Here is a 109,145-nt window from a genome sequence, read left to right on the forward strand (position 1 = left end):
AAGATTCTTGGTCAGAAGGGGATAATGAAGCAATTTCAAAAACCGATTTAACGACAATGACAATGAAAGTATTCTTGGCCCTTAATGCAGTAGTATTGAACCAAATTTACAACAGAACTCCAACCCAAGTATTCAATTTGAAAGTAATGACATGACACAAAATACCGTCAAAACAGGAACAGTTTCGTATGATGGTAACATACAAAACACAGTTGAAAATGGAAATACAAACGATGAAGATTCTTGGTCAGAAGGGGAAGATGAAGCTGAAATGTTTTCTTTTGGTGAAATGGATACCATGCTCCATCCTGACATCACCACGGCTCACTACGGTAATACACTGAATGTTGCTCCAAGTGAAGGTAATGTACCAATTAGCATATTCTCAGAAAACGTTGAGAAATGGCATTTCCCACAATATTTTGTGGTGAAAAGCGCCCATCAAACAAGGAAAGAACAGTTGCTGTCAAATACTCTGATATATGCAAAGCAGAACTTAGAAATTGTGATCGCCGAGCAGCTGCAAAAGTAACAAATATCTTCTTCAAAGCAAGAAAATTGCAGTTGAAACAAATATCGGATAGAGTGTGGCTTTCTATTTAGAGAAACAAAACAAAGGGTAAACAATACACAGCCAAAGATATGAGGAACAAAGAAATAGTGGAAAATATGGTAAAACTTGATGAAGGTTTCAGAATTTTTAGAACCTTACGTGGATCTCCACCATATTGGGAGAGTGCCAAAAAAGATTTGTTTTCTATGATAAGGCAATTGGGACTTCCCACATGGTTCATTAGCTTGTCTGCTGCAGAAACGCATTGGAAGCCACTTTTGCAAAGCTTACATAAAATCTCTGAAGGACAGATGCCCTCTGATGATGAAATAGAAGCCTTTACCTGGACTGATCAAACAAAACTAATGTCTTCTGACCCAGTATCTGTAGCTCGTTACTTCGACTTTCGTGTGCAGCAGTTCTTTTCATTATTTCTTTATAATCAGTTAAATCCTGTCGAAAAACTACTAGATCATTTCTACAGAGTAGAATTCCAACACAGGGGGTCGCCACATATACATGGGCTTTTGTGGGTTGATAATACTCCTAAGCTTGATGAAGTGCTTGATGATGAACTATGTAATTTCATTGACAATTACATATCTACACTACGTTCTGACCCACTTTCCAAATACCAACTACATCGACACTCCCACACTTGCAAAAAACGGAACAGACAAGAGTGTCGTTTCAACATACCATATCCACCCTTACCAATCACCATGGTTATACGCCCTTTAGTTGATGTTAATGAAGACATTATGTCAAAAGCGCAAGAAGACTTTCAAACCATCCAGACTGCTCTGAATGACCTAGGTATGGGGGCAGAAATAACTATGGATGAATTCCTTTTTTCCTTGAACATGAATCAAGAAGACTATATATTGGCCACCAGATCCAGTGTATCTGAACCTAAGATATTCTTCAACAGACAACCTGATGCAGTCCGAGTGAATGCTTTTTCTCCTCACATACTGGCTGCATGGGAAGCTAATCATGACATTCAGTTTGTAACAGATGCCTATGCCTGTGCGATGTATATCATCAGCTATATTAGTAAAGGACAAAGAGGAATGAGTGAATTATTAAGAAAAACATGTGAAGAGGCAAAGCAAACTGGTAGTGACATTCGCTCACAGGTGAGAGCTATTGGAAATAAGTTTACCAGACACTCAGAGATGAGTGCTCAAGAAGCAGTTTACCTGACCTTGCAGTTACCATTGAGAAGATGTAGTAGATCATTCATTTTTATTAACACAAGTCCACCAGAAGAGAGACCTTTCATCTTGAAATCTGAAGAGCAATTGAAAAAATTACCAGACGATTCAGAAGACATTGCTGCTGAAAACATTATAAGCCGATATACGCAACGACCAAGATCTCTCAACACAATGTGTTTGGCTGATTTTGCAGCCTGGTACGATTTGAACACAACAAAGAAAAAAGATTGCAAACAAAACATGGACATACCCGATTCAGAAGAAGAAGGTAATAGAGATGATGATGCATCAGCTGATGAACAACACACACTTTACAGTAAAATAACTTTACAGAATGGTACATCAATGAGAAAAAGGCGAATGAAAAAAATTATAAGGTTCGTAAAGTACAATGAGAAAACAGATCCAGAAAATCACTTCAGAGAACTCCTTCTGCTTTTCACACCTTGCAGTTATCAGACTGCCTTGATTGGAGACTCTTCATCTTATCAAGAACAATATATGTCAGTAAAAGAAGAGAATGATTTGAAAAGGTCAGAATATTATAGCATTGCTCAAGACCAAGAAATTGAAGCTGTACACGAAGATGACAATGAGATGTTTGCAGACGTTGCTCCGAGTACACAACACAGAAATGATATGGATGAAAACAGAAACATGTCATGAAAAAGAAGACCAGTACATCAATTATGATATCGGAAGAGATATAGGAATGTCTGATCAGCCTGGATCTGATTTCAGAGAGGAAACAATCAGAAACAGAATTTCTGATGAACAGTTTAGACAAGATGTTCGCTCTCTCAATAGAAAACAGCGTGAATTCTTTGATCATGTCTTGATGAAGGTAAAAACAACTAATGAACAGTTGTTCCTTTTCCTCACCGGAGGTGCTGGTGTTGGTAAGACAAAACTCACCAAGACATTGTATCAAGCCCTGTTGAGACATTATAACTCTACTGCAGGGGATAATCCTGAACAGATCAACATACTGCTCACTGCTCCAACTGGAAAAGCTGCCTTCCTAATCGGTGGAAATACTATACACTCGGCTTTCAATGTTCCTGCAAATCAAGGTTTTAGATACAAATCAATGACTGCAGAAAAGCTCAATAGTATGAGAACAAAACTTGGAAATTTAAAGTTTCTGTTCATTGATGAAATATCTATGTGTGGATCTAACCTCTTCTACTACATTGACAACAGAATAAGAGATATCATGCAGAAGGACAATGTACCTTTTGGTGGTGTCAGCGTTTTATGTATTGGGGATCTCTTCCAATTAAGTCCAGTTAGAGACAAATGGATATTTCGTGCTGCCTCTTCAGTTGATGATTTTTGAATTTTATCTCCCAACATCTGGGTCAACCATTTCCAAATTTTTGAATTAACAGAAATTTTGCGCCAAGCAGACCTTTGTCACAGCCCTTAATAATGTCAGAGAAGGCAAACAAACTAATATTGACATGCAGTTGTTACAGTCTCGATTGGTCCAAGAAACAACAATAGAAGACTACAGTACCACTCACATCTTCTACTATAATGCTGCTGTTCAACATCACAACACTACAGCATTCAACAACTGTACTAGTCATAAAACTGAATGTAGTGCATCAGACATAGCTATTGATAATGTTAATCTTGCTGTAAAAAAAGGTGTTAGATTTGGCACCAACTCGTGCAGGAGATAGTATGGGACTGGCAAAATCTCTTCTGATTTGAGTCGGACTTCGTGTTGAGTTGACACTAAATCTTGATGTAGAGGATGGGATTGTTAATGGGGCAACTGGTGTTTGCAAGTTTATTACATGCAATGAAAACAATGTACCCCAACTAATTTGGGTTCTTTTTGACCAACAAATCTTAGGAAAACAGAGGCGTATTTCGATGAAACATGTCTATCAAGGTATTGATCGTTCATGGACATCTATATCACGAGTATCAAGACAATTCCCTGTTGGAAAATACAAGAATGTGAAAGTTCAAAGGACTCAGTTTCCATTACAGCTTGCAGCTGGGAAGACTGTTCACCGTTCACAAGGAGATACTTTGGATAAGATTGTTGTTCAACTTCCAGACAAGAAAAGTCCTCATATGCACTATGTTGCCTTAAGCCGTGTGACAACTCTAAGTGGTCTAAAAAATTTGAACCCTTTCAATCCAGACAAATTCACTGTTTCAGAAGATGTTAAGACAGAAATGGCTCGTTTGAGGGATACAAGTGAAGTTTCTTTATGTTTCACACCCATTTATACATCCCATCATGTATTCAGCATCTGTTTCCTCAATGCTCAAAGTCTGCCACTGCATTTGCTAGACATCAAACAGGACAGAAATCTCATGGCAGCTGATACTTTAATGCTTGTGGAAACCAAACTATGTTCCAAAGATAAATCTGATACTTTATCAATCCCTCATTTCGACATTCATCTCTACGATTACAGTGACAAAAGATCTCCATATGGTACGATTATCTACACAAAACAGACAAAGTGTGTGTTGGAAATGAAAAACAAAGCTGTCAGTCAACTCGAAATAGTGTACATCCACATAACACAACCACTTTGTATAAATGCCTTCTCTGTTTATGCAAAGCCTAATACAAAGCTAAATACAATTATAAAAGATAAACATTAGTTCTGTACTAGAAGGTATAACTGGATTGGTTATTGTAATGGGAGATTTCAACTGTGAAGGACAGAGAAAACTGCAGTTAGAAAACACACATGAAAACATATGGGTTGCAGCAAAAAATTCTCATGCCTACAACTAACAACAACACCACCTTGGATCTGGTTTTCACTAATATACAAGTCACCAATGTAGGTATACTTGAAACATACTTCAGTTACCACAAAACTGTGTTTCTAACTGTACCAACCCATACCTCATAATACAGTAGAAAGATAAAGGGACCTGCGTAAAACTTCAAGACATTGACTCATGAATCAGTCTTAATTTAATGACAATATTACGAGGTGAGAGAATAACAGAAACAGTAAAAAAAGGAAAGTGCCGTAACTAAACCAGCTTACTGTACGCAACATCATGTCTTGGAAGTTCATTCGCACTAATTTAAACTTATTGTCACACATTTAAAAGGCTGTTAGAACACACACCTATGTTGTAATTAGCACCTACCATACAAGTTGATGGGTAACATCTTCCTGTCCAGAAAAGGTATGAAAATATCCTGATGTTGGCGGTGTCAAATTTAAAGAAGGACTTCAACTTTTGTTTGTATAATACAATGTTCAGTATAATAAATTTTGTAATTGTTACTTTTTCCACATTACTAAAAACCACTCAAACATCTGTAAAGTCAATTTACATTTCCAATAAACTTTCCAATGGCCCCTCATACAGTTGGCTATCATCAGGCAACACATGTGATCACTTATTGATGTTCTTGTGAGAGTTATGGCCCTTTAATAATTTTTATCAGATAACTCAATTGGTACCGTTTATCAAATTTAAAGGAAACTTTTAAAGGATTGATCAGAAGCTCAAGTATATGGGCATATCACCTGAGGTCTTCCTCCACCAGTAAAAGCTGGAACGTCGCGATATGACCTTTACTGTGTTGATGTGACGTAAAACCCAAAGCAAACAAACAAATAAAATATGGGCATATATTACACAAGTTTTCCAGTTGAATGATTTTTACTGAGTTATCGCCCTTGAATATATAACATGTTTTGCCCTGTTAATCATTTTTATGTCTTCCACTACACTGAAGCTGCAACATGAAATTGGCCATAATGAGGCGACACATGTGATCACTGATCGCTCTTGTTTTAATTCTGCAATTATTGCAGGCGGGGTTATGCAATTTTGCAAACTGATGTACAATGTTACTATAAAAAAGTATTTTAAATTTCAATTGAATATCTCAAACAATAATTGAGATATTTCACTTTACAAAAAACTTAAACCAAAATTTCTATGTTAAAAAGGGGCATAATTCTGTCAATATTGTAGGCAGAGTTATCCAACTTGTCAATCTGATGTACCTTGAAATATTTGACTTTACAAAAAACTTTAACCAAAATTTCTAAGTTAAAAAGGGGCATAATTCTGTCAATATTGTAGGCAGAGTTATCCAACTTATCAATCTGATGTACCTTGTTACTATAAATAAGTATTGTAAGTTTCAATTGAATATCTCAAGTAATAATTGAGATATTTGACTTTACAAAAAACTTTAACCAACGCCGACGCGGACGCTGACGCCGACGCTGGGGCGACTACAATAGCTCTCATATTCTTCGAATAGTCGAGCTAAAAAGAACAATTTGTATTTTCTTTACTTAAGTTAAAAATGTTGCTAACAAATTAAGTAAACTTACCGGTATCACATGCTATGTGTTGCCAGTTCAGTTTGTATTCATGTTTAGCTTTCAATTCATTAAACAAGATACTGCCAATTAAAGACAAAAAGGAAGTGTAAAAGAGGTTATTTACTGTCTAAATATATATCAAAGGAAAATTCACACAAAGTTTCACACACTTCAATAGAAAGATTTTTCTACAATTAGTTTAGAAAGATTATTCTACAATTAGTTATATCACTTTCATTTTAATTGAAATTAGTATAAAATATATAAAAAAAATAATAATAAAGAGTTAACTTACTAATAACTTTGTGATATGAGCCTTATTTTAGGGCAAAAACAACAAGTTATATCCATTCAATTGAGTTATGGAGAGTTCGAATTGGTTGTTTTGTACAACCTAAGAAGTGTGTGAACCGTTTAAATATCTTGCTATTACCATTTGGATTAAAAAGATGGAAATTATCTTTGAGAATTGCCACGTGTTTACTAACGTTTCTTCTCATTTGTGGAGACATTGAGAGCAACCCTGGGCCTCCTAAGACCGATGGTACACGTCGAAATGCACCAAAACAAGGTAGAAATACGACAAAGGGAACAATTAGTGAACAACAGGATAATTCGCTTAATGGGTCACCACGACCCCAACAGGACCCCCCAGGAATTGAAACTCGACAACGGCGTATTTCTTCTTACATTCATACCTCTGCTGATTCTACTCAGATTAACCAGGCGAGTACCCCTGATTTAAATTATGAAAATGACATTCTCAGTTATTTACATTCAATGAAAAAAGATCTCTCATTACAAAACAGTAAAGTTCAGAATGACATCAGTGGTTTAAATAACAAATTAGATAACGTTCTTGATACCGTACATCAACTGAAATCTAGTTATAACGATTTAAAACAGGACAATATAAATTTACATAAACAACTTTCTCAACTTCAAGGAAAACTTGACCAACTAGAAAAACAATCAAGAAGAAACAATTTACGATTCACTGGTATATCAGGTGTAATAAATGAGAAATGGGAATTAACAGAACAAAAACTTAGAGATTTTTTGAGAAATGGGCTTAAATTCGGTGAACAAGCTGATAATTTCGACATTGAAAGGGCACATCGAGTAAAATCAAATAACACGGACGCATGTACTATTATTGCACGCTTTACACGTTATAAAGATACACAAATAATTATGGACAGAGCCAATAGTGTGTATAAGAGTACACGTGATCGTTCAGTCCTAGTACAACAAGATTATAGTGACCGTATTAAACGTCACAGAAGAATCCTTGGTGAAAAAATGGTACAGGATAGACAAAAAGGTCACTATGCAGTACTTCGATACGACAAACTTTTTGTTAACGACTCCATTTATAGATACGATGATCACAATGAATGTATTGTTTTTGTTGGCAACAGACAACGTGGTACACAAACACGTGTTCAATCACAACATGAACAAGTAAACACCGGGAACGTAAGCCGATTGGTTACAAATCAAGCGGGAAGAAGTGAAACACAACCACGTGACGTATCAGCTGACTTGAGACAGCCAATAACATCTACACGACAAACGTCACAGGACGAGTATCTTTCTGATTCGACGATAGAATGATCAGGGCGCCAAGGCATACCAATAATATCACTCACCTAGAACTGTAAACATAAAAATACTATCGTGGAATATCGGCGGATTAAATAAACACTGTGACAATATTGATTTAAAGCGTTTTCTCAGTTCATTTGACATTTTTTTGCTTATGTGAAACTTGGAGTAAATTTAAGGGGGAATATGAAATTTTTTTAAGCTCACATACTCATTTTGATTATGTAAGAAACATGTTACCTAATGCCAAGCGTAACAGTGGTGGTGTAAGTGTTTTCATAAGCAATATAATCTATAAAAAGGGAATAGTTCATCATATCTTTTCAGAATTTGAGAATTGTGTTGTCCTATTGATTAACTTTTCAAAACTTTATCATCAAAACTTCATCGTATATCACCTGAAAAATCAGTGTACTATGATAGAATGCTTGAGAAAAATGGCGTTTTACAAATGTATGATAATATTGAGAAAATTAAGTTTGATTATCCTGAGGTTGACCTATTTTTGGGCGGAGATTTCAATGCTAGGACCCGAAATTTTTTAGATTTCATTCCTAACGATGATCTTCATTATGTTTTTGGTAATGTCGATTATGAAGGTAGCTATTTTGAAATTCCACGTCAAAATAAAGATAGTATAAGAGGGAATAATTTTGGTAAAGATTAGTAAATTTTTGTTGCATATTTGATGTTCACTTATTAAATGGCAGGTGTCATGGTGATATTAAAGGGGAATATACGTGTTATTCTAACGACGGAGTTAGTGTTGTAGATTATATGATTGTTTCAACAAATGTTTTTCAGTATGTTAAATATTTTAAAGTCTTAGATAAAGACGATTCAGACCATTTTCCTATCTGTTGCAATTTAGAATTTAAGATAAAAATACCTGTACAAAATACACTTTATCAAACAAACACGTGTAATAATATTAATATGATAAACTTCCGCTGGAAAAATAATTATAATGAAATTTTCGTGAATAGTTTACGAAACCTTTTACATGAGAATAATGATACATTAATACAAAACTTAACGAAAACATTAATGAGTATATAAATTTATTAACTCAGATTTATCATGAAGCTGGCGAATGTATGAGAATAAAGTTTAAATTTAGTTCTAATCAACCTGCATGGTGGGATGATGAATGTTTTAGATTGAAGAAACGAAAGTATCAATTATTACGTCATTTTCGTAACACAAATACACAAAATGATTTGAGATTATATAAAACTAGTCGTAACGAATTTAAAATATGTTGTGAAAAAAAAAATTTGAATACCAAAGTAAAAATAGATATAACTTAGTGAACAGCACTGATGCCATTTCTTTTTGGAAACAATTGAAATCAGCCAAACCAAAAAATAATATAACAAACAATAGCATTTCTTCTAAAGAATGGTAAGATTATTTCAATAAACTATTGTATGACACAAACGCGGTAAAGGTGCCGTCACACGTGAATAACGAACATGTATCTTCTGATGAAAGTGCGAATTCACTTAATTTACCTTTTACATTATGTGAAATTGAATCAGTTATTTCTAAACTTGTAAATAATAAAAGTTCTGGATTCGACGGGATTCCATCTGAATTTTTTAAATATTCACGTCAGGACATCGGGGAACATTTGTTACTGCTATTTAACACAATTCTAACAACAGGAAATTTTCCAAATACTTGGGGTCAAAGTATTATATGTCCAGTTTACAAGTCTGGATCGCCTTCCTTACCGAACAATTATCGGGGCATTTCTATCACAAATACAATGTATAAAATATTTTCTGGCGTTGTTAATAAAAGGTTATATAATTGGGCTGAAGAAAATAATAAAATAGACGAATGTCAGGCAGGTTTCAGGTGTAATTACTCAGCTATTGATAATATTTTCTGTTTACAAGCCATGATACAAAAATACTTGTCTAAAAAAGGTGGTCGTTTTTATTGTTTATATGTCGATTTCCGAAAAGCTTTTGATAAAATTGACCATTCAAATTATTTGATTCACTACAGAAAATAGGCATTCATGGTAATTTTTTACGGGTTTTAAAATGTATGTATTCCGATTTAAAGTCTTGTGTGAAAACACAAAATGGTTTAACTGATTTTTTCCCGTGTAACATAGGAACAAGACAGGGAGATAAATCTAGTTCGACTATTTTTTATTCTTTTTATCAATGAGTTGTCTATCTTACTTAGACAAAACTGTGGCACAGGAATATTTATTACTAATGATATACCGGATATATTATGTCTTATGTTTGCCGATGATGTAGCGAACTGTGCAGAGACTGTATCTAAATTACAACAACAATTAAATGTTATTGACACTTTTTGTTATAATACTGGAATGGAATTAATCTTGATAAAACAGAAGTAATTGTTTTCCGTAATGGTGGTCCTTTACGTAATTATGAGAAATGGTATTTCCCGAGGTAAAAGCTTAAATATAACATCTATGTATAAATATATGGGACTCATTTTCACTCCTCAATTATCATGGACTCACGCTAAGGAAAAAATGCATCTCAAGCCCAAAAGGCAATATTATCGTTAAAATATTATCAGAAACCTTTCGGTCATTTTCCAAGTAATGAATTGTTTAAAATTTTTGATCATATGATTAAACCAATTTTATGCTATGGATCACAAATATGGGGTTTTGAATATAGCCAAACTATTGAATATGTGCATAATGATTTTGTCGAAAACATTTATCTGTTAAAAAAAACTACAAATACAGCTATGGTTTTTAGGGGAATGTGGTAGATTGCCCTTAAGTATTTCGTACATGACAAACTGCATACGATATTTTTGTAAACTTCTGACCATGCCTTCATCTAGATATCCTAAACAGTGTTATTTTATGTTGAAGTCACTAGACGATGTAGGTCGAATATGTTGGGTTACCAAAGTTAAAACATGTACTGTTTAGATATGGTTTTGGTTTTGTCTGGATATCTCAAGAAATTGGTGACACGAATATGTTCCTTAAACTTTTCAAACAAAGACTTATTGATTGTTGTACTCAACAATGGTATGAAAATATAACGAATTCTAGTAGATGTTTTCACTATAATAAATTTAAATCACTTTTAAATGTTGAACGATACTTATTAATAGAAATACCATTTAAACATAAAAAGGCGTTTTGTAATTTTCGTTGCTCCAACCATAAATTAGGTATAGAAATAGGCAGACATAATAATATCCCAAGGGAAGAACGTTTGTGTACAACTTGTAATGATAGTATAGATTGTGAATTCCATGCTTTCTTTATATGTAAAAAATACAAACCAATCCGTGATAAGTATTTATTCAATTGGTATTTTGGCGGAAAAGAACTACATGATTTTTATGTATTAATAGGTACACGTGATATAATCACATTAAGGAAGCTTATGTTTTATGTATATGTTTTAATGGATAACATAAACAACTAGTCTTTTTACGCATTAATAAACATTGTTAAGGTGACGCAACCATATTACTATATTGTTGTATGTATGCTATGTATTTTGGGCCTGAGGCCTTTGAACACAAATAAAGTTATTTGAATCTTGAATCTTGTCTTTGGTCAATTACATGATAAAATAATAATAAAATATGTTAATACAATAAACATACTCAATAACTTTTGCATACATTTAACATTTCTAGATAAATAGTTGTTTAACACAAAATAAAAAATGGGGGGTGAAGTGTCTTAATCAAATTTCTTAAAATGAGGGGTGAACTGTCTGAGGGGTGAAGTGTCTGCAAAAAAGGGCCTAGGGTGAAGTGTCTGGGGGGTGAAGTGTCTGTAAACCGGTAATGTAACCAGTGTCATATTGTTAGTAAGTGTGAACAGATACCTTTAGAGGGGGTCTTCGCTAATAGCGATAACATAATAAGGGACAATTACACAAGTATGGTGTTGATCATGCATTACACATATGGATTATAAATGATTGTATACATGTATATCCCAATGCTATTAAGCCAGCCCGCATAGCTCAATCGGTTAGAGCGCGAGACTTGTAATCTCGACGTTGTGGTTTCGATTACCGGGTTTTCAGTCTTTCGGATGAGACTTTAAATCGAGGTCCCGTGTATGGGTGCTTAAACACTTGGCACGCTAAAGAACCAGGAGAAGCTTCTGGAATTGGGGCATCTTTCTGTATCTGTAATTGCACTTTCCTCCCAAAATCTAAAATGACTAATACTCTTCTGGAGGACTCGCCCATGTGGGCAACCGGTGGCGAGTATAAATAAACGCAAATACACACACACACAAATCCGTTGCTAAAAAATCATTAATTTTCATTTTTTTATGATAGCCACACTTTATCCTTGCATATCGTGGCTATTTCCTTAACAAAGACACTAAAAAAAGAATTTAAAAAAATGTTGACTCGACTGGGATTTGAACTCCAGACCACTCACACATTAAACGAGCGCGTTACCCCTTCACCACGGAGAAGTTATAAAAACAGAGGCTGAATAAAATCAAGTCATTCTAAATTTAGAATTTTCATTGCATTTCGGGTTAGGGTAATTTCGAGGTATTTTGTTCAGGGTAAACCTGTTGTTTAAAATTAAGTATATAATTTAGCAAAAATCTTATCGCCCAAACAGTCCAACATGTAGTAACTTTATATTCAACTACTCGGCAGTCAGATTTATTTGTGTAGTATTCGGTAATCGACATCGCTAAAAATAGCATTTTCATTGATTAAAATCATATTCATCCGCGTAATTTGTGAGTGTGCATTTATTGACAATTCTATAAGCCAACGCTACTTTTAAAGTTTGAATGGGTAGTCATTTGTTGGACACTTGTAACACAAAATTGTTCTTTCTTTTAAATTGCTGGTTTTTAAGCAGTTTTGAGTGAGAACTACTTTGCGTTGTTAGGACTGTTAGGAAATTTTGTGTTAGACCGTGGATGTTAACTATGTATTTATCTGATCTTGCGATCAGAAAATACAAAAAGGGCAGTCAATTTATTTTAAAATATAACGAGTCGTTTCCCATTTTAACATACTTTACCCAGGATTTTGGAGCATGACCATTACCCATGGAATTGGGAATTTCAGCGATGTTTTGGTATAAATTGGGAAGAAAATGCATGACTTAAATTTTGCACTGATTAATGAATGCAAAGAATCACTGTCTGCCTCAAACATTAAATCACTATAACAGTGAAGAATCCCTTATTTTCAAAGATTTAAGAATTTTTTATTCAATATTTTTATTTTGTAACTTTCAATTGGGATTTATTTCCTGTGGATTGGGAAAATACTATACTATTTCTAATGGGAAATATGATTGAATATCGGCTATAAAATAAGTCAAAAAAATCCCTTTCATCAACATATATACAAAAACCTTTTTGTTACAAGTCCACCTAGAAACTGTTTCTGGTATTTACTTTTATTTTCTGTGTAAGGAAGAGACAGTTGAAACAAAATTTCTGCATAAACATTTGTAGATAGGCTTAATTTATTTACCATTCGAATATGCATAATATTACTTTATTTCACAGAGTATGCGGCGTAGATTATCCGAAAGACAAGGTTATTAGTCCCCTACCGGTTTTCCGGAGGGGACTTTAGGTTTACCCTCCGTCCGTCTGTCCGTCTGTCTGTCCGTCCGTCAGTCCGTCCGTCCGTTTGTCCGTCCGTCAGTCCGTCCGTCCACAAAACTGGATCCCGCGATAACGCAAAAAGTACTGAAGATATTTTAATGAAACTTGATATATGGATAGATGGCAGTATGGAGATTATGCACGTCTTTTTCTTTTCTTCCTATGTTGAAAATTCTGGTTGCTATGGCAACAAATAGACTGAAAATATGGCAAATTTTACACATAACCTGGATCCCGCGATAACGCAAAAAGTACTGAAAATATTTTTATGAAACTTGATATATGGATAGATGGCAGTATGGAGATTATGCACGTTTTTTCTTTTCTTCCTATGTTGAAAATTCTGGTTGCTATGGCAACAAATAGACTGAAAATATGGCAAATTTTACACATAACCTGGATCCAGTGATAACACAAAAAGTACTGAAAATATGTTTATGAAACTTGACATATGGGTAGATGGCAGTATGGAAATTATGCACATCCTTTTTTATCTTCCTATGTTGAAAATTCTGGTTGCTATGGCAACAAATAGACTGAATTTCAAGATTTCTGATTCTAGTTTTTAAGTTTTTTCACTATAAGTTCTTTATTTCTTAAGGTATTTTCTTCAAACTTTAAATATAAGTTGCTTGTCATCAACCACATCATATGTGACAAGGTTTACAACTCTAGCACAAAATTTATCAGAATTACCTTCTTTGAACTTAAAATTTTCATGAAAAAAACATTGTTTTTTTTAATAACTGTTTTTTTTTTTAATAACTTCTTTTTCTGAATGTATCTACTTCAAACTTCATATAAATGTTTCTTATTGTCACTCAACATTTGTGAGTGTTCAATACTCTAGCAAGACTATTTCCAGAATTATGCCCCTTTTGAACTTAGACTTTTTTTTGAGAAATTGGTAATTTTTACTCCAACTTCTTCAATCATGATAGGATTTTAAAAATGTTATATATTGATAACAGGGATGTTTAAAAAATAACTTTAGAGTGTCCTTCAGTCCGTCTGTCTGTACATAAAAACTGTTTCCTGTGATCATTTTTAAAGAACTTTTTCAACAAATTTACTTAAAATAAAAACCTAAGTGAATGGCCAATGGCCCTTCAGAATGTTGCTAAATGGGCTCTTACCGGTAGGGGACTTATGGATTGCTTGCAATACTATGATAATTGCTTGTTCTTCATGTGTTTCCTCGAACCAAAACTATTCCGAATATGGGCCACTTTGTGATGAAGTTAGAAACGTATTTGCGGATACATAAAATACCGTTCCAGGTAAATGACAAACAATTATTTCATTTCGTTGATATATCCCTTTGATGTTAAAATTGCGGGTAATGGGGCACCGCAAAGGTCCTATGGCGACTTTCCAGGCGGATGCGTGGTCACCGTGTATATCCAGTAATAGTGCCGTCACACCGGAGAGACGTCCTTACTGCGCTGCTGCGGCGACGAAAAATAGACCCACAGTATGTTAAGGTCGCCATAAGCGTGGTATTACCGTGGTGAAAACGCAAGGAATCGTGCTATGGTTGCCATGATCGCCAATGATCGCCGAGTCAAGGCGTTTGTTTTAGACACCAGAAGTCGCGGCGGGCGCGCCCTGAGAACGCATTATGATCGCATAGGTTTTAGAATTTGATTTATTTTGGGTCTTTTTCTCGCGATTTGGTCACGCTTGCCGGCGAACTTGTACATTTTCTGTGGTCACTGTAAAGTCGTACATTGCCACAGTCCAGTGTGACAGCAATGTGAAATTAACAAAAATTACCGCCGAATCTGTGCAAAGTCATGGCCAAAACGAGTAACAGGGTAAATAAACGGACCAAAATATTTTATCATAAATCAAATTAACAGAAATAAATAAACTCATACGCCTGCTATGATGTACCAGCATTAACAATTATTTCTAGGAATATGTTAATATTTTACAATTTGCAAAATTCCTGCGTTACTTCTGCACAATCCCTGCCTTATTTGAGGATTCCTGCGTTACAATCACGTTGGATATCTTAACCACGTTGGATATCTTCACCACGTTCGATATCTTAACCAGGTTGGATAGCTTAACAACGTTGGATATCTTGGGTAATGTAGAATCTGGTATATAGTTATTTGAACCCACGGGATAATGAGCAACCATTAATTGTCTCTCATCTAGAAGATATCTGAATTACTATCACACTAAGAATGTATATACATTCTATATATCAATGAATGAAAGTCATGAGAGGGAAATTATACATTAAAAAATCGCACGAAAAATCGGCACGCCGCAGCCGGGACTCGAACCACGGGTCTCTGGATTGCTGGTCTTTATATGATCAGTAAAGTAATTGTGTACATCGGCTATAACTGTGTTGTATATACATTTGATGGAAAATCAACCAAAACAAACCAATGTAATTAACGTTTTAATATCGACAATCATTCCCAAACGAAATATAAACGTGTAACTGTCAGTAATAGAAGGGGAATTTGATAAATACCAGGGAGTGTTAAGAATATTGTATATGAATTTAGTTTTATTACCCGTAGTTGTGATGATAACTTAATATTAAGGGTTGGGGTCAATCGTACGGTGGCACAAAGGTGACATGGGTGTTTTTTTTCGGCCGCAGGCCGTATGTTTTGGGTTGAACTTCCTGTAAAATTTACAGGGAAGAGCTTAATATTTGTAAAAATTTCATTGGTCATTAATGATTTACAATCTGAAATCTCGGAATCTGATTGGCCATTGTAAAATTGTTAAAGTAACATAAAGGATTTTTCTGACATGGTATACGCGTCTACTTCTAAATTGATCTAAAGGATTTCTGGAAACAAACGACAAGGTATCATACAATTATAAGCTCTTTTACTATCAAGCTAAATTTAACATACTTTAGTTTTGTTTAACCATGCCTTCTTCTTCAATTTTACCATGCATCTTAGTACAGATTATTTTTCGCTGCTTTAATGAGTTACAAAAATGAACGAAACCACCACTTAACATGCAAACAGAACGTTTCGTCCCCAAACCAAATCGGTCCAAGTGCAAAAAACGTTTTAGTTCGGCCGAGTATCTTTTTTTAAAGATACTTCTTGATTTATCTCGTGCGCACGAGATACTATGTCGTGGCCACCAAATACTAAGTCGTGCGTACGAGATGATTAAGTGGTACTCACGAGATACTATGCCGTGGTCACGCGTTACCAAGCCGTGCGTACGAGATAATTAAGTGGTGCGAACTAGATACTATGCCTTGGTCACGCGTTAGTAAGTCTTGGGCACCAGATAATTAAGTGGTGCACACGGGATACTATGTCGTGGCCACCAAATACTAAGTCGTGCGTACGAGATAATTAAGTGGTATGCACGAGAAACTATGCCGTGGTCACGCGTTACTAAGTGGTGCGCACGAGATAATTAAGTGAAGCGCACGAGATACTATGGTAAACATTTTAATACTATTAAGTATCTGATATTATAACACCAAACCATGAAAGAATGATATGTATGGTTGTTGTTGGCAAGTGTGAGATACATGTACATGATCCGATATTACATGTATTTATATAGCAGATAATAAAATGTATTTTGAACAAAATGATATTTATCATTTGACTGTTCATACTAAATCACATAGAACATTATCAACATTTTTTTTTCATTAAGAATATCCAAATGATCTATATATCTATTGTTTTTATCAATATTTGAGCCATGCAATGACAAAACCAACATAATGCGTTTGCAACCAGCATGGATCCAGACCAGCCTGCGCATCCGCGCAGTCTGATCAGGATCCATGCTGTTCGCTGTCAGTTTCTCTACTTTACATATATTTTCAGCTTGATTTTAATTACAAAGGCGGACCGAAGAATAAAACACCATGGATAGAATATAACGGTATTACAATGGGAGACTCTCAGTTAATAATTGAGTACTTTAACAAGGAATTCAACTTTGATATGAACAGTCATCTTAGCAAACAAGAACGGGCTGTTGCATGGGCGATACAGAAATGGTTGGAAGAATACACGTACTGGTTCGTGGAAGCTTTCTCATTCAATATCCTCTATTTATCACACATCCGTGCCGATTTGGCGACTCCGTAAATATGGTATTTCACGGCCGTGCATATATTTTGACGTGACGTCATTAGCGTTATACAAACTTTGTGTAAAGACGCGCTAAATGTTTGCGTTATAGAGAATAACATGCTACTGTCTTTTGATATCAATTTTATCAGGCGAGGTTGATATGGGCTAGAAAGGGCGAGGCTTGCCGAGCCCTTTCTGCCCATATCAGCCGAGCCTGATAAAATTGATATCAAAAGACAGTAGCATGTTTTTCTATTTATCATGTAACACATAATAACTGTCAAAATAACAAAATAATCTACTTTTAAATAGCGAATTTCGTTAAAAAGGGGGATTTTTGTTCAAAGAAATAATTCTTGAAAACAAATTCCTCCGCCCCTGAAACTTAGAATTTGTAATTGGAGGCCATTTTTTCTTTCGACTCGGATAAAAGATACAACAGAATGTAGGCCTAATACGATAACATTCTTACCTTTAATTTAAACATCGATCCAAAAATCCGCTTAGAATCACATAAACTAAATTTTACTGCAATTTTTGTCTTGAATTGTCAAATTCAAAAGTTCTCGATTATTTCAATCAAAGAAAAGTCAAATCGGCAATCAAACAAAAGCTACACAAACATGCGTCATATTTTTCAAACGAAACAATTTGTTCACTTATTAAATAATAATCCGGCGAAATAAAGTAAACATTTACAAGTTCTCAAAGAAAATTGTCTAGCCTGTTTGTTATGATTACATGTATAGTATGACGTGAACATCGATGATGTCATTTGCAATATAAATTATGACGTCACTTCAAACTATTCGCTATCTAATTTATTCGTAATTGAAATCGAAATAATAAATAAATAAATATCGCACCTTGATTCAAGACTTGTAAGGGAATGAGATTACATTGTAGAATTCACATGCTGATGAAAATGAGAATATAGATCTAAGCAATTGAAAAAAGTCCGTTAACATGGGCGGGGCTTATTTTTGATATCAGGTTACTGACCTGATATCAAAAATAATTATCAGGCAAGTGTTATCGGGCAGTTACCATAGCAGTTGCATGATAAATACTATAGGCGCGTCAATGAAAAATGACTCTTATTTCACTTTAAACGGTCTTTATTTTGGGTTTGTGATAAATAGAATATTAAATTCGTGTAAGTTCATTTCTGAACTTATTGCACTCGTTGCACTCGCATAATATAATTTTATTCAACTCGTGCAATAAATTCAGTATTAAACTTACACTCATTCAATATCCTCTATTTTATAAATGTTGCAATGTAAAAAAAAATACTTTTAACATGTTTTACTCAAAATATGCAAAACGACCAATTAGGAATACCGTGATAAAAAGTATATTTTATATGTATTAGATAGTGCGATACAAGTATTAAAATTGCAAACCAGTGAAAGGCTTGGGAATGTCTACTTAATTCTTAAACGCCTATAATATTGTGTTAACTTTGCGTCCAGCCTTATTTATTTCCTTATTTTTTTCAGGCTAAATGTCTACAGTCGCTGGGTAATTTTTGGCGATGAAATGTTACGGAAATTCCTAAAAGTGCCAGGTCCAGTGGCAGCTTTGCTCAAAATTACTATGCGGCCTGGAATAATTAAAACATCTTACACTGTAGGAATTGGTCGCCATAGTGACGAGGAAGTACATCAGTTGATGCGAAATGATCTAAAAAAAAAGTTCTCAGATTTGTTAGGTGAGGTTTAAACTTTAAAGCGGCCTTCATCTTTTATATTTTGTTAGAAAAACGATACTATGTTGTTTCAATTTAAGTATTTTAGTAAATATATCTCGGAAAAGTGCATCATAACACCTTTTAGCCATCCTCAACACAGCGTCCTGTGAGCTATTTATAACGCAGTAGTGACGTTTGTTTCTAAAAATAGAGAACGGAAAACAAATCGTCTGCTTTACTAGTTTAAATATAGAGAGCGGACCGGTAGATTAGGGTAATCGAGGGGTTTCCATATTGTTTACGTATTTTAAAGACAGCAAATTTCATTTTCAACATTAATTATTTTGATTTATTTAAAAAAAACATATTTAACTATTAGAAAAGCTGAAGGCCGCTTTAATCTAGTTCCATGCAACACGCTCGCGCACTTTGCACTGTTGATAAAATCATGTTTAGTGTGAGAACTTTTCACACTTGTAGAGTCATGTTGTTCAGCATTATTTTATCATATTTTGTCAATGTTCTTAACGGCTTACATTTGTAAATATAACATTTCTTTGGGTTTAAAAATTACATGTACCTCATTTCCGTATACAGTTAAATGACTGTATTTTACATTTATTGCTGGTTAACCAGACAGTGTCAACAAGTATATTCCTATCTCTTAAATCATGCTCATTTAACTTGAATTTCAAGGGCATTTATGTATGGTGTTAAAGTAAGACAATATTGTTATCTCACAGGCGATAAGAAGTACATCATGGGCGATAAGATAACGGAAACAGACTGTGCAGCCTTTGGTATTTTGTCTCAGATCCGCTGGTGTACTCCGGAGTCTTGTCCTGGACGTCAACTCCTGACAAGTTTGTATATTTTAAGCTGATAGTAAAAAAGTTTAGAATTTGTTAAGTAAATTCAGCTATGTGCTACATTTCATTCAAAATCATACTCTGAAAATTGTGAAATTAAAACGTTTTACATGCACCTTGTTCAGTACACAACAAAATACAATGTAGGCCAGTTTGATAGTTAAATATATATAATGACTGCTTCAAACTTTTTTTTTGGTTAAAAATTGCAAGCTGTCATGTTATTTTGTTTTTATGCCACGGCAGTCAGCGATACGGTGGCATATAGCGATTCATCAGTGTGTGTGTCTTTTATAAATTATATAGAAACGTTAAAAAATCTTCTCCTCAGAAACCTCTAGTCCGATTTCAACCAAACTTGCCAAGATTGTTCCTTTGGTGAAATTGTTCAAAGAATTCTATTCCATGTAGAAATGAATTAAGTGTATTAATGCGTTGGCATAGCATTTTTACACAACGGCAATCTTGTTTCTTAATTATTGTCATTATTTTGGATTGGCTATTTAGAGTTACAATCAGAGAAAATTGTGTAATATCTTGCAAATTTTTAACAATTTACTTACAGAACGGTATCACTTTTTCCAGGATTACATGAATGACATTTTAAGATATTAAAACTGGTACAATTATCATCATCTGGATCATTATTATATAAATTACCTGTACTATGACTGTAATACATAACCTGACTAAAGATATGAGCCGCGCCACGACAAAACCAACATCATGCTTTTGACCAGCTTGCGCAGTCTGACCAGGATCAATGCTGTTCGCTTACAAACCCTATTATAAGTAGAGAAACTGAAAGCAAACAGCATGGATCCTTATCAGCGCAGGCTGGCATGGATCCATGCTGGTCGCAAACGCATTATGTTGGTTTTGTCATGGCGCGGCTCATATGGTATTTTTATGTTTATGTTTTGATAAAACATTGTATTAAAGGTGTTTAGATATGTTTACTTAAAGGTGATGAACTTAAAAACGTGGCACACTACTTGGACAGAATCAAAGACACCTACTGGATGGACTGGGAGGAAATTCTTGCTGCTGTGAAAAAGTAACTTGCTCTGTTTGAAGCTTTCACCAGAAATATTATGTCAAAAGATTAAAATATCTGCTTCTACGCAATGTGTTTCTATGTGTTCGACACTAACAATGCCATTAATTTGAATTTGTGTCCAATATAGTCAGGGTTCTTTTTGATAGGGAACAGAACAGAACAGAATTTGTGTTTTATTGACAGTAAATTGAAGATAATTGCTGATTTTCATTAGGTTGTATATTGTACATTTATGAGGTTGCTATAAAAGCCATATTGCACAGTAAAACACTAAATAATCAGGTACACATAACTAATATTGTGTTATTGTCCCCCGCCTTTTCGAAGAAAAAAGGGGGATATAGAAATAGGCTCCGTCCGTCTGTCCGTCCGTCTGTCCGTCCGTCCGTCACACTTTCGTGTCCGGTCCATAACTTTGTCATTTATGAAAGGAATTTGAAATAACTTGGCACAAATGTTTATTATAATAAGACGATGTGTCATGCGCAACAACCAGACCCCTACCTCCAGGGTCAAGGTCGCACTTGCTCATTCAAGGTCAACATTGCCTATTTGAGGGTATATGTCGTGTCCGGTCCATAACTTTCTTATCTATGAAGGGATTTTGTAAATACTTGCCATAATTGTTCACAATAATCAGACGATGTGTCATGCGCAAAAACCAGTCACCTACCTTCAATGTCAAGGTCACACTTGGAGGTCAAATATTAACATAGTCTGTTACAGGATATATTTCGTGTCCGGTCCATAACTTTGTCATTTATCAAAGGAATTTGAAATAACTTGGCACAAATGTTTGTTATAATAAGAGGATGTGTCATGCGCAACAACCAGATCCGTACCTTCAGGGTCAAGGTCGTACTTGCTCATTCAAGGTTAACATTGTCTATTTGAGGGTATATGTCGTGTCCGGTCCATAACTTTCTTATCTATGAAAGGGATTTTGTAAAAACTTGCCATAATTGTTCACAATAATCAGACGATGTGTCATGCGCAAAAAACGGTCACCTACCTCCAAGGTCAAGGTCACACTTGGAGGTCAAATACTTACATAGTCTGTTACAGGGTATATTTTGTGTCCGGTCCATAACTTTTTCATAGATCCAAGGATTTTGAAAATACTATGCACAAAAAGTCACTATAATAAGAGGATGTGTCATGCGCAACACCTGCATCCCTACCTCCAAGGTCAAGGTCACACTTAGGGGTCAAAAATTAACATAGTCTGTTATAGGGTATATTTGTGTCAAATCTAGAACTTCTTCATAGTTCAAGGGATTTTAAAATAACTTGGCACAAATAGTCACCATAATAAGACAATATTGTAAGGTACAACACCTGCACCCCTACATCCAAGGTCGAGGTCACACTTAGAGGTCAAATGTTAACAGAGTCTGTTATTTGGTATATTTTTTTTGTCCCGTCCATTACTTCTTCATAGATTAAGGGATTTTGAAAATACTTGGGACAAATAGTCACAATGATTAGATGATATGTCATGCGTAACATCTGTGTCCCTACCTCCAAGGTCAAGGTCACACTTAGAGATCAAAGATTTACATAGTCTGTTATTATAAGGGTATATTTTGTGTCCAATCTATAACTTCTTCATAGTTCAAGGGATTTTGAAAATACTTGGCACAAATAGTCTCAATAATAAGACGTTATGTCATGCACAACACCTGCTCCCCTACCTCCAAGGTCAAGGTCACACTAAGAGGTCAAATCTTAACATGAGAGATTTTTAAATTCCGTGTTTCATTTTATTTTTTTAACAAATTTATTGTTACATTTGCAGATCTAGCATTGATCATAATTTTGGAGTAAATGTCCTGAGATCCATTATAACCTCAATCTTTTGAAATAGCACAATTTTATGCTTCATATAAAATTTCCCGAGGCGGGGGACGTTGGTAACTCTGTTACAAATTCTTGTTATTATTAAATACTATTATATTAATTTTGATGCACAATATCTTTTGTGACAATGTGTTGTTATTTTTATCCCCCGCCGATTGAATCGGGAGGGGGATATAGTTTTGGCGTTGTCCGTCCGTCCTTCCGTCCGTCCGTTCGTCCTTCTGTCCGTCAGAATTTCGTTTCCGGAGTAGTTCTCTGCAACTACTTGCTGGAATTCAACGAAACTTTATGGGAATCATCAATATCAAGAGGAGATGCGCATCTGACCGTCCGTCCGTCCGTTTGTCCGTCCGTCCGTCCGAATTTCGTTTCCGGAGTAGTTCTCTGCAACTACTGGCTGGAATTCAACGAAACTTCATGGGAATCATCAATATCAAGAAGAGATGCGCATATCGTCGGCTTGTTCCGGTCAGACACTTTAACTCAGAGTTATGGCCCTTGATTAGTTATGAAGTATGCATATGGAGTAAAAATCGTTTCCGCGCTACTTCTCTGCAACTACTGGCTGGAATTCAACGAAATTTCATGGGAACCTTCAATACTAAGAGGAGATGCGCATATCGTCGGCTTGTTCGGGTCAGACACTTTAACTCAGAGTAATGGCCCTTGATTAGTTATGCAATATGCATATGGAGTAAAAATCGTTTCCGGTGTAGTTCTCTGCAACTACTGGCTGGAATTCAACGAAACTTTATGGGAATCATCAATATCAAGAGGAGATGGGCATATCGTCGGCTTGTTCCGGTCAGACACATTAACTCAGAGTTATGGCCCTTGATTAGTTATGTAGTATGCATATAGAGTAAAAATCGTTTCCGCACTACTTCTCTGCAACTACTGGCTGGAATTCAACGAAACTTTATGGGAACCTTCAATACCAAGAGGAGATGCGCATATCGTTGGCTTGTTCCGGTCAGACACTTTAACTCAGAGTTATGGCCCTTGATTAGTTATGCAGTATCCATATAGAAAAATATTTGTTTCCTCGCTACTTCTCTGCTACTACTGGCTGGAATTCAATGAAACTTTATGGGATACTAAGAGGAGATATGCATATAGTCGCCTTGTTCCAGTCAGATACTTATAACTCAGATTTATGGCCCTTGATTAGTTATGTTGTATGCATACATCTCATTGGCATTTCCAGATTTTTCTATTTAACACAAAGTTATGTCCCTGTTATTGCCCTGAATATTTATCAAGTTCAAAGAATATTACTGTTTATGCAATGATTAATATATAAATAAAGCCTTATGTCTTCAGTTGTTGTGTTAATAATAACCAGTACTCGGCGGGGATATAAATTCAACGAATTTGCTTGTTGTATATGGTTTATAAAAATAGATAATCTTTTGGGTCATTTTGTCTTTTATTTTAATTGATAGCCGTTAAGCTCCTGCCTTTTTAGCTGACTTGATCAAAAAGTGATGACAAGCTGTTGTTAAGCAAAATTTCCTTCTTAAAAACAACATTCCCTACTTTAAAACAAAATTTCATTCTAAATTACAAGATGGATTTTGACAAAACTTCACAGGTATAATCTACAGGTAGACCTCTAAATAGATAGTTCCAGTCTGATGTACAAGGTAGTCAAAAAAGCTAAAAGAAAGTTCTTTGTTTAATTCAATAGCCTGTGGTCAAAATTTACCTCGCCCTGACACTAGTTCATATAGATTTATATAGGAAAACACATTTAAGTCTTCTTGTCTGGAACTACAATGCCTTGTTGTCCTCAAAAAATTCTATAAATCGTGTTTTTAGGGTCAAAATTGGCCCCATCTAGGAAACAGTCTTGTTTAATCGGTTACAGGACAACACATGCGACACTATAATTTCATGCACTAAGATTTCACACATAACATTGCTTTGTGGGCCTCTATAAAAGTTACATAAATCATGGCCCTTTGGCCAAAAATGGCAAACATCTACACATATTTGCTCACAAACGGCACATCTAAAATGACCTTATCATTTAACACAGCCTTGAAGAATTGTGACATTTTCTAGTAATGAACCTTGGGTGAGCCATCTAGGACCATCATGGCTCTCTTGTTTTTATTAAGAAATACTGGATATCAAATAGAGCCAGGCAAGTCAGCTGATCACCAGTATAAGGCAAGGCAAGTAAGCTTGCCACCAGAAAAGAACAAAGCAAGTTAGCTTGCCACCAGTATAGAGAAAGGTAAGTCACCTTGCCACCAGGATAGAGCGAGGCATTTCAGCTTACCACCAGTATATAGAAAGGCAGCTTGCCACAAATATAAAGTAAGGCAAGTCAGCTTGCCACCAGTATAGAGTAAGGCAAGTCAATTTGCCACCAATATAAAGATAAAGCAAGAGAAGTCAGCTTGCCACCAGTAGAGAGCAAGGCAAGTCAGCTTGCCACCAGTATGGAGAAAGGCAAGTCGTCAGCTTGCCACCAGTATAGAGTAAGGCAAGTCAGCTTGCCAGAAGTATACAGAAAGGCAAGTCAGCTCGCCACCAATATAGAGCGAGGCAAGTCAGCTAGCCAACAGTATAGGTCAAGGCATGTCAGCTTATCACCAGTATAGAGTAAGGCAAGTCAGCTTATCACCAGTATAGAGAAAGGCAAGTCAGCTTGCCACAAGTATAGGGCAAGGAAAATGTGCTTTCCACCAGTATAGGGCAAGGAATATGTGCTGGCCACCAGTATAGGGCAAGACAAGTCAGCTTGCCAAGGCAAGTAAGCTTGCCATCAGTATAGAGCGAGGCAAGTTAGCTTGCCGCCAGTATAGGGCAAGGAAACTGTGCTTGCCACCAGAATAGGGCAAGGCAAGTGTGCTTACCACTGGTTTCGAGGAAGGGGAGTCAACTTGCCATAGACATACTGTATAAATGGATATTTCTGCATCACAAAAATTTTGCGAGTGTCAAAAAGAGTTGAACCGCCGATGTTCCTTAATTAGCTTGATAGCTTCCTCACATGAAAAAATACAAGTCGCTCGCAGGAATCGGTTCCACAGCAGTGAGAGACAAGTCAATGATCTGAACCACGCGGTCATGGACTCCAAAAATATGAAAGTTAATTTGTTATAAACTTAATGTCTGGTGATGGTACGATGGCGCAAAAGCGATAATGGTGCGATGGTGAAAAGGCGATGATTGTACGATGGTGAAAAGGCGATGATGATACGATGGTTAAAAGGCAATGATTGTACGATGGTTAAAAGGCGTTGATGATACGATGGTTAAATGGCGATGATAATACGATGGTTAAAAGGCGATGATGATACGTGTGTGAAAAGACGATTATGGTACGATGGTGAAAAGGCGATGATTGTACGATGGTTAAAAGGCGATGATTGTACGATGGTAAAAGGCAAAAGGCAATGATTGTACGATGGTGAAAAGGCAATGATTGTACGATGGTTAAAAGACGATGATGATACGATGGTTAAAAGGCGGTGATGATACGTGTGTGAAAAGACGATGATGGTACGATGGCGAAAAGACGATGATGATACGCGTGTGAAAAGACGATGATGGTACGATGGTAAAAAGGCGATGATGGTACGATGGTGAAAAGGCAATGATTGTACGATGGTTAAAAGACGATGATGATACGATGGTTAAAAGGCGATGATGATACGTGTGTGAAAAGACGATGATGATACGATGGTGAAAGACGATGATGATGCGATGGTGAAAAGGCGCTGATGGTACGATGGTGAAAAGAGGATGATGGTACGATGGTGAAGAGGCGATGATCGTACGATGGTGAAAAGGCGATGATCGTACGATGGTACAAAAGCGATAATGGTGCGATAGTGAACAGATGATGATGGTACGATGGTAAAAAGGCGATGATACTACGTGTGTGAAAAGACGATGATGGTACGATGGTGAAAAGACGATGATGATACGATGGTGAAAAGGCGCTGATGGTACGATGGTGAAAAGACGATGATGGTACGATGGTGAAGAGGCGATGATCGTACGATGGTGAAAAGGCGATGATCGTACGATGGTACAAAAGCGATAATGGTACGATAGTGAACAGAGGATGATGGTACGATGGTAAAAAGACGATGATGGTACGATGGTGAAAAGGCGATGATGGTACGATTGTGAAAAGGCGATAGTTCAATGTTATAAACAATATGGCATGATTTCGGTTATAACGTTGTAAACCCGATGGCTTTTTTCGTTTAAGCATAATTGAAATGGCAAAATCGCGATACCATATTATAGTGCAATGGCAAAATCGCGATACCACGATGGTGAAATCGTAGTGGCAGACGGCTCGATTGTGATACAGCAATGGCACAATGATGAAAATGCTTTATTATATCACTATTTCACCATCGTCCCATACCTCTATAGCGGAGCACTACCGTCCAATAACATCATCGGGATTTCATCATCGTACTATCACGTTTTTATCATCGCGTAATCATCACGTTTTCATCATCGTGCCACCAGTAAAAATAATACATGATATTTTAATCCAAACACCTTAAATAACTTAAGTATGGCGGAAATCTTTTACAGCTTACAGTACCAGGCTTAATGTGAGAGCCCCACTCAGTTAAGGCTTTGATATTAAATTCCTAATATTAATTAAATAGCAAGTTAAATGTGTCCATGAACTATGAAACAGATTAGTGTAACACTATATGGAAAAAATAGAAGTACGATCTACTGAATTAGTTCTTAAGAATTTAAGAATTTAAAAATAAAAAAATATCTTTAAAAAAAAGTTGTATATGTATATAATAACTAATACTTTTGTTTTAGAGTAAAAATTGATCAAAAAAATGTAAAAAAAAAAGAGACTAATGATTTTCAAATGCCAGGACTGGGATACGAACCAGGGACATCTTACACCCTAAGCGAGCATCTAAGGAAAAAAAAACATTTTTTTATCAAAGGGAGTTAACTGACTATCAGTAAGATTACTCTCCCTCTTTTTGAAATGAATTTCTGTTTCTATAAGGCCCGATTAAAAAAGTCGGTTTGGTTATTGTACGCCTATCAACAGTGATACAGTTTTCAGTACATAATACTTGTTTTTGACACTTTGCAAGTATATTGCGATTAGGATACGTCACACAAAGTATTTCCTGGACAGATAGATAAGTATTCATTCCTTGATGAAGTCATGAAAGCAAATTGGCCAATCATTGATTTTGTAACGAAAAATAAGCATATACAGCTTATTAAATTGTTTCAGAGGCCAGTTTTAAGTAAATTAATACAGACAATAAAATATATATGCCTGAAAAATGTCATTTAGAATTGTTTGCACATTGATCAGAAGACAGGAAACAAATGCGTTTTATTAATCCGGCCTAGTGAGAAAAAAAATCTTTTTCAAATCAAGGGAAATTAATCTTATTTTATTTAAGTGCAGAATCAGTTATCTCCCTTATGTAACGACATTGTCGCCAGCATAGTCCAATCGGAACACCTCGGGCGACGTCAAGAATTGACGGAGATTGCCGAGTTGTTACGATTGCGCACGCGTGTAGTTTGAATACCACCTATAATATAATATAATTATTGATATTTTATATTTAAAATCCAAATGTTTTAATGAATAGTTCCAAATAAAATACATGACAGAATCTATTAAACAAATTTAGCATTTTAAACACTGTTTTTGTTTTCCTCTCTGAGAATCTTTATATTACATTTTGTATTAATTGAGATTTATCATTATAATGTCTGCGGAATTAACACTGTGTCTCATGCAGATAGTGGTGATAAAATGTTACCATATTCTATTTAGTGTCCACATTATTTCATAGTGGCTGTAAAACAAATTATCATTGCTTGTAACTGATAAGTTGTTGTGCCAGGTTGGAAACACGATAATATGTCTCCCATCAGTCTGAAAAAAAAAACTAATACTTGTCAACCAACAACAAAACCGGCAACAATGTGAGAGATAATAAAAAAAACATTTTAGATTTTCCATTTTGTTCATCATTATTTTTTTCCAAGTAAATAATAATGATAATATGTAGGAAAAGTTTTGCTGTAGAATTTAATCAACATGTTCGCTAAATCATTATTGCAGAATGACGTATGATTCCATGATGTACTGATATTTCGTAGGTAAAATTTAGTAAACCTTGTCGTTGATTATGCATTTTTAACACTTTCAGAAACAGTACACATGTCTGAAATGACCAATTTCTCTTTCTTTAAATTTTTGTTCACATTGATTCTTAAAAAAGTTGCCCGTTACTTAACATACGTATCACGGTTAATGCATCCTTGATTTGAATGCTTTCAGTACTTAAATATATAAACTCATAACCTGCTTAAACTGAAAGTGATATACCTTAAAGAAAGATATGCTTTAATTCTTTTTTTACATTAATGCAAAGGTTGCGCGTTAAACAGTCCCCCGCCTTTTTTACAGAATCATGTATGGCTCGTCAGATCCATGTGTTAGGGTATCTAGAAAAACTTAAATCAAATACATCTTCAAAAACTAAATAATATATATAATTGTTTTTAATGCTATATAGTTTGATACATATTATTATGTTTCTAAGCCCGAGTTTCAAACTGGCATTAGTATATTCTATGTACAAGCTTTATGTTTCATATTTTTAACACAATCGAGTACCTTTTCTTTCATTAAAAAAAAGACACTAAAATATTTGATATGAAGATTCTTATTTAGTTGCCATATAAAACTGTATCAAACAAGTTCAAGAATTTTTTAAAAAGTAGGCCTCTGTCAAGCCTTCCTTGGACGAGTTTAATACAATTTTGCAACACAATTACATGAAATGAAACCAAACTTGAAATTCTTTTTTATCACATGACTATAAAATTTACTTGTTTTGACAAGTGTTATGTAACACCTGTGTAATCGAAAAATTAACTTATAGTTTTACTACATATACATGGAAAACAAGCGATTTTATGCGATATGTTTATTTAAAAATATTCTAATCACGAAATATAAATTTAGCAATATATCACATATATAGATTCAAATGGACGGGAGTGTACTACCTGCTTAAAACATCAAATTTACTAGAATTAAACATTAAATACACATCTTAAATACAATAAAATTTACATACATGAAACATAAAATTTAGAGTAAACGTTTACTTGGACTGATAAAATTCATCATTTGGGTAAACATATACTTGAACCAATAAAATTCTACATTATGGTAAACGTATGTTTACCCTCAAGTAGAATTTTATCAGTTCAAGTAAATGCTTGGGTTTTAAGATATCACTCCGAATGTGGCTGTAAATGGAAAGAGGGGTTGGAACCACCAATTTTAACAGGGGGGGTGTCTGTTTTTAGACAGTATTTTAGAGTTATGAATATGGATGATAATATAATAATAAGTCTGTTTTTTATGTGGTCTAAAACAAGTAATGTCAAGAATGGTTTTTACCGATTTTAAGAAACTTTTAAAGATATTAATAGTAATCACATACTTGAGGCAAATATGGGAAATGCCAAACCTCCCAATAAATGCTAAATCTAAACTTATGGAATAGAAAAAAAATAAATGGAAGTTTTACTTGAGAGAAAAAATGCCATTAGGGAAATGGCGGAATAATTAAGGACTTACAGGAATTTAAATCTCAGTTCTGCCTGAAAAGTCCCTTTAGTCAAAAGTTGCCATTTAGTAAGATCACCCTTTTTACAAAATTCAGATGTGGTGTAGCACCACTAAGAATAGAAACGGTCGTTTTAAAAATATTGATTTAATGAATAGAAAATGCTTTAACTGTCCGGACACTTTAAAAGAGAAAAAATGTATTACTTTACTGTCCATTATTAATGTTTAAAAGGAAAGAGTTGGTCTCTGCGTTAGATGATGTATTAAGAAAAGAAGATATTATATTGATGATGACAAAATGGGGTTTCAATTTTTATATTTAAAACTAGATATTTTTTCTGCCCAAAACCCCGACACCCTATTCTGTTTTTAGAGAAAAAAATTGTACTGTAAATATATTCTTTATTTGTTTTTATGAGTATCGTTTTTTTAAACCCAAAATGTAAATAATGGGTTTGTAATATTTTAGATTGTTTTTTTTGGTTTTTACAAAAATATTCAAAAAGTAGGTTCCAATAAGAGCGTGATAAAAAATTTCCCAATTTAAGATTTTTGTATTTTTATTTGATATATGATATCGCTCTAATGGCAAAATTGAGCTTTGCCTTGATTTTTGTCATGAGTATTTGGTTTTGGGGGCGCCCTTTTTGAATTACCATTTTTAACAGATACAGTTGTATTAACATACAAATAGGTGTTATGATACTATAGGACTGCAATGTGTAGTCATGAATAAATCACATTTTTTTTTTTATTTCTTTAACCAATCTTATTTTCTATTTAGGTAAAAACACATACATTTATATCAAGGGTATAGTGTTTGGATGAACATTGGATGTGTGAGGATCTGCATATACTGGGGGTTTCTCTGAACACTGTAAACTTGTACACTTTTGTTACTTTAAATCTTACAACCAGCAATAAAACACCAAACTACACGGAAATTTTAAAATAAATTAAATACAGTCTGGGTTGTCTACTCTTCAATTATTTTTTTTTTTAAAAAAAAGAAAATACTTGGTTTTTTTTTTCAAATAACTTGTAGTTTAGATTTTTTTGTAAAATTATGTATAGTCTCTTATAAAATCATTATGAGTGGCATTTATATACAAAAATCGTAGGTTTTATTTTTTGTATTTTTTTTAAAATTGTACCTTTGAGGGATGAATTTTAAATAAACTAATTCTTAAATCTTTATCAAAATAAACTATTTTTATTTTTTTTTGGGAAAAAAAATATTTTTAAAAAAATTTTCTGAAAAAGAAAAAAATCAACCTACTTATTTTTAATTTGAAGAATTTTTTAAGTTTTTTTAAATTTTCCCTTTCCCAAACAATAGCTTTTTTTTATCACAGCTTAAACTTTTTTATAATATGACTTAAAACTTTTATTAACCAATTGCTTGCTGTAAAAATTGTACCCATGGGGACCAAAGTGAAAGACCAAAAAAAAACCCTGACTTTTTTCTGTTTTGTTTTTGCTTTGGGTTAATCAGTCGTTTTATTTTAAAATTTTTAAAAAAAAAATGTTCAGATTGAATAAGGGTTACAATTCAATTTGTTTTAAACCCCCCCAATTTGTAAAAATTTTAAACTTTCCAAATAAAAACCAAAAAACCCTATAAAACACCTAAAAACTTTTTCAAATTACAAGAATTTTTTTTAAACCATTCTAAAAGGCAAACATTATCCCCTTTAAAGGACAAGAATATTTTTTTTTCCCTTTTTCCAAAAATTAACCCCCAACCCCTTTTTATTCAAATTTTTTAAACATTTTTTTTAAAATTGAAAAAAACCCACAAATTTTTCCCCAATTTTTAAAAAAAGGGATTTTTTTTTAAAAACTTTTTCTTTAAAAAATTTTTTATTTTTGTAAAATCCCCCTTGGGTTTAAAAAATTCTTTTAATCTATCTTTTTTTTAAATTTATTTTAAATTTTAAAAATTTTACTTTGATTTTCTGGAATATAGAAACTCCACGAGAAATATAAAAAAATGGGCAGTATTGGGCCAATGGGGATCATAAATTTAAACTGGGAAATTAATTTTTTTCTTTATCTTTCTTAATTTTGAATTAAAATTTAAACCCTAACATTCATTTTTTTGGGAAATGTTAGTACTCGACAGAAAAAAAAGTTGTAAACAACGGGATTCTAATCAGAATTTATTAAATTTTTGCTTTTACCAACGTTTCCCTTTTTTCGAAAATTTTTGCCCAAAGTAAAAAAACAAATTCGCAGTCGTTTGGCTTTTTTGGCCAAAAATTTAATCAAAGCTGGTAGGTTTTTGACGCCCAATATGTTAACTATCTGCCAGCAGCAGGGCCGTATAAAAAATGCATTGAGGAATTTATAGTGAAGGGCGCTGGTTTTTCAATTAAATTTTACGGGTTGCCCAATAGCTGTAACTTTTTTTCCAGAAGGACGCCTCTCAACAGGTTTTAGAAAATATTTTTTTAAAACTAAAATCTAATTTATTTATGTTATTTATTGAATCTTTATGCAGTCCATGTAGTATAAACTGCTGCGCACCATTCTTGACTAGATTTCTAAAAGTATTATTTTTAACAAAGTTAACTTCTTTATTTTTAAGTTATCCATTTTAAAAACTTTCAAATACATTGTTTTATCATCACCCAAAAGGATGTGTGAAAAAAATTTTTTTACTTTACCCAACTCTTTTTTTTTACAAAAATTTAAATTTTCCCAATTAAAATTTTAAAAATTTTTGTTTAAAATTTAAAAAATTTTTATTTTATTTTTAATTCCCCCTTTTCATTTTTTGTGGTTCATTTTTAAAATTTTTTAAAATGTTTTTTTTAAATTTTATTATAAACACACATCAAAATTGGTGATAGTTTTTATCACTCTACATGAAATTTTTTTTGTAATCAACCCCCCCCCCTTTTCCCGGATTTTTTTTGGGTTTATTTTTTCCTTTGGTCATTACTAACATCAGGGTCATGAAAAATTTCATTTTTTTAAAATTGTTTTATTGTTTCAGATTTTTAAGGGCCTAGGGGAAAAAAGGAAAAAAGTGTTAAAATGTAGTCCACCCCAAAAATGCGGGCCTCCCCCATAAAAAAAAAATTACAAGGGAAGCGAATAAAGTCCTGGGAAATGCAGGAGATTTGAGACGGGGCCCTTTTTAAAGGGTGTAAGAAAAAAGAGTAGGGTAAACAAAAGGAAAAATGCATGTGAGTAGGGGACTGCCCGAAAGGGGTTTTTTTGCAAAGGGAAAACAGGGGGGAAAAACAGAAAATAAACCCACAAATGAAAGGTCCTTCTACTTTTTCACTGAACAGGAAGAAACATCTATGGCGAGGGGTTTTAAGTGAGATGGCCCAAAAGGAGGTTTTTGGACTCAGAATGTTTTGAGTTTTTAGATTTTGGGGTTTAAAGGATTTTTTAGAAAAGAGAAGGGGAAAAAACCCCTTTTCTTGAGGGAGACCGGGTTAAAAAGCGGGTATAAAAAGGATTTAAAAAACCTTGAATAAAACCACAAAATTTGGGTTTTTACGCCCCCAAAAAACACCTTTTTTGAATTTAAAACTTTTAAAAAATTTTTAAAAAAGAGACACTTGAATGAATGGTACAACAAATTATATAAGGATTTCCTGCATCAGTAAAAGTGTTGTCTGAAAAAACCAGGTTGTATTTGGAATGCGGATGAAACTGGCTCATTATGGGTTGCAAACAAGAGTTAAAAGTTATAGGTCCATTCCCGTAAGGATATTCCTGGTGCCTCAAATAAGTTGCTTTGGAAAGCAACGTCTAACTGTGATGTACTGTGGCAATGCTTCAGGACCAAATGATGCCACCATTTTTTTTGGTTTTTCCTGAAGCCCACAAGCCTAGAGCATATGACCCATTTTTAAATGGAGCTCCAGAAGGAAGTTATATTGCCTATACGAAGAAAGGCCCTGGATGGACGGCACAACATTTTTCAAAGTTCATTGATCACTTCGATTAAGTTTGCTGGTTGTTTGAGCGACCCTGTTGTGTTACTATTAGACAGTGTTGGAAGTCACATTAGCCAAGAAGTGTTTGTGAAAGTTAAAGGAAAAAAGGACATGAGCTGTATCGCATTGTCCACAATGCGACACATTTGGGATTGCAACCCTTTTGGATAAAGGTGTAATTCGGTTCTTTTGAAAAAACAAAATTTGGCACTTGGTTGCTAGGAAATTTGCACGTGAAAAACCCTGAAGATGCACTTGGGAAAAGAGATATTTTTCCAGAAGTTAACAGAGGCTTTTTGAACTTTAACAAAACCTCTAACTGTTTATCAATGCCTTTCAAAGCTTCAGGAATTTTAAATCCAGTTGGATAGCTCAATTATTTGTAAATGAGCTAAGTGAATGTCTGAAACCCGGGGCTGACATTCTGCAATGATAAGTCGAAAAAAGTCTAGCTTACAGTCAAAAGGGGAAGTTAAAAGTAGAGGAATATCCTGAAAACAAGTCAAGCGCAAAGGGAGCACTTTAGAAGTAAATTTCAAAGAAACGTTATCCTACCCCTGTTCGTGAAAGATATCAATCACGGTTGTCTGAAAGGCCCATTACATTGAAGGCCAGTCCCCCCTGTTTTGACATTTATAAAAACGTGATACTTATCAGAAAGCAAATCCAGTTAGTACTGCTTTTTTTGTGTCATCTGATTAGAAATGATTAAAAAAAAATGGATTGGATTTATTAGCAGAATGTGCGGCATTTTCAGTCATACAATGATCCCCGAGATGCTGATAGTAATATGCAATCAACTGATGCAACAGACCAATTTCCAGTTCAGATCTCACCAGCACTAAGAGAGGCTTTAGTTTATTGTCTCCTAAGGCACCAGAAAGTTTTGAACCTGGTTTAGAAAACATTACTTAACAGCTTGCCAGAAAAATCCTTCTTCAAACCCGGGGGAGCATTTTGTTTCAAAAGTCCCTGAAAGCAAATTTTAAACCCGTGGTGAAATTTGCAGAAAAAAGGGAACCCCCAAACAAAACTGGCAAAACATGAAAAAAAGGGGGGAAAAAAAAAAATTATGTGGAGAATTTCCCCCAAAGAAAAGGGGAAAATCTAAGATTAAAGTAAAAAAGGGAAAGGGGGACCAAAGGGAAAAAAAAAATTTTAAAAAAAAAAAAGTTAAAAAAAGCAGAACTGAGAACAGACTTTTTTAAAGGGGGGTAAAGGGCCCCCCGGGAAAAAAAAATATTCATATGATTTTATAAAAATTTTGGGTTTCAGTTTTGATGGGTGTGGGTGGGGGGTTCAAAGCAGAATGGTTTTAAAAACCTGTTTATAAAAACGCCAAAAACTTTTTTGCCCAGAATTTTCAATAAATGTTTAAATTTAAAATTTTTTTTAAAAAAGTATGAAAATTTAAAAAATAATAGTTTTTAAAAATGGCTAGCCCAAAAAAAAAATAAAAAAATGCTTTAAAGCTGTGCTAGTAATTTAATTTTTTTTTTTTCTTTAAATTTTAAATCATTAAGATTTCTTTTTTATTAAAAAAATAAAAACTATTATTAAATTTAATTTTTTCCCTTTTTTAAAAGAAAAAATTTTTTTTTTTAGGGAAAAATTTAAAAACAAACCTTTTGGAACTTTTAAAAAAAAGTTTTCAAAAAGGGGATCAGCTTTTTTTTAAATTTTAAGGGCCAAAAACCCAAATACTACCCAACACGTCCCAAAATGTAAAAGCCTAATATTTCAAATATCCTGAAAACTGATGCCCGTTTGGGGTGGTTGCCCCCACTTGAGTCCCTTCCAAACCCTTGAAAATTTATTTTGTTTTTCACTGACCCCAAAAAGCCAGCTACGGTTTCGGGGAAAGTAGCAGGACTTTCCCAAATTTGGGCCAAAGTTCCAAAGAGGGGGTAGCTTTTTTTTTTTCGGGAAACCAAATTTTGGACAAAAAACCCTAAACGAAAACTGAAGTTACCGGGGAGCCCCCTAGAATTTCCCCCCTGGGGGGGCTCCCTGTTCTGAAGGTGGGGGGTTGTGTTGCCATGCAACCATATTATATTTCACCCAGAAAATTTGAGTAATTTTCAAAAAATTTCCCGGGGAAAGTTAGATAAAATCCCAAAAAGGCCCTGCTATGACACCCGGGAAACCCCAAAGGGAAAAAAATGTCTTAAATTTTTAAATCTGGGAAAAGCCAAAATTAAGCCTAACCAAAAGCATCAATTTTTTTTCAAAAACTTGTTATTTTAAAGGTAAACAATTTTTTTTTTCAAAAACTTTTGTTATTTTTAAAGTTGTTTTTTCACATTCCAAAAGTTTTCTTATTGGTCCCCCTTTTTTTGAAACCCTTTTTTGTTTCCTTTTTCTTAGGTTTAGTACAGTAAAGTTAATTAGTAAATTTTTTATTAATTTACTTCTTTTTTCAACCCAAGATTTAAATTCAAAGGTATTTTTTTCAGAAAGATTTAACATCTCATATAATAAAATCCAATTAAAATATTTAAAATCATTTTTGCAAATTTGACTGAATTAAATTTAAACTTTTATAAAACTTAAAAGTGCCTGTGATGACTGGAAAAAAATTTATATTTTTTTTTTAAACCCCAAAGTATTGTTTTTAAACTAGTCCCAAAATTTTTTTACATCATTACATGTAATTTTTTTTTGGGTTTTACCCTTGAACCAAGTTAAAAAAGTTTTAAAGATATTAAGTCAATATTTTTTCATAATTAAATGTTTTTGTTTTTTTTAAGGTTTTGAACGTTGAACCAAGGTCAGTATTGTTTAATGATCGAGTCAATTTTGTTTTACATAATTACATGGCGTTTTTCTTTAGGTTTTACTTTGAACCAAGTCAGTATTGTTAATGATCTCAGTCAATATTGTTTTAACATTATTTCACATGTGCTTTTTTTTTTAGGGTTTTACGTTGAACCAAGTCAGTATATGTTAAATGATGTAGTCAATATTGTTTTTACATCATTACATGTATTTTTGTTATAATTTTGTTTGTTTATATCACAGAGTGTACTCAATAAGATAAAATCAGGGTTTTTTGACAATTTTGTTTGTTATTCTTAGAAAAGTTTATACTCATAATGACCTCATAGAAGAACATGCAAATTCTATTTGAGACTGCATTTTAAGCTTTTGATTCACAACAAGAGACTTGTGTTACAGTTAATTTAATGGAATTTTACATTTAGGAATGTGCACAAAATTGCTTCGATTGAGCTGCTTTGTCCCCTGTAACCCTGAAAATGAAATAAATATGTTATTCTACACAATTTACAATTCATTGAGCAGATATCTAGATCAGCATAATTATAATCATTATTGTTTTTACCACAATCATGCAGCTGTCACTTGGATTTTTTACTTATTGGTACCCTTTTCACTTTAATACTCAGCGGTAACACATAGTTGTGTAATATTTCCTGGTTAAGGGAAGAATTTGACAGATAATTAATGTTTTGAGAAAAACCCCCCGTTCGTATATCACGTGACCCGCTAATGGCCGATTTGACCCGCTATTTTGGCATGTTTACAAAGGGTTTTGGAAACCGGTAAATACTCACACCCATGCATTCAAAAAAATTGAATTCACAAGAAGTATAAAAGTAAAGGGGGAAAAAAAAATACTTCCTTTTTCATTTATACATTTTTTATATGAATTTTTAAAAATTTGTTCGTTCCCTAAACACTTTAAAAATTTAGCTAGTTTAAACCCCTTATTGGCCAAATACTGGGAGGTTTTTTCCCTTTCCCAGCCCCAAAAACCCCGGGTTTATTCAAACATAAGCTTCTAAAATTTTTTTTGAATGACCCCGTTGATATCTTAAAATATTGCACATTTTTTTAAATTTTATACTAATGTAATATGAGTTGCATTTTTACTCAAATAAACCTTTAAAAAAAAATTTGCAAATTGTATTGGGCCTTTTTTTAGCGAATTTTGCAAAAAACATAAAAACATTTCATGGGATATTAAATTTTTTTCAAAATAATTTGTAAAAATAAGGAATTTGAGGGTTTGCTTGAATAATGTAGTGAGGGCGCCGGTTTTGAGCATACCGCCTCCCCTTAAACCCCGCCCGGGGGCTATTTTATAAACCTATTTCTATTTTATAGTCAAATTGGAGGTTTCTTGTTTTTAAGCGTCACATGACGCGTACATTGCAGTGCATTCGAAAAGTTCACACTAAGAAAGAACAATAAATTACTTTGAAACACTTACATTTTATTTCTACAATTTGTAAAAATATGCTGAAAATTGGTTTTGGATGGATTAACACTATTTTGAAACACATCGTTAAAGGACTGATCGACAGACATTTTTCCCAATAAAGTAATAATGATAAAAGGAAATTAAAGTTAGAAAAGGTAAAACCTATTTTATCATCTTTCTCATGGGAATTGCTAGATGTATTAAAAAATTTTTTTTTTTTTTAAATGTATGTTTGTAACTTTGCTAAATTTATCAAATTATTATACACTATAAAACGTGTTCGTTGAAGTATCTGTAGCTACCTTATCTTTAGTCAGTTTATTATATATTTTTTCAGATTTGTTTACTGTTACAAGTTGTAAACTGGTGTTAAACATTTTGGTATTGATAAATTATCATATGTAAGTATTATTTTACTATAATTAAATATGTTTGCTATTGTTTTCCACTAAACTATACTATGAACTTATATATAAATCAATGTCTTTTCTATTTTATCTTACACGTAATTTATCTGGCTATTTTTAGAAATGTTTCTTTAGATACTGTATCGTGTGTATATTTAGCTGTAAAATTCCCATAGTTGTTTCTATATATAATGAAAACGGTTTTCCGGTTTCTAATGGACAATTATTTTCGCTCCAGTAGGGAAAGGTTGCATCAGTATAACATAGCAAGCGTCAGTTACTTAGGATGTAATTTTAATGAGAAAGGTAAAAAACTATTCTTATATTACGCCTTGTGTGTAACCCTGTTAATCTCAATATATTATAACTGGCTTTTTATGTCACCATTAAACGTATACAATACTTAAGTTATAAAACCGGACACATATTGAAAAGAGGTTAACATTATAGTTTATTAGTAAAAAATTTATATGGAGATTGCTCAAAATGTAAAATTACTTGAATCCGATTGCGAATCGAGAAGTTAAGTCTAAAATAAATGTAAAATTAATTCAATTAAAACATATTGCTTTATTACTGATTACTTTATTCTTTGGAAAGTAAGGTTTTTAATCGTGTAAAAATCAAACCTTTAGCTCCCCCAGGGTCAACAATTCAAATTTCCATTTAATGCAATGAAACATTATTTTTAATAATGGGTAAAAAAAAAAGACAATTATTCAGTTGATAAATAATGATGCTAATATAATAGAAATGTCAGAATATTTATCATATTTATGCTAAAGTATCTTTTAATTTCATTTTTAATGAGGAAAAGTAAAATCAGCGTTCTTGTCTTGTATTAAAAGAAATTGCTTGACATAATTTGTGTTCATTTGTTGTTTCATCAATGTATTGTCATCGTATGAAACAATGAAATAAGAAACTAAAAGGTACCCTCATTTGTATTTTACCAACCAAATTTGAAACACTATTCAATCTTTGTGTTGTTATAAAAATATTTAAATAAACACACACAAAAAACGTGTAGCAATAATAAACTATTTTGAACTATAAGCATTGATTTTCACTGATACTTTTGCGTAAGACTATTCTTTTATTATATTAAATTATTTTTGCACATCATTTAATCAATATTTATCAATTTTTGTATAACGTTTCCTACTACTGAACTAAAATGATCAATACACAAAAATGTACTGCTTTTTTCAATAAAAAAAAAGAAACAAATAATGCTGTTTGTATATATTAATAATGGATTGTGCATTAACAGATGGCAGACAAATACTATAGACTGGTTTGCTTTGTGGTAGATATTTGCGCCGACGTATTAAGGAAATATTTTATCAAACTTGCAAGAACTGAGGCTGGGAGCACTTATACATCAATTGATGCATACCTATCTCAAAGAAATCGGGATGTGATGCAATTATTCAATAACAAAAAGCTCAGGAGAGATCAGTATGATTTATTGTATCCTGGTAACAGCACCGCTGATGAAAACCAATGGGACGTATCAATACTGGTAACATTGATAACAGAACTTTTTGCCACTCGTCTGCAGCCAGTCGAAATATTCGCGTTGAAAACTGAAATTCGAGGGATTCGAAATGAGTTGCAACATAACCCAAATACTGGCAATATTTCAGATGATGACTTCGATGATTATTGGGGGCGATTGGACTCTTCTGTTAGGCTTATAGCAACGAATGCGCTTGATACGAATGATCAAGCATCCTTACTAGAGAAAATAAATCAGGTAAAATGTAATCATCTACCAAATCTCAGTGATTGTCAACGGTTATGGCATGAAGAAACAATTAAGCAGATGTTTAACATTTTGGATGAAGTGCAGGCAAATACATCCATTCTCAGACAAGTGACAGTCCAAAAACCAGGACCTTCAGGTAAGTTTCAGTAATTTTACATCAACTTAAGGTTTATATTGCGTTTTTTTATTGTTATTCGCCTCATAGTATTAATTCTTAATAATCGCAATCAACACTAATATTTTATATGATAAGCTAAGCAAAATTATCAGAATATTTCGAAGAGATTTGTATCTATGGGTTAAGAAACTTTAGACGCAATTTTCAAAATGAAATATATTTGAAATGATTGGTTAATTATATATGACATCGTTCAAAAACTTTATAATTAATTGTTGCTTCGATAGTTGAATTGTTTATTGGATGTGAAATTTATTGTACTTCAGGGGACAAAAATAAAAGAATAAAAGTTGCTGATGATATTCTGGCACGGCTTCAAGGTAGGTTGGTAATTAAAAAAATAACATTCGAAAAGTGTCGTCTACATTCATTTCTAACTTAGACAATTTTTTTCCATTTTAATCTTATAATCTTATGATCTAATCTATCACAACAGACATATCAATTACATTATCTCTATGATCTAATAAAAGTAAATTTATAAGTAAGTAAGTTTTTGTTTTCATGAGGGAAATTTGTGCTTATAACTATTTACTGTTTGTAAGCGGGGTTTGAGTCAACGATGAAAGAACTATCAGGCGATTTTAACCCACCAAGTGAAGTGACAGACATTCGAGCTAAACTAAGAGATGGCCATCACGTGGTTGTAACCGGATGCAACAATAGCCGTTATTTTGAGACCGCTCTTGCAGCAATAAAGGGGATGGATTATAATTACAAACGATGTGTAGAAATGCACACATCGTCTGATTGGCGTCACATTGATCCAGAAGATGTAGACTTGGTTTTATGTAGAGATCCATTTGGAAGAATTTCCTATGATGAAAGCAAAGCTAAAGCCATGGATGATATATTTAAAAGCATGATGCACTCAACAAAGAGAGATAGTAGCGATAAAGCCTTGGACATTGTCATAGTAACAGACCTGAAGATATTCGAAGAGTGCAAAATGCATCATGACCATGAACTCTTAGACGAAGTGGTGAAGGTGTTTACTGATACGAGTTCAACACAACCGGCTGATCTTACAATAGGTATTTTATTAATCGTTAACTTTGCGATAAACTCTTATCATGTTAAAAGAATTATAAATCAGTCTAGGTTAATGTTAATGTAGATAATGTATTGAATGAAATAATCTCTTAATTTAGAATGATTACGTTAATTTCTCTCTCCACACTCAATTTATTTAGTTCATGTTGTCCTTTGGTTATGGGCTATTGAACTGGTTCTACTGTATTGTAGTGTATTTTGAGGCTGACTATTTTCGAAGAAAAAAAATAGCCGTATAGTTACAGTCATGGCGGTGCTGCCCATTCCTCGATCATTACTATGTTCAGTTCTGGGTATAATGATACCTGGCCACAAAAACCCCTGGGGCAATACCACCTACAAGTTGACCAAACTAAATTTGACCTTCATTCATCAATAACACTGACCATCAAGTTCAAATGTCTAAATGTGTCGCGATTTTTGCTGAATTTTGGAATTTGCGGCTACAACTTTGTTATTTTTGAATTGATAGTCTTCGAACTTGAACACAACAATCTTTTAGAATTGACCTCCAAGTTTTCATATATTGTATATCATAATTTATTTTTTAATGTACGGACTCTTTGACCAAAAGGACATGTTGAATAATGACCTTTAAATAACATTGACGGTCAAAAGATAAAAAAGGAAAAGTTAAATTTATTTTTAAAAATTTGTTTACACCGTTTATTTGTTTGCTTTTAGAAAAATATAAAAGTCGGTGGTGTTTCTTGTTTTATTTAATTACAGGTGTTATTCTGTTTAGAATTTATTCATTTAACATCATTTGTTTATTCATAAACCCCGTTTATAGCAATACCACTGTATGTTTGATTTAATGATGAGCGAAATAGCTAAAAATGAATAGGAATAGCATATTTGTTACAGGATGTAGACGTCAAGGACAATACGCGGAATCGTCTTCGCTGCCAGTAACAAGAAATAATTTGGGAGGTAACTTTACTTGTTTCTTTGTCATGTATATTTGTAATTAAGTAATAATGTCATACTTGTTTGTTTTTGGGGTCTTTTTCAAATCATTTAACTTTCTTTATTTTAAAGCTATGACGAAACATTTCCTGATGGTTTATAAGATATCCAGTCGTCAAGTAGATGATCAGATACTTAAAAATGCAAAGAAAAGTTTCAAAGCAAATAAGGCTATAGTACTAACAGGGCATGAGAAATGTGGTAAAACTTCAATAGCAGTTGCATTGGCGTCTGCCTATGAGGAACAGCAATGTTTACTTCTCAAGAAACCAAACGATGTCAATTACATTGACTTCCCAAACACCTGCTTGGTTATCATTGACGAGTTTGCTGGGAAATATCGTTATGAGGAAAATGAAGTGTACAAATGGTACAACATGTTTGACTACCTGTACAATGCTGTTATAGCAGAACCGATAAATGTTATAATAACGTGTGAAAAAAGTAAATTAGACAAATGTATCAACGAAGTAAGACGGCATGCCATTTTAGAGCACGTAGTGGATGTGTCTTTACAAAAAGCTGTCGTTAAATCAGAAGTGCCTGAAGGTAAGCTGAGTCTATTGCGAAGTGTTATATATCAAACCATTATTATATTTCATAAAATACGTATTTAAACATATGAATTCCACTATCATAATAAATGATTATGTGACTTAATGACCGGTTATATCATTTCAGATCGGAAAAAATATAGATTAAAATAGTTGGCTGTAATGTCGATTTTAGCGGAGATAATAATTGTTTGCAATGCACGCCGTTAAACATGTATGTATTTTAAAAAAGTGTCAGTTTTTTTGGTAAGTTTGTCAGACATTTATTTTTTCTTAAACCTTTTACCGCTTGAGAATGATGTGAAAAATGTCCGATTTCATTGAAAAGCCTCCTATTACAAGTTCAAACTGCTATGAAACTTTGAAAAATGTTTCCATACGCATGAAACTTGCATTTTTAGTCTGTTACATGTCACAAAATTTTCTTGATGATGAGGGGATTACTGTTCCCTTCAAACCCCAAACAAAAGTGGGTACATCCCCCCTCTTATACCTTTTAATAGGGGGCGGCGCCGAAAAAGTGATTTACATTTTTTACAACATTTCACAAAAGAAAAATAGTGTCTTGGGCCTTAATAGGGCATTTATTCACTATTTTATGCCTCAAAAATCGACAAAACACGTTTATATGAGGAAAAAGGTTAAACAATCTTCTCTTGGATATACAATGAAGTTGAATTCAACACAATCTTTAAGATGGCATTTATTTTTCTTTTTCTGACTAGAATATGGACATATATCTGGAAAGATAGTCACCACAGATCATTCTATAGGCACAATATCAAATACCACACAGACTCTGAATTACACAGCATCGTTGTTAGGGGACCCGTCTCAAGGGCCAATCCCGCTGTCCAGACATGACACGATTCCTGTTTCTACAAGAAATACTTCAATTTTTGGTAGGGCAGAAATGGAAGGTTTGTCATTCATTGTATGAGATGCATGCCATTATATTTTGACAAGTGTCATGTTTCTAGTAATTTTATACTTTTAATCCCCTTCGCAAAGTGGGAGGGAAATATAGGAATGTATTCCGTCCGTCTCCCCGTCCGTAACACTTTCCTTTCGTGACCGCACAATAACTTTTAAACCGCTGAAGATGTTTTGAATTTTTTTTAGCACAATTGCTCATTATTATGAAACGATGTGCATAACCAGCAGTCTGCTTTTTCTCACCTGAATGATTGTTAAAACATGAAACCTTAAACAAATAATACATTAGAGTCACAATCAAAGTATTATAAGTTGAAGCAGGACTGATCACAAAAGCCTTTGGAACAGCAATTTTGCCTAAAGCATGATACAACCAAATATGTAAGAAACTTGTTCTAAAATTACACATGGTTACCAAGACTTTGACAAAATTATTCAAATAAAATAAGAGAATTTACTAAGGTATCTTTCTGAATATTGAAGTTGGTCAATAACTGAAACTGACTTTTGTGATGAGAAAATGTGCTTATAATATGCATGGCATGGTTTGTTAAAGTTCAAGTAGTACACATTTAACTGTGTTTCAGACTGCCTTTGTTTTAACAATCTTCTCTGCAATAAACAATTACATACAATGTCAAAACAATGACTTACGATGTCATATATTTCTCTTCTTCTTTTAAACTAAGGACTAGAATATGGACATGTGTCGTTCGTCAATATAGATCATTCTATTGGCACCATATCAAATACAACACAGTCTAAGAACTACCCACTACCATTGCCAGAGGTACCGTCACAATGGCCAATCCTGCTGTCGAGTCCTGAGAGGATTCCACTTTCTACAGGAAATACTTCATATTTTGGAAGAACACAACTGGAAGGTTTGGCTTACATTAATTGTCATTAATATAAATATAATTCCTATCCTAGTGCTTATTATGATTAGCTACTATTATTCCTCGCGCACGACAGCGGAGTATAGATTTTGCGTTGTCATTCGGGTTGTTTATCTTTCCATCTGGCAGTCTGTTCCTCTAGCAGTCTCTCAACACTACAGCTACTTAAAAACCTTATCTACATATCTCCATAAATAGTAATATTTTATTGACGAGAAGTGCAGTGTAAAGCAGCTGTTTCGTTTCATTTCATAGTAACTAAAGTATTACCTTTTAATTCTTTTAAACCATAACTTTAACTCTTTATGTGTTTAGTTATTAACTTTAAATATAATACGTTCATATGAGTCATTATGGAATGATGTATAATCAAGAACTGTACGTAGCTCTTCATCCCATAACGTTTGCGTCATTGTCCGTGGTGTCCTAAATCTTGTTGTCTTTCAAATCATTTCCGTTATCAATAAGAACAGCAAAGTGTACAGATAACATTGTAATATACAGATTGTGAGATTATTTTTCATCTGGCTGTTTAAGTACTTCTGAGTTATGTAATCAAATATAATCAAACTCTGATTCTGCATTCTTAGCTTTGGCCCTTTGTAGATTACCGAAAAGAAATACTTATGTGCAAGATTTTAACATACCCTGGAATACGTTTGTATGTCTTTAAGGAAAAGTTTCAAATCAAAATTCATCGAAGAACGCACTAACCTTTATAAATTAGATCTACTGCAATTAAGCACTTAGAGATAGCCCTATACTAGATACATATTGACTTGCTTAGTTATAGTGATTCATTTGTTGTTATTGTTTTTTATCGATGCTTAGTTATAGTGATTCATTTGTTGTTATTGTTTTTTATCGATGCTTAGTTATAGTGATTCATTTGTTGTTATTGTTTTTTATCCAAATTGACATAAATACATATCCACATAGTTAATAGTTTTATTTTTTTCATCTTTGTCTACTTTGATAATTTGAGCTCAATTTCAGCTGAATCTTTAAATTGATACTCTTATGTATAGTAATATTAGTAATATACTTATAATAAATGACCAAAATAACATGACAATACGTCGTACAAATATTTTATTGTCATAGTAGCTCAAAAGGTTGACCTATTATTACAGCACAATTATGTTAGCCTTAAACATGTATCATAATTATATTCGAAAGCGCATAACATACACACGTTTCAATCAAGCGCTTTTTTATCAAACGACCGAAGATATCAATTCAACAAATTCACTTGTTGATTCAAACCATTACTTTTATAAAGGAAGGCATTGGATCGCCCTTATCTAATATCAATAAACAATATATGAACATTTCATTTCAGGAATACAAAATCCGATGCAGCTGAAAAGAGGATTTCCTGGAATGGAAAGGTAAAAAACAATCTAAGACAATACCTTTTAGCTGTTTGATACAAAAGTACATATCTCCACATATTATATATATATTATACATGAACAGGTCGTGGTCGGTGTTGTCACCGTGGTCGTGGTCTTTAAACATGCACAGCATAAAGAAATAATGATTACAATGTCATGTCAAATGACGTCAATTTTGACGAATTAACAAAATGATGCCGGGAAAATACTACGTTCAATTTACTCAGAATATATTCTCTTTTATAATGGCATGTTAGATTGTAAATTGATAAGTATATGTTAGTGTTTATCCGTGCTGTTCTACAGAAATAAGAAACTTCGACGGGAGCGATAGCGACAGGAGAATGTTTCTAATTTCTGTAGAACAGCTACGGATAAATACTAACATACTCAGTGGCGTAGCTTCCTATAGGCACTGTAGGCACGTGCCTACACTTTTTCCTCAGAAATGAAAAATTAAATGATTACAAAAATGCAATAATAATTAAGGGTAATGCGGTAGATGTGTAGGTCCTAATTTTAGAAAATGACCTGTCATCTCATTTGAAAATGTGTCCGTAATCTAGTTTTATTTCATAACGAAAGTGCTGCCGTTTTATAAAGTTGTTCTGTGGTAAAACCTTTAAGAGACGGATGAAGTATGCACGATCAGAATTGGCCATATCCAGATATCGGTAGTGCTAGTTTTATACAAATGATTAGGAAGCGAAGCGATGTCTTGAATGAAGCCTTGACATCTTGTCTTTCATATTCTCTTCCCTTCTTAAGGTTTAATGAGTTCGTGATTCAATTATTTGTACTTTAATCAAACTGCATTTCCGTCCAATCTTAAGTACAAAACACAAAGTAGAATTGAAACCAAGCAAATAAATGAAATCGATTTGAAGGATACTTGAAACATAATCTGTGTTATTACATATTCTTTTTAAAATGTATTTTAATTATATATACAAGTAATGTGTTCGTATACAAATCAAAATCTGCACTCATTAATAGCGAAGTGATGAAGCGTTTGCTTTTCGAGCTAGCAATGCAATTCTTTTTTTATCTTAAAACTATACTTAGTTAAAACTTTTTTCATTCAATAAATTGCACATAAAGAAACATTTACAAACATTTCACACTAATGATTGGAAAACAAGTAAAACAAAACTAAATAAATCTTTTTCCAGCAAAAGTAATTTTCAAAATATAGATACAAAGATGTTGCGGATAGATGTAAACTCTTTTAATGTACAACGAAAAATAATAGAATAATTGATTGTTGAATTATCATTATAGAGAGACTAAGGTAACTTATGGAGATATCTTAGAAGAAAGGAAGAAAATATAAGAAAAACATATATATATAATCTTTTATTCCACTTTTCAGTGACTGATATAACAATTAATTAACATGTAAAATGAATATGAGCGTAGTTCATTCATACTGATAGTAAATCTTACAGTCTATTCTATGTTCTATATATGTTTCACCATAAACAATAAAAAGAGCTTTCATTCATGAATTATGGGAGCATAAAACCTTATTGAGAAAATGTATTCGATGCTGTTTGTGTGACATTAGATATTTCATCATCATTTGTATATATTTAAATACCGATTGTCCGGTGTCGCAAGTTGTTATTAAGGATGCGTTTATTGTTCATGGGACTCTTTCTTGTTGATCGTTGTTTTTATTATTTTCTAATCATATATATTTAGACAACCTTATTTTGAATTTTTACATTTTGACGTTTTCTTTAAAAATTGCATAAATTTGATATTTTTAATGTATAGAATCATAAATTATGAATTATAAATATCTTTCATATATCGTTCATATATCTTTACCCCAAAGTTACAGCTCTTTTTGCCAAAATGTCACAAGCTTTGCGTTGAGTAAGTGTTATAAGTATGGTCATCTTCATATTGATGGAAAAAATGCAACCAAACTGCAGCAAAATTATGAATTCTCTTCCTTCAGAACATGCCTTAACATACCCCAGATTGCAGCTATGGCAATGTAGATTTTCAAAAATTTTCGGGGGAGCATGCCCCCCGACCCCCCTAACACTAGTGCCTACACATTGGTTTCTTTCAAGCTACGCCCCTGATACTTAGTGTCAAGCTTTATTTGGCCTCATTATTATTCACTTAATTACGTCACTACGCGGTTCTATGAAGTACTATGAAAAATAGTAGCTAGGCGACTATGAACGGAATTCGATATAGTATCGACTTTTGTTCTTCTGTGAAAATTAACGCACATAATTTTTAAGAAATACAGCGTTTTCATTGGATGACAAATAAAGTTGGACACTAACAATGCATGGTGTATTGTTCAAATGCTTTGTAATTAATCACCCAGGCCTCCAGGTGTCTACGTTATTATATTCCGATGCATTTGAACTCGAACCGCGCATTATTCTACAACAATGCACTCGGATCTATTTCCTAAGTGAAAAAGGGGCCTGAAATTTAAAGCCTCCTGACATCAAATATAAATTAGCTGAAAATTTATGGAAGTTAATATGATATTGTGAATATTCCGGTTGTTCCAATTGAACATTCAAACAGGTGACTTTGACTAGAGCTACATGAGCACTATGCAGTTACACATGAATTTAACTGATTTAAACTTATTTTAGACTAAGATTGAATTAAACGATTTATCTTATTTATTTATTTTTATCCTTTCTACTTTTTCTGATAAAGCCGTCAGTTTTAATTATTATAATGTATTAATTAATTATTACTCAGTGCAGTTGTATCTATAAATTATTAAATATTTGCTCTTGATATCACTATCATCTTTTATAAATCTACAATAGTTAATAAAAAACATTTCTTTCATGTTTAAATTAAAGAAAATAGCCGGTCAATATGTGAATATTTAATCTTTCACATTTGATCACATTTTTTTCAATTAACAGAAAAAGTTATATCGTTTCTATGATCATATTCTAGAGTTCTATTTCAGGGTAATACAGACTGAGACAGCTGATTTGAGTGTAAAGAGATCGAGGTCAATGTCGTCTGGTTTATGGTCAGTCAAAGAGAAACGTGAAATTAACATCAGGACCTATGCTGATAGTCAGGATTGTAACATTAAAGGGAGTTGTATACTACCTTTGGGAGAAATTCTGCTTGCAGATTACAATAATAATAACTTGAAGAAACTTGATGATATGTATAATGTAAAGTGTGTGTGTGATCTTCCTGGTATGCCGTATGATGTTTGTTATGTCGGGGATAATGTAGCTGTTGTATCACAGTTTGCGGGGAAACTTCACTTTGTTGATACTAAACATAGTATGACACTGGATAGATCCATTGATACAGACCATACTTGTCATGGTCTGGCTTGTCATGGTGATCAGATATATGTTAGAGACTGTTATGGTTCTGTTTATAGATATAGTACAGACGGTATAAAGCAGCAGATGATTTATTCATCTAGAAATTTGTATAACATTTTTAACAATACAAGTATTTCTGTGAGTATTGATGGGAGTAAGTTATACCTTCCATGTGAAAATGAGCTTGTTACCATTGACAACAATGGAAACCATTGGTTTATATTAAACAATCTAGACATAGTTTCAAGTGGTGGAGTTTGTGTGGATGATCAAGGTTTTGTTTATGTAACTGATAGTAATGGAAATTTTTTACAAATAAGTGAAGATGGTAGAACTATACTTCAAGTCATAACAAACATATCTGGCTGGAAATGTGCACTTCTTCGTACATTAACATTTGATAGGAGAAATAAAGCTCTGATAGCAGCTGGGTATTCAGACACAATTCAACTTCAACGGGGTTTAACTAGTGTCGTTTAACTGAGGTAATAATGTGAAACTCAAACAAAATGAATAAATAGGATACCGTGATCATATAATTGCAAAATGAATAAAGTTAAGATTTCTAAATATATTATACACTTTATTTTTACCGGCATAATGTATAGTTAGAATTATTCCTCACTAGATGGTGAAGCAAATTTGTTTTTTTTCTTCAATGTATAGATAATGCAAGATATATAAGTATTTATAAACTTTGATAAATTGAAGTACAACATGATAATTCTATTATTTAATAAGTCATTTCCTATTTTTCTTATCTGGAAAGGAGTCAATTAGTCGATACACATATCTACAACACCGTATTTTATTCAGTCACTGTTAAGAGTTGTTTCATGTGTGATCTACCAATTGATATTTCAATAATAATAAATTATTTATAGAACAAAAGTGGTCTCAACAATTATATCAAGAAACTAGATCTGTAATATGGACCAATGTAACAATAACGTTTTTCCGTACCATGTGTATGTGTCCTTGAAGAGAATAATTACACATTTTTTCTTTTAATTTGGGACCACAAGTATACTTCTTTATTATGTTAGGAACTTCTCAAATAATAAAAGCATTGACTGAAATAGTATTAATTAGTTGTTGTTGTTATTGTTTAGTCCAACATCTTTATATAGCGACACTTATATAAATCTACTGAGTCCTGAGAATATACTCCTCTACCAATTTTGTGATTGTTTGGTCTCCCGTGTGGACCATTAATTGATTCTCATTGAACCTGACCACTATTACAGTTGAAACTGTATCTAATGGATTAAATTACATTTTTAAAACCTTTTAAGTACTGCTTTAAAACCATTTATATATTTATGTTTAATCTGTCATGTTTACAATTAAGATTGAACACATTACTTACTAACTATTATATTATCCATATGTTTATTATTCCGGCGAAGTAAATTTATTGGTGGGTAACTAACGTTATTTATAGATTCACGCATGCAATGTTTTTATAGATAACTCTAGAGGACATGCGATACAAGATTATACAAGTTGTGTCCCTTGCATCACCAAGTACAAAGATTAGCAATATCTCATTTTACTTTGCGTTGAGCACAAATTTTTATCCATAGAATTAAAGAATATGATAAACAAGATCATCAAGGAAAGGCGGCGTTCAATGAACGCAACCCCCTTATGACCCAGCATCAAGAACCAGTGGCAAGGAGCCCAGGCGGACCCCAAACAAAAACAGGAGAAGGCAGAGCAAGACAGAGCACGGACAGGTTAATCACTAAATGATAAATAATTTGTTACTGGTACGGAATTTAAAGAAAATAAATAAATGATTGAATAATAGGCCCGCAAAGGGCACAGGAGACCGGGGGAAGGGGGGTTAATCAAAGAAATAAAAACTAGGGGTTAAGGGGGCAGATACTTACCGTAGACGAGAAAACAACAAAGGACACAAGCAAAAGTGTCAGCAAAACAGCATTAAACAATATAGACATACATCTGAGGAACACAGAGGGGCGCCGCCTTGGAACGGTCAGCAGCATAAAAATGACTGATGGGGAGTTTAAACCGGTTAATAGTGCACCAAACCTCGCTCTTAGCCCCACCATGTTCCTATAAACGAGACAGTGTAAATAAAATGAATCCCCGTCAAGTGAAATTTTAACAGTTTCTAAGTCTGGGACATTTAGCCTGGTTTTCATTTTCCGAGCTCAAAATAATCCGGATGAAATTTTCAGTTTATTTTTCACGAAGTTAAGATACTTTTGATATACATGTACATGTATTTACAACAAATACGGTGCGTTCAGAGTTTTCCTAATGGTACCAATTATGAAATACCATACCATATGTATGTTTACTTATCATAGTCATGCCATGGTACCGATGTTTACGGACAAAATTTGTCATTGTTATATAAATTTGCAGTCCAGGGTAAATCCATTGTCAACAAAAAATTTGCCACAGAAAGACGGAGTAAATATATTGTTATCCATTTGTAGATTGACTTACCATCGGCATATCGATGGTACTGTTGTGCAGCCGAAAAATGATAAAATACAGTGATATAAAAGACAGTGATATGGTAGTGTCTTACTATGACGTCATTGAAAATCACGATCCTGATCTGATTTTCATGTTTAATATGAAACATAATTGATCATATTGGGCTGCAATAATATTCTAAAGTTTGTAATAGTGAAATATTATTTGCAAAATAAACAAATTCATTTAGAATAGAATTTATTAATAACAAAAAAAATACATTCACAACTGAACCAAACTAAGGACCAAATGAATGATTAAGATAAGACGTCTTGGGTGCCATTGGTATTTTCACCTTTGGTACCAATATATTTTATAAACAAAAAGTATAACAACAATCTGATAAAAAAGAGTGATCTCTCAGAAGCAGTGAAACAACAATATTATATAAAAGTTTTCGACTCGAGACTGTATATATATGTATACTTGAAAGTCATGGGATTTCCATATCAAAATACAAAAAAAATGAGCTGCCAACAGTATAGAGCCTGACCAGACAGCAAGGACGTGCAGGCTGGCCTGGTTCTATACTGGTGGCAAAGCCTGATCACTTATGGTACCAGTACATTATAGGTTTACTTTATTTTAATGTGTTACTTATGAAATAGAAAGATTTAATCTCAGGGAAGCGGGAAATTGCGTGCTTCTTGAAGAGGAAAATAGTTTGTTTTTCTTGTATCAATTGATAACATCATTTGTAAATTATTCGTTATACATTATTTATTACTGATGTTTATAAATCAGATAATCAATGATATAGTTTTGTTAGCATGTATTGAATAATAATTTCCATTAATCTATTAAAAATGTACTTTATTTTAAAGCTCCCGTTCTAAATATTTAGGTTCATACGCCTCGAATGTGTACATGTAACATTACATTGTATATTATATAAAACCATGGCAAAATATTATAAACAAGTACATATACCCACGTGGACATGGAGTGATCATTTTATGGCAGTTAATGATATTGTGAATTTTAAATAATATAAATCAAGACAAAAAAGACCTGACCTTCATATATCTGCTTCTATATAACATGAAAATCGATGTCATAAGTGTGTACAGCAGCGGCAACAACAGACATTTGAGCCGCGTCACGACAAAATCAACATAATGGTACAAGCTTACAAGCCCTATAACAAGTAGAGAAACTGATAGCGAATAGCATGGATCCTGATCAGACTGCGCGGATGCGCAGGCTGGTCTGGATCCATGCTGGTCGCAAACCCACTATGTTGGTTTTGTCGTGACGCGGCTCATTTATAATTAGAAGGAATTTTTCAGAAGGTTAAAGTCATCAAAGATCCTGCATGTTTTAATTAAGGTTGTTACCTCAATTAAGTGAAATTTTATATATGCATATAATTATGCTTCTAAAACAATTTTCAAACATCGAAAAATATGTTAAAGTACTGTAAATATTTGCCCACATTATATGTAATCATTAATATATGCATTCATTTCTTCTTAGACTTAACAGAAAATAAATATCTAACTACCTCCTTTTATTAACATGTAATGCAAATTTGGTAATATCTTTACAAATTATGCATTTTGGAACTTACAATATTGATAAATTTTCATTCTGAGCATTGTATTTATGATATAAAACCTTAAAATAAATGAGTTACAGGATCTTTAATTTTTACAGAAAAAAACGGAGTATTCGTCCGGATAACGTAATCTGTCATTTATTCATATCATGAGCTGAATTTTAACCTCAGGCTCAGTAGTATTCGTGTTGTGTTTACTCATTTAATTAAAAAAAAAAACAACAACAAACAAACAGTTACAATGGAATCTCTACGTGAATTTGTCAAGGATAACGGACTATATTTAGCAACAGGTGCTGTTGTCATCGGATCGTCATTATTTGTTATTATATAAACGAATGAAACGTTCTCGAACAAGGTCAGTTCTACAACTTAAATTATTGTATTGATCCAGATATCGGACATATAGAAAGGTATCGTAATAACGTCTAATAATTAATTATAAGTTTAAGTTAATGTGACGTCACCTTTAAAACATATTAATATTTTTGATTTCATCAGCTAGGATATTCATCATATCGTGTTATTTATTGATAAATCTCCCCCTACTGTATGCCTACACGGAACAAAAACAGAATAATATCCAAGAAAAAAAAGCTTCATATGCCACATTTGACTTTAAACATTTAAAATATGACGTTGCTGTGTGAAATTATTACTCTTTAACAAAGAAACACATTGATATAGGAAGCACTATTATGCAGGGAAGTGAGATCATTATCTCGTAAACAACATATACTCAACATCACTAATTCCGCGTCATCACTTATTTCATGGTAATGGCATATTTTCAGATGACCAGTGTTAGAATTGGTCAGAATTGACATATTTTATTCATACACCTAAACAACAAAGCTTTTGTGTAACATATTTTAAATCTCTAGATTTATACGTTAACCGGAACAACGTTTTACAAATGTCTGCAAATAGCAAAAAGAGTCCGTTAAATTTGTGCATACGTCTGAAACATTCACCATTTTCTAGTTGTTTTTGTTTGTTGAAAAAAAAGTTTTGAGTTAAAAAGTAAAAATGCTTTCAATGTTTAAAATAGAGCAACATATATTCAGAAATTTTAACTGAAACATGAAAAAACTATTGTGTAACACCATTTACCGCAATTTAAATGATGAAATATTATTTTCAAAATGGCCGTCTAGCTAGACCATTAAAACTAATTTTGACTGAATATATTGTTGTTTCCTTGTGTTATACAGCATAAAATCCCTATATGTTACTACATATGACAATTTTTAAACTTAATCTGCTGTTTTCTTTCTTGCTTCTTTGCGTTAAGTACCGTGAACTAAGAGCAGCACAGTTTAACACAAATTTACAAATTTGTTCCAATTAAACATGCATGTATATAGCAGGCAAGTAAGACATTTAGACTCCTTGACTTTTCGACCCCTTTACGATATTAAGATGACTTCTAGACCCCTCGACACTTAGACCCCTTTTTACTTGACTTTTCGACCCCTAGTGGGTAAGACATTTCGACCCCTATCACAAAATTGCTGTATATCACAAACTCTTCGAGTAATAATTCAAAGCAAATAGTTTAATTATTTCATAAAAGTTTCTGATAAAAATCTGAAAACTTCAGGTAAAGCAATAATTTAACATTGTTTTTTTTTATTCGTTTAATGTTATGTTACATAGAATTGTTTGATGGCTACATAGCAGTGATACGTACTATATATTTTTTTGTTATTATAAAAAGCTAAGATAAGGATTTTGTAAAATTATTAATACTTATTTTTGGCAATAATGTATTAATTTTCGGAAGTTTTGCGTTACTTTTCTTAATTATCCCCCGCCGATGGAATCGGGAGGGCGATATAGTTTTGGCGTTGTCCGTCCGTCCTTCCGTCCGTCCATCCGTCCGTCCGAATTTCGTTTCCGGAGTAGTTCTCTTCAACTAATGGCTGGAATTCAACGAAACTTTATGGGAATGTTGATCAGCATGTGAAGTTGTGCACCTGGGTATTTTCATCTGGATATTTTTAGTATTTTTAGAGTTATTGCCCTTGACTTAGAATTTCGTTTCCGGAGTAGTTCTCTGCAACTAATGGCTGGAATTCAACGAAACTTTATGGGAATGTTGATCAGCATGTGAAGTTGTGCACCTGGGTATTTTCGTCTGGATATTTTTAGCATTTTTAGAGTTATTGCCCTTGACTTAGTAAAATTTTGTAATTTTCAACTTGTGTCGCATGTAACTCAAAAAGTATTTGACCTAGAGTCATGAAACTTTACAGGAATGTTGATCAGTATGTGTAGTTGTGCACCTGGGTATTTTCGTCTGGATATATTTAGTATTTTTAGAGTTATTGCCCTTGACTTAGTAAAATATTGTCATTTTCAACTTGTGTCGCATGTAACTCAAAAAGTATTTGACCTAGAGTCATGAAACTTTACAGGAATGTTGATCAGTATGTGTAGTTGTGCACCTGGGTATTTTCGTCTGGATATTTTTAGTAATTTTAGAGTTATTGCCCTTGACTTAGTAAAATTTGCAATTTTCAACTTGTGTCGCATGTAACTCAAAAAGTATTTGACCTAGAGTCATGATACTTTACAGGAATGTTGATCAGCATGTGTAGTTGTGCACCTGGATATTTTCTTCTGGATTTATTTATTATTTTTAGAGTTATTGCCCTTGACTTAGAAAATGTTTGCAATTTTCAACATGTGTCGCATGTAACTCAAAAAGGATTTGACATAGAGTCATTAAACCTTATTGGAAAGTTGCTCAGCATATTTAGTTTGTTCCTGGGGTTTCGCTTGTGGATTTATCCAGTATTTGTAGAGTTATTTCCCTTGACTTAGTAAAAACTGTTTCATTATGTTGTTATTTGATCCTTGAGTGCTTGAGTTAGAATCGACCAACTTAACAGGAATAATGATCAACATCACTAAATTACAGGAATAATGATTCACCTCACTGTGAAGCTATGAACCTGGGACTTTGCATGTGGATTTTTTTCAGTTTTGTTAGAGTTATTGCCCTTGAATTACAGTAGTATAAATTTGCAATTTTCAACTTGGGGTTTGCTTGGGGATTTATTCAGTATTTGTAAAGTTCTTGCCCTTTACTTAGTAAAAAGATTTTTAGTTTTCAAAAAATATTTTACCTAGAGTCATAAGATTGACAGAACAGTGGCGCGGTGGGGGCACCCGTGTCCTATGGACACATTTCTAGTTTTTATTAAAGAAGAATTAAAATGATTTGTTACAATAACATTTAAAAATATTTGAAAATTGTGAGATCCCTTTTTTGATGCCCTGAAAATGGCAATGAAGTCTGGAGATTAAGATGTTTTTACATCTAGGTGAGCTATTGTGATCCCCCACCGTCCTTCGTCTTGCGTCGTCAGCAACTTCTTTAAACAACAATCTCCTCAGAAACAAATGACTGCACAGCAACCAAACTTTACAGGAATGATCCTAGGGTGGCCCCCTGCCAAAGTTGATCAAATGGTTCCGGTCTGTTACATAAGTAGGTCACAGGGCCAGAAAAGGAGTTTCAAAAATGCAAAATTGAAAAATCTTGTCTGAAAGTACAAGGCCTAGAGCTTTGATATTTGGTATATGATATAACCTATAGGTCCTCTACCAAAATTGTTCAAATTTTAGCCCTGGGGTCAAAATTGGCCCCACTCCAGGGGGTCATAGATTTTCCTTATATGTATAATTATAGTGAAAACTTAAAAATTCTTCTTGTTTGAAGGTACAAGGCTTCAAGTTCAAAGAATATTACAGTTTATGCCATGATTAATATATAAATAAAGCCTTATGTCTTCAGTTGTTGTGTTTATAATAACCAGTACTCGGCGGGGGATATAAATTCAACGAATTTGCTTGTTTATTACGATTTACTTATTGATTTCTAACGATAGGAAATCTTGATACTTAATTAATTTCATACTAACTTCCTCAAATATATATTTTTATTTCATGTATAGCAACACGCGTACCTGTTTTTTAAATCATTAAAATATAGTAATAAAAGAACCAACAATCCTAAGACTTCCTGATATTTATTAGTATTTCAATTTACAGAAATTAACAAGTGCAATGAGAATAATGACAATATTTGCTTAGAAAATGTGAATTACAAAACGACTGATAGATATAAAAAATAACTTTTGCAATTTCTATTGCAATTACTGTTATATATGATATTATGTGTACATATAAACATAATATATATACTTTCTGTTTAAATGTAGTGCGTGTGTTTCTATTTCTTATATCAAATACTTGACTTGATGAATGATCGTGTATAACAAATAACGGCTATCTATTAGATTATATATAATACTCAAACTTGTAAACAAAACCTTTTTTTCTATATCTACGTCTTTATGCACATTACTTTTTCGATGTTAACGACAAGTACATTATAGAATAAGGGGTCGAAATGGCCAGTCAATTTAAGGGGCCTAAGTGTCTTAGGGGTAAGTGTCATGGGTCGAGATGTCTTAAGGGTCGAGGTGACAAGGGGTCGATATGTTATAGACTCAGAAAGCATGGTTCTGCACAATGTGGCATTTTATAAGAGAAATAGAGCATTTTAGCGAGAAATATATGAAGCGTTGTTTGGCAAGGGGAAACAACCTGTTTTCGACTCAGGCGTATCACTCCATCTACATGAAAAATCTGACATTTAACAAGACCAGTGCGATCATACGGAGCCCCTAAGGTGACATTTTCCACACTTTTTTCCCCGGAATTTAATTCGTTTTTACGAAATAATAATTCGTAATTACGAAATAGTAATTCGTTTTTACGAAATATTAATTCGTTAATACGAAATATTAATTCGTTTTTACGAAATATTAATTCGTTTTTACGAAATATTAATTCGTAATTACGAAATATTATTTCGTTTTTACGAAATATTAATTCGTTTTTACGAAATATTAATTCGTTTTTACGAAATATTAATTCGTAATTACGAAATATTATTTCGTAATTACGAAATATTAATTCGTTATTACGAAATATTAATTCGTTTTTACGAAATATTATTTCGTAATTACGAAATATTATTTCGTAATTACGAAATATTAATTCGTAAAAACGAAATGTTATTTCGTAATTACGAAATAATAATTCGTAAATACGAAATAATATTTCGTAAAAACGAATTAAATTTTTCTAGCGTTTCAAAGAGTTTTGGTAATATTTATAAATAAGGCCTCAAAACTAAGTTCCTGACTTAATATAAGGCATGTACATGCAATATAAATAGTGATTTTTGTTCTCCCCAAGTTTTTTAACTTTACACTATTGTACATAAATTAAAATATTCGCATGTCAATAGCGTTGAGCCACAGTCGTGATAGACACGCGCTAGGAAAATTTACTTAAAATTGGGGTCCTGTGCTTCAAATCCAAACACGGACATTACTAATACTAAATTGTGAGGAAATATTCATTTTAAATTGATTAGATTAGTGAAATCTGGACCAACCCCCTCCTCGTCCCATTAGTTTAACTTATGTATATGATAAAAGAAAAAAAACGGAATAATATAGCATGTTTCTGTTTTAAAGATACATGTCGTAAAAGATTGCCTCAAACATTAAAACATTGCTGATAGGAACATGTATTTGACAATGGGGAAAAAAGACCATTTTGGATAGAGAATGACTTCTCACTCAAAAACCCTGTTCACTTAAATATAATAACTTGAGAACCATTCGGCTTATAATCGCAAAGTTGATCAAGGCATGTAAATGACCCATTTGTGAGATTAATAGGTTCATTATCAAGCTCAAAATGACCTTAATAAGATTTCGTAAAAACGAATTAATATTTCGTAATTACGAAATAACATTTCGTTTTTACGAATTAATATTTCGTAATAACGAAATAATATTTCGTAATTACGAAATAACATTTCGTAAAAACGAATTAATATTTCGTAAATACGAATTAATATTTCGTAAAAACGAATTGATATTTCGTAATTACGAAATAACATTTCGTTTTTACGAATTAATATTTCGTAATTACGAAATAATATTTCGTAAAAACGAATTAATATTTCGTAAAAACGAATTGATATTTCGTAATTACGAATTAATATTTCGTAAAAACGAATTAAATGCCGGGGTAAAAGTGTCGAGAATGTCACCTTAGGGGCTCCGTACGATCAATGTTATATTTATATGATTAATGTACAGCATAGTTATATGCAATATTTTTATTTTGTAACTTTCAATTGGGATTTATTTCCTGTGGATTGGGAAAATACTATACTATTTCTAATGGGAAATATGATTGAATATCGGCTATAAAATAAGCAAAAAAATCCCTTTCATTAACATATAATTATACAAAAAAACATTTTTGTTACAAGGCCACTTAGAAACTGTTTCTGGTATTGACTTCTATTTTCTGTGTAAGGAAGAGACAGTTGAAACAAATTTCTGCATAAACATGGTAGATAGGCTTAATTTATTTACCATTCGAATATGCTTAATATTACTTTGTTTCACAGAGTATGCGGCGTGGATTATCCGAAAGACAAGGTCATTCTTCATGTGTTTCCTCGGACCAAAACTATTCCGAATATGGGCCACTTTGTGATGAAGTTAGAAACGGTATTAGTATTTGCGGATACATAAAATACCGTTCCAGGTAAAAGACAAACAATTACTTCATTTCGTTGATATATCCATTTGAGGTTAAAATTGTGGGTAATGGGGCACCGCAAAGATCGTATGGCTACTTTCTAGGCAGATGCGTGGTCACCTTGTATATCCAGTAATAGTGCCGTCACCCCGGATAGGCGACCTTACCGCGCTACTGCGGCGATGAAAAATGGATCCAGAGTGTGTTAAGGTCGCCATTAGCGAAGTATTACCGTGGTGGAAACGCCAGGCATCGTGCTGTGGTTGCCATGGTCGCCAATGATCGCCGAGTCAAGGCATTTGTTTTAGACGCCTGAAGTCGCGGCGGGCGCGCCCTGGGAACGCAGTATGATCGCATTGATCGCGATAAGAGCGCGACTGTTTTAGAATTTGATTTATTTGGGGTCTTTTTCTCGCGTTTTGGTCACGTTTGCCGGCGAACTTGTACATTTTATGTGGTCACCGTAAGGTCGTACATTGCCACAGTCCAGTGTGACGGCACTATAATGCAGAAATGTGAAATTAACAAAAAGTACCGCCGAATCTGTGCAAAGTCATGGCCAAAACGAGTAACAGGGTAAATAAACGGACCAAAATATTTTATCATAAATCAAATTAACAGAAATAAATTAACTCATACGCCTGCTATGATGTACCAGCATTAACAATTATTTCTAGGAATATGTTAACATTTTACAATTTGCAAAATTCCTGCGTTACTTCTGCACAATTCCTGCCTTATTTGAGGATTCCTGCGTTACAACCACGTTGGATATCTTAACCACGTTGGATATCTTCACCACGTTGGATATCTTCACCACGTTGGATATCTTCACCACGTTGGATATCTTCACCACGTTGGATATCTTAACCACGTTGGATATCTTAACCACGTTGGATATCTTAACCACGTTGGATATCTTCACCACGTTGGATATCTTAACCACGTTGGATATCTTTACCACGTTGGATATCTTAACCACGTTGGATATCTTCACCAAGTTGGATATCTTCACCACGTTGGATATCTTAACCAGGTTGGATATCTTAACCCTGTTGGATATGTTGGTTAATGTAGAATCTGGTATATAGTTATTTGAACCCACGGGATAATGAGCAACCATTAATTGTCTCTCATCCAGGAGATATCTGAATTACTATCACACTAAGTAATTATATATATATATGAATGAAAGAAAGTCATGAGAGGGAAATTATACATTAAACAATCGCACGAAAATTCGGCACGCCGCAGCCGGGACTCTTACCCACGCGTCTCTGGATTGCTGGTCTTTATATGATCAGTAAAGTAATTGTGTACATCGGCTATAACTGTGTTGTATATACATTTGATGGAAAATCAACCAAAACAAACCAATGTAATTAACGTTTTAATATCGACAATCATTTCCAAACGAAATATAAACGTGTAACTGTCAGTAATAGAAGGGGAAATTGATAAATACCAGGGAGTGTTAAGAATATTGTATATGAATTGAGTTTTATTACCCGTAGTTGTGATGATAACTTAATATTAAAAGTTGAGGTCAATCGTACGGTTGCACAAAGGTGACATGGGTGTTTTTTTTTCGACCGCAGGCCGTATGTTTTGGGTTGAACTTCCTGTAAAATTTACAGGGAAGAGCTTAATATTTGTAAAAATTTCATTGGTCATTAAAGATTTACAATCTGAAATCTCGGAATCTGATTGGCCATTGTAAAATTGTTAAAGTAACATAAAGGACTTTTCTGACATGGTAAACGCGTCTACTTTCAAATTGATCTAAAGGATTTCTGGAAACAAACGACAAGGTATCATACAATTATAAGCTCTTTTACTATCAAGCTAAATTTAACATACTTAAGTTTTGTTTAACAATGTCTTCTTCTTCAATTTTACCATGCATCTTAGTACAGATTAGTTTTCGCTGCTTTAATGAGTTACAAAAATGAACGAAACCACCACTTAATATGCAAACAGAACGTTTCGTCCCCAATCCAAATCGGTCCAAGTGCAAAAAACGTTTTAGTTCGGCCGAGTATCTTTTTTTAAAGATACTTCTTGATTTATCTCGTGAAACGAGATACTATGTCGTGGCCACCAAATACTAAGTCGTGCGTACGAGATGATTAACTGGTATGCACGAGATACTATGCCGTGGTCACGCGTTACCAAGCCGTGCGTACGAGATAATTAAGTGGTGCGAACTAGATACTATGCCTTGGTCACGCGTTATTAAGTCTTGGGCACCAGATAATTAAGTGGTGCACACGGGATACTATGTCGTGGCCACCAAATACTAAGTCGTGCGTACGAGATAATTTAGTGGTATGCACGAGATACTATGCCGTGGTCACGCGTTACCAAGCCGTGCGTACGAGATGATTAAGTGGTGCGGACTAGATACTATGCTTTGGTCACGCGTAATTAAGTCTTGGGCACCAGATAATTAAGTGGTGCACACGGGATACTATGTCGTGGCCACCAAATACTAAGTCGTGCGCACGAGATAATTAAGTGAAGCGCACGAGATACTATGGTAAACATGTTAATACTATTAAGTATCTGATGAGGCACCAAACCATGAAAGAATTGTATGTATGGTTGTTGTTGGCAAGTGTGAGATACATGTACATGATCCGATATTACATGTATTTATATAGCAGATAATAAAACGTTCTTGAACAAAATAATATTTATCATTTGACTGTTCATACTAAATTACATAGAACATTATCAACATTTTTTTTTCATTAAGAATATCCAAATGATCTATATATCTATTATTTTTATCAATATTTGAGCCGTGCAATGACAAAACCAACATAATGCTTTTGCAACCAGCATGGATCCAGACCAGCCTGCGCATCCGCGCAGTCTGATCAGGATCCATACTGTTCGCTGTCAGTTTCTCTACTTGACATATATTTCAGCTTGATTTTAACTACAAAGGCGGACCGAAGAATAAAACGCCATGGATAGAATATAATGGTATTACAATGGGAGACTCTCAGTTAATAATTGAGACTTTAACAAGAAATTCAACTTTGATATGAACAGTCATCTTAGCAAACAAGAACGCGCAGTTGCCTGGGCGATACAGAAATGGTTGGAAGAATACACGTACTGGTTCATGGAAGCTTTCTTAATCAATATCCTGTATTTATCACACATCCGTCCGTAAATATGGTATTTCACGGGGCTGTGACTAAAAAAAGGATTGGAGCACCACACTAAATACCGTATTCCGGTATATACCGGACAAGGCGCTTGAATGATAAAATGCTAAAATCTTGTCTTTTTACCCAACGGAATGAACTTTAACAGGTCTAATTCATCTTTTCACATCGAATCAAGTACGATAAACAAGGAAAACTGTAAAATTCGGCGAAAAAAACGATATTTGTCTATTTTGTGATCATGATTTCTGCAAGCGTCTAGAGGTACTGCTCCAATCCTGTATTGAGCTAAATCCATTTCACGGCTGTGCATATATTTTGACGTGACGTCATTGGCGTTATACAAACTTTGTGTAAAGACGCGCTAAATGTTTGCGTTATACTATAGGCGCGTCAATGAAAAATGATTCTTATTTCACTTTAAACGGTCTTTATTTTGAGTTTGTGATAAATAGAATATTTAATTCGCGTAAGTTCATTTCTGAACTTATTGCACTCGTTGCACTCGCAAAATATAATTTTATTCAACTCGTGCAATGAATTCAGTATTGAACTTACACTCATTCAATATCCTCTATTTTATAAATGTTGCTATGTAAAAAAAATACTTTTAACATGTTTTACTTAAAATATGCAAAACGACCCATTAGGAATACCGTGATAAAAAGGATATTATATATGTATTAGACAGTGCGATGTTAGTATTAAAATTGAAAACCAGTGAAAGGCTTGTGAATATCTACTTAATTCTTAAACGCCTATAATATTGTGTTCACTTTGCGTCCAGCCTTATTTACTTCCTTATTTTTTTCAGGCTAAATGTCTACAGCCGCTGGGTAATTTTTGGCGATGAAATGTTACGGAAATTCCTAAAAGTGCCAGGTCCAGTGGCAGCTTTGCTCAAAATTACTATGCGGCCTGGAATAATTAAAACATCTTACACTGTAGGAATTGGTCGCCATAGTGACGAGGAAGTACATCAGTTGATGCGAAATGATCTAAAAAAGTTCTCAGATTTGTTAGGTGAGATATGAACTTTAAAGCGGCCTTCATCTTTTATTTTTAGTTGGAAAAACAATACTATGTTGTTTCAATCTAAGTATTTTAGTAAATGTAGTAAATGTATCACGGAAAAGTGCATCATATCACCTTTTAGCCATCTTCAACACAGCGTCCTGTGAGCTATTTATAACGCGGTAGTGACGTTCGTTTCTAAAAATAGAAAAAGGGAAACAAATCGTCTGCTTTACTAGTTTAAATATAGAGAGCGGACCGGTAGTTTAGAGGTATCGAGGGGTTTCCTTATTGTTTACGTATTTTAAAGACAGCAAAGTTCATTTTCCACAATAATTATTTTGATTTATCTATAAAAACATATTTAACTACCAGTATTAGAAAAGCTCAAGGCTGCTTTAATCTAGTGGTGGAAAGCCTGATCCATGCAACACGCATGCGCACTTTGCACAGTTGACAAAAGCATGTTTAGTGTGAGCACTTTTCACACTTGTAGAGTCATGTTGTTCAGCATCATTTAATCATATTTTGTCAATGTTCTTAACGGCTTACATCTGTAAATATAACATTTCTTTGGGTTTAAAAATTACATGTACCTCATTTCCGTATACAGTTTAATGATTGTATTTCACATTTATTGTTGGTTAACCAGACCGTGTTAACAAGCATATTCCTATCTCTTAAAAATGCTCATTTAACTTGAATTTCAAGGGCATTTATGTATGGTGTTTAAGTAAGACAATATTGTTATCTCACAGGCGATAAGAAGTACATCATGGGCGATAAGATAACGGAAACAGATTGTGCAGCCTTTGGTATTTTGTCTCAGATACGCTGGTGTACTCCGGAGTCTTGTCCTGGACGTCAACTCCTGACAAGTTTGTATATTTTAAGCTGATAGTAAAAAAGTTTAGAATTTGTTTAGTAAATTCAGCTATGTGCTACATTTCATTCAAAATCATACTCTGAAAAATGTGAAATTAAAACGGTTTACATGCACCTTGTTCAGTACAAAACAAAATATAATGTAGGCCAATTTGATAGTTAAATATATATAATGACTTCTTCAAATTTTTTTTTTTTTTTTGTTAAAAATTGCAAAGTGTCATGTTTTTTTTGTTTTTATGCCACGGCAGTCAGCGATACGGTGGCATATAGCGTTTCATCAGTGTGTGTGTGCGTGTGTGTGTGTGTGTGTGTGCGTGTGTACCTCTAGTTTCTCCGATCTCAACCAAACTTGCCAAGATTGTTCCTTTGGTGAAATTGTTCAAAGAATTCTATTCCATGTAGAAATGAATTAAGTGTATTAATGCGTTGGCATAGCATTTTTACACAACGGCAATCTTGTTTCTTAATTATTGTCATTATTTTGGATTGGCTATTTAGAGTTACAATCAGAGAAAATTGTGTAATATCTTGCAAATTTTTAACAATTTACTTACAGAACGGTATCACTTTTTCCAGGATTACATGAATGACATTTTAAGATTAAAACTGGTATAATTATCATCAACTGGATCATTATTATATAAATTACCTGTACTATGACTGTAATACATATCCTGACTAAAGATATGAGCCGCACCTTGACAAAATCAACATAATGCGTTTGACCAGCCTGCGCAGTCTGATCAGGATCAATTATAATGCTGTTCGCTTACAAACCCTATTATAAGTAGAGAAACTGAAAGCAAACAGCATGGATCCTTACCAGCGCAGGCTGGCATGGATCAATGCTGGTCGCAAACGCATTATGTTGGTTTTGTAATGGCGCGGCTCATATGTTCTTTTTATGTTTATATTTTAATAAAACATTGTATTAAAGGTGTTTAAATATTTTTACTTAAATTTTTTAAACTTAAATCAAATACATCTTCAAAAACTAAATAATATATATAATTGTTTTTAATGCTAGTTTGATACATATTATTATGTTTCTAAGCCGGTATTAGTATATTCTATGTACAAGCTTTATGTTTCATATTTTTAACACAATCGAGTACCTTTTCTTTCATTAAAAAAAGACACTAAAATATTTGATATGAAGGATCTTATACAGTTGCCATATAAAACTGTATCAAACAAGTTCAAGAATTTTTTAAAAAGTAGGCCTCTGTCAAGCCTTTCTTGGACGAGTTTAATACAATTTTGCAACACAATTACATGAAATGAAACCAAACTTGAAATTCTTTTTTATCACATGACTATAAAATTTACTTGTTTTGACAGGTATTATGTAACACCTGTGTAATCGAAAAATTAACTAATAGTTTTACTACATATACATGGAAAACAAGCGATTTTATGCGATATGTTTATTTAAAAATATTCTAATCACAAAATATAAATTTAGCAATATATCACATATATAGATTCAAATGGACGGACTGTACTACCTGCTAAAAACATTAAAATAACTAGAATTAAACATTAAATACACATCTTAAATAGAATAAAATTTACATACATGAAACATAAAATTTAGAGTAAACGCGCGTTTACTTGGACTGATAAGATTCTACATTTGGGTAAACATATACTTGAACCAATAAAATTCTACATTATGTAAACGTACCCTCATGTAGAATTTTATCAGTTCAAGTAAATGCAATACATATATTGATTTGAAAAAAATATTTTCAAAATTCTGAAAAAGAAAAAATCATACCTTACTTATGTTAATGAAGAATATTTTAAGATTTGTAATTTACCTTCCAAACAATAGCTTTATTTACCACAGCTTAAACTTTTTATAATATGACGTAAGACTTTATTAACCAATTACTTGCGATAAATAATTGTACCCATGTGACAAGTGCACACCAAGATCAGCTGACTTTTCTTCTGTGTTGTTCTGCATTGTTAATCAGTCGATATTTATTTTGAAATTTAATCAAAAATGTCCAAATTGAATAATGTATATGTCAATTTAAGATATTTAGCAATGTAAGAGTTAAACTGCCAATGAAAGCACTACAAATTCACCTCTATCAAAACACCTATACATTTATCAATACAAGAAATTCAAACACTTCAAGGCACAATATGCCTCAGACAAGAATAATTTTTTCCTTCTTAAGGAAGGGCATACATCAGTTTTATAATATTTAAATCATTATTTAATGTAATGTGAAAATTTGAAACACTATAATAGGTTTCCCAAATGTTTTAAGAAGGCATATTTAACTTTCCAAATATGAAATGTTATTTAGTAGTAATTATGCCTGTTTATCTATAACATCTTGTGCATTGAATTTTTGTATAACTTACTGATTTTCTGAAGTCTAGCAAATCCAACGAGAAATATGATAAAATAGGTTTTACCCTTTCTAGCTAAAGCTAGGGTCTTTAAAAAAAAAACTTCTAAAATTCTATTTGAATGACCCTGTTGATATCTTACATCATAGCACATTTTTACTGTATACTATGAAATATGAGTTGAATAATACTTAATAACCTTTAACATAATTTGCATACATTGTATTGACCTTTTTGAGCGAAGTGAGCAGAAAAATATAAATAATTATATCAAATTCTTTCAAAATAATAGTAAAAATAAGGTATTGAGGGTTTGCTTGGATAATGTAGTGAGGGCGCCGGTTGAGCTCTAGATCCGCCCGGCTATTTTATACCTATTCTATTTATAGTCAAATTGGGTTTCTTGTTTAAGGTCACATTACACGTACGTTGCACTGGATTTCAAAGCGAAAGTTCACACTAAGAAAGAACAATATATAACTTTGCAACATTTAATTTTTATGTCTACAGTTGTAAAAATATGCTGATGATTAGTTTACGGATTTAAACATTTCTGAACACATCGTTTAAGGACTGATCGACGGATTTTTTCAAGAAAGTAATAATGATAAAAGGAAATCATAGTTAGAAAAGGTAAAACCTATTTTATCATCGAACGAACGAACGAACGAACAAATTTATTTCACATAAACTTTACAGTTTCTAGTGGCTAGCCACTACATTTTACAAATTAACATATAGGTGTACATAGAACATACAATTTTGACAAATATCAATTATGTATACTAAAAGGATTAGGATATAATAATATAAGAAATTAAATTGATCTAATATTTATGGTGATGGACTATACATGTAACAAAATGTACATGTTTGTTTTATATCATGTCATATATCATCATAAGTAATAAGAAACATCATGGTATCAATTCGTTTCGCTAAAATCTATAATAACATGTTTTGCGTTATAAATTATTTAATTTTAAATCAGCATATTAATAATACATTTTTTTCGCTTGCTTTATGTTTTTCATGCCATTTAATATTCTACTAACAATTCGTTTGATGTAAAAAGATACCATATGTTTCTATTTGTTTCATATGCAAAATACAATGCCATATAAAAGTATATAATTAAAACACTGAGCACTCGTTGGATTACTATCATATAATATGCATTTTTCGTGGTAACATTAACTTTACTTTTTTCTTCAATGAATGTAGCATTTTTGAAAATTCGCTCGATATAAGCGATTGCTTCACTTTCTGTTGATGTTTTTTTTTTTTATTTTAAAATACTCATTCTAATCCATCGTTTGCTCACTTTCTTATACACATAGTTTTGATATATACAATCTTCTTTGTTTTAAATTATATATTTCTGAAAAATGCATTTAGGATGTGCTTTATACAATCTATAAAGTTTTACATCTTTGTCATTAACAAGCATCATATTTACAAATGATATATTACAAACAATTAAATGTAAATCAGTTGTTGGATCGTAATAATCTACTCGTACGTATTTCTAGTGATTCATGTATAAATTTTGCTAACATGACAATAATTGACTTGTTTTTAGATGACAACAATTGTGTAAATTTAAACATACTTGGCTTTGTTCTAAAATAATTCTTGATATACTTTAGTCTAATAGAATGATATGCCGGGCAATTAAAAACAAAATGGAACTCGTCTTCTATTTCATTACCATTACATATTTGACATACTCTAAGATTTCTCTCTAATCTATCTCTCCCATATCTGCCGGTCTGGATTCTTAGACTATGTGCGGATATACGCAACTTTGCAAATCCGATCCGTAAGTTACGAGATGCGATATTGTTTAAATATGGTTCCATTTCTAATGTATCTTTTACATATTTATACAAATTTAAAACCTCCATATTGTTGATACTAGTTCGCCATTCTTGTGTAAATTCGTCTATCAAACGTTGCTTAAACATACTAAGAAACGCATAATCAATAGGAAGGTTTACATTTCTAATGCTTATAACTTCATTCCATTTATATAAAAATCCATATTTAGACAATAGAGTTTTTACATTTGTAAACCAATTAGATTTACCATTTAAACAATCAATTAAGTCCGACTCAACTATAGCCTTTATAATAACATTTTCACTATGGCATAATTTGAGCCAGTATATTACTATACTAACATATCTATTTATGTACAAGGGATATCTCCCTAACTCGACGACTGTCTCACTCCCAATAATATCTTACAAAATTTAATATGTAAAGTTTCTAATTGTTTTGATTTCACAAAACCCCATATTTCACATCCATAGTTTATTGTAGACTTAACAAACGAATCAAATAGTTGTAAGGCTACTTTCGGCAACGTATCGTGTTTCTTTAAATTTGCTATGAGTGAACTCATTGCTTTAAGACCTTTACCATACAAATTTTGGGTATTTAATGAAAAATTTCCTGTATAGTTAAAAGTAACACCTAAATAGTTAAAATCATTAACATTTTCAAGAATACATGCATTTTCACCGTAGAACCACTTTTCCCTATTTTTCAAGCCTCCCCGCTTTCTTAATACCATACATTTTGATTTATCTACATTTACCTGTAGTCCCCAAGTATAACAATACTCATATAATTTATTTAGTGACGATTGCAACTCAGACGGATTTGTTGCTAGAATAACCATGTCGTCAGCGAATAGTAATAATATGATACATAACTCATTTAAAGTAAGCCCACAGTTTACTCTATCTTGCAAGTATAGCTCAAGATCTTCAATAAACAAGGAGAACATAATCATAAACATATCATCTTTCTCGTGGGAAACATTTTTTTTTCAGTTTTTTTAAATGTATGTTTGTTACTTTGCTAAATTCATCAACTTATTATTAAACATTATACTCTATAAATCGTGTTCGTTGAAGTCTCTGTAGCTACCTCATCTTAAAAGATTTACTATATATTTTTACAGATTTGATAACTGTTACAATTCACAGTATTGAACTGTTTAACAAAGTTTTAAGCTAGTTTTTTCGGTATTTGTAGTTAGACGGAATTTCAAAACTTTTTGTCTCAGGCTTAAATTTGCATACAAATGATTTATCAGATGTAAATGTTATTTTACTATAATTAAATATGATATGTCTGCTATTGTTTTCCACTTTAATTATAATTTTTTAATGTACTATAACCTTATATAATAGTCAATGTCTTTTCTATTTTATCTAAAACGTAATTCATTTGACTATTTATAGAAATGTTTTTCGTGTGATATATTTAGCTGTAAAATTTCTTAAGCTGTTTCTATTTATAATGAAAACGGTTTACACTAGATGCTACGAAACGAAAGGTAAGCAAAAAGTGGCATCCATACAACATAACAAGCGTTAGTTTGGATATAATTTAAAGCTATTCTTATAATTTACGCCTAGTGTAACCTTGTTAAACTCAGTAGATATCACTCACTTTTTAGTTCACTATAAAACGTATAAAACTATTGCATGTTTATAGAAAATCGGTTTGTTTATATGAACTCAGCTTAAGTAACATGTAACTTTTTAATTTATTTTAACCACTTAACAGTGTAAGGAGGCAGGGTTCCCGAAGGACCATAAAAAATATAACAACACTGAAGTGTAGTATGTGGCATTTTTTACGGCTGCCATACGGTAGAATTTTTTGGTATAGCATAATAAAATACAAGAAAAGCATTAATGCAAAGCATCAAAGGGCGTCCAAGCAAGAAATGCAGAAAGTGAAAATGAACTAGTAGACATATGATGTCAAGATATTCTTATAAACTTTTCAATGGTTAATTGGTTTTTACCAGAATGAACGGACGGAAGACATTGTTCATTATGAACTTTGATTGGCATTATTACTTGTTATTTCTTTATGATTGTGATTATTAATAGCAACGGATATACATTTATACAATCATTTATAATCCATATGTGTAACGCATGATCAACACCACACTTGTGGAATTGTCCCTTATTATGTAATCGCTATTAGCGACCGGAAGACCCCCTCTTAAGGTATCTGTTAACACTTAGTAAAAATATGACACTGGTTATATTACCATGTTATGTTGAGCATTATTGTTTATTATACAATAATTGTAATATCTATTTAAATAACAAAAATACAGATTTTATAAATATTGTTTTCCTCTCTTTTTGTGTTTTTATGTGCTATTTTAATACTGAGTTTTTTACGTTTACTACTCTTTTTTATTAAAATTGTAAAATAAATTTTAAGAATTCAATTGTCATATTATAACGACGATTATAAGTCAAAACTTAACTGGAAAAAGTCAGTAAATTATTGTTAATCTTTCAATATATAATATTGTTTATTCTTAAACCATGTACATGTACATTTGTATTTTTCTTCATCATTTTTTAAATTATCAATCAAATAAATAATTAATAAAATCTAATTTGTAACTTTGAATAATTCCTCGGCCTTTACTAAACACGAATAACAAATTAAATAAACATTTTCAAAGTTGATAGTGTCATATTAAAACCATAAAACTGTACCTTTTTTCACAATTATTGTACATATTTATTGTTTTTATCTCATATAGATAAAATGAAACATGCTATTGTTGTTGTTGGTTTTTTTTTTCGAATTGTATGTTTATGTATAATAATAATCAATAAATTTGAGAGTTGATCTAACCAAACTAAGTGACAAACATTCATTTTGGAAAAAAGCTTATTTATCTGTAAAATATTTGTTCTGTTCTGTAACGATATCAAACATCTACTCCAAAACCGGGAGAGACCGGACAATAAACGTGTGGTCACTAGTATCCCGGTCAAAATAGACCGGGAGAGACCGGAATTACCGATAGGAGTACATCCCTCTATAAATAGATTTTCGGAATATTTAGGTCATCAACGCATCATTCTATTTTAACATACCATGATAACCCACTGTGTACTACAAATTGATAAATAAATCAAAGCACTGCAAGCACTGAGGTATACATTGCTTGACATCAAGACCATGTGATTTTAATCTACTGAACTCAATAGAAGTCATCTTCTGGTTACAATCAATTTCGAACACAAATCTAGGCTTATTTCTTCTCAAGTTATTAATAGGACAGGAAAGAGGTGTTGTTCCTACAGACTAGTGCTGTGTTTTTTCAAGGCAAGACTATATGGTTTGCGAAATTGAAGAGCAATACAGAAATCAGTTTGCAAAGACCGGTTTATTATCTGCAGTATACAATGCTGAAATAGTAAAATAGAGTCTTCAGTGTTTTTATCTATTACTTTAAAAACAAGACCAACATGTGGGTTTGTAGTCTACAAAAATGTGGTATTGAATCAATCAGCAAGACTTAAAAGTTAGGTGAACATTTTTGTTTACATGCAAAACGCATTCACTGGAAAAAATGCACTCCATAGTGCAATTATTGATTCAAAATAAAAGCATTTGTACTTGACAAAATTTAGGCATCAAAGCCCTAAGCTCTAGCCTTGTACATTCTTAAATTTTTACTACAAGTACATTACGAAAATTAATGACTCCCCCCACGCCCAACCCTCCCACAAGGCAAATTTTATCCCAGGGCTAAAATTAAAACAATCTTGGTAGAGGTCGACTACACAATGCTTCATGCCAAATATCTTACCTCTTGTCTTTGTCAATTCAGAGGGGAATACTGTTTAAGTCTTTTTTCTATACATGTATATACATTTAAGGAAATCCTAAGACACCATGGTGCCTGTTAAACCTTGTACCTTCAGACAAGATTTTTTTTAAAGTTTTTTACTATATACATACCATATAATGAAAACCCAAAAAGACTCCTTGGCAGAGCCATTTTGACCCCAGGGCTATAATTTGAACAATAGTGATAGAGGTTTATTACACACGTAAAGGTTTCATGACAAATATCAAACATCTAGCCTTTGTCAATCCAGAGGAGAATATTTTTTAAGTTTTTTTTTCTATACATGTTTATACATTTAAGGAAAACCTATGACACCCTGGTGCTATTTCACTAGGGGCAACATTTGAACAACTTTGGTAAAGGACGTACTTATGATATTATTTACCAAGTATCTAAGCTCTAAGCCTTAAACCTTCTGATAAAAAGATTTTTAAAAAAGTTTTTGCTATATACATATAAGGAAAACCTTAATATATGACCCCAGGGGTGAGGCTAATTTTGACCCTTGGGCTGTAACGTGAATAATCTTGGTAGAGGTTAACTACCAAATGTTTCATGACAAATATCTAACCTCTAGTCTTTGTCTTTGAGAAGATTTTAAGTTTTAACTACATACATATCAGGAAAATCTATGAACCCTAGTGCAGGGCTAATTTGACACCCAGGGTATAATGTGAAAATCTTGTGAATGTCTACCAGACAATGCCTTTTGCAAAATATCTATGCTCTAGGCCTCATTTAAGTCTTTGAATAACTTTGGAAGCCCTTTACTCATGGAACAACCCTGTCAAGTTTGGTTGAAATTGGACAAGATGTTTTCAAAAGATGTTAACTATATAATGTATAAAACACACACACATGCAAGCATGCATGCACACACACACACACAAAAAAGGGGAATCGCTATATGCCAACACAGCATCTACATGCATCAGACCAGCAGTCCAACACATTTTCAAAAAATAAAATGACCATTACATTGTTGATGTGTTGAAAGCCTTGTGAAATTTAATAAAATTAAGCTTTATAATATCTAGAATAAACTTTCATTTTTTCATTCCTAACTGTAAACAAACAATATGAGGTATGGTACATGTTATGGTCAACCAAGTGGATCTCATTGGAGCTAGGTGGAGAGGAGTGTGGGAATCCAAAGATTAGTAAATCATGTTTGCTTACTGAGTTCATCAGAAAGTATTTAAGCACTAAGTTGAAATTTATATGGCATAATGCACTTTATGTGTGTTAATATGCTATATATCAAAATTAAATACTCTGTATCTTTTTTTTTGTTAACTATAAACTTAAAGAATTAATAAATTTCTTTTATATAATCTATGAATTCAGTTTATAGTATCTTTTTTGGTTTGACTTTTATCACAGTCTGTGCTTTTTTGTGATATCATACTATTGTTTCCAGCACCTTTACTCCAAGTAAGCAAATGAAGTAATTGAAGACCAGGAACTTAGGAACTTCCTTTCTGAGTGGGGGATCTGAACATCACTGTCTGTCCTGTCCACCATGTCTCGATATCGGATTTGTCAATGTCTTGGTACAGACCACCCTGTCTCATGGTCTGCAAGGTCCTGCATGTATGGCCAGCTGGGACTGTTTAATGTCACCGAGGAGAACTCCATATAGTTTTTTGACAATCAATAAATATTTTACAATCCAATAGGAAAAAAAAATTCATGTAGTATCTTTTTTAGCTAAATCCTTTCAAGCTATCATCATCGTGTACAATAAAACTTACTGGTAAGGAGTTAATTAAGGGCTTCTCCCCCAATACAAAAAAGGTCAAATTAAGAAGTAGTACTGTTACAATGCCTTATCAAAAATAAAGTCACATGCATATATAGACAATAACTAAATATTTAACAATATTGATTTAATACAAATAAATCATTAATATATGCAGTCCAGCCATTAATGAGCTGAAAATATTTATCAATATCAAAGAGTGAGAAAATGAAATGCAGCCTGACTAAAACTCAAACCAGAGACACTCAGAATACCATACCTCAGAACTACCAAAAAACCCAGAACCCTTGGAATACCATACAGCAGCTCTACAGCTTAAATATTTTCAGTCTCATAGTTCTATGCATTGACATAATCCACAGCATATTGAAATTTTTCCTTTTTCATTGGCACACTTAATGACTCAGTTATGAACCATCATAAACATATATTGAACCCTAAAAGTAACAGGGTGAAAATATCACAGGGTGAGAAATATGTGCAGTTTGACCGGAATCAAACCTGAATCAGAATATTATACATGTATGTGGGCTGTACTGACTCACTCAGCTGAGCTATCTAGCTGCTGGCAATGTCAATAATCTATTACACATGGGCATAGAAGTCAAAGAAATATTCATTGATAATGACCCATTATTTAAAGTAAATCATATTAGAAACATCCCTTGAAAATGATATTTTTTCATTTTTGACCCACAGTTATTACCACTACCTCCTAATGGGCCTAAGTAAACTGAGCCTGCAGAATTTTATAATTTTGCTGTCTGTCAGACATGGCAATTTCTTATGGGTTTCATCTTTATCTCCATTTGAAGGGATGTAACTCATGTTTACTAAAAAGTTTGTTCTTATCTGTCTATCTTAGCCATTACAGACTATTCTAGCTGTATATAAACATAAAAAATATTTTATATTAACAAACAAAACATAATAAGATGAAAAATTTACCAGTTGGACAAATTCATCAAATGGATGGAGGTCCAGGAATGATGAATATGGATAGAAATATTTTTTTTGACTGGCTTTATGTACCTTCTAGTTATCATTGTGGCAAGGAATTTTATAATTATTCAGTTAAACCTGGTTTTTCAGTTAAGATTTCATCATAAAAAGATCTTCAGGACTCTAAATAAATTCATATTTGTGGTATCAGGGGAAATTAAATTACTATTTGTGCTAAATCTGATCATAAACATCAATCTAAATATTTAGAATGTACCTGTGTTGAGTATCATATTTCACTCTTCACTTTGGTTATCCCAGGTCAACCCTCTTTTTTTACTACTGGCTTTAATTTAACTGCCCATGCAATCATAAGCTCATATAATAAATGATATATGGCTAATAATTTTACCTTATATATATATCAATAGTCTAAGGAGTTATGTAAAAAAATGTTAAGGGTGGCTCAGCCTGACTGAGTGATTGGATTGTAAATAACATATTTCAAAATATATTTCTGGACTCAACATGCTTTCAAAACTCTGTAAGAAAACTGTCAAATGATGAATAATTATCTGGATTTGTTACCCAAAATCTGTGTGATTCTAGCACTTCATTTTTTCTAGGATTGCAATAGCTTTCTATTTTGTCAAATAATTTTTTCACTTTCAGTTTATGTTCTGCATTTGCCCATGTAAATTGATAACTTTAGGTCCAGCACACAGGCGCTAGTCACATAATCAAATATTTTACATAATCGGTCTATATATATCTTTATATACATATATAGACCGATTATGTAAAATATTTGATTATGTTACTAGCGCCTGTGGTCCAGCATAGTGTAATAGGATATTTACTTGTATCTTTTCATCTTTCTCAGCATTTCCAATGGCAGTCAACACTGGTAAAGTAAATTTCCATTGGCGCTTCCATTTGATAAAGTTATGTGATATGTTACCATTTCAACATCTAAATGTCCAGGGGGTCTAAACATATCTGCCATGATTGTCAGTTCGAATAATACCGATTACGAAGGCTAAATTCGAATAATATTGAGTACAAATCCTTAGTTCGAATAATATTGAGTACGAATCTTCCCCTTCCCGAAAATGGCTTTTGGACGATATATTTCACTAAAGTGGCAGAAATACTTCACACTGCAGGTGTGAAACAAATAATTGCATACTCCTCCGATGCCACCACGTTGATAGGGTTCTATTATATGCAATTATATGACAATTCGTCAGAACGTTAACTTTAATCCATTCATACAGACGCTTACAATGTTACATAACACTAAATAAGACATATATATCTGTATATGCTCGTTTTCTAAAACAGTTTGAAATAGAAAAAGTATGCAAGTCTATATTTAAAAGTAAATAAGGTTTATTAAACAGATTTAATATTAATTTTGGGTGTTGGACATATTTTTATACAGAGTCTGTCGTAATTCATTCATTCTTGCACGCGCATGCGTCGATACGAAGTTTGAAGCGTAGGTTTACACAATGCTTTTATGAATGAAATAGAAATTTTCATATTTTTTGCTTTCATGTTTAGAAAATGTTTATTTGAACTGAAAGTGCATAGTTTTGAACTTTCAAAGCTTATTGACCACTATGCAAACAGTATATTAATAAAAAGTGATCTTAATGTGACAATCCTGCAAAATGAGGATCTACTTTTATCGAGGTTTCATCCAAAGGTGGATGTTGTTCAGCAAAACACGTTAGGTGTACTAAATCTGAAATACAGCTATAACTCTGTATACATTGCAAGCAATGTATACAAAAAACCGAAGAGACGGAAAAGGTTATTGCATTTGAAAATGTTTGCATTGCGAAATCCTCCAGTTCGCTATTCCTTGTACATATCGCGACATTTCATTTTGAATTAAGCACCCTCATACCGATCGAAATGATCGGCTTTTATTATGACCGACTAAAAGGCTCGAGAAGTTGCTGTCGCCCTTTCACAAAATCTGATTTCATTCCAGAAAGGGGCGCCGCGCTTCGGCGCGGACGCCAACAAACTCATATATAGAGATTGGGTAAGATAAACATTTTTTTAGAGTTAATGTCGAGAAATTTAGACTGAAAAAGATATAAGATTAATTCACTTTATACATTTTGCTTAACCACTGAACATATTATTCTTTGAAAAGTAAGGTTTAATTGGAATTAATCAAAACTTTAGTGCCATAAGGGTTTACAATTAAAAATCCAATTAAATGCAGTTTTTAATCATGGTCAATAAATTAATATTTTCATGTATGCTAACATAACAGAATGCCAGAATATTTATCATATTTATCCTAAAAAAATCTTGTAATGTTATTGTAAATGAGGAAAAGTAAATAAGGTGTTATTACTGTAAAACACTTATTTTTTGCGAGAACCTTATTTCGCGAATTTGAGGCAAAATGTCCAAAATAATTATTTGGCGTCAACATGAATTCGCGTCTTCCCGAAAAATGTGAAACCGGAAACCCTATGTCATTCGGATATTTTCTGTCCTGTGCGTTCACGAACTTTGCGTCTTTATTGTTCGACGAATGCATTTATATCTGTATCGATTTTTCTGATACCTTGCTAATCTTCTTGTTAAGTGAAACCGTCTGTCTAAAAATATGTCGATAAAGTTTGATAATTAATTGATATGTGTTCACTGTGTTTGTCAAAGTGTTAAAGTTTCACTGATTAGCCATTCAAAGGCAAGCAGTCGAAAATCAAATAAACGGTACTGTAATGGACAGTTCCGGTGTTTACAGTTTAATGTAAATTGGCTAACTTGTTATCCAATCGCTACACTGAGATAATATATATATAGTCACTGGTTGACCTGGTTTGCACAAAAGAACATATGCTTATGTTTGAGATACTGTTTGTGAGCAGTTGACCTAGCAATTAATGGAAAAGGTGTGGCTAAATGTTCCGCTACAAAAAACCGGAAAGGTCCATTTGCCTAACCTGTAGCACGGATTTGTAATATAAATCCGTGCCTGTAGTAAACGATTATGTTTATCATGTATTTAAAGAAATTGCTTGGCATAATTAGTGTTCACTTGTTTTTCCATCAATGCTTGTCATCGTCTGAAATAATGAAATAACTAACTTCAAAGTACCTTTGAGATGTATTTTAACTATTTATAAAAATACTTGAAAAAATAACATCAAAAAATCATATCTATCAATATATCTGACGTCATACCTAGACAGATAAATAACTGACCAACCCATTGCGCATTTTTTTCTTTTTCACCAGAATTGTTTATGTCTGTGTACATTTCTTGTCTGAAGATGTTTTTTTTCCTTGTAAACATCCCAGATATCTTCAAATTTTACTTCCTAATCAAAGGTGCTTATCGCATTGATTTGACCTAAAATATGTTCAATCTTGTTATTTCATCCCAGCATTTTATTTTTACTTAATATATAATGTAATATGAGCTAGTTAGATTTACTCAACGCAAAAGTTATATCTTACAGTCGTATATTGACCTTTTCAGGAGATCGGACAGTAAAAATATACATTTATTAAATTATTATAAGAATAATAGTAAAACATTAAAAATAAGATATTGAGGGATTGCCTTGAAACTTTCAGGGGTTGTAAGGTGAGCAGCATCTTCCCCCTTTTACCGCCCCGGCTATAATAATGTATTCTATAGCATGATATTTTTAGCGTGGAAAATCCAAAAACTGTTTCTATTTATAGTCAAAATGGGTTTCTGGTTTAATCATAAATTGGGTGACATATTGGACAACGCTGCTAGTGAATTTTAAGAGGAAAACTATGGCTTGAAAAACACGAATTTTTGTGAACAATATATTATTTTGGCTACGTCTACTAGCGTAAAAATATGTTGAAAATGGGTTAACGGATTAAACTCTAGTCTGAACACCTTAAATAGTTAAAAGATCAGGGTTCATTAGACAGACTTAATCATTGGACTAGTGTAATACTTTCCAGTGAAGCAATACTAATAAAAGAAAATTATTGTTAGAAAAAGGTAAGTTAAAATTTACTGACGTGCCAAAGCAAGATTCTGAGAAATTTCCGTTCTGGGTCACAATCTCGCTTAGTCGAGATATTGCCCAGACACAAATATAGCACAATATCTCGTCGCACGGTACAATTAGTTGGACTTGAAAAAGGTAAAACCTATTTTATCATATTTCTCATTTCAAAAAGAGGGAGAGTAATCTTACTTATATAGTTTAGTCAGTTAACTCCCTTTGATAATCGAATTATTTGATTTTATTCATAGTGAGAGGTCCCGGGTTCGAATCCAGGTCCAGATTTGAAAATATTTTAGAGTCTTTTTCAGTTATAAAATCAATAGTAACTCTGGCTTAGAAACATATAATAATGTGTATCATACTATTATAATTAGTCGTAAAAACAATCATATATATTTTTTACAACTTATCTATTTAGTTTTTGAAGATGTGTTTGCAGAATGACGTATGATTCCATGATGTACTGATATTTCGTAGGTAAAATTTAGTAAAACTTGTCGTTGATTATGCATTTTTAACACATTCAGAAACAGTAAAAATGTCTGAAATGACCAATTTCTCTTTCTTTAAATTTTTGTTCACATTGATTCTTAAACATTTGCCCGTTACTTAACATACGTAGCACGGTTAATGCATCCTTGATTTGAATGCTTTCAGTACTTAAATATATAAACTCATAACCTGCTTAAACTGAAAGTGATATACCTTAAAGAAAGATATGCTTTAATTCTTTTTTATATTAATGCAAAGGTTGCGCGTTAAACAGTCCCCCCGCCTTTTTTTACAGAATCATGTATGGCTCGTCAGATCCATGTGTAAGGGTATCTAGAAAAACTTAAATCAAATACATCTTCAAAAACTAAATAATATATATAATTGTTTTTAATGCTATATAGTTTGATACATATTATTATGTTTCTAAGCCCGAGTTTCAAACTGGCATTAGTATATTCTATGTACAAGCTTTATGTTTCATATTTTTAACACAATCGAGTACCTTTTCTTTCATTAAAAAAAAGACACTAAAATATTTGATATGAAGGTTCTTACATAGTTGCCATATAAAACTGTATCAAACAAGTTCAAGAATTTTTTTAAAAAGTAGGCCTCTGTCAAACCTTTCTTGGACGAGTTTAATACAATTTTGCAACACAATAACATGAAATGAAACCAAACTTGAGATTCTTTTTTATCACATGACTATAAAATTTACTTGTTTTGACAGGTGTTATGTAACTAACACCTGTGTAATCGAAAAATTAACTAATAGTTTTACTACATATACATGGAAAACAAGCGATTTTATGCGATATGTTTATTTAAAAATATTCTAATCACGAAATATAAATTTAGCAATATATCACATATATAGATTCAATTGGACGGAGTGTACTACCTGCTTAAAACATCAAATTTACTAGAATTAAACATTAAATACACATCTTAAATATAATAAAATTTACATACATGAAACATAAAATTTAGAGTAAACGTTTACTTGGACTGATAAAATTCTACATTTGAGTAAACATATACTTGAACCAATAAAATTCTACATTATGTAAACGTACCCTCATGTAGAATTTTATCAGTTCAAGTAAATGCAATACATATATTGATTTGGAAAAAATATTTTCAAAATTCTGAAAAAGAAAAAATCATACCTTACTACTGTTGATAAAGAATATTTTAAGATTTGTAATTTACCTTCCAAGCAATAGCTTTATATAACACAGCTTAAACTTTTTATAATATAACTTAGACTTTATTAACCAATTGCTTGCCGTAAAATAATTGTACCCATGTGACCAGTGCAGACCAAGAAAAGCTGACTTTTCTTCTGTGTTGTTCTGCATTGTTAATCAGTCGGTATTTATTTTGAAATTTAATAAAAAAATGTCCAGATTGAATAATGTACAAGTCAATTTAAGATATTTAGCAATGTAAGAGTTAAACTGCCAATGAAAGCACTACAAATTCACCTCTATCAAAACACCTTTACATTTATCAATACAAGAAATTCAAACATCTCAAGGCACATTATGCCTCAGACAAGAATATTTTTTTCCTTCTAAAGGAAGGGCATACATCGGTTTTATAATATTTAAATCATTATTTAATGTAATGTGAAAATTTGAAACACTATAATAGGTTTCCCAAATGTTTAAAGAAGGCATATTTAACTTTTCAAATATGAAATGTTATTTAATAGTAATAATTCCTGTTAAACAATGCCTGTTTATCTATGACATCTTGTGCATTTAATCTTTAGTTTAAATTTAAAGTTACTGATTTTCTGAAGTACAGCAAACTCCACGAGAAATATGATAAAATAGGTTTTACCCTTTCTAGCGAAAGCCAGGGTCATTCAAACATAAACTTCTAATATTCTATTTGAAAGACCATGTTGATATCTTACATAATAGCACAATTTTTACTTTATACTATGAAATATGAGTTGCTTAATACTCAATAACCTTTCGCATAATTTGCAATCATTGTATTAACATTTTTGAGCGAAGTTAGTAGAAAAATATACATATATTAAATTCTTTCAAAATAATAGTAAAAATAAGGAATTGAGGGTTTGCTTGAATAATGTAGTGAGGGCGCCGGTTGAGCATACCGCCTCCCCTCTAAACCCGCCCGTCTATTTTATATACCTATTCTATTTATAGTCAAAATGGGTTTCTTGTTTAGGTCACATGACGCGTACATTGCAGTGCATTTTAAAGCGAAATTCACACTAAGAAAGAACAATAAATTACTTTGCAACACTTACATTTTATTTCTACAATTATAAAAATATGCTGAAAATTGGTTTATGGATTAACACTATTTTGAACACATCGTTAAAGGACTGATCGACAGACATTTTCCAATAAAGTAATAATGATAAAAGGAAATTAAAGTTAGAAAGGTAAAACCTATTTTATCATCTTTCTCGTGGGAATTGCTAGATGTATTAATTTTTTTTTCTTTTTTTTAAATGTATGTTTGTTACTTTTGCTAAATTCATCAAATTATTATACACTATAAAACGTGTTCGTTGAAAGTATCTGTAGCTACCTTATCTTAGTCTGTTTACTATATAATTTTTTCAGATTCGTTTACTGTTACAAGTTGTAAAACTGGTGTTAAACATTTTGGTATTGATAATTATCATATGTAAGTATTATTTTACTATAATTAAATATGTTTTTGCTATTGTTTTTCACTAAACTATACTATGAACTTATATATAAATCAATGTAATTTCTATTTTATCTTACACGTAATTTATCTGGCTATTTTTAGAAATGTTTCTTTAGATACTGTATCGTGTGTATATTTAGCTGTAAAATTCCATAGTTTGTTTCTATTTATAATGAAAACGGTTTTCCGGTTTTCTAATGGACAATTATTTTCGCTCCAGTAGGTAAAGGTTGCATCAGTATAACATAGCAGCGTCAGTTAGGATGTAATTTTAATGAGAAAGTAAAAAAAAACTATTCTTATATTACCGACTTGTGTGTAACCCTGTTAATCTCAATATATTATAACTGGCTTTTTATGTCACCATTAAACGTATCAACTAGTATTAAGTTATATAACCGGCGTATCACATATTGATAAGAGGTTACACGTTATAGTTAATATAGTAAATCTCCCTATTAATTATGGAGATTGCTCAATAATGTACTTAATAGTTGATTGCGAATCTGAGAAGTTAAGTGTGTCTAAATATTACATATGATAAATAATGATCAATTAAACTATTTGGACTTGTTAGTACCCTGGCTGGATTACATAATGGATTCTTTATGTTAAGCTAGATTATTAATCGTTTTAACATTCTTTCACAGTATTGCTAATACCAAGTGAGCATCAGCTCAAATTCAAATTTATTATGTGCATGGTACTAATATTTTTTTAAGGAATTATGCTTATTACTGACTTGTTTTGCCATATGTAGTTTTCGTGTAAAATAACCTTTAGCCCCCAGGGTCACATTAAATTTTATTTAATGAATGAAACTTATTTTATGGGTAAAAAGGAAATATATTCAGTCGATAAAATAATGATGCTATATAATAGAAATGTCAGAATATTTTTCATATTTATGCTAAAGTATCTTTTAATTTCATTTTTAATGAGGAAAAGTAAATTCAGCGTCTTTTTGTCTTGTATTAAAAGAAATTGCTTGACATAATTTGTGTTCATTTGTTGTTTTATTTCAATGTATTGTCATCGTATGAAACAATGAAATAAGAAACTAAAAGGTACCCTCATTTGTATTTTACCAACCAAATTTGAAACACTATTCAATCTTTGTGTTGTTATAAAAAATTTTAAATAAACACACACAAAAACGTGTAGCAAATAATAACTATTTTGAAACTATAAGCATTGATTTTCACTGATACTTTTGCGTAAGACTATTCTTTTATTATATTAAATTATTTTTGCACATCATTTAATCAATATTTATCAATTTTGTATAACGTTTCCTACTACTGAACTAAAATGATCAATACACAAAAATGTACTGCTTTTTCAATAAAAAAATAAAGAAACAAATAATGCTGTTTGTATATATTAATATGGATTGTGGCATTAACAGAGTGGCAACAAATACTAGAGATGTCTTGTGGTAGATTTTGCGGCCGTATTAAGGCAATGTTTTACTTCAATACTTGCAAAGATAGGCTGAGGCGAACTTATACAATCAATTGATGCATAACTATCTCAAAGAATCGGTGGTGAAATACAATTATCAATAACAAAAGCTCATTCGACGATATCAGTATGATTCTATTGGTATCTAGGTAACCACGTGATGAAAACCAAGTGAGACGTTATCATCTGTACTTGATAACAGAACTTTTTGCCACACGTTTGCAGCCAAGTCGAAAATATTCGCGCTTGAAACTGAAAATTCGAGGGATTCGAAAATGATGTTGCAATAACCAAATATGGCAATATTTCAAAGATGATGATTCGAATGTTATTGGGCCGATTGGCTTTTGTTAGGTATGCACGTGCGCTTGATAGAAGTGATTCAAGTCCTTACTAGAGAATAAATCAGGAAATGTAATCATTACCAATGCTCAGTGAATTGTCAACGGTATATGGCAATGAAGAAACATTAGCAGTGTTTAATTTTGTGAAGTGCGGCAATAATCATTCTCGACAACTGACCCGTCCAAAAACAGGACCTTCAGGTAAGTTTCGAGTAATTTTACATCAACTTAAGGTTTATATTGCGTTTTTTTATTGCTATTAGATCGCCTCATAGTATTAATTCTTAATAATCGCAATCAACACTAATATTTTATATGATAAGCTAAGCAAAAGTATCAGAATATTTCGAAGAGATTTGTATCTATGGGTTAAGAAACTTTAGACGCAATTTTCAAAATGAAATATATTTGAAATGATTGGTTAATTATATATGACATCGTTCAAAAACTTTATTATTAATTGTTGCTTCGATAGTTGAATTGTTTATTGGATGTGAAATTTATTGTACTTCAGGGGACAAAAATAAAAGAATAAAAGTTGCTGATGATATTCTGGCACGGCTTCAAGGTAGGTTGGTAATTAAAAAATAACATTCGAAAAGTGTCGTCTACATTCATTTCTAACTTAGACAATTTTTTTCCATTTTAATCTTATAATCTTATAATCTTATGATCTAATCTATCACAACAGACATATCAATTACATTATCTCTATGATCTAATAAAAGTAAATTTATAAGTAAGTAAGTTTTTGTTTTCATGAGGGAAATTTGTGCTTATAACTATTTACTGTTTGTAAGCGGGGTTTGAGTCAACGATGAAAGAACTATCAGGCGATTTTAACCCACCAAGTGAAGTGACAGACATTCGAGCTAAACTAAGAGATGGCCATCACGTGGTTGTAACCGGATGCAACAATAGCCGTTATTTTGAGACCGCTCTTGCAGCAATAAAGGGGATGGATTATAATTACAAACGATGTGTAGAAATGCAAACGTCGTCTGATTGGCGTCACATTGATCCAGAAGATGTAGACTTGGTTTTATGTAGAGATCCGTTTGGAAGAATTTCCTATGATGAAAGCAAAGCTAAAGCCATGGATGATATATTTAAAAAGCATGATACATTCAACAAAAGAGAGATAATGGCGATAAAGCCTTGGACATTGTCATAGTAAACAGTCTTAGTAATGGGAGTGCAAAATGCCCAATGCATACTTTGCAAGTGTGATAGGTGTTTAGATCGATTTTCAACATCGGTGATCTTTAACAGGTTTTATTATCGTTACTTGCGATAACGTTTCATTGTTAAAAGAATAATCGGTTCGTGTTATGTTATTATATGTATTATTGAATGATCTTTAATTTGAAATGCTTCGTTAATTTTCTCTTCACACTTCATCTTTAGTTATGTTGGCTTTGGTTTGGGCTATTGAAATGGGTTCTTACCTGTATTGTAGGTATTTTGAGGTGCTATTTTCCGAAAAATGCCGTTAGTTCAGTAGGGTGGTGCCTTCCGATCTTCTATGTCAGTTCTGTATAATGTCCTGGCCACAAAACCCGGCTCCCCTAAAGTTGCCACTAATTTGACCTTATTCATCATAACATGGACTCAGTTCAATGTAATAATAGTCGCCGATTTGCTGATTTTGAAATGGGCGAACTTGTGATTTTGAATGATAGTCTTACTTGAACACCACAATCTTTTGTTTGGCTCCATGTTTTCATATATGTATTCATTAATTATTTTTTATTGGATTTGACAAAGGACATGTTGAATATGCCTTAAACAGACGTCAAAAGGATTAAAAGGAAAGTTAATTATTTTTAAAAATGATCGTTTACACCGTTTATTGTTTGTTTCTGAAGTTAAAAAGTCGGCTGTGTTTCTTGTTGTTATTTAATTTAAAACAGGGTTTGTTTAATTCTTGTTTTAGGATTTATTCAATTAATCATTTGTATTCATAACCGTATATAGATCACTGTATGGTTGATTAATGTGAGCGAAATAGCAAATGTAGGATATTTTGTTACATGATGTAGATGTTCAAGACAATCGCGGAATGTCTTCCGTGCCAAGTACAAGGAAATATTGGAGTACTTTATTGTTTCTTTGTCATGTATATTTGTAATTAAGTAATAATGTCATACTTGTTTGTTTTTTGGGTCTTTTCAATCATTTAATTTCTTTATTTTTAAGCTTATGACGACATTTCCTGATGGTTTCTAATCGAGTCGTGTAGATGATCAGATATTAAATGGCAAGAAAGTTTCAAGCATTAGGTATGTACTACAGGCATGGAATGTGGTAAAACTGCATAGCGTTGCATGGCGTCTGCCCTTGAGGCAGCATGTTGATTCAAGCCAACCGCTGTCATTCATGATTCCCGAACGTGCTTGGTTTCTTGAGGTTTGCGGGGAATTTCGTTATGAGGAAAATGATGTGTACGAAATGGTACAACATGTTTGACTACCTGTACAATGCTGTTATAGCAGAACCGATAAATGTTATAATAACGTGTGAAAAAAGTAAATTAGACAAATGTATCAACGAAGTAAGACGGCATGCCATTTTAGAGCACGTAGTGGATGTGTCTTTACAAAAAGCTGTCGTTAAATCAGAAGTGCCTGAAGGTAAGCTGAGTCTATTGCGAAGTGTTATATATCAAACCATTATTATATTTCATAAAATACGTATTTAAACATATGAATTCCACTATCATAATAAATGATAATGTGACTTAATGACCGGTTATATCATTTCAGATCGAAAAAAATATAGATTAAAATAGTTGACTGTAATGTCGATTTTAGCGGAGATAATAATTGTTTGCAATGCACGCCGTTAAACATGTATGTATTTTAAAAAGTGTCAGTTTTTTTGGTAAGTTTGTCAGATATTTATTTTTTCTTAAACCTTTTACCGCTTGAGAATGATGTGAAAAATGTCCGATTTCATTGAAAAGCCTCCTATTACAAGTTCAAACTGCTATGAAACTTTGAAAAATGTTTCCATACGCATGAAACTTGGCATTTTTAGTCTGTTACATGTCACAAAATTTTCTTGATGATGAGGGGATTACTGTTCCCTTCAAACCCCAAACAAAAGTGGGTACATCCCCCCTCTTATACCTTTTTAATAGGGGGCGGCGCCGAAAAAGTGATTACATTTTTACAACATTTCACAAAAGAAAAATAGTGTCTTGGGCCTTAATAGGGCATTTATTCACTATTTTATGCCTCAAAAATCGACAAAACACGTTTATATGAGGAAAAAGGTTAAACAATCTTCTCTTGGATATACAATGAAGTTGAATTCAACACAATCTTTAAGATGGCATATATTTTTCTTTTTCTGACTAGAATATGGACATATATCTGGAAAGATAGTCACCACAGATCATTCTATAGGCACAATATCAAATACCACACAGACTCTGAATTACACAGCATCGTTGTTAGGGGACCCGTCACAAGCGCCAATCCCGCTGTCCAGACATGACACGATTCCTGTTTCTACAAGAAATACTTCAATTTTAGGTAGGGCAGAAATGGAAGGTTTGTCATTCATTGTATGAGATGCATCCCATTATATTTTGACAAGTGCCCTGTTTCTAGTAATTTTATACTTTTAATCCCCTTCGCAAAGTGGGAGGGAATTATAGGAATGTCTTCCGTCCGTCTCCCCATCCGTAACACTTTCCTTTCGTGTCCGCTCAATAACTTTTAAACCGCTGAAGATGTTTTGATTTTTTTTAGCACAATTGCTCATTATTATGAAACGATGTGCATAACCAGCAGTCTGCTTTTTCTCACCTGAATGATTGGTAAAACATGAAACCTTAAACAAATAATACATTAGAGTCACAATCAAAGTATTATAAGTTGAAGCAGGACTGATCACAAAAGCCTATATATATGGAACAGCAATTTTGCCTAAAGCATGATACAACCAAATATGTAAGAAATTTGTTCTAAAATTACCCATGGTTACCAAGACCTTGACAAAATTATTCAAATAAAATAAGAGGATTTACTAAGGTATCTTTCTGAATATTGAAGTTGGTCAATAACTGAAACTGACTTTTGTGATGAGAAAATGTGCTTATAATATGCATGGCATGGTTTGTTAAAGTTCAAGTTGTACATTTTTAACTGTGTTTCAGACTGCCTTTGTTTTAACAATCTTCTCTGCAATAAATAATGACATACAATGTCAAAACAATGACTTACGATGTCATATATTTCTCTTCTTCTTTTAAACTAAGGACTAGAATATGGACATATGTCGTTCGTCAATATAGATCATTCTATTGGCACCATATCAAATACAACACAGTCTAAGAACTACCCACCACCATTGCCAGAGGTACCGTCACAAAGGCCAATCTTGCTGTCGAGTCCTGAGAGGATTCCACTTTCTACAGGAAATACTTCATATTTTGGAAGAACACAACTGGAAGGTTTGCCTTACATTAATTTTCATTAATATAAATATAATTCCTATCCTAGTACTTATTATAATTAGCTACTATTATTCCTCGCGCAGGACAGCGGAGTATAGATTTTGCGTTGTCATTCGGGCTGTTTATCTTTCCATCTGGCAGTCTGTTCCTCTAACAGTCTCTCAACACTACAGCTACTTAAAAACCTTATCTACATATCTCCATAAATAGTAATATTTTATTGACGAGAAGTGCAGTGTAAAGCAGCTGTTTCGTTTCATTTCATAGTAACTAAAGTATTACCTTTTAATTCTTTTAAACCATAACTTTAACTCTTTATGTGTTTAGTTATTAACTTTAAATATAATACGTTCATATGAGTCATTATGGAATGATGTATAATCAAGAACTGTACGTAGCTCTTCATCCCATAACGTTTGCGTCATTGTCCGTGGGGTCCTAAATCTTCTTGTCTTTCAAATCATTTCCGTTATCAATAAGAACAGCAAAGTGTACAGATAACATTGTAATATACAGATTGTGAGATTTTTTTTCATCTGGCTGTATAAGTACTTCTGAGTTATGTAATCAAATATAATCAAACTCTGATTATGCATTTTAGCTACGGCCCTTTGTAGGTTAGCAAAAGAAATACTGATGTGAAAGATTTTAACATATCTTGGAATACTTTTGTATGTCTTTAAGGAAAAGTTTCAAATCAAAATTCATCGAAGAACGCACTTACCTTTATAAATTAGATCTACTGCAATTAAGCACTTAGAGATAGCCCTATACTAGATACATATTGACTTCCTTAGTTATAGTGATTCATTTGTTATTATTGTTTTTTATCGATGCTTAGTTATAGTGATTCATTTGTTGTTATTGTTTTTTATCCAAATTGACATAAATACATATTGATAATCCACATAGTTAATAGTTTTATTTTTTTTCATCTTTGTCTACTTTGATAATTTGAGCTAAATTTCAGCTGAATCTTTAAATTGATACTCTTATATATAGTAATATTAGTAATATACTAATAATAAATAACCAAAATAACATGACAATACGTCGTACAAATATTTAATTGTCATAGTAGCTCAAAAGGTTGACCTATTATTACAGCACAATTATGTTAGCCTTAAACATGTATCATAATTATATTCGCAAGCGCATAATATACACACGTTTCAATCAAGCGCTTTTTTATCAAACCGCAGAAGATATCAATTCAACAAATTCACTTGTTGAATCAAAACATTATTATCATAAAGGAAGGCATTGAATTGCCGTTATCTAATATAAATATACAATATATGAAAATTTAATTTCAGGAATACAAAATCCAATGCAGCTGAAAAGAGGATTTCCTGGATTGGAAAGGTAAAAAACAATCTAAGTCAATACCTTTTAGCTGTTTGATACAAAAGTACATATCTCCACATATTATATATGTTATACATGAACAGGTCATGGTCGGTGTTGTCACAGTGGTCGAGGTCTTTAAACATGCACAGCATAAAGAAATAATGATTACATGTCATATGACGTCAATTTTGACGAATTAACCAAATGATGCCGGGAAAATACTACGTTCAATTTACTCAGAATATATTTTCTTTTATATTGGCATGTTAGATTGGAAATTGATAGTAATTTTTCTTACATATAACAATTAATGCATGGTGTATTGTTCAAATGCTTTGTAATTAATCATTCAGGCCTCCAGGTCTACGTAATTATATTCCGATGCATTTGAACTCGAACCGCGCATTATTCTACAACAATGCACTCAAAATTGGGATCTATTTCCTAAGTGAACACGGGGCCTGAAATTTAAAGCCTCCTGACAACAAATATAGATGAGCTGAACATTTATGGAAGTTAATATTATATTGACTTTTGTGAATATTCCGGTTGTTCCAATTGAACATTCAAACAGGTGACTTTGATTAGAGCTACATGAGCACTATGCAGTTACACATGAATTTAACTGATTTAAACTTATTTTAGACTAAGATTGAATTAAACGATTTATCTTATTTATTTATTTTTATCCTGTCTACTTTTTCTGATAAAGCCGTCAGTTTTAATTATTATAATGTATTATTACTCAGTGCAGTTGTATCTATAAATTATTAAATATTTGCTCTTGATATCACTATCATCTTTTATAAATCTACAATAATTAATAAAAAACATTTGTTTCATGTTTTTATTAAAAAACATAGCCGGTCAATATTTGAATATTTTACCGTTCACATTTTATCACATTTTTTTCAATTAACAGAAAAAGTTACGTATATCGTTTCTATGACCATAATCTAGAGTTCTATTTCAGGGTAATACAGACTGAGACAGATGATATGAGTGTAAAAAGATCGAGGTCAATGTCGTCAGGTTTATGGTCAGTCAAAGAGGAACGCATAATTAACATCAGGACCAATGCTGATAGTCAGGATTGTTTCATTAAAGGAAGTTGTATACTACCTTCAGGAGAAATTCTGCTTGCAGATTACGATAACAAAAACTTGAAGAAACTTGATAACATGTATAATGTAAAGTGTGTGTGTGATCTTCCTGATTGTCCAAATGATGTTTGCTATGTTGGTGATAATGTAGCTGTTGTATCACTGTCGTGGAGGAAACTTCAGTTTGTTGATACTACATGTAATATGACACTGAAAAGATCCATTGATACACATCATGAGTGTTATGGTCTGGCTTGTCATGGTGATCAGATATATGTTAGAGACCTTTTTGGTACTGTTTATAGATATAGTACAGACGGTATAAAGCAGCAGGTGATTTATTCATCTAGAGAAGGTTCCTTTCTTTATTACAATATTACTGTGAGTAATGATGGAAGTAAGTTGTACCTACCAGGTAAAAATGAGCTTGTTACCATTGACAACAATGGAAAACATTTGTTTACATTAAACAATCTAGACATAGGCGCGTCACGTGGAGTTTGTGTAGATGATCAAGGTTTTGTTTATGTAAATGATAGTAATGGAAATTTTTTACAAATAAGTGAAGATGGTAAAACTATACTTCAAGTAATAACAAACATATCTGGCTGGAAAGGTGTACATACTCGTACATTAACAATTAATAGGAGAAATAAAGCTCTGATAGCAGCTGGGTATTCAGACACAATTAGTGTCGTTTAACTGAGGTAATAATGTGAAACTCAAACAAAATGAATAAATAGGATACCGTGATCATATAATTGCAAAATGAATAAAGTTAAGATTTCTAAATATATTATACACTTTATTTTTACCGGCATAATGTATAGTTAGAATTATTCCTCACTAGATGGTGAAGCAAATTTGTTTTTTTTTCTTCAATGTATAGATAATGCAAGATATATAAGTATTTATAAACTTTGATAATTTGAAGTGAACATGATAATTTTAAATTTTATTATTTAATAAGTCATCTCCTATTTTTCTTATCTGGAAAGGAGTCAATTAGTCGATACACATATCTACAACACCGTATTTTATTCAGTCACTGTTAAGAGTTGTTTCATGTGTGATCTACCAATTGATATTTCAATAATAATAAATTATTTATAGAACAAAAGTGTTAAGGTTTCAACAATTATATCAAGAAACTAGATCTGTAATATGGACCAATGTTACAGTAACGTTTTTCCGTACCATGTGTATGTGTCCTTGAAGAGAATAATTACACATTTTTACTTTTAATTTGGGACCACAAGTATACTTCTTTATTATGTTGGGAACTTCTCAAATAATAAAAGCATTGACTGAAATAGTATAAATTAGTTGTTGTTGTTGTTTAGTCCAACATCTTTATATAGCGACACTTATATAAATCTACTGAGTCCTGTAAAATATACTCCTCTACGAATTGTGATTGTTTGGTCTCCCGTGTGGACCATTAATTGATTCTCATTGAACCTGACCATTATTACAGTTGAAACTGTATCTAATGGATTAAATTACATTTTTAAAACCTTTTACTGCTTTAAAAACGTTTATATATTTATGTTTAATCTGTCAAGTTTACAATTAAGATTGAACACATTACTTACTAACTATTATATTATCCATATGTTTATTATTCCGGCGAAGTAAATTTATTGGTGGGTAACTAACGTTATTTATAGATTCATTATAGATAACTCTAGAGGACATGCGATACAAGACTATACAAGTTGTGTCCCTTGCATCACCAAATACAAAGATTAGCAATATCTCATTTTACTTTGCGTTATCCATTAAATTAAAGAATATGACAAACAAGATCATCAAGGAAAGGCGGCGTTCAATGAACGCAACCCCAATATGACCCAGCAACAAGAACCAGTGGCAAGGAGCCCAGGCGGACCCCAAACAAAAACAGGAGAAGGCACAAGACAGAGCACGGACAGGTTAATCACTAAATGATAAATAATTTGTTACTGATACGGAATTTAAAGAAAATAAATAAATGATTGAATAATAGGCCCGCAAAGTCAAAGGGCACAGGGGAAGGGGACAGGAGACCGGGGGAAGGGGGTTAATCAAAGAAATAAAAACTAGGGGATAAGGGGGAAGATACTTACCGTAGACGAGAAAACAACAAGCGACACAAGCAAAAGTGTCACCAAAACAGTATGAAACAATATAGACATATATCTGAGGAACACAGAGGGGCGCCGCCTTGGAATGGTCAGCAGCATAAAAATGACTGCTGGGGAGTTTAAACCGGTTAATAGTGCACCAAATCTCGCTCTTAGCCCCACCATGTTCCTATAAACGAGACAGTGTAAATAAAATGAATCCACGCAAATTTTAACAGTTTCTAAGTCTGAGACATTTAGCCTGGTTTTCATTTTCCGAGCTCAAAATAATCCGGATGAAATTTACAGTTTATTTTTCTCAAAGTTAAGATACTTTTGATATACATGTACATGTATTTACAACATATTGGGTGCGTTCAGAGTTTTCCTAATGGTACCAATAATGAAATACCATACCATTTGTAGGCTTACTTATCATAGTCATACCATGGTACCGATGTTTACGGACAAAATTTGTCATTGTTATATAAATTTGCAGTCCAGGGTAAATCCATTGTCAACAAGACAAAAACTTTGCCGCAGAAAGACGGAGTAAATATATTGTTATCCATTTGTAGATTGACTTTCCATCGGCATATCGATGGTACTGTTGTGCAGCCGAAAAATGATAAAATACAGTGATATAAAAGACAGTGATATGGTAGTGTCTTACTATGACGTCATTGAAAATCACGATCCTGATCTGATATTCATGTTTAATATGAAACATAATTGATCATATTGGTATGGAACAGAATTAATGCATTTATTCCATCTTGCTTTATGATATCGGAACTTACATTATGCTTGCTTCTATACTTCTTTATGACAATGAAAACCTGCGTTTTGCTGAATTCAATCATGCCTTATGATTACTGAATGCACTTTCATGTAATTGCAACCTTGTGTGTTCCCTACTAAACCATCAAACTCACATATTTTAATATGCTATATGTTTAATTGCATCTTTTTTTAAGGACAACGTATTATGTTTGGTGTTTAAGATAGCATTCTTTATAACTATATGTAACATGGTAGTTGTATCTTTAATTTGCTATAAATCTGCCACTTATATTGTCGACATTATGTCAAATTAAACTATTCATTTTGATCAATAATTGGCTGATTTGATGTGTCTTAGCATTCATATGCTTCAATATATTCACTGATTACAAATATAATGCAATACATGATCACTTCGCATCGACAACGAAGATGACAACGATAGCGATATTATAGTCACATGTGACAGTACGCACTAAGCAGTTGGCAGTAAGCATAATGCGAGTTGCAATAATTTGTGTTCATATTATGACAGCAGGTGTCGCTTTGTCGGTACATCCCGTTATTTTCCGGATGATCCCGTATTTTGGCACGTGGAGTAAACAAAGTTACGTCCACTTTATATAGGGGCGTATACAGAACAGTGTTAGTTGGGGACTGACATGTAAATTTACTAAAAAACAAGAGAACACGATGCGACAGACGAAAAGTGCGTGTTTTTGAAGATTCCGCCAGCATGTGGAAAAAAAAGTTATATATGTCTCTAATAACTCATCCTACAAGTGGCAACTCACCTCTTATACAATTGTTTACACTTCTTTTTGAGCGTGTGTGATAAGTGAAATTGAATTTTATCAAACTTAAGGTGGCACAAAGGTGACATGTGTGTGTTTTTATTTATCTCGTGCGCACGAGTTTCTGTGTCGTGGCCACGGGTTACTAAGTCGTGGCCACGAGATAGTTAAGTCGTGGGAACGAGATAATATGTTGTGGCCACGAGATAAATAAGTCGTTGGAACAAGTTACTATGTCGTGGCCACGAGAAAGTTTAGTCGTGGCCACGAGAAAGTTAATTCGTGCGAACGAGATAAATAACCAATCAAATTACACTATTTATATGAATTTTCCTAACAAGGATGCCCCTACTTCACTTGTCCGTAAAAGTGCCATTTATACAAGTTATTGATTGGTCAAAGATTTAGCGTCATTGTGACCCTGATTTCTGACCAAATTGCCTAAAAATTATTAGGTGTCATCTACTGATCTTTTTAGGTTATATAAACTACGGCTTATTCTTTCTAAATCATTCATCAGACAAGGATTTTGCATGAAGTGTCATGTTTATCTGACCTGTGACCTCAAACATCCTTATAGGATATCTACTGTCCATGGGCAATGTCCCTTCCCAATAAAATAAACCAGGACTAAGTCCCTCTCAAGTTATGGTATAAACAATGTTAACAGGCCTTTGTACGTACAAAATGACCAATTCTATCATAGAATTGTCCCAACAAAGGGCTATAACTAAAGAGATAAATAAAAACACACACATGTCACTTAGTAACTCGTGGCCACGACTTAGTACAGTACAAACTTGATTTTTTTTTGTAAAATAAAATAAATATAATTTGGCTTCACACAAACATTGTGCTTTAAATACTTTACACTGTAATTGGGCAGTATGAATATTCATGTATAGTGTTATTACAAAAATATATATGGAAGTTTCTTTTAAAGACAGGCACAACTTTACTTGACCCGTAATAAGGAAAGCAGATTCCTATACATTATGTGTATGTGTTTTTATTTAAATAAAACATATTTAGTAAGAATTTTATAGATTTCAATAAATTTCTGTGATAAAAATATATTACTGAAAGATGTGCATAGTATATCTTTAAGCACAAATGTATGTGAATGTGGTGGTGTGTGCGGGATGTCTGATCTATAATCAGACACACATATGCCCAACATTTGTAATTGACTATGCACATGTCACAAAAATAAACAACTTCCTTCTTTCCTTATTATACATGTATATTTTAATGTGTTACATACCTATTCGCCACTATTAGTGACTGAGACATTTATTAAGTTAAAAGGCCAATTAATAAGTTTTGCTTTTCAATGTCCAAGTCATTAGATAAAGACCTTCGCAATCGTAGGCAGGTGCTTAACAACTGGATGACAGCATTATATGTTTTGATAAGGGAGTACACTATGACCACTATTGCATGAAACTTACACGTATATATTCCATCCCAGCTCATCAACGTATCTTTGGGGGTAGGTGCAGCCCTTAAGCCAAGGCCTGAATCCGCCACTGTACGTATAACTGCCCCATTGAATAACTGTTTACGAGCATATTTTTTCTATTAGACTGTATACATATACATGTATAAAATTATATTGCATAATCCTTACTACTTGTATTTATATTCTTTCCACTGCAATTTATGTATTAAGCGCTTGGTACGTATTTATAGCATTGTCGCCCTCTGTATTTTAACGTATAACCACGATGGCCCTAACGGTATTCCGTAATATATACATGTACGGAAAATTCCGATGATAGGCGAATCATGGAAAAAATCCGTTGATATCGATAACAGAGTTCTCGCCCCTTAACAGTTCACAAATCGCTAGACATTGTTTAAATTGTTTATCATAATGTAAGATGATCAAACATAATCCACAAAGCCTCAGACACCGAGCTTTATTAAGCATAAACACTGAATAATGGATATAAGCGAAAGCTAATAGTAATCACGCCATGCGAGCTGTAAATCAAATAAGTCCCATTTTAACAAAATCCATCAGGGAACAAAAAATAGTCAATTTTAAATGACTTCTACATAAAAGTAATACAAAAAAAAAACTAAACCGTAAATGGTTTGTATAGAGCATGAAGAAAGGTAGCTTATACATAAAGGTATAAGACGTTAACATTTTAGTATTCCAAATGGCTTGTTCCAGTTTAATAGTTATCACTCAATGAAAGAATTGGTCACTACGAAATGTTTTAATGAAATAATGAAAAATGGAATCCAGAATAATGCAACGTTTAAATATCATAAAGCAAGATGGAATCAATCATATTGCAAGTTCTAATGTCATGTAGCAAGATGGAATTAAGCATAATGCAAGTTCCAATGTCATCAAGCAAGATGGAATCAAGCATAATGCAAGTTCCATTGTCATCAAGCAAGATGGAATTAAGCATAATGCAAGTTCCAATGTCATCAAGCAAGATAGAATAAATGCATTAATTCTGTTCCATATATTGGGCTGCAATAATATTCTAAAGTTTGTAAAAGTGAAATATTATTTGCAAAATAAACAAATTAATTTCGAATAGAATTTATTAATAACAAAAAAAGATACAATTTGCAACTAGACCAAACTAAGGACCAAATTAATGATTAAGATAAGACGTCTTAGGTGCCATTGGTACTTTCACCTTTGGTACCAATATATTTTATAAACAAAAAGTATAACAACAATCTGATAAAAAAAGAGTGATCCCTCAGAAGCAGTGAAACAACAATATTATATAAAACTTTTCGACTCGAGACTGTATATATTAGTATACTTGAAAGTCATGGGATTTCCATATCAAAATACAAAAATTGAGCTGCCAACAGTATAGAGCCTGACCAGACAACAAGGACGTGCCTGGTTTTATGCTGGTGGCAAAGCCTGATCACTTATGGTACCAATAGGTTAAAGGTTTACTTTATTTTAATGTGTTACTTATGAAATAGAAAGATTTAATCTCAGGGAAGCGGGAAATTGCGTGCTTCTTGAAGAGGAAAATAGTTTGTTTTTCTTGTATCAATTGATAACATCATTTGTAAATTATTCGTTACACATTATTTATTACTGATGTTTATAAATCAGATAATCAATGATATAGTTTTGTTAGCATGTATTGAATAATAATTTCCATTAATCAATTAAAACATGTACTTTATTTTAAAGCTCCCGTTCTAAATATTAAGGTTCATACGCCTCGAATGTGTACATGTAACGTTACATTGTATATTATATAAAACCATGGCAAAATATTATAAACAAGTACATATACTCACGTGGACATGGAGTGATCATTTTATGGCAGATAATTATATTGTGAATTTTAAATAATATAAATCAAAACAATATAGTAAACCTTCATATATCTGCTTCTATATAACATGAAAATCGATGTCATAAAGTGAGCCGCGTCACGACAAAACCAACATAATGAGTTTGCGACCAGCATGGATCCAGACCAGCCTTCGCATCCGCGCAGTCTGATCAGGATTCATGCTGTTCGCTTACAAGCACTATAACAAGCAGAGAATCTGATAGCGAACATCATGGATCCTGATCAAACTGCGCAGAAGCTGGTCTGGATCCCTGCTGGTCGCAAACCCATTATGTTGGTTTTGTCGTGACGCGGCTCATTTATAATTAGAAGGAAGTTTTCAGTAGGTTAAAGTCATCAAAGATCCTGCATGTTTTAATTAAGGTTGTTACCTCAATTAAGTGAAATTTATATATGCATATAATTATGCTTCTAAAACAATTTTCAAACATCGAAAAATATGTTAAAGTACTGTAAATATTTGCCCACATTATATGTAATCACTTAATAATTATATGCATTCATTTCTTCTTAGACTTAACAGAAAATAAATATCTAACTACATGTACCTCCTTTTATTAACATGTAATGTAAATTTGGTGATATCTTTACAAATTATGCATTTTGGAACTTACAATATTGATAAATTTTCATTATAAGCATTATATTTATGATATAAAACCTTAAAATAAATGAGTTACAGGATCTTTAATTTTTACAGAAAAAAAAACGGAGTATTCGTCCGGATAACGTAATCTGTCATTTATTCATATCATGAGCTGAATTTTAACCTCAGGCTCAGTAGTAATCGCTTAATCGTGTTGTGTTTACTCATTTAATTTTAAAAAACCTCAACAACAAACAAACAGTTACAATGGAATCTCTACGTGAATTTGTCAAAGATAACGGACTATATTTAGCAACAGGTGCTGTCATCGTCTTATCGTCATTGTTATTATATAAACGAATGAAACGTTCTCGAACAAGGTCAGTTCTACAACTTATTATTGTATTGATCCAGATATCGGACATATAGAAAGGTATCGTAATAACGTCTAATAATTAATTATAGTTTAAGTTAATGTGACGTCACCTTTAAAGCATATTAATATTTTTGATTTCATCAGCTAGGATATTCATCATATCGTGTTATTTATCGATAAATCTCCCCCTACTGTAGGCCTACACGGAACAAACACAGAATAATATCCAAGAAAAAAGCTTTATATGCCACATTAGCTTAAGGTCTTCAGCGTACCCGTTTATATACTATGACATGACGTGAACGCTGAAGATAACCCCATAGGGAAAGTCCACCAATAATCGTGCCAGGAATCTGACACGCTCGTATTTATTCATCGAACATGCCATGAAGTAAAGTGAAGCATACCTTGATAAAACTATATATTATCTGTTGATAAGCCAAGGATGGACAAATAAAAATCTTATTACGAACATAAACTACCTAATAGTTTCCGACAGGTAAAATTTTCGGCACTTGGCCGCCATATTGCCAAAATGTTTGATCACGTGATTACGAGATTGACCTTTACGAACCCATGTGTCTCCAATATTTTTATAAATTACTTTTTTTAAAGATATTGAAAAAGGTGATTTACTGACTTTTATATTCAATACAATCATATTTAAGTACTAAAAAATTAATGAAAATAAATAAAAACATTATCTTGAATAAAAGTATCAAAATCATGTCAACAAAATGTTCTAAATATAGATACACGACTCTATTCAAATCTGTTCCCGCGAATGACGTCATACGAGATCTCGCGTGGCACCTGAATGTCATGGCCAACTGTAGTCGGCGTAAATTGATATTTTACAGTTGAATAGGCAATTTAATGACGGTATTAATATTTTGATACTTTAATTGGTATAGAATGATACTAAAATGATTGTTTTATCGTAAAATGCACAAGAATTGATTGGGTCAAGTGTATTTGCAAGTGAAAAACAAGAATAAATCAACTTATGTTATTCTGGTTAGGTTTCGTAACGGGTCTAATCCAAAACTTTAATGCCGCATCAGATGAAAAACAAAAATGTTAAAAAGCGGCATATAAAGTTTTGGAAGCCAGAACTAATGCCACATTTGACTTTAAACATTTAAAATATGACTTTGCTAAGTGAAATTACTTCTCTTTAGCAAAGAAACACATTGATATAGGAAACACTATTATGCAGGGAAGTGAGATCATTATCTCGTAAACAACCTATACTCAACATCACTAATTCCGCGTCATCATTTATTTCACGGTAATGGCATATTTTCAGATGACTAGTGCTAGAATTGGTCAGAATTGACATATTGTATTCATACACCTAAACAACAAAGTTTTTGTGCAACATATTTTAAATCTCTAGATTTATACGTTAAACAGAACAACGTTTTACAAATGTCTGCAAAAAACAACAACTTTTGTCCGTTAAATTTGTGCATACGTCTGAAACATTCACCATTTTTGTGTCGCCTTGAAAAGGTGACATATAGGGGTTACTTTTGTCGGCGGCGTCGGCGGCGTCTGTGTCGGCGGCGTCGTTGTCGGCGTCGTTGTCGGCGTTCCCTAAAGCTTGTCCGGAGCATAACTCAGTCACTATAAGTCTGATTGACTTCAAACTTGGTATGCATGCTTCTTTCAATAACCCGAAGTGCAGTGCACAAGGACCGGTACTCTGCAGTTCTTATTTTTTGAGTTATTGCCCTTTGTTAACTTTCATACTTTAATTTTGTCCGGGCCATTTCTCTTCAACTAAAAAAGCTATGGACTTGAAACTTCATAGGATGATAGATCTCATTAAGAAGAAGTGCAGTGCATAAGAACCGGTACTCTGCACTTCCTAATTCTTGAGTTATTGCCCTTTGTTAATTTTCATACTTTATTTTTGTCCGGGCCATTTCTCCTAATGTATAAAAGCCATGGACTTGAAACTTCATAGGATGATAGGTCTCATTAAAAAGAAGTGCAGTGCACAAGAACAGGTACTCTGCATTTCTTATTTTTTGAGTTATTGCCCTTTGTTTATTTTCCTACTTTAATTTTGTCTGGGCAATTTCTCCTTAAGTATAAAAGCTATGGACTTGAAACTTCATAGGATGATAGATCTCATTAAGAAGTGCAGTGCACAAGAACCGGTACTCTGCAGTTCTTATTTTTTGAGTTATGGCCCTTTGTTAATTTTCATACTTAATTTTTGTCCAGGCCATTTCTCCGAAAGTACAAAAGTTATGGACTTGAAACTTCATAGGATGATAGATCTCATTAAGAGAAAGTGCAGTGCATAAGAATTGATTCTCTGCATTTCTTATTTTTTGAGTTATTGCCCTTTGTTGATTTTCTTACTTTATTTTGTCCTGGTCATTTCTCCTCAAGTATGAAAGCTATGGACTTGAAACATCATAGAATGATAGATCTTATTGATAAGAAGTGCAGTGCACAGAAACTGCTGCTCTGCACTTATTATTTTTTAAGTTATTGCCCTTTGTTATTTTTCATATTTCATTTTTGTCCTGGCCATTTCTCCTAAACTACATTGTTCACAAGGCGACACATCCGACTCGCGGAGTTCTAGTCTAGTTGTTTTTGTTTGTTGAAAAAAAAAGTTTTGAGTTAAAAAGTAAAAATACTTTTAATGTTTAAAATAGAGCAACATATATTCAGAAATGTTAACTGAAACATGAAAAAATTATTGTGTAACACCATTTACCGCAATTTAAATGATGAAATATTATTTTCAAAATGGCCGTCTAGCTAGACCATTAAAACTAATTTTGACTGAATATATTGTTGTTTCCTTGTGTTATACAGCATAAAATCCCTATATGTTACTACATATGACAATTTTAAATTTAAACTTGCTGTTTTCTTTCTTGCTTCTTTGCGTTAAGTACCGTGAACTCAGAGCAGCACAGTTTAACACAAATTTACAAATTTGTTCCAATTAAACATGCATGTATATAGCAGGCAAGTAAGACATTAAGACTCCTTGACTTTTCGACCCCTTACGATATTAAGATGACTTCTACACCCCTCGACACTTAGACCCCTTTTAACTTGACTTTTCGACCCCTAGTGGGTAAGACATTTCGACCCCTATCACAAAATTGCTGTGTATCACAAACTCTTCGAGTAATAATTCAAAGCAAATATTTTAATTATTTCATAAAAGTTTCTGATAAAAATCTGAAAACTTCAGGTAAAGCAATAATTTAACATTGTTTTTTTATTCGTTTAATGTTATGTTACATAGAATTGTATGATGGCTACATAGCAGTGATACTATATATTTTTTGTTATTATAAAAAGCTAAGATAAGGATTTTTTAAAATTAACAATACTTATTTTTGGCAATAATTCATTAATTTTCGGAAGTTTTGCGTTACTTTTCTTAATTTATTACGATTTACTTATTGATTTCTAACGATAGAAAAGTTCTCGATACTTAATTAATTTCATACTAACTTCCTCAAATATATATTTTTATTTCATGTATAGCAACACGCTTACCTGTTTTTTAAATCATTAAAATATAGTAATTAAAGAACCAACAAGCCTAAGACTTCCTGATATTAATTAGTAGTTCCATTTACAGAAATTAACAAGTGCAATGAGAATAATGACAATATTTGCTTAGAAAAGGTGAATTACAAAACGACTGATAGATATTTATGTCATAAAAAATAACTTTTACAATTTCTATTGCAATTACTGTTATATATGATATTATGTGTACATATAAACATAATATATATACTTTCTGTTTAAATGTAGTGCGTGTGTTTCTATTTCTTATATCAAATACTTGACTTGATGAATGATCGTGTATAACAAATAACGGCTTAATATGATTTCACTTATTATTCAGTATATCTATTAGATTATATATAATAATCAAACTTGTAAACAAATTTACCTTTTTTTCTATATCTACGTCTTTATGCACATTATTTTTTCGAAGTTAACGTCTTCAACTACGACAAGTACATTATAGAATAAGGGGTCGAAATGGCCAGTCAATTTAAGGGGTCTAAGTGTCTTAGGGGTAAGTGTCGTGGGTCGAGATGTCTTAAGAGTCGAGGGGTCGAGGTGACAAGGGGTCGAGATGTCATAGACTCAGAGGCAAATTATCGACAAGCATGGTTCTGCACAATGTGGCATTTTATGAGAGAAATAGAGCATTTTAGCGAGAAATATATGAAGCGTTGTTTGGCAAGGGGAAACAACCTGTTTTCGACTCAGGCGTATCACTCTATCTACATGAAAAATCTGACATTTAACAAGACAAGTGCGATCAATGTTATATTTATATGATTAATGTACAGCATAGTTCGTCAACATGTTTATTTCTTCTGATCTTCTAATCTTCATTTAGGTAGAGGAATTCTACACAAAATTTTACTTGAAAAAAAATAACAAAACCGTACATGCATATCTACTCAGGAATGTGAGAGTCCGTCTGTCTGTCTGTCAGTCAGAATAATTAGTAATAACCGGTCACGTTTCGTTACATATTATCATATTATTACTTTACTCGTATTTGTTTTTCTGATATATAGAAAAAGGGCAGTCAATTTATTTTAAAATATAACGAGTCGTTTTCCATTTTAACATACTTTACCCAGGATTTTGGAACATGACCAATACCCATGGAATTGGGAATTTCAGCGATGTTTTGGTATAAATTGGGGAAAAATGCATGACTTAAATTTTGCACTGATTAATGAATGCAAAGAATTACTGTCTGCCTCAAACATTAAAGCACTATAACAGTGAAGAATCCCTTATTTTCAAAGATTTAAGAATTTTGATTCAATATTTTTATTTTGTAACTTTCAATTGGGATTTATTCCCTGTTGATTGGGAAAATACTATACTATTTCAAATGGGAAATATGATTGAATATCGGCTATAAAATAAGTAAAAAAATCCCTTTCATCAACATATTATATACAAAAACCTTTTTGTTACAAGTCCACCTAGAAACTGTTTCTGGTATTTACTTTTATTTTTGTGTAATTAAGAGACAGTTGAAACAAATTTCTGCATTAACATGGTAGATAGGCTTAATTTATTTATCATTCGAATATGCTTAATATTACTTTGTTTCACAGAGTATGCGGCGTGGATTATCCGAAAGACAAGGTCATCCTTCATGTGTTTCCTCGAACCAAAACCATTCCGAATATGGGCCATTTTGTGATGAAGTTAGAAACGTTTTTGCGGATACATAAAATACCGTTCCAGGTAAATGACACAGTGATAGAACCAGGTTGGGTATCTTAACCACATTGGATATCTTGCGTAATGTAGAATCTGGTATATAGTTATTTGAACCCACAGGATAATGAGCAACCATAAATTGCCTCTCATCTAGGAGATATCTGAACTACTTTCACACTAAGAATGTATATACATTCAATATATCAATGAATGAAAGTCATGAGAGGGAAATTATACATTAAAAAATCGCACGAAAAATCGGCACGCCGCAGCCGGGACTACTTACCACGGGTATGATCAGTAAGGTAATTGTGTACATCGGCTATAACTGTGTTGTATATACATTTGATGGAAAATCAATCAAAACAAACCAATGTAATTAACGTTTTAATATCGACAATCATTCCCAAACGAAATATAAACGTGTAACTGTCAGTAATAGAAGGGGAATTTGATAAATACCAGGGAGTGTTAAGAATATTGTATATGAATTGAGTTTTTTTACCCGTAGTTGTGATGATAACTTAATATTAAGGGTTGAGGTCAATCGTACGGTGGCACAAAGGTGACATGGGTGTTTTTTTCGGCCTCAGGCCGTATGTTTTGGGTTGAACTTCCTGTAAAATTTACAGGGAAGAGCTTAATATTTGTAAAATTTTCATTGGTCATTAAAGATTTACAATCTCGAGATCTGATTGGCCATTGTAAAATTGTTAAAGTTACAGAAAGGATTTTTCTGACATGGTATACGCGTCTACTTCTAAATTGATCTAAATGATTTCTGGAAACAAACGAAAAGGTATCATACAATTATAAGCTCTTTTACTATCAAGCTAAATTTAACATACTTTAGTTTTGTTAAACCATGCCTTCTTCTTCCATTTTACCATGCATCTTAGTACAGATTATTTTTTGCTGCTTTAATGAGTTACAAAAATGAACGAAACCACCACTTAACATGCAAACAGAACGTTTCGTCCCCAAACCAAATTGGTCCAAGTGCAAAACTCGTTTTAGTTCGACCGAGTATCTTTTTTTAAAGATACTTCTTGATTTATCTCGTGCGCACGAGATACTATGTCGTGGCCACCAAATACTAAGTCGTGCGTACGAGATAATTAAGTGGTACTCACGATATACTATGCCGTGGTCACGCGTTTCCAAGCCGTGCGTACGAGATAATTAAGTGGTGCGAACTAGATACTATGCCTTGGTCACGCGTTATTAAGTCTTTGGCACCAGCAGGTATATATACGTACCTGGTACCAGATAATTAAGTGGTGCACACGGGATACTATGTCGTGACCACCAAATACTAAGTCGTGCGTACGAGATAATTTAGTGGTATGCACGAGAAACTATGCCGTGGTCACGCGTTACTAAGTCTTGCGCACCAGATAATTAAGTGGTGCGCAAGAGATACTATGATAAACATGTTAATACTATTAAGTATCTGATGTAGCACCAAACCATGATAGAATTATATGTATGTTAGTTGTTGGCAAGTGTGAGATACATGTACATGATCCGATATTACATGTATTTATATAGCAGATAATAAAATGTATTTTGAACAAAATGATATTTATCATTTGACTGTTCATACTAAATCACATAGAACATTATCAACATTTCTTTTCATTAAGAATATCCAAATGATCTATATATCTTTTGTTTGTATCAATATTTGAGCCGTGCAATGACAAAACCAACATAATGCGTTTGCAACCAGCATGGATCCAGACCAGCCTGCGCATCCGCGCAGTCTGATCAGGATCCATGCTGTTCGCTGTCAGTTTCTCTACTTGACATATATTTCAGCTTGATTTTAACTACAAAGGCGGACCGAAGAATAAAACACCATGGATAGAATATAACGGTATTACAATGGGAGACTCTCAGTTAATAATTGAGTACTTTAACAAGGAATTCAACTTTGATATGAACAGTCATCTTAGCAAACAAGAACGGGCTGTTGCATGGGCGATACAGAAATGGTTGGAAGAATACACGTACTGGTTCGTGGAAGCTTTCTCATTCAATATCCTCTATTTATTTTATGCTTTTCAGTGGATTACTGATTTATCCGTGAAAATTATATTTGATAATTTCACAGTGAAAATTATCAAAATATAATTTCACTTTTTTCAATGACGAAACTACTTTTTTAAGATTTTCCCCATGTGGTACCTCAATTTTATTTTTACCGACAATTCTGACAATGTCAGGCTGTTAAAAGAAATAGCAAAGCTGAAATAGATAAATAACTTAAATGTCAAAAGTAACACAGAGAGAAAACTTACTTCTATTCCTTCAAATTCCAATCACCAAATTTTGTCTCTAAATTTTTTTTGTTTCGTTTTTACGGTCTGAAAAATACATTCCTTCCCCATGCAAAACGGGCTCTTGATGACATTTGGGCATATTAAAGTATCCTACGAGCAATAACTGCCGTATGCTTTATGAAAAATTGAAAAGCATTGACAGCCATCACTCCTAAAATAAGTTAAAACAACCCAGCGTTCCTTCCGCAAGCTTCCAATTTTTCCATTTTCCTAGCTCCTTTTCTGAATGTTTTCACTTCTGTCAACACTTATTAGCTCGACTTTTTTTTTTTTTGAAAAAAAAAGTAGAGGTATTGTTATAGTCAGGTCGGCGTTGCCGTTGCCGTCTCCGTTGCCGTTGCCGTTGCCGTCCGAAAACTTGTACCTGGATCATAACTTTTTTATTTCTTGGTGTATTGTCTTCATACTTGGCCACAACAACCCTTGGGACAAGACCTTTCAGTAGACCACACTAACCTTGACCTTCATCCATAAATGACCTTGACCTTCAAGGTTAAAAGTCCAATTTTTGCTTGTTCATGCTGTTATTGGCTGTTACTTTGTTATTTTTGAATGGATTGTCTTCAAACTTGAACATAATAATCTTCAAGGATATCCCTTAAAAATAACCAGTCAGACCTTGACATTCACTCATCAATGACCTTGACTTTGAAGGTCAAATTATTGAAATTTTCATTTTTTTGGCTATTATTGGCTGTAACTTTGTTATTTTTGAATGGATTGTCTTCAAACTTGAACATAATAATCTTCAAAGATAACTGTTAAAATATACCGAATGACCTTGACCTTCACTCA

General features: G+C 32.8%; 4 protein-coding genes and 1 long non-coding RNA gene across 13 annotated transcripts; all 5 read left to right on the forward strand.

The window, feature by feature from the left end:
* The first annotated feature begins 14,533 nt into the window (after positions 1–14,533).
* LOC132741212 (failed axon connections homolog) lies at positions 14,534–24,335 on the forward strand. Its single transcript, XM_060729340.1, has 5 exons — positions 14,534–14,630; positions 17,190–17,386; positions 18,944–19,155; positions 19,878–19,997; positions 20,970–24,335. The coding sequence occupies exons 1-5, from the start codon at positions 14,571–14,573 to the stop codon at positions 21,062–21,064; spliced, it is 684 nt and encodes a 227-aa protein (XP_060585323.1). The 5' UTR covers positions 14,534–14,570; the 3' UTR covers positions 21,065–24,335.
* Positions 24,336–38,748: 14,413 nt separating this feature from the next.
* Positions 38,749–94,074, forward strand: LOC132741210 (uncharacterized). 8 transcript variants are annotated; one of them, XM_060729335.1, is made up of 12 exons: positions 38,806–38,889; positions 39,072–39,135; positions 39,380–39,447; positions 40,415–41,048; positions 41,357–41,410; positions 41,636–42,124; positions 43,011–43,076; positions 43,185–43,661; positions 44,392–44,568; positions 45,292–45,486; positions 46,844–46,892; positions 92,623–94,074. In XM_060729335.1, exons 3-12 carry the CDS (start codon positions 39,439–39,441, stop codon positions 93,452–93,454), a joined length of 2,982 nt encoding a protein of 993 aa, XP_060585318.1. In that variant the 5' UTR covers positions 38,806–38,889; positions 39,072–39,135; positions 39,380–39,438; the 3' UTR covers positions 93,455–94,074. The 8 variants fall into 8 exon arrangements, with proteins under 8 accessions (XP_060585316.1, XP_060585321.1, XP_060585319.1 ...); XM_060729332.1 differs by lacking the exon at positions 92,623–94,074 and adding an exon at positions 49,861–51,323 and having other exon boundaries at positions 38,807–38,889; XM_060729339.1 differs by lacking the exon at positions 92,623–94,074 and adding an exon at positions 49,848–50,008 and having other exon boundaries at positions 38,812–38,889.
* Positions 54,478–66,073, forward strand: LOC132741213 (failed axon connections homolog). Of its 2 annotated transcripts, none has more exons than XM_060729341.1 (4): positions 54,478–54,669; positions 60,823–60,962; positions 64,950–65,158; positions 65,908–66,073. In XM_060729341.1, the coding sequence occupies exons 2-4, from the start codon at positions 60,826–60,828 to the stop codon at positions 66,045–66,047; spliced, it is 486 nt and encodes a 161-aa protein (XP_060585324.1). In that variant the 5' UTR covers positions 54,478–54,669; positions 60,823–60,825; the 3' UTR covers positions 66,048–66,073. The 2 variants fall into 2 exon arrangements, with proteins under 2 accessions (XP_060585324.1, XP_060585325.1); XM_060729342.1 differs by lacking the exon at positions 54,478–54,669 and adding an exon at positions 63,890–64,085 and having other exon boundaries at positions 60,831–60,962; positions 65,908–66,065.
* LOC132741209 (uncharacterized) lies at positions 85,918–87,008 on the forward strand. The gene is made up of 3 exons (XM_060729331.1): positions 85,918–86,035; positions 86,310–86,402; positions 86,635–87,008. Exons 1-3 carry the CDS (start codon positions 85,918–85,920, stop codon positions 87,006–87,008), a joined length of 585 nt encoding a protein of 194 aa, XP_060585314.1.
* Positions 94,075–95,607: 1,533 nt separating the features above from the next.
* On the forward strand, positions 95,608–98,095 carry LOC132741214 (uncharacterized). The gene is made up of 2 exons (XR_009627254.1): positions 95,608–96,516; positions 96,556–98,095. It is a non-coding gene; the product is annotated as an uncharacterized LOC132741214 (long non-coding RNA).
* The last annotated feature ends 11,050 nt before the right edge of the window (positions 98,096–109,145 follow it).

This window comes from Ruditapes philippinarum, unplaced genomic scaffold (genome assembly GCF_026571515.1).
Source record: "Ruditapes philippinarum isolate M1 unplaced genomic scaffold, ASM2657151v2 ctg4080_1_1_1_1, whole genome shotgun sequence".
NCBI lineage: Eukaryota > Metazoa > Mollusca > Bivalvia > Venerida > Veneridae > Ruditapes > Ruditapes philippinarum.

Bases quoted from the DNA above. Each gene is read 5' to 3' on its own strand.
- LOC132741212 (XM_060729340.1), top strand. From the start codon at position 14,571: ATGGGCCACTTTGTGATGAAGTTAGAAACGTATTTGCGGATACATAAA. The intron at 17,387-18,943 runs GTTCGTGGAAGC...TATTTTTTTCAG, and splicing joins TTGGAAGAATACACGTACTG to GCTAAATGTCTACAGTCGCT. The intron at 19,998-20,969 runs GTTTGTATATTT...GTTTACTTAAAG, and splicing joins TGGACGTCAACTCCTGACAA to GTGATGAACTTAAAAACGTG.
- LOC132741210 (XM_060729332.1), top strand. The intron at 41,411-41,635 runs GTAGGTTGGTAA...ACTGTTTGTAAG, and splicing joins TATTCTGGCACGGCTTCAAG to CGGGGTTTGAGTCAACGATG. The intron at 43,077-43,184 runs GTAACTTTACTT...TTTATTTTAAAG, and splicing joins AACAAGAAATAATTTGGGAG to CTATGACGAAACATTTCCTG.
- LOC132741213 (XM_060729341.1), top strand. From the start codon at position 60,826: ATGCGGCGTGGATTATCCGAAAGACAAGGTCATTCTTCATGTGTTTCC. The intron at 60,963-64,949 runs GTAAAAGACAAA...TATTTTTTTCAG, and splicing joins TACATAAAATACCGTTCCAG to GCTAAATGTCTACAGCCGCT. The intron at 65,159-65,907 runs GTGAGATATGAA...GTTATCTCACAG, and splicing joins AAAGTTCTCAGATTTGTTAG to GCGATAAGAAGTACATCATG.
- LOC132741209 (XM_060729331.1), top strand. From the start codon at position 85,918: ATGCTCAGTGAATTGTCAACGGTATATGGCAATGAAGAAACATTAGCA. The intron at 86,036-86,309 runs GTAAGTTTCGAG...TTGCTTCGATAG, and splicing joins TCCAAAAACAGGACCTTCAG to TTGAATTGTTTATTGGATGT. The intron at 86,403-86,634 runs GTAGGTTGGTAA...ACTGTTTGTAAG, and splicing joins TATTCTGGCACGGCTTCAAG to CGGGGTTTGAGTCAACGATG.